Source organism: Dama dama, chromosome 18 (assembly GCF_033118175.1).
Source record: "Dama dama isolate Ldn47 chromosome 18, ASM3311817v1, whole genome shotgun sequence".
Taxonomy (NCBI): Eukaryota; Metazoa; Chordata; class Mammalia; order Artiodactyla; family Cervidae; genus Dama; species Dama dama.
The window spans coordinates 97,820,670-97,964,848 of record NC_083698.1 but is presented as its reverse complement, the minus strand read 5'-3'; the positions used below and the strand labels follow the sequence as shown (position 1 = coordinate 97,964,848).

The following is a 144,179-nucleotide window of genomic DNA, read 5'->3' as shown; positions in this document are numbered from 1 at the left end:
TTATCTTTTAGTATTTTTAGTTGACAATCATCCCCCATAACATCTAAGAAAGCTCTGCATACAACAGATATTCAAAGCAGCTGTCTACTGCCTTTACTTCAGCAATCTCCCTTATTTTTATCTTGTGCATAACTATATTTAAAATCTGTTTTAAAAAACATGTTAATTGCCTCACTGAGCTTAACCTAAACATCTGCTGTCCACCCATACTACCCTTTGGCAGGAATTCCAGGCTCCCCCTGCCCGCCTCTATCTTTAAATTCACACCACACAACCAATCAAGAGAAAAGCAACTACGTGGATCAAGAACAAAATGAACACTAAAAAAAGATCCAATTATTTCACTATAGCAAAGTTGGAATTTGGGTGAAAGGAGTACAGCTGGGGGGAATATATGCCTTGTAGGGGACTTATGGAAGGGAAAATGTGAACTCCACAAGGATAAAGAATTTTTTCTACTTTATCCACTACATACCTGGGTCTGTACATCAAAATGCTTAAAATATTTAACCTTTATTGAATGAACAAAACTGGACAGAGAAGAACATGTGGCACAGAGGCTCCTGGACTTAATTAAGCAAGGGTGGTTAAGATGGAGCCCAGGGCAAAATTGGTCTGAGCTCTGAGAGGGAAGGTCTTCTTAACCTCTCCTTGAATTTTTTCCTTTTGGAGGCTCCCTTTCTTCTTAACTGCTTTGAGTTACTCTTTTCTGTTTTTCCCTATGCACTCCTCTCCTCCAGGAAGAAGACTTACTTGGGTTTTTCACTACGGTGGGCTAAAAGCATCTGCAGCTTTAGTCTTGTCTAGCTCATCAAAGTAGATGTGGGGGCCAAAGCCGTAGGAGCTCAAAGAGCCTAGTTATAATGATAACTCCCCCCAACCCCCCAGCCCAATAGCCTCAGTGCTTATTTCTTCAGGGACCTATCAGGACAACAGGTGTAGCAAGGTAGATTTTCAGAATTCTAGATACGAGTCATGTTTTTTCTTCAGTCTGTAACATCATTACTAAGCACTTACACTGGCATCATGTTGAGCACATGAGTATTTAACAAGCCAAAATAAACTCAACAATTACCGCCACTGTAAAACTGAGTGAAGGGAAAGTACAGTAATGCTCTTCATGACCCTAGTAATGTAATTAAAAAGCCACCAGAGCCAAGCAAGGTAGAACCACACCATGACTAAGCATGGACCTGACTCCATCACTGATGGTGCAATAGTGCTTTGAACACTAAGTGCACGGATATTTTCTGTTGCTATTGCTTCTCTTTTGAAATAGCTGAGCTTCAAACTGAACAAAATAAAATGTTTGGTCATTTATTTTAACCTAAAATAACTACTTATGATGAAAGCCACAGGAAGAGTTTAAAATTTTTAAATTTAACAAGTAATTTACTTTATAAATTCTTTCCACAAACTTATTCTTGGTGTTTTAATGAATGCACATTTAAATTCTTATATTATTGGGGAAATGGATAAATTCAGTTCTGCATTTTGCCCTCTCCATCCTAAATCCATTTTTTCCATGAAGTCGATCAAATAACTATACCTGATTGTGCTAACAGAATTCTCTTACAACCTCCCAACATTTTATGTTTTACTGTTTAACAAAGCTGATTCTGTTAAGTGCTTTTTAACTGTTCTTTTGAAACTCCAACACAGATCAGGTTTGCATAACCCACAAGTTAACCATTTTTAAAGTTCATATATAGACACTGCTGTGAGGCTGAATATTTTGTTTGGATTTTTTGACAATGGTTGAATTAAACGTAAATAAAGATGTATATACAAGCATTTCACTGCCATACTGCACACCAAAAACAAGAACAATTAAGAGTCACTGGATAAGTAACTTAAGGAATGGCTATATTGTGAAATATTACATCTGCATTTAAAAAATATAGACCACTGATACGGAAACTTCTCCAAGACAAGTGAGAAAAATTTAAAGATGCTATTTGTTAAAATACACACATCACACATACTCGCAAATGTACAGAAAGAAGAGTGGAAGATGCACATTAAATTGTTAACAGGGTTTAGTTCTGGGAAGAGGGGTTATGATGAACAAGGGGAAACTTTCATGTTTTATGCTTTTCCTCTTATACTTGAAGACTATATTGCCGAAGTAATAAATAAAATATGACAGACCAGGCACTGACCTGGTCTGAACTCAGAAAATACCCCATTTCCTCATTATCCCATATCTCATTATCCATTTAACTGTGAGAAATTCACTTAATCTCTCAGAACTTCTCTTTTCTCCAGGAACTTCAGGACTGCAGTACGACTTACTTACAGACTGACTACATTGTGGAAGATTCTGAATGTGAATCAACACATGCAGAACTTTCTCTGGGGGCAGAGAATGCTGGGCTACTTGGACAGAAATATGACATGATAAAACCTGTTTCAGAAGCATTAACACCACACTACTAGGTGGACGAACATCCTTGTCAGACAGCAAGAAGTATAAGAATGGACAGCAATATTGGTAAAGTACTAAAAGGAATACATACCAACCAAAGAAAAAGTAAAACAAAACCATTACAGCAGGGCAGAGAGCACAGCAAATACAAACCCTTAGTCTAGCATCTGAACCATTCCATTCATGGTTCCAATGCCAATGCTATTTTCCAAAACACAAAACATCTATAGTTTGACATTCACATCTTCACATTTTACATTTTCACTGTCTTCCTCCTCCTCACATTTATAAAATCTCACTCTTCCATCCATGTTCAGTGCCTACCTTAAGACCCAGCTCAATAACAAGAGAAAACTGAATAAACTATGGAAAACAGTCTTGAAATAACAAAACCTGGATACGAGTTTCAGTTATGCCACGATTTTTTTAAGGTTTTTCTTTTCTAATTCCAATGTTGGCACTCAAAACTAACAAATCAAACATGAGTGGTGAATGAAGAGGAATGGGGCCCACAGTACGCGCACCAAGTAGCTCCTGCCTTTCCACCACTTCCCCACTTATTAACTGCCCATTCTCACTTGAGTGTTCTTCCTCCAAGTTCACTTTTTCCTGAGTGGATAAAGAAAACTGAAGTTCTTTGTTTACCATTTCTTAATGAATGTTTTTTGATGAATACAGTAGAAAATATTTTCTTATCCATTTCTAATCTTAGATATGCAAACATAACGGGATAAAATTAAAACAGAAGGCCTTGCCTCACAAAGACTATCTAATCAAGGAGAGAAAGGATATATATAAACAAGATAAAACAAGTGACCACTCGGTAATATGGAGGGCAGGTACTCCCCTGGGGTTCAGAGCAATCACATGTAGTTTCCTAGGCAGGATTTTAAATTTGTAGAGAAAGGGTTATTCCAGGCACAGAAAGGGGGATAGGCAATAATGAACATGCTGGGCAAGGAAAGCAGTGAGACAACAATGAAAAAATCAGTCTGGTTCAAACAGAAGACCAAACTGATTTATTTATTCAAGGAAGAGACAGATCCAACTAAAGATGTTCAGATTTTTGACCATATATTAATACATAATAGTTCCCAAAAGTTTTTGAGTGAAGGCAACATATGCCAAATTTATTTCCTCTCAGGAATAACTGGCTTCTTTTCTCCACATTTAGAACTCTTCAAATGTCATCTCATCAAAATGTTTTCTCCAGTCGTCCTGTTAGAGCAGCCCCTTGCCCACTGTCCCAGACCTAGCCACCCATTTTTGTCACAGTGCTTGCAACATTTCTGAAATCACAGTATTTATTTTCACACTTGACTGTGAAAGAAACTTAGAAGGTAAGCTCCCATTACTAAAAGAGAAACCCCTATATACTTCTGTATCTCCAGCATTTTTGCATATGGCACATAGCAGGTCCTCAATATGTATTTGTTAAGTGAATGAATGAATGAATACTAATCTCAGCAATCAGCAACACTCCCAGAGATTAAAAAAAAAAAAAATTCATTTCTTGAAGAAGAATTTTCTGTTCATTTTTACTGTGAATTTTCTTTACATTTTCCTTCTAGCCCTCATTAATCTGATACTCTTGCTCACCCTTTTCTATTTCTTCCTCTGCTTAACTTCATTGTTCCAAACACTGTAATACTACAAAGGGGTAGGAACACACAAAAATCTACCTAAATTTGGATATTTTACAAATTGCATTATACAAACACATCAACATATATGCTTATATTTTTTGACTTTATAGACCAAAAAAAAGTCTACGGGGTAATATATAGCCAAGATGTTTTAGTCAATATAAATCAGAGTAAAACACCAAATATTTTTAAAAGTTTCCTTTGTAACTACCCTTAAATAAGGAAGGATTATACTAAGTCATTTGACCTTGCCACCAGCACATCAAGGTAGAATGCATCACATTTAAAAAAAACATTTTCAGTGATAAGACATTTCATGACTTTGCTTGATGTCTGCAGTTATTACCTGTACAATAAAAATATGTTTCAAGTTTTCATCTATTATTATATGTTTGCTCTGTGTTCACAGCCTGTATCTTCTGAACAATGCATTTATAACTCCATCCCACCTTTCTCAATAAATAGCCTCAGAGAACACACTACTTCAGATTTGTTAAAATGCACTTTATAAAACTGTTCCTACGTCTAAAAAAGACCTAAAGAGTTCAGAGACAGAGTGATGATTCCTAGTTTTCAAATAATAAACATTTATCGAGAGCCATTGTACAGAAAACCAAACTTATGGGAACTACCTGGCAGCTGCGGAGGGTCAGGTTCAATCCCTGGGAACTAAGACCCACAAAACACCCTGCCCCGCCCCAGAAGAAAAACCAACGTGACAGCGAAAGATACTGACCAAGTGCCAGGGGATTAAAAACAATCTGCTTGCACAATGACTTCCAGACCTCATTCTTCTTTGCTTGGAAGTTATTGGTCTTTACTACTTTATAGTGTTTCAAGAGTTATCCTAAATGACAGGTCCAAAATGTTAAGATTTACCTCAAAAAACAAACAAAAGGATGAAAAGGACATTAAGTAATTATAAACGAAATAAGGTAGCTGTGTGTAAAATACTTATGAAGCTGGTATATGGGTCTATGAAGTTCAGTATACAACTCTTTTACATATAGTTAAAATTTAAGTTTCAAAAGATTTTTTCCTCAAACTGATTCAGTAGCACAGAATAAAAATGAAAAGTAAAATTAACTTGTATTTGATCTACAAAGACTGGACATCAGCACAATGGATGCATGTGTATTTACATATATGTACTTTTGTATTTAATCATTAATCCAAGTGTCATGGACAAATAATGCTGACTGATCTTAACTAGAGAGACTAAAGTAGATCAAGACCCAGAGATGGTCTCAGGGTCTCCTTCTGAAAGACTACTTCCACAAGCCTAAAGTATATTAACTTATTTTAAGAACATGAAATGAATGCCCACAAGATTATTCAGAACAATAGAAAAGGGTTATTTCCTAAGGACAGAACCACCTGAAGCTGAATAGTTCAGGGTATTCATATCCCAAGTCAATAATACTCCAAATTATATTCAAGACTTGGTTTCAAATTTTTTTTCTTCTAATGTGGACCATTTTAAGTCTTTTTTGAATTTGTTACAGCATTACTTCTGTTTCATGTTTTCATTTTTTGGTCTCAAGGGACTGAACCAACACTCCCTGCATTTGAAGGTGAATTCCTTACCACTGGACTGCCAGGGAAGTCCCCAGGACTGGGTTTTTCTTTTTTTAATTGCAGGATAACGCTTTACAATATTGTGTTGGCTTCCGCCATACAACAATGTGAATCAGACACAAGTACACTTATGACCCCTCCCCCTCCCTCCTCAGCCTCCCCAGCCATTCCCCACTCCTATCCCTCCTAGATTGTGGCACTGTACTGGGTTGAACTCCCTGAATGTAAATTGATACAGCCGCTATGGAGAATAGTACGCAGTTTCCTTAAAAAGCTAAACTATCATATGATCCAGCAATCCCACTACTGGGCACATACCCTGAGAAAACCATAACTGAAAAAGAACATGTACCCCAGTGTTCAGAGCTGCACTATTTACAATACCTAGGACATGGAAGCAACCTAGATGTTCGTCAGCAGATGAATGGATAAAGAAGTTGTGCTACATACATACAATGGAGTATTACTCAGCCATAAAAAGGACTAGGTTTTTGAAGTTTGGCAGTAAAGATCAAATTATTCACTGGGAAGTTCTTAATGTGCCTCTGATATCCTAGGCCTCAAATGTATTTTTAATGTAAGGCATTCTCTAGAACTGCTTGTTAAAGGAATTTTTGTAAGAAACCGAGACTAAAATACCAACAGCAAGTTTGATAGTGTAAGAACACCTCAAAAGCCAATTCTGCTAAAAACCTGGGTTATCTGGCAGTTTCACAAATTGGGAAGCTCTAGAAACTGGGGTCATAGAAATTAGGGGGAAAAAATTTCAAGCTAGTAATCTGGGCCCGTTTTTTATTTTGCTTTCCTTCTTTTTTTATTTTAGCCATGCCACAGCAGCTTAAGGAATATCTCAGTTCCTTGACCAGGGAATGAATCCAGGCCACGGCAGTGAGAATGCTAAATCCTAATCACTAGATCACTAGGGAACCTAATGTTAAAAACACTTGCTTAAAAATGTTTAAGTGTCCCAAAACAAACCCTTTCCAGAGAAAAGGTTATGAAGGTTTAAATTATCTACAGACTTTTTCACATATGCATATGAAACCACTGCTGGCATGTTTTGGTAAGTAATTCAAAATCAAGATACACTCCTTATCCATTAGAAGGTTAACACTTTTTTCCACAATCATCAATTTTTGAACTTAAAGCTAGTTCTGAAAAACACTTGTTTCATGTCCTACTTTTGGGTGATTGATTATTCATGTTAACACAAGGGAAGAACACCATTCTAGATGTTAGAGACACAGCACTGAACGAAACGTGTCTGCTCTCACTATGCAATTTACATTCTACTTAGTGACTAAGAAAATTTTGTGCAGGTTTATTTCTTATCACTGCTTCTCTAAACTTTCGTGGCTCCTTTAAATTTGTACTATCAAAGACACTTCAGCAGTTGTTAAGTTCAGGTTTGTAGGTATTCAAGGAGCTGACTTGAACCAGGTCTCAAGAGAGAGAAGCAATAAAGGAGTTCTGATTAATAAAAATTTCATTTTGGATAAAACCCAGAACCTACTGGGGACACTGAGGATTTTTGACAACCAGTACTCCCACCCAATCACTTCGAAGAGGCAGATAAAATTTTACCCTATCCCTGTCCCTAAGTATTTCTCCTGGAGTCCGAAGTCAAGCGGGCCTTCGGAAGCATCACTACAAACAAAGCTAGTGGAGGTGATGGAATTTCAGCTGAGCTATTTAAAGTCCTAAAATAAGATGCTGTTAAAGTGCTGCACTCAATATGTCAGCAAATTTGGAAGACTCAGCAGTGGCCACAAGACTGGAAAAGGTCAGTTTTCATTCCAATCCCAAAGAAAGACAATGTCAAAGAATGTTCAAACTACTGCACAATTGCACTCATCTCACATGCTAGCAAAGTAAAGCTCAAAATTCTCCAATCCAGGCTTCAATAGTACGTGAACTGAGAACTTCCAGATGTTCAAGCTGGATTTAGGAAAGGCAGAGGAACCAGAGATCAAATAGCCAACATCCACTGGACCATAGAAAAGGCCAGAGAGTTTCAGAAAAACATCTACTTCTGCCTTATTGACTACACCAAAGTCTTTGACTATGTGGACCACAACAAACTATGGAAAATTCTTCAAGAGATGGGAATACCAGACCACCTTACCTGTCTCCTGAGAAATCTGTATGCAGGTCAAGAAGCAACAGTCAGAACCAGACATGGAACAACAGACTGGTTCCAAATTGGGAAAGGAGTACATAAAGGCTGTATATTGTCACCCTGCTTATTTAACTTATATGCAGAGTACATCATGCAAATTGCCGGGCTGGAGGAAGCACAAGCTGGAATCAAGATCGCCGAGAGAAATAATCAGCAACCTCAGCTATGCAGATGACACCACCCTTATGGCAGAAAACAAAGAGGAACTGAAGAGCCTTTTGATGAAAGTGGAAGAGAGTGAAAAAGTTGGCTTAAAGCTCAACATTCAGAAAACAAAGATCATGGCATCCAGTCCCATCACTTCATGGCAAACAGATGGGGAAATAATGGAAATAGTGACAGACTTGATTTTCTTGGGCTCTAAAATCACTGCAGATGGTGACTGTAGCCATGAAATTAAAAGATGCTTGCTCCTTGGAAGAAAAGTTATGACCAACCTAGACAGCATATTAAAAGGCAGAGACATTACTTTGCTGTCAAACGTCTGTCTAGTCAAAGCTATGGTTTTCCCAGCAGTCATGTATGGACATGGGAGTTGGACCATAAAGAAAGCCGAGTACCGAAGAAGGCATACTTTTGAAATGTGGTGTAGAAGACTCTTGAGAGTCCCTTGGACTGCAAGGAAATCAAACCAGTCAATCCTAAAGGAAATCAGTCCAAATATTCATTGGAAGGACTGATGCTGAAGCTCCAATACTTTGGCCACCTGATGCAAAGAACTGACTCACTGAAAAAGACCCTGATGCTGGGAAAGATTGAAGGCAGGAAGAGAAGGGGACAACAGAGAATGAGAGGGCTGAATGGCATGACTATATGGACATGAGTTTAAGCAAGTTCTGGGAGTTGGTGATGGACAGGGAAGCCTGGCGTGCTGCAGTCTGTGAGGTTGCAAAAAGTCAGATACGACTGAGCAACTGAACTGAAGTATTTCTCAAAATCAGCTCTTTACAACGTAAAACATTAAAGAAGCATTTGGATTAAAATAACTCTAAGATTGCTTTGTGGTATAATATACCATGATTATTTGTGAGACATCTGAGAAAGACAATTTCTCTGAATCTTAATTTTTCTATCTATATAAAACGATGGCCTTAAGCTAGAAGACATGATGGCCTGTCAACACTAAAATTATGCTACAGTGAAGTCTGTAAGAAAATTAGTAGGGGCCATTTTTGAATTTAGGATAGATGTATTATGAGTATACATTCCCATCCCTGCAGATCTTTGTTTCAATCTCTGATGCCACCTGCTTCAAATTTAATGCCTTCTGTAAATTATTACCATTACATACCTTTTCCTCAGGTTACTAGAAACTAGATGCAAAGATTTTTTTAAGCACTTCAATATCCTTATCTTTCCTTAGGTAATATATGAACCAGAAATAATGTGGTTTATTTTGGTGGAGGGAGGGAGCAGGGGGCGATGACAACTCTTAGGTTTTTTGTTTTGCCTAAATCTGAAAGGGGGTGCTGTTTACTTTATTCATGCCAAATATAAAGAGACAACTAAATGGACCAAAGGATGAAGAGTGAGACAAACAAAAAGTTCTAGATGAATACGAAAATAATCCAAGCTTTTGAAATAGAAGGAAATGGCAATCCACTCCAGTATTCTTGCCTGGGAAATCCCATGGACAGAGGAGCCTGGCGGGCTACAGAACATGGGTCACATGGACTTAGCGACTAAACAAACAACTATATTTGTATGTATGTATGTATGTGTGTGTGTGTAAACACTGTGTGTGTGTGTAAAACACTGAATCTCTCTGCTGTATACCTGAAACTAATACAACTTTGTAAATCAACTATACTCCAAAAAAATAAAAAAGTTATACCAAAGTACCAGACTAAAGAAAAGTACAATGCTACAGGGGCATTTTCATCAAAGTGAATTTCAAAAATATTCCAAATTGTCAGTTATGAGTATATTTTCAGAAACCATACCCTTTATCTCCAAGTACTCAGTATAAAGTTCAACCTTTTTATAATAATAATAAAGAAAAGCCAGAAAATATATTTCTGTATTATCTTCTGCTAAATAATCTAGACCACTGATGAGTCCTATTCTGCTGGAAGTGACAGATCTGAGGAACAAGATCTGGAAAACTAAAAGGCAACTTTCAGTTATAAAACAAACAAAAAGCACTATTAAATCAACAGTTACAATTCGGTTCTTTTCATCTTTGATCCAACAGGTCAAAAAAGTATCTTCAACATAGAGAGATGTGAACTATTAGATTCTGTGCCAGAAAAGCATTAGTCCTACAGAGATTGGTTGCTAAAGAAGTCAGAGCTCTGTAATTAAAAACCACATGTACATAGAATAAAGTGCTATAAACAGCCCTTTTTAGTATTATAGTAAGGGTCATGAGACAATCACTCATGGGTGGTTTCAAGTTCTTAAGTTCACCACTCTAGGCAACCTTGGACTGTTAACAAAATTCTAGAGCCAGCCCTGAAAATTTTGCTTAAGAGGCTCATAAGAACTTAACTACATCCTTACATAAATGACAATCTCTTGCCTATTAAGCTGACATAAAGAAGATATGTCTCATAAAGAACTTTCCTAACAAGTGCCTTTCGAAGGTCATTCGCTATTTTTCATGTGATTCAAAACATCAATTTTAAGCTTCACTGTAAGAAAAATGTTACAAATTAAAATAGTATTTTTCTATCATCAATTTTAAGATGCACATTACAGAGATAAATCCACCAGCAAGAATTTTACAATGAAAGTCTAACACCAACATGATGAAGGATTAAGTATTACCTACAGAGTGTAAGATATAGTGAATAAAACTAGAGCTCAGAAAATTTGGTTTTGGTCCCAGTTTTACTTTAAATCAACAGAACTGAATGATTTTGAATAAATCACTTTACTATCATTAAGGCTAACTATGGAACATATACTCAACAAATTGTTTTACCCAATATAGAAATAAATGAGTGTAACTGAATTATATAATTATAAAATGCAAAAGAACAACCGTGATGTCAGATTTTTTAATTATTAAATGCCATACCTGAAGAATGTAATAATACGTCAGTCTTGCTATTGCTGGTTTTAAAGTACCAAAAACTTAAATTCTGCCACTTATCAACTAATCTTGTTCACAAAATTCATTTGAAGTGATAATTTATCCATTAAGTATCATTAAGTGTTAAAACAGTAAATGTGAAGAATCAAATACCACCACAGATAACTACAGATAATAGAGATTTCAATCATATTACAGCAGAGCAGAATATTTTAATTATGCAAATCCTAAAGAGTAGATATAAAGGTTTAATAGAGATATCTGTCACGGTCCTAATTCAAGCACTGAGAAACCAGCATGCTTGCCTTGTAATATACTGATACTTAAAAAAAAAATAAGTATTTATATATTTTTTAAATGTTAGCACTTTTATTCCTTTTAACTTATATAATATAGTTTCAATGGTCCTTCCTACTGGAAAAAGACAAGTATAGTAGTGTTAGCCACTCAGTCATGTCCGCCTCTTTGGGACCCCATGGACTGTAGCCCGCCAGGCTCCTCTGTCCATGGGATTCTCCAGGCAAGAATACTGGAGAGGACTGCCATTCCCTTCAGAGGACCCTTCCTGACCCAGGGATCAAAACCAGGTCTCCTGCATTGCAGGCAGATTCTTTACCGTTTGAGCTACAGGGAAGACCAAAATACTGAAGTGGGTAGTGGTAGTCAGAATACTGGAGTGGGTAGCCTTTCCCTTCTCCTGGGGATCTTCCCAACCCAAGGATCGAACCCAGGTCTCCCACATTGCAGGCAGATTTCTTCCCCTGAGCCACAGGGGAAGCCCAAGAATACTGGAGTGGGTAGCCTATCCCTTCTCCAGCGGATCTTCTTGACCCAGGAATCAAACTGGGTCTCCTAAACTGCAGGTGTATTCTTTACCTACTGGGCTATCAGGGAAGCCCCCAAAAGACAGGTTTTTGTTTTTGTTTTTTTTAATAAAAAATGCCTGGATACCTGTACATTTGGGGTATTTTACTCCTCCTATCAAAAAGACACCACTCATGAAGACTCCACATTTCCACTGCAGGGAATGTGGGTCTCATCCCTCATCAGGGAACTAACATCCCACGTCTTACAGCAGAAGAAACCATTCATTTAGACATCTTTAATTAAGGGACCTCACTGCTTCTGCAAATGAAGTATGAAATCCTTTCATTTTAGAAAAATGACAAAAGTCAGCTAAATATTTAGGCCCTACCAGCCCTCCTCTGCTATCCCTGTGACCAGGCGCTCTTGAAAGTATCATTTCAATCAAATCCAAAACCCAGGTAACCAAATCCTTTTTTCTAAAGGTCCATGATCATGTGATTTATCCACCAAATTAAAAATAATAATACTTTAAGGTAAACTAACATCACTAGATGTAGAATATAAATTAAGTGAGCTTTATGTATTATCAGGAGTAAGCAAAATAGTAAGTGAGTTTTAACCAACAATACTACTCACAAACTTTACTGTGAATTTAATTACCAACATACTGCTTCACAATAATTTCTACAATACAAATGTGCAGAAATCTTAATGAAAATGTAAACTGTTTTGGATAAAAGTCTACTATGCTCAACACTGAAGCAAACAATTTAAAAAATCATTTACATTATTTCTAAACTAAAAATGTAACTGCTGTATTATAACTGCCTCTTTGTTCCAAATAAATGCTCTAAAGAATGGCAAATATTATAAAGTAAAATAGCAATAATTTCTGTGAGGAATCCCATTATTGCAGAACTAAATAATCAACCTGAATATAATGGATGTAAATTTCTCTGCTAACAAGTGTTTTTTTAAAAAAATCACTGCATAGTAATTTGACACAAAACTAAGACTTTATCAAGTAGTTTGTTTTTGTAGTATACCAACAATAAAACAATAGATTTAATAAATACATACAGTTCCAGACAGGACATCATGGGGGCAACAGTTGAGAAGGTGACTCTTGCATACTCTGTCATCACTGAATTTGATTCGTTGACGAGTAGTGTCTCCTGTAATAGAGGAAAGTTAATAACATTCAAGGTTAGACATTTGGAAAATATGTATTTTCTGAGAGCCCTACTAACACTAGCTTTTTATGTGTGGCTATATACACACATTTATAAATCACCTCAAGAGGGGTTAGTTTATATAATATCCTACAGAAAAACTATTTTAGACAACATGCAGTTGCAGTACGTGTACTGCACATGTAATTCAAACAGTCAAAGTGGGAAAGCAATGCATTCTGTTAAACAGAGTACTTCAGAAAAGCACAGGATTTAGAGCAGGAATGGACCTTAAAGATTATTGAGTCCAACTCCTTTATACTGAAGATGAGAAAACTGAGGACCCAAGAGGTTAAACGACTTGCAGCAGACCCACTAGGAGAATTTCTATTGGTATACGATGTTCCCTATGTTGACACTAAGCACTGATTTATTCTGTAATTATTTACATTAATTGAAAAACATAAAAAGTAATCTTGCAATCATTGCATACACACTGCGAATCCCCACTGAACCCCAGACGCCATTTCTTCCACTATTTTGTTCCAGCTGAAGTGTCTCCCTTTTGCTGCTGGGAGGAGTTAGAGAGGGTAGAATGACGTGTTTAAGAGTGTACAAACCTGGAAGAAGGACTTACACACCAGTCAAACAAAGGCACATTGCCTAAATGAAACATTTAACTTAATGGCTCCAAAGGTTCCATACCTCCCAAGTTTTAGGTAGTCTGTGCTATAAATGGCCAAAGTGGGTACATTTAAATTTATTCTGTCTTCATTTAACACAATACACCTCCTAGGCAACAGAAGCTTCCGACCTGCTAGTCAAACATGCCTATCTACTCAAAACTTGAAAAAATCTAAGAAAAAGAAAGGTAACTATCTCTAATAACAACAACAAAAAAATAGATGTTAGTTACGATTTTTTTTGCTTCAAATCTCTTTGGGAAGGGGTAACTCTTAAGGATGGTTTCCTCTAAGGAGACTGATTAAGCCCTAGGAAATGAAAGTGTTTTATTTTTAGCCTTATATTGACATAGTCATTGATGAATGAAAACCTACTGGTGAATTACTGAAGCAAGAACTGTTGGTACCAAAACAGACTGTAAATAACACTGTACTAAAACTTTCATCGATGAAGAGATTCAATTGTTTGTTTTTCACATGTGAGTAACAAAAAAGGTTAAAACTTTACCCCTTTCACATGGTATTATTTTAAAGAGCTTAACTCAAAGTCAATTAAATACTATCATTTTTAGGTGAGGAAGATTTTGTTCAGATTGTTTTAACTTGGTTAAAAAGACTTAAAGAACACATAATTTGCAATCATGGTTTATAAAATGTTAAGAACAGTAACTTATCGCTAAAACAGCTTCAGAGCAGTTCAACAATAGGTTTTCTAGAGGCTAGTCTCTAGTTAAAGTATGTTATTTTTGACACCACAATTTGGAGTAATTCATTTAGTGTTCACGCCTGCTACTATAATAAAGGTTATTTTGATGGTCCTTTTTTCCTTTTAAACACAACTGCTTTTTGTTCCACATTCATTAACACATCTGAAAAGTTAGTGATAACTCACGGCTCGGCGAATGCGGGGCCTTTCTGACACTCCCTTGCAGATTGAAGTAGGCAGGCATAGATACATTGAACCTTTACAAATAAAACAAGGGGCCAGATTGTTCAGTTTGTATAGAATAGACTCTGCCAGCAATTTCAATACAGCATCTAGAAGTACATGTTGACTGTAAAGATTCTTGTATATGAAAACAAAAGTGAACAAAATCAGGGCTGGTGGGGGGGTGTTTTCTGTGTTTTGACTTAACAAGTATAAACCCTGGAGAAGAATATGACTGATCGTAGCTAAAAGTCCAAGGCTGGAGCTCTGTAAAGTGGTCCCTGGGCCAACTGGGTTTTAGAAAAAAATTTTTTATAAAGCAAATTTCATCAAGACTGATCAGGGCCTTAAGCTCATGTCAGACTGGTACTCTGATGAGCTCACATCAGAATGGCAATGCCAAAAGCCATGAGGCTTTTTGCTTCCTCACATGTAAGAAAAAAATATTTTACCTTAAATCTGTACTCAAATTATGCTAAGAAATTTAAACATAAATTTTTGAAGAGGAAAAAAACTTCTAGAAGTCCCCTGCCACAATTATCTAAGCTTTTCAGTAATGCAACAGCAGTATCGTTTCAGTGCTTTGTCAAACTAATGGCTCAAGAATATTTCAAGCCAAGCTTTAGAGTAAAATTAAGATTTTAGAAGTTTTACTAGTTAAGCATTTTGTAAGAAATCACAACATAAATCCAATATTAACATATGTGCCTTGAAGACACTGCTATCAGATAAAATGTAAACAGTTTCAAATATGAATTAAACAAGATTATCCCAAATGAGTTTGGGAATACTAAAAAAAAGTATCAGTTTCTATAAACACCAAAAAGTATTTTTAATTAATCTTCACTGCATATAAATGTCTGCTCTATTTGATAACTGCAGCAAACACAATAAACACAGTTATCAAACATCAGCCTGCACAGTAATCTTTATAAACAAAGAAATAATAAAATTCCTAATAATTTGAGATAAAAAATGAAAAGGATTAGCAACTGAGTATCTGTCTATTGCTATTTTTAAAATTTCACTTAAGAGACCTTAAGGTTAACATTCTAAGATAATTTGGCTATATTACCATGTAGTATTTAATAAATTTATTTGGGCTTATACCATGAAAGTATCATCTGACTAATCAAAGAATTTTAAAATAAAAATACTAGCAATTTTGATTTCTGTCAATATATCTGGCCCAAACCATGTTTTTCAAAAGAAACTAGGTAAAACAGCACTCACTGAAAAACAAAGTTGGGGAGAGGGGCTGTAATTAACAAGGAACAAATATGAACCAAATCTCCTTACAAGAAATTATTTTATTAATCAAATGTACTTCAAATATACTTTATCTTTGGGGTTTCTGGGTATGTATTCACTATAAAAATAACCTAAGTTAAACAACTGCCCCATTACACTAATACTGGATCCAAACCAAAGAATCAAGCCGACTCCTGAAGATATCCTCTGTGCCGGGCAATGGGTTTACAAAGAGGCATTTAATTAAGACAAGCTCTCTACCCTCAAGGAGCCCATCACTTTCCTAGAGAAAAGAGGGTATTTAAATACAGTAACAACAAAAGGGGGCATGATCCAAGTGCCAAATGAATGTTTATAATGGATGGAATACTATCAAACAGTAGTACTTCAGGAATTCTAAGACTACAATGACCACAAGGACTGAAGAGGTTAGAGGAGGCTTTGTGCAATAGATAGAAGCCATTATTTGAAGGAAAGATAGGACTTAGACCAAAAGAATGGGCAAAGAAGAGCATTCCAAACTGGCATACCATCTTTGACAAAGGAAGGCAAGAAGGTTTGGGAAATCATATCTGGCTTTGGCAAATGGTTTCATGTAGGGCAATAGCAAGATTATTTTCAGGGTAAAATCTTGTTTCTTTAATTTCTTCCCCCAGATTTTACATGTGTAAACAAAGAAAAAGCTTAAAAATAATGAGGCAGAGATTAGATCAAGTTAACACAATTTACAACAAAATGCCCTACCCATAAAAATATGGCAGACTCTCTTCTCTATAACCTCCATGATGCTAATTAATTAGGCTCTGTAGATAACCATAATGGTAAGGATTGAGATTAAAACCTTGATTTAGAACTTTGAAAGAAAAAGTGTTCTTTATTTTAAAGGAAGCACCAAAATTTCTATTTTTTCTACCAAACAACTAACTTCAGAGTAACCTCTCTCTGTTCCTCAACCCCCTCAAGGGCTTCATGAATCCTAACCCATATTTGGGAACAACTAAGTCACAGGTGTACAATAAAAACTAGAACGCACGTTGTTCCTCTTAAACAATGTTCCTCAGTAACATTAATGGAACCTGAGGTGCTACCAAAGCAACTTCACTCAGGGAATATGGACAGGTCACTCTAAAAAGGCGACTTCTGTCCAAACTACTCAAAAGCTACTATTCTCAAAATCCCCTTCAATCTGTAGGGAGAAAAAGCTAGGCCCACTGTAAATCCCAACACTGCCACTGTATGGTCCTGCCTCTTCTGAAACAGACTTGCATTTAAACTGCAGTAGTAACACTTAAAATTTTGGCCTATATGGTATCTAACATCGTTTTACATGGTGCATGCTATTTCCCCAATATCCACCCCCTCCCTTCCAGTGCCAACCACCCTCTCCCTCCCATACAAACAATAAATCAAATCAATTTTCATAGATTTAGGTGCTATTTTTAAAAACATCAAAATTTTACTTTACCCATTCTCTCCGATGCTCCCTGTATTTTTTTAAGCTGTGAGTGGATGACCATGCTATGTGATCAACAACTGTGAAGGCTAAGCAAAAGTGAACTGAGTTTAGTATTGTAATTTCAAAAGAACCTTAAAGTTTGTAATATTTGACATATATAATGGTATGCAGAATCCTTATTTTACTGCATTTTATCAGGCATTAATGGCAAGCAATTTATAAAAACAACTAATTAGTATTTCTTTTGTACAGAATTAGCTTAAAGCTTAGCTTAGAGAAAACAGAGGGAAAAACTCAACAGCACACAAAGCAAACAGAAGCATCCTAGTTTAGAAACGGGGCCAAGAGGGGAAAAGCTCTCCCACGTTCTCTGATGTGACAATCAAATCCTTCCCCTCCCCACAGGTATACTTGTTGGGGCCCTGTGTCTCTGTTGGCTGGGGCAGAGTAGGCTCACTCCCTCTGGAATAAATGCCATACTCTTTCAGTGAAAGAAAAGCCAGAGCTACAAAGAGCAGTGAATAAGCTTTAAGTTTCTTTAAGCTTAAAGTTTCTTATTTCCCGTGCCCTCAAATCTTCACATGTTCCACCTTATTACCATTTCTTACCAACATAGGCTATGAGTCCGCAGAACGTGGAAACTATATAAAGACCAATTTCTAATCTAGTGCAGAGCAGGAAGAGACCTGTCCTGTGTTAGTAAACACTCATCTTCATGTTTCTGTGAAACTCTTAGGTCTTCTTGTGGAACCAATAGCTACTGCTGCACAGTAACTGTTACAGTAAAGAACAACATTGACCTTTTTTTACAGCTTTCTCCATCAGTCTCACCAACTCCCCTAACTTCTCCCACCTACCTTTGTTGTTCCTTTAGCCTGAAGCTCATCTATAACCTAAATTTAGCCTAAAGCGCACCTATAAGAATGCTTTTAAAATAATCTTCAAAGAAAAAACTCATTACTCCATTTACCTTGTTAATAAATACACTGTTTAATTCATCATATATTTATACACTACAAAGTGTTAAGTTCATTTTATGAAAGCATTCACTACCAGGTCTTAAAATAATGATCATTGATGCTTTGAAAATATTTAATATGACCTGGTACATATGAAACTTTCCAGGAACATATTTATTATGTAAGGAAAGGAAAGAAAAAATACTCAAAGATGGCAGAAGGAAAAACTAATGAGGGCATTTTCCCTTCCAAATGTAGTATCAAGTCATTTCTAACAGAACTTAGGAAATCACACCGAATACTAGTAGAGGCTTTCCTTTCCCCTAGAAAAATCCAAAAAATAAAGGTATTAAAAGGCTAGCCCTCCTAATTCATATGGTTTATCATCACAAATAGGTACTTGTATCACCCTCACCATCATATTCCCCATGACAAGCCCATTTTTAAAATGCAATGCCCACTGTGGAAGAAATTTCCAAGACAAGTTCGTTCTTGCTGAATATCAAAGACAAATAATGCTAAAATAATTTTTCAAATTTTCCAGTCTATTTGTCTGTGAAAAATCCATATAAAAATATTATAAGGAATGAAACAGAGAAACAGCCTTGTAACAGGAGAAAAAGCTTAGGGTCTTTAAGAGCTAAAAGAATGGTAAAGGAAATGTTCAAAAATAAATACTAAAGTAGCTGCATTCCAAGAATTCTATCCCACCCCTTGCCACAATCCTGTTTTCTCTCATTATAAAGCAGAGTCTTGGCCACTGGCAGGGGTCAGAGCCATCACACTTCCGCCAGGGGATGTATGCTTTAGGAAATCAACATGTTGCTCCTCTTAGATATAAGGCACACAATAGAAGTGTGTCTTGAATAAATAGTTATCCACAAATGTAGTCCTAAAAGTGGATTACATATACGTTGTTTTATGGTATATGCCATTAAGGGAAGTCAATTATTAAAAAGTTGTAGCCTGCTAAATTTTATATTTTGATGCTTACTTCAGAGCTGCAATTCTGACACAGTAACACTCATACTCTGGATATCTGGTGCCTTCTATCATCCGCAACGTTTTATACACAAAATTAGAAGTAACAAAAGCTATCTCTGACTATGAAGAAATAGCTGAAAAGAGCAGAAGAAAAAGTATTTGGCAGATCTGTCTATTAATGAGGCAAGTTTTCAATGGTTGGTGATTGCTATAAAAGCTAAGCGGAGCCTCCCCAAATCTAAAACAAAGTAAAGAAACAAAAATGGAAAAGAAATGAGAACATCAAAGGACAGAAGTGACAGACAACTCAATGATAAAGGAATTTAAAATGAAAAAACAGATTAGCATGAAGGAGACTGAGCCTTGTAAGTACTGAAACAACACAGAAGAAAATCCACTGACATATTCACAAAAAATGCCTTTGGGGGAAAGGACTAAAACAGTGAAGGAGAACCTAAGAGACTTCATTTCTAACACTTTTTTTTTTTTTTTAAGGGAAATTTACAAAACATTTGTTCAGTCTTAGAGATGTTTGGCAGTCTTTTTTAACATTTTTTCAAAATTAGATATCTATATATGTAATCAGCATACAGAATTTATCACTTACTGTACCTCTTCACTCCCTACTAGACTTTCAGTCCATCTAGGGTCAGAGTCTTATGTCACTACTTTATTGCAGAGTCAAATGACAAAAGCAGCAAATATGTCCATAATCTCTAAGGAAAAAAAAGCAAGAAAAATCTGAAGCAACCCAGCAACCTAGGGATATTCAGGTTCTAGTTGCACCAACAATTACTACATCCTAAAACACATAGGCCGGTATCAGAATACCATGTCTGGGGAAGTATTCCCTGTAATATTATGAGGCAAATTAAATCATTTTATTTATCCTCATACCAGAATTTCTGAAAATACATGGTTTCTAAAATCTGAGGGGAATCAACTTTTCCTTATTAAGCATGCCCTGACGGTTCCCTGCCCATAATGCAGAATCACAGCACTTCTCCCCAGTTTCTAGTCCATGAGTTTTCTTTGACAAATAGCCAGCACCTTTTCACAATCCCACTGTGAAACAGGCTGGTGAAATCCTGCAGAAATACTGACCACCACAGACCGGAACATTAATGGAGAGGTAAGATCAAGCTAAATAGGCAATTTCATCCTAGAAGTCTGAATGGATCTCTCTAGGGACTTCTATATCTGTCCATCTTATGGGTGTGTATTTCTATTTCTAAGGAAAAGTCATTTCTACTTAGGGGCTTAGATATGTATAGTTCAAACAGCTTTCCTTCCATGTAAGGAACTAGAACTGCATTTCCTAAAGTACAGAATTTGTACAAAAAAGTGATTTTTAGCTGTTACATAATTTCACCAGCACGACATTTTGAACACCACTCTATCACTTAGTAGTGATTATATATCATGATTAAGTCAGGAAAAAAGTTCCCACTTACTGCCTAGTATGTGTCTAATTAATACATCTAACGAGCTCTAATTTTCAGCACAGGTAAATGACAACAGAATCTAGTTTTCTCTTATAACACCATGTTGTTTTCACTGTATTTATTTTCCTGGTGACATAAGCTTTCACTTTAAAGTTAACTTAAATTTTCAGAAAGTGAGTTGACAACTAAAAATGTTAAAACAGGGTAAAAAATAGTAAAGTGATATATGTGACTAACATTTGGGAAACATTTATCTAGAACAGGGTTTCTCAAACTTTCAGTGTGCATCAGAGTCACATGGAAGGCTTCTTAAAACACAAATGGCATGCACCCAACCCCAGAACTTCTAATTTGGTAGGCCTGGAGTGGTAGGTCCAAGAATCTGTATTTCTAAGAAGTTCCCAGGTGATGCTAAGGTTGATCAGGCACCACACTTTTGAGCAACACTGATCTAGAACAACGGTCAACATGCTTTTTCTTAAAGGGCCAGATGGCAAATACTTTAAACTTACCAGCTTTCTATCTCTGCTGCAAAGCAAAGCAGCCATAGACCATATATACACAAATGGGCACAACAGTGTTCCAACAAAACTTTATTTACAAAAAGCGAGTGGGCCACAGTGCCAACCCTGATCTAAAACACACCCTCAAGAGACAGAGAAGAGTATAATGTTTAACATAGCAGTAGGACAGAATATAGAAGCCGCCAAACAGCAAGGTACATACACTATAGATACTATACATAAACATCTAACCAATTTTATTGAAAGGAAAAACTTTGTAAAGTTTAACTCTGAAAGAGAAAACTGATGTCTGCAGAAAACTGAGGTCTCAAGAAAATAAAAACAAAACAATTTACCATGCATTCAGGAGACATGACAAAAGATTCAGCAAGGGCAGCTGGTTAAATTCTTTTCATGTAGAATCACAGAGGTCAAACATCATTGCACATGGTTCACAACTAAATTAGAACATAAGGATCAGTATCTAGTGAGTGCTTTTTTAAGAAAAAAGTTTTAAAGACTCCTTTCTCTAGCCCATGTTAAATAGCCAAATATAACATTTATTCAGCTGACTGAGTTATTTTCTTCTAATGGCTTTGACTTTTCAAGTCTTAAGCTACTTAGTTAAAACACAAAACTGTAGCTAATTTCAGAGTTTTTATGAACTACTTTTCTCTACATCCTCAATAATCTTACATAACTGATTAAATGATCAAATGGCCTTGCCTTCTAATTTCTATCCTAGCAGCTGCTAGTGTATGAGAACTTAAACTGGAAAGGAACAGAAAGACTTTTGCAGGTGCTGAATCCATAAGATTCCTGTCATAAACTTACCCTTCCTCCCACTCCCTCACTCTTTCTCCAGCAAAATGTTCCAACTTTCTTCATCTTCTTACCCACAATTCTGCCATACACTGATTATTAAGTTGGGTAGTACAGTCATGTATGTGTCCTCAATGAATATACTAACAGTCCTGAGCTTTTAGGATTCCGTCCATTTTAAGCACCTTTCTGAAATTCCATTCTTGAAGAGTACCTCTCTCATTTATCTAGCCTTGCCCACAGTTTTAAGCCCTCTGCCTATCCTTGCAACCTCGAATTTGCCTGAATCCCTAGCAACTCCGAGGTTTAATATTTATATGAACCACCTGGTACTGAACACTGACTCACTAACCCTCACCCACATCCATGGCAGCTTACTTGCCTTTAACTTCCTGCTACCCATCTTAAAGATAGAGCTCACTAACATTTATTCCCATATGACATCTTAAACAAACCAAATCAAAGTATTCACTTGCTGCTTATAAAGCTTATGCACTGATAGACAAAATGATCTCTTTGGCTTTTTTTTTTTAACCAAAGCAAAGAATGTCTCAGAAGCACAGGTTTCCTTGAGGAGAGCTAAACTGTAGAAAATCCAAGAACAATGCAGAGTTGTAGGAGGTAATATTATTATTGTTTTCTGAGTTGTACTGTAGTCAGAAATATCATTCAGAGTTCAAAACTAGTTTTTTTTAAATGAATTCACTATGTGGGTGTTAACAGTTTTCAGTGTTTTGATATGCTTGGACCTCTGATAAAATCCTATATTTACTAAAACTGTTTAACTTTATGTTTAACTATTTAATGTTTGTTAAATTTTCTTAAAATATCAAAAGAATTCACAAGCTCTAGAATTAGATATATCCCATTATTATTTCAAAAAATGTGTGCTTACATATTAAAGGCTATGCCTCCTTCACTTAAAATGAATAATCCAAGTGGAATAGAAGAATGATTTACAACTGACCAAGAAATAAATGATCCATTATGTTAATGAGAGAAAATGAGGAGAAAATGCTCTCGATGTTGATGACAACTCAAGGAACACAGATTACAGTCAAGGTGATTTTATGAAGAAAATCCACTGACGAGAACACTAAAATCTTTGATTCAATATTTATTTTGAAGAAAAGCAGCGTGGTCATGCTGTCCTATATGTTCAACAGTTACGTATCACTAGTACCAGGAACAAATAACTGATTTTCTGAACTGCATTTTCCTGATTATCTCCTAGGGTGCATGTTCCTTTAACTTTACATCCTGTAAGATATAACCACCATACAATACAAATGACCAGCAAAAATATTTAATTATGGTTAATGTACTCTGTTAACTGAGAAAGTACATCATAGGTTCAGAAAGATTATCATCCAAAACAGCTAAAATTACCTGAAAGCTTTAACTTGCCCTGAACATTCCCTAACCATAATGGACAACAAATGATGCTGTAAAATTCTAATCTATATTCTGAGCCCTATAGTCTACTGGTTGTTTTTGAAGGCAGATTGCTATTTCTGGCCTGATATAACCTTTCAGAGATGGACTCTGTTCCCATTTAAGAGTTATAAGCAATTTAAGAGGTATGGAATCCTTAAAACTACATTCTGTAACTTCCCTAGTTGCTAAACTTAGAAAGTAATCTAAATATACACCCTCAATTTTGTTTAACTCCTATCCCTCAAATCTTGCAAGACCTTTCTGGGGTCAGGACTAGAGACCTCTCATAAGTAAACCGTACTTGCTGGCAAAAGGGCTTTAGCTAAGGGACACCCTTTCAACTAAACCAACAGAACAAAAATGACTAGTCTGTGTGAGGACACTAGGTTCCTCCAATCATCACACAGACAATTCAACTGAACCGCTATTTGACTTTTCCTGTGTTGCTTCTCCTTTTTAAATGGAATATTTTGGGGAAAACAAATTATCCCTCTCTTTTCTGTTACTGCTAACAACCAAAACAAAGTATTTATAAAATTTAATGTATCTTAAGATACTAATATCTACCTATGGTTTCTTCCTTTTAAAAAATTTAAAATATACTTATTTGTCAACATTTTTGAGGATAACATAAGAAATTACTTGGCTTCTCATTTAACAAAGTATAGATTTAACTTGAGGCAAAAAAGGTTAAGTGACTTACCCAAGGTTACAATTAGAGGTACAGCTGGGGCTAGAAACCAGGTCTCCTGAGTCTCAGCCCAGTGCTCTTTTCCTTAGCCCATGATGCCTTATCAGAAAAATCCAAATACAGTCAGACCCCCAGTTACATGGGTATGAGTTACACTGATTCACATATACAAACTTTATATAGTGTGACCAATGTTTCAACTCACGCGGTACCCTGCTTCCATTTATGCAGTATGCCAGGCATCGGCACGATTTTCAGTGGCACACAGGCGGTTGCCACCACCAGGGCCCTAGGCAAAATTGCAAAGAAGGCAAAGTTTGTCTTTGGCCCTCCCACTTCCCTTATGCATTCCTCTCCCACCTCCTGGTCATCCCCCTGCCCAGCCTCCCAGCGCGATCATGCTGCCCTCTGGTTGTTCAAAGCCTCCCACTTCCACCACTCACCCAGGACTGTTCTTTCTGGAAGTGCCCAGTGATCCAAAATTACCTCACCTTTTCCCTACTAAAAGTCCCTCTTCTGAGAATTTCAGTAAAGTTTTGGTCATCTACATGATTAACTGATTTAAGTAATTCCAAGTTACATTTAACAGCCAAATCTCCAAGGAGTTTAAAAAGGAACTAATTAAAAATTCTGATTTGGGGGCGGGAAAGAGGAAATAAATCCTCCTTAGAGGGACAAAGGAAGTACAGGTGCCCTGGCTCCCTGCGCCACTTCAGACTCCCTCACAGACAGCACTCTAAGGGCAGAGGGGGGTTACTGCCACCCTGACAAAAAGGCAGTGGCTGCTTTAGAGTCAGTCTCTGGGGTTAAAAAAAAAAATTGGACACAGCTGCTTTAAATACTCTCCTACCTACCTTCTCCATCTCTCTCCCACCCCTTGGACCCCACTTCCACTTCTTAGTAACCATTCCCTTAAGCTGTTCCTGTGTCCAACACAAAGCTTCCCATTATATAATTTCAAATTACATGGTGTTATTCAGGAAGGTGTCCGTATTCCCTATCCTTGGATAACTTGAAGTTGACTGAATACTTAAAAAAAAAATACTAATTATTTGAAGGTCCTGGATAAGATGAGTATATAAACTCATTAACTATGTGGTAAGAAGGAAAAGTATGCTCCGATTCCTACGTACATAAAAGAACTAATCTGGGTATCTAAAAAACATTCTCCTTGAAAGTAGTATGTTTCTTACTTCTAGCCCAACACAGCAGTGAAAATCCAGTCATTTCAGCTAAAATAATATCGTGGACTTGTAAACATGAGTTCATGGGTAAATCCTCTTAGTCTGGAGGCAAAAAAAAAATCCAGTAACAGACACATAAAAATATAAATTTATCTGTATACAAAGCAGAGTGGATTTTAAGAAACGCAAGTTTCTGCGGATTACACACATAGGAAAAATATGTATGTATGTATATGTGTGAGTACACACACACACACACACACACATATATTTTAATTCAGTTTTACAATAGTAGATTGCAGTCTAGTTTGGAAATTTATCAGGTGATAATAGTTGCTTTGATCCAACTGCCCTCCCAGTAAAATTAGGAAACTAAATCCATGAGGAAGGTACCAAAAATGGCATCCAACTAGGATTAATAGGATCGTGTAAACTATGTCTTAAGTAAAATGATTTCTATAATTTTACTACAAAGATTAGTTATTCTGTTAGTTAAAATCCTGAATTAAGCCCCTTCTTCAAAATGGAAAAGGAGCAATGTTAAATAAACGCTACAGTTTTAAAACCACTCTAACCTAAAAGTGAAAAATGTTAACTGATAGAAGTTTCTCCAGTGGCATTTTTAATTAATGCTAACTTTCAAGGGTTTACTACATAAATAAAACTCATTTCCTTCCCAATCTTCCTCTTCTCTATACACAACCACAAGTAGGTTTGCGATCTACACCTACTTTTCTATACGTTCTAAGAAGAAAAGTTCCAAATATGGGTTTTTATTAAAACTGAATTATGAACACTGATAAACCATGCAAATTATGTACTGCTAAAAACATTTGAATTCAATAAAATGTTTTAAATCTACTCACATTTTGCTGCAAAGCACTCAAGGAAATTCTAACAGCAACTGCTCAAAAGTTAAGTGTGTGCCTTTTCTCTTACATCAAACAACTTAAGTAACTTGTCAAGAAAAAAGCATTGGTTTAATGGCTAAGAAACTATTTGCCTGAACAAGCAACATACAAAAATGAGCAAGAATTGGCTTTGTTTCTAACAAAGTAGTGGACTAGACCCTTCCTCCATATTAGCATGGGCTTCACTCGAATTTCAAAGAGTGTATTACTAATTACCATCATCAAAAAAGCAACAGCATTTCGTCTTACCTAGAAATTCTCTATGACAAAAAGATATCCAGTCATTAGTGGTTCTTTGTACAAACACTAACCTAAGCGCCTAAAAGCATCGTTGTTTCCCTCAATTTTACTTCACTGGGCACCACATTTTCAAAATGGTTCTATTCGGGGCACATGCAAAGTTCGTCAATATTTACTGAACAAAGCGTCTATTAAATTGTCTAACAAAATGGAGGTCTCTCGGAAAAAACAGGCCGTAACATTATTTTCACAAAATGGGCCAAACACACCCGCTTCAGGAAACCATGGTTTGGGTCAGATTTTCCCATAAGAATGGTGGTTTCATCTCTGGGACTGGATTCTAGGAAAGATTTTCTCCGGACCCAGGTAAAGGGGTGGAGGGTGGGGACCATTTCTCTCTGGATACTCCGCAGGGCGGCGGCGAGGGCTGATCCCACAGCTTTGGGTTAAGGAATTAGTTCAGGGGGCGGAGGCCTTAGCGGTCCGTAGGTACCTAACCAGCGACAAGGCAGGCCGCCCGACTACGCATGAGAGACGTGGGCTCTCCCGTCCCAGCCAAGTCAACACTCGGAGCTCAAACTCTCCTTTCAGGCTCCAGGCCCCGCCTGACCCCATTGGCAGCAGTTCCCGCCAATCCGCTCGGTCGCCGCCCCCCGGGCCCGCCTGCCCAGCCCTCATTGGATGGGACGGGAGCCGGGACCTCGTGTTACCAATCTGGGAGCCCCTTACTCAGCCACACACACAAGCCCAGGTGCGCCCGCGGAGCCCCTTCCCCATCCCTTCCCCCACCCCCAGGGCACTGGCAGAGACTTACCGTCCCGGGAGGTGCCCATCAACTGGTCCAGCATCGCGCGCATCTGGGCCTGCGCCGACATGGCGGCGGCGTAGCGGGCGGGCGGGGGTGGGGCGCAGAAAGGGCCCTTTCGGGCGGGGGGGACAAGGGGAAGGGGTGGGGGGAGCTGAGACGCTTGTCTCTGTCGCCGCTGCCTCGAGACGTGCGGAAAGGAAGCCGGAGGGGTTGCAGGAGAGTCCGGGCTGCGGCTCCTCACGACGACGCGTACGTGGAAGTCAGCAGCCCCCGAAAGCGACCCTCGTTCCCTCTCTTTCCGTCGGTTCCTGGGACGGAAGCAATACCGGCTAAGCAAGCTCTCGTCTCCAACACCGCCACCCGCCAGGAGACGTCAGCCCCCCCCTCCAAGTTCTGACGCCGCTCGCCGCCACCGTCGCCGCGACGTGAGCGCGCACGCTCCTCGCGCTTGGTCGTTTCCCGCGGGGGCTCCACCAACTGGCGTCTAACTGTATTCGCTCCGCCCGCCCCGCAAGGGGTGGGGGGTTCCACCCTAACGTCTCTCGGGCGCGTGCACGCCCGCCTCTCCCGCCCCTGCCTCCAGATCTCGCGAGACTCGGGTGCCTCAAACCGGATCCGCCCCGGGCGCGAAACCTCGCTCTCCCCGCTGCGGGTCCGCTAGGGCTTCGCCGCACGGTGTGCTGGCGAGCCAGACCCAAGTTAGCCAGTGGGCCAGAGGGTTAGCCAGAGTCGAAAGTAAGTAGAAACCGCATCTGGCATTTCGACGGAGGTTAGCAGCGTTAGTAGCTATTATGGGCGTCTTCCTGACAATACTCATTGACCTGACCAATTAACTCGTTTTCACAGACCCAGGGGCCTGTAATCATGTAGACTTTTCTCATTGTGACCCGACTCTCTACGAAAGAAGCCCTGGAGATCTGACAGCTGGGTCGTTTTCCTTAACCTATGCAGAGAGGCTTTAAGCCGCCCAACTGGACTAAGTTAGGTTCAGGAAATAACGCCTGAAGTTAATACACTAGGAGCAGGCCATCCAACCCATTCGGATTTATCATCGTTACTTAGCAGGAAGCTGTTAGCCTAAATTAGAAGCTATAAAAATTAAGCAGTATTCTAAGAAAGGAAAAGAGGTCATCTTGTAGAGAATTTTTTTTCCTACTTGATAGCTAAATTTGAAGGATGAGGCCTTTTTGGTATATCAGCTTTAACAATGGAAAAGAAAGCCGGTGGGTTGGGTTAGCTTAGCCATCACCCTGCGTTCCAGACGTAGGTGGACGGATTCCTAACTGTGGGACCTTCAGTGCTTTTTTAAATTAAATCTCAACCTCCGATGAAGTTATACGTATGTGAGGACTAAATGAGCTCACAGAAAATACCTATCCCGGAGCCTTGTTTTAACCTTTATTGTAAAATAATAATTCCCTAAGAGGAGACACAGGTACTTTGAAAAGGAAATAATGGTGAAAATTTTTGTTGCATTAAAATGTTAAATACATTGCCTTTGAACTTTATTAGCAAGATAAATTAAAAATGTACATGAAATAGCAATTGTAGCCTCAAGGTGCACCCCACTACACCCTTTTTATTCGGCCCTCCGGTGCAGCTTGGGAGGGAAGGCTCTGAGAATTAACCACTGGCCCCACCGCCAGGGAAGTCCCCAAAGATCCCTTTAAAAGCATATTGGTGAAGTAAGCCAGAAAGTTAAAGACCAATACAGTATACTAACGCATATATATGGAATTTAGAAAGATGGTAACGATAACCCTATATGCAAAACAGAAAAAGAGACACAGATGTACAGAACAGAATTTTGGATTCTGTGGGAGAAGGCGAGGGTGGGATGTTTCGAGAGAACAGCATCAAAACATGTATATTATCTAGGGTGAAACAGATCACCAGCCCAGGCTGGATGCATGAGACAAGTGCTCGGGCCTGGTGCACTGGGAAGACCCAGAGGAATCGGGTGGAGAGGGAGGTGGGAGGGGGGATGGGGATGGGGAATACTTGTAAATCCATGGCTGATTCATGTCAGTGTATGACAAAAACCACTACAGTATTGTAAAGTAATTAGCCTCCAACTAATAAAAATAAATGAAAAAAAAAAAAAAAAGCATATTGGGTCTATCTCAGAATCATCGCAGTGTTTAATAACTGAAAAGATAGTTTCCTACCAGTTATTCAGAGAGTTGAAAATTCAAACAACTCCAAATACGTGGAATATCATCCTTTGGAAACTATATACAGTAAAAGAAAAGTTTACAAATTAATACGTGTGAGAGAAATGCACCATTAAATATGGCCGTCCCTGGTGGCGCATGAGGTCGCAGAGTGGGACACGACTGAACAACTAACACTATTACATGTACAGTATCCTTGAGTTCAGTCGTTCAGTCGTGTCCCACTCTATGACCCCATGGACTGCAGCACGCCATCCTTAAGAGGAAAATATACTGAAATATTGAAATGGTTTGTGTTAGTGAAGAGAGTTTAGTTCTTACTTTCTACCTTTCTGATTGCTCACATTTTAGATAAATCTCCTATTTTCAGAAAACATAGTTTTTGTCTTTTTTAATAATCTGATATTCACTGCCTTTTAATTGAAGCATTTACTCACTTATATTCATGTAATTACATACGTCCTTGAGTTTAAAGCTCTTGTCTATCTCACCTGTTTTTAGTTTAATTTTCTCTCGTTTCTTGTCTGCTTTTTAATCATTTCATTTTTTCCCCTTCTCGTAGTTTGGAAATTTTAGTCGTTTTATTCTTTTAGCAGTTACTCTAGAAGTTATAAAGGGGTGTTTTTAATGTATCAAAGTCTAATCAATGCATTTACACTTCACCCAGAGAGATAATACAGAGAACCAAGAAAACTAACTCCATTTAAACCTCTTCCCAAGATAACTGCACGTGTTAGTCATATGGTCTAGATTTTTTGTTTGTTTTTTCTCTTTTTTAGGCTGCACCCCAGAGCTTGCAGGATCTTAGCTACCCGATTAGGGACTGAACCTGGGCCCGCAGCAGTGAAAGGGTAGAGTCTTAACCACTGGGCCACCTGGGAATTCCCAGTTCATTATGGCTTTTTAAAACAAAATTTCATATCAATGTTTGTTTATTTACCACTTTTTCTTTCTTTCTGGAATCTCTGCCTTTCCACCTCGCATCATTTCCCTTTTGTCTGATGTTTAAACTTTAGGACAGGAGTCAGCAATATACAATTCACTCATCAAATCCAGGCCATTGCCAATTTTTGTGACTAGGTTCATTGGAATACTGCCAGGCTGTTCATTTGTTACTGTCTACAGTTTCTTTAGACTACAACAGCAGAGTTAAGTGGTTGGCAGATACCATACCCTATGGCCTGGAAGACTGAAATATTTACTGTCTAGCTCTTTCAGGACACTTGCCTGACCTGCCTCGGGGTTTGCTTTCATATTGGCTTGCTAGTAGAGAACTCTGCCATTTTTGTTGATCTGAAAAGACCTTTATTTTGCCTTTCTCAATTCTAGATGAATATTCTAGGTTGAAAGTTATTTTCTTTTGGCACATAGACGCTATCATTCTTCTGCCTTTCTTGCTCCTGGGAAGGCAGTTCTCAGTCTGTCATTCCTTTGAAGAAAGCTGGGCTGTCTGCTTTCAAATTGTGTTCTTTTTGCATGTATTTTTCTGCAGCTTACTGTATCTGGGTTTGGATTTATTTTTATTCTGCTTGTGATTCATTGAGCTTTTAGAAACTGTGGACTAACATCTTTTTTTTAATCAATTTCAGGAAAATTTTTAGCTATTCTTGAATACGGTCATTCATCAACTTCTGAACCTCCAAATCAAGTTTTCATTGTTTCCTCTATATCTCTTTATTCTCTTTGCATTTTCCACCTTGTTGTGCCAAGCTACCTTCTTGATGCTTTTTTTCCTGATGAATTTTATTGTTCACTAACCTCCCTTCAGCTGTATCTAGTCTGCTGTTAAACCTATCAAATGATTTATTTATTTTTTCAGTTATAGAATTTTTATTTGGTTGTTTTTCAAATCTAAGTCATTTTTTATGGTTTCTGGTTCCTTGATTAAATTCCCAAGGTTGGCTATTATTTGACCCAGTGATCATAATTGTTTTATAATCTGAGTTTGCTGATTATAATATCTGAAGTTTTCTATGGTTCTGTGTCTGTTATTTCTCCTGGATTTCCCTTTTGGGGTCTTGTTTTCTTATGTATCTGATTATCTTTGTCTGCTGAACATGTACTTGAAAACATATGTGTAGGATATAATGCTGTCTTTCTCCAGAGGATTTTTATTTTATTTCTGATAGTAATTTGAAATACATGTCAAGGATCATCATAATACAAATTCAATGCTTTAATTTCTCTTGACACCAAAATGGCAAAAATCTGGTCTGAAAGGCTGACAAGGACTTTTTTATTTCCAGTTCACCCTTGAGAGTTAACTCCAGAGTGCTAGTTTAAAGTGAGTGTGGGTTTCTTAGAGTGCTCACCTTGGTGGGCCAGAGACTTTGTCTTTTGCCTCCCTAACCTCTATGATCCCACCAAAAGTGCAGGTTAATTTCAAAACTGAAGCTATTGCTACTAAATTGGCAAATGCCCTGAGGCCAGAAATATGCCTTTGTGTGCTGCACTTTTCTTGTTTCTTGTCTTCTAAGAGTTGGCCTACTGCTTTCCTACTTATCTTAGTAGCTCTTTAATGATTTTAAGAAATAAAATATTTCATCCATGGTTTTTAGCTGTGTTCAACCAAAGTGTTAATGTAAATTACCTAGACTGTCATTAACAGAATTAGAAGTTTGTTCTCTTTGTAAACTTTTTTAATTTTTAAAATTTAGTAACTGTGTATTACTCTTATCCAAAAAAACAAAACCTGTGAATATGTCTTTGTGTACATTCTAGCAATGATATCCATTCCTTTAGGAATAAATTGTCATAAGGAAACAGGAACTTACAAGAGTAGTATATACTCTTAATCTATACATGCCATCACCTAGGTAATTAAAAATTAGAATAGGTACAAGGTTGGTGCAAAAATAATTGCATTTTTTCATTGTTAAAATTTGCTGTTTGATATTGGAATACTTTCTTAAATGTGGTTATATTATACTTCATTTTAATGCACATTTCTTGCTTTGCTGTTTGCTAATGACTTATTACTTGCTGTTTATTTTATATTTATTTTAGACTAGGAAATGATGTTAGACAAAAAGTAAATTTGAGCAATTTTCTTATTCGAGTTCAAAATGGGTCATAAAGCAGCAGCAACAACTCTGAAACATCAACAAATTTGGCCCAGGAACTGCTGACGAACATACAGTGCAGTGGTGGTTTAAGAAGTTTTGCAAGGGAGATGAGAGCCTTGAAGATGAGAAGTTCAGTGGTTGGCCATCAGAAGTTGATAACGATCAACTGAGAACAATCATCAAAGCTAAACTTCTTACAACTATACAAGAAGTTGCTGAAGAACTCAGCGTCGACCATTCTATGGTCATTTGGCACTTGAAGCAAATTGGAAAGGTGAAAAAGCTCGATAAGCGGGTGCCTCATGAACTGACCAAAAATAAAAAAAAAACGTCATTTTGAAGTGTCATTTCTCTTATACTGCGCAACAGCAACGAACCATTTCTCGGTCAGATTGTGACATGCGACAAAAAGTGGATTTTATATGACAACCAGCTCAGTGGTTGGACTGAGAAGAAGCTCCAAAGCACTTCCCAAAGCCAAGCTTGCACCAAAAAAAGGTCATGGTCACTGTTTGGTGGTCTGCTGCCAGTCTGATCCACTGCAGCTTTTTGAATCTCTGGGACACCATTACACCTGAGAAGTATGCTCAGCAAATTGATAAGATGCACCAGAAACTGCAATGCCTGCAGCTGGCATTGGTCAACAAAAAGGTCCCAGTTTTTCTCCACAAGAATGCCCAACTGCACATCGCACAACCAATGCTTGAGAAGTTGAACGAATTGGGATACAAAGTTTTGCCTCATCCGCCACATTCACCTGACCTCTTGCCAACCAACTACCACTTCTTCAAGCATCTCAACAAATTTTTGCAGGGAAAACACTTCCACAACCAGCAGGAGGCAGAAAATGTTTTCCAGGAGTTCATAGGATCCCAAAGCATGGATTTTTATGCCACAGGAATAAACAAACTTATTTCTTGTTGGCAAAAATATGTTGATTGTAATGGTTCCTATTTTGGTTAATAAAGATGTGTTTGAGTCTAGTTATAATGATTTAAAATTCATGGTCCAAAACCACAATTACTTTTGCACCAACCTAAATAGCATACATTTTGCTAGCCATCCAGAGTGGACAACTCTTCATTTTATTGTAATTTATAAACTGATCTAGTAAATAAAGGCTATATAGTAAAATTTAATATTGTAGTGATTCTTTCATCTTGAGTACCTACCTAATAACAAATTTTATAAACTATTCCTGTTAATTTAAATACAGGTTAAAAAAATCAAATTCTGGGGTAATTCCCTTGTGATACAGTTGTTAAGAGTCTGTACTTCCACCACAGGGAAGCACTGGTTAGACTGCTGGTTGGGCTAAGATCCTGCATGCAGCATGACCCCCCACCAAAAAAAAATCGGTGTAAATTATATCTTTTTAGTTGAGTGATTAAAAATTTACCTTACAAACATAAAGTGCCTTGGATTAGCCTGCCTTTAGTTCAAAACTACGCTGCTTTTTTTCCACCCCACATAATCCTAGTGAGAACCTTTTGTTCTTATCATTATGTTTGTATTTGTGTCTTGAACATTTATCCATACAAAGGACAAGCAAAGTACTAATGACTCAAAACCAGACAGAAACAGTCTAATCAAAATTTATAAACATTTGAAGTTTATGGAGAGGAGAAATAACAAGACATTAGAGACATTACTTTACCAACAAAGGTCTGTCTAGTCAAAGCTATAGTTTTTCCAATAGTCATGTATGGATGTGAGAGTAGGACTATAAAGCTGAGCGCCAAAGAATTGATGCTTTCTGAACTGTGGTGTTGGAGAAGACTCTTGAGAGTCCCTTGCACTGCAAGGAGATCCACCTGGTCCATCCTAAAGGAAATCAGTCCTGAATATTCACTGGAAGGACTGATGTTGAAGCTGAAACTCCAATACTTTGGCCATCTGATGCGAAGAATGACTCACTTGAAAAGACCCTAATGCTGAGAAAGATTGAAGGTGGGAGGAGAAGGGGGTGGCAGAGGATGAGATGGTTGGATGGCATCACCAATTCATTGGACATGAGTTTGAGTAAACTCTGGGAACTGGTGATGGACAGGAAGGCCTGGTGTGCTGCAGTCCACGGGCTCCCAAAGAGTTGGACACTACTGAGCAACTGAACTGACTGAAATAGCAAGAACCAAACCTGAACTGAGTGAGCTACTTGATTGGTCTATTAAAGACAGAAGTTTTAAAAAGTGAAAAGAAGATATCGAAGCCACAGTCAGCCCCATAATAGGCATTTTTAAATGCTTGTTGAGGGAATTCCTTAGCGGTCCAGTAATTAGTACTCGTCGCTTTCAATGCTATTGCCCAGGGTTCAAGCCCTGGTTGGCACACAGCACGTGCAAAAAAATAAAAACCTTGTTGAAGGAACAAGAAAAGAAAGCAAAATTTAACTTGAGAGCTAAAGAGTGAATAGGAATTAGCCTGAGAAGTGGGGGATAGTTGGGAGAAAGCTTTCCATGCATATGGAACAACAGAACGTTGAAAGAGAGTCATGGCTTCTAGAACTGAATGAATTTCTATATGGCTAGACTGTCAGATGTAAAGAGGGGAGAGATGAAGCTAAAGAGATTTATTGGGCTTACTGGCGACCAGCTTCAATAAGATGATCATGGCAGCTCAGACAGGTCAAAGAGCCCTTAAAAAGGTGGTCTTGGGATGCCATCCGAAGTTGGCGGCAGCTGCCAGAGCCCCGGCTCCAGCTCGGGTGCCTGCGAGGAACATCAGGTATTTAGCTTCCTGTGGTATACTGATGAGCAGAACTCTTCCACTACATACCTCAATTTTGCCTAAGAAGATACATGCAAGAACCCTCTTCAAAATTGCTGCACCATTAATAAAAGAATATTCAGAAAGGAGAATTGTAGGCTATTCTATGCAGGAAATGTATGATGTAGTATCTGGAATGGAGGATTATAAGCATTTTATTCCTTGTAAAAAATCAGATATAATATCAAGGAGATCTGGATACTGCAAAACACGATTAGAAATTGGGTTTCCACCTGTATTGGAGCACTATACATCAGTAGTAACCTTGGTGAAACCACATTTCATCACATTTCAGTACAGCTGAAGGCATCCTGTACTGATGGGAAGCTCCTCAATCATTTGGAGACTGGCATTTTAGCCCAGGTCTTCCTGGCTACCCAAGAACTTGTACTTTGGATTTTTCAATTTCTTTTGAATTTCACTCACTTCTACACTCTCAGCTTGCCACATTGTTTTTCGATGAAGTTGTAAAGCAGATGGTGACTGCTTTTGAAAGAAGAGCGTGTAAGCTGTATGGTCCAGAAACAAACATACCTCGGGAATTGATGCTTCGTGAAGTTCATCACACGTAAAGAAAAAAGGAAATGGTCACCTACTTGTATCTAGTTTATTCATTTTTAGGAAGTGCTTTCAGAAGTCAGAAAGCATTTGTCAAACCCAGCTTTTATTATAAACCCATACCGTTGAAAATTTGCACTTGGAATATGGAACATGTACATAGAATTCAATCAAGTATAATTCAGAGTAGTATGTCTATTAGCATATTTACAATAATAGGATATCATCACTGTTGCTGGAATACTGATATCACTCTTTTGAGCAGAAATTGAAACTGTAAATTTAAACCTTTTAATTATCACCTCACCTGAAAGAGGGTGGTTGAAATACTCACGCAGTGTGTACTGTATTAACCGTATCACGTTTAAGTTATTAATTTCAGACTATTTATAACTTACTGTCTTAGGGCCTGCCTCATGGCTTAGGATATTTGAGTAATCATCAGATGTTTAAAGTAAAAACTTTTACTTAATGAAGGTTCCCCGGCACTTTTCTTATTTTCAAATTGTTCCTATGGACAGTAGTAGATAATTCAGTATTATACTAAGGTTAGCTTCCAGATAAACAATTATTTTTTATTTTTAGTTTTTGGTGAGTGGTCCAGAGAGTTTTTTTTGGTCCAGAATTTTTTTTGGGGGGGGGCCAGAATTTTAAGCTACTTTTCTCATAGTTTGCAACCCTCTCCCTGATACTTTGACTGCTGTGTCAGTAATGCTGAACCTGTGTCAAATTTTGTCTACAGCAGTGGGCAATAGATCAAGATAAGTTGGTTGATATGTCTGCAGCACCATGCATCTTTATTTTCTATTTATTGTGTGTATTCACTTTCGATAATGTATTTCAAACTGATATTTTTGTAAACACATCAACATAAGGACTGAAGTGGTAACTTAATAATTTACTTTTTGTAAAAAAATAAATAAAAAATAAAAAAATAGAGATTTAACAAGGGCCAGATCCTAGAGGACCTTAAGTTTAGCTTGAAGGGTTATAAGCTGGAGAGACAAGTTCAGATCTGTACATTACGGAAATTAATTGACTGAAGAGCGTAATTTGGATTTAGTGAGACCAATTAGGGAGGGCAAAGGGTCAGAGAAAAGATGCAAGACATAAGGTCTGCAGTAGGGTAGTAGCAATAGAGGTTCAAAATTCTTAGAGGGTAGAATCTAACTTAGTGATTATTTAACTGAGGATGTGAAGGTAAGGAAGCAGTCTAGAATAACTCAGATTTCTGACTTGAGTGATTGAGTAAAAATGTTAGGGAATGCCAGAGAGATTTATGGGGGAATGAGGAGGTTCCATTTTAGATGCACTGAACTTGAGAGGCCTTTGAGTCATCTAAGTGGTGGTTTCTGGCCACTGGACATACAGGTTTTTATAACTTGAGTGGGGTGGGGGGCATGGACTGGAGTTAGCCCGTTGATAATTAAAGCCTTGGAATGGAGGTGATGAACCAGGGAAAGCACATAGAGTATGAGGTTAAGGACCTAGGTCTGCACCCGGGAAACACCAACATGTAAGGGGTATGCACAAGAGGACACTGAAGACGAATGGCTCGGGTGAGAAGAAAACATAAAATGTACCACAAAAGCCAAGAGAAAAAAGGAAGGAGTGGTTAATAGTGGCAAATGCTCCTTAGAGCTCAGCAAGATAAGGAATGATCCATTGGGCTTAGTGGATGAAGGTCATTTGTAACTTGCAAGGCAGTTCTAGTAGGGGAGAAACCAGACTGCAGTGGATTAAGGGTGAATGGCCATGAAAAATGTAGAAAATGTCATGAGACAACATGGATTATTAACTTCAAAATCTGTATGCTGAGCCAAAGAAGCCAACTTAAAAACAGTACATACATATTATGACTGCATTTGTATTAAATACTTGAACAGGCCAAATCAATCTACTGTGACGACAAGCAGGTCAGTGGTTGCCTGGGACCAGGTGTGGGGAAGAGGGGATGTCTACAAAGGGGCATAGGGGAACTTTGAGGGGCGGTGAAAATATATAGCTTTACTGGGGTGGTTCGTCATTTGTTGAACTGCATATTTATTATATGTAAATTATACCTCAATAAAACTTAAAGTTTAAAAAATACAGAAAGTGAGGACTTCCCTGGTGGTCCAGTGGTTGAGAATCTGCCTGCCAACACAGGGGACACAGGTTTGATCCCTGGTCCAGGAAGATTCCTCATATTGTGAGACAACTAAGCCCAAGCGCCACAACTACTAAAGCCCATGCACCCTAGCACCTGTGCTCTGCATCGAGAAGCCACTGCAGTGAGAAGCACACAGACAACTAAAGTAGCTCCCACTCGCCGCAACTAGAGGAGCCCACATGCTGCAAGACCCAGCACAGCCAGAAGTAACTAAGAAAAGAATTTTAATGTAGAAAATGAAAATTCATTCAGTTCACTGAATACATTCAATTCATTGAATACATTCAATTTGTTTGCAAAGAGGAACAAGTTAGAAGATAGCAGCTGAAAAAATATTTGAGATAAAGCCGATTACAACTGAGCCTTGAATGACAGGTGTTTGAATTGTGCTGGTCCACTTATACCTGGACTTTTTTCACGAGTAAATACTCGAGTACTACCGGATCTGTAGTTGCTTGAATCCACAGATGCAGAACCATGGAGGGCCGACTGTAGTTATACTCAGAGTTCTGTGTGGAGGGTCAGTGCCCCTAATCCTCCAAATTGTTCAAGGGTCAATTATAGTTGCTTTTAGATGGAACAGCCTTGAGCATATTTAAATACTAATAAAATTCAGTGAGAGGAAGCACTTAAAGGATAGCAGGCAAGAGACACTAAAGTGAAGGAATATGATAAAGCATGTACCACATCAAAAATTAGAATAGTGAGCTAACAGGTGCCCAAACCTCAGAAGTCCCTATTTTTAGGACATTCCAAGTATAGAAAGTTTATCGCCAATACAATTCATATTCCACAATCAATTCCTTCCATTTTTAATGCTTAGTTAATTCTGGATGGTAAGACCACTGATAAGAGGTACAGATTGGTTATATATGGACAGAAATGGCCTAAACAAATCATTTAAACCATGGGAAATAATTTATTTCAGAAGACTGGTGGCAATAAGGCTTAGAGAAGTTGTTGTTTAGTTGCTAAGTTCTGTCTGACTTTTGACCCCATGGACTGTAGCTCGCTAGGCTCCTCTGTCCATGGGATTTCCCAGGTAAGAATACCGAACAGGTTGCCACTTCCTTCTCCAGGGCTTAGAGAAGGGTTCATGATAAAAGAATAAGGGTACAGTGGTTTAAGATGAAAATAAGATTTTCTTTGTCAAGCACTTATGTATTATGCAAATGTTTTATGTAACTATTATCTTCATTTGTTAAAACTACCTTGTTGGCATACTTATTCTGCAGAAGAGGGAACAAGTCCAGGTCTATTAACCTAGCCAAGATCACACACCTTATAAAGGTGGGATTATAAAGGTGGTAAACTATAAAGGTGGGATTAAAGCCTATGTCTGTATTTCAGGCTTCCTCGGTGGCTCAGCAGTAAAGAATCTGCCTGCAGTGCAGGAGCCAAAGATGTGGGTTTGACCCCCAGGTCAGGAAGATCCCTTGGAGGAGGGCATGGCAACCCACTCCAGTATTCTTGCCTGAAGAATCTCAGACAGAGAAGCCTGGCAGGATAGTCTATGGGGTCACAAGGAGTAGGACAAAACTGAAGCGACTGAGCATGTACACTGTATGATTTCAAACCCATAGTATTTCTTACCCTGCTATGCAGGGCTTGGGGTTGAGTGGTAAAGAATCCGTCTGACAAGCAAGAGATACAAGTTTGATTCCTGGGTTGGGAAGATCCCCTGGAAAAGGATATGGCTACCCACTTCAGTATTCTTGCCTGGGAAACCCCATGGAGAGAAGCCCGGTAAGTTAGTCCATGGGGTCGAAAAAGAGTTGGACAGGACTCACTGACTAAACAACAACTTTGTTATGCAATTCTGCCTCAAATCTCATACTTTAAAAATGCTATGGAAATTCCCTGGCAGTTCAGTGGTTAAGACTTGGCATTTTCACAGCTCTGCGTTGGGTTCAACCCCTGGTCAGGGAACTAAGATCCCACAAGCCATGTAGCCAAAAAAAAAAAAAAAAAAACCAACATTATTATATACAGCCACCTGGGTATATTAATATTTTAACAAAAGCAATCAAAAGATTGGTCTATCTTAATCCTTTTGCTTTCTTCATCTTAGTAAAGTAAAACATCTTCAGATAATAAGATACCCAAGTGGCACTAGTGGTAAAGAATCCACCTACCAGGGCAAGGAGATGGAAGAGATACAGTTTCAATCCCTGGGTAGGAAACATCCCCTGGAGGAGGAAATGGCAAACCACTCCAGTATTCTTGCCTGGGGAATCCCATGAACAGAGGAGCTTGGCAGGCTACAGTCCATGGGGTCACAGAGTCGGACACAACTGAAGTGACAGAGCACACACACATGTATGAAACAAAGCAGGGGAGATGGGATGCTAAACATTTTTACTTTTTTGATCTGTTCAATTGAATAGATGCTTGGTTTGACCTCTTAATACTGTTATTTTCATGTTAATCTCTTAGAAGAAAAAGATGATGTTTTGAAGTACTTTATGAGTGTTTGTTTAGGTTTTACTCCTAGTGAGTAGAACTGAGCTGTGCATTCAAAACACTGAATAACTGTCTATGTAAGTCACTGTGGAAGACGCTTTACAAAATACAAAAATGAATGAGGTGTCTTCCTTACTGTAAAGGAGCTGACAGTTCAGGAAAAAAGACATTATATGTCTATGATTATACTAGAAGAAACTGACATATACCACAAAGGGGGCACAGGTAAAGAATTATTGGTAGTTCAGAGAGAATTTGTATTTAAGGAATTCAGGATGCTAGAGGCAAAGGAAACATTTAGGAGTCTAGTTTAATGGTTCAGCCCAATGATTTCCAGTGCTTGAAACAGGAGAGAGATAGTGATGCTAACAGTTCTTGCAGAACTGTTTTTCCCTCCAAACTTACTGATGGATGTGGAGAGTGAGAAGAAAAATACAGAATGAAGCTCAAGTTCTTGACTTTTTCAGCCAAGTGCATGGTAGAGTCCTTCACCTTCATAAAGAATTCAAGAAGAAGAGCAATTTGACATGGAGGGTAGAAGGCAGAGGGAAGAGAAGTCAGTGTGTTAATTCCATCACCCTCTCCCTGGTTTTCCTGCAGCCTGTACCTGAGTGGTGGCCGTGTTCTCATACTTAAGGGTCAGGCCTAGGGAGGTACTAGCTCTCCACTGTTGTAGCCCATCTTGTTCACCTTAATTCAAACCACATCTTTATATATATATATCTCCCGTCACTAACTCTCCTCAATAACCCTGTTTGAGCATACCATCTGTTTCCTACCAGGATCTTAACATCGTATTTGTGTACTTTTAAATAAAAGGTGTATCTGTATAATTATTTGTTTAAGGACAGGAAACATCTAGAAGGATGCACACCAACTGTCAGCAGTTTTAGTTTTAGGACTGGTAATGGGTTTGGAAGAGGGGAGGGAAAGACAAGGGAAAAGATGAGAGGGCTTTATTTTATATGTCTATACTATTTGAATTCCTTAACAATAGGCTGTATTACTTTTTAAATTGAAAAATAACTAAGAGTATTCAAAGTAAATCAAGAACATCAATCAGCCTAGTGTAAGAACTTCAGTAAATTCACTGAAGAGTAAAAATGAAACCTCCCTGAGAAACACTCAGTCAAGAAAATTTCAGAGAAAACCCCTAAACTTTAAAAAAAAAAATTTAATGATAAATACATATTGACAGAAATTAATAAACTCTTGCATGAAGACAGCATCCAAGGAACTTCTCCATTTTCATGGCTCCCAGCCCTTCCCTCCAGGCTGCTGGGGCAACTTGAGACCCACTAAGCCAGCAGACTCCTCCACTGAGCGCTCACCCTTGCCATGAAATTCCTGATGAAGGGCCACATGTTCTCGAATGCTGCGTAGCAGGCAGAGATAGGTGGCAGCTTGGAAATGAAGCTCATGCTGGGCTCTGCACAGCTTCTCACTGGTGACCTGGAGAAGCAGCAAGGTCAGATAGTCTATTAACAGCCCAGCTGCAGATACAGGGCCACTGTATAGAGACAGCATTATTAAACAAGCATTCTCTAGGATAAAAGTAAACTGCACATAGGAGATACAAACATTATGTTTGTGTATACTTAATACATCTGTAATTTGGCCACCTGTTAACTGAAGAATTTTACGAGGAGTTTCACTGAAGCATATTAAACAAGCATTCTCTAGGATAAAAGTAAACTGCACATAGGAGATACAAACATATGTTTGTGTATACTTAATACACCTGTAATTTGGCCACCTGTTAACTGAAGAATTTTACGAGGAGTTTCACTGAAGCATTTCATTGAGTGTCCTCAAATTTTAATACTGGAAAAAAAAGTTACCTCGTTTCAACATCCTCATTTAATGAATGCGGGATCTAAAGCCCAGAGAGGTTCCATGGTTGGTTAATGCAGAGATGGCGAACTACAGTCAGATCACTAATCATTAATGTCACCTAAGGAATAAAATACAGAACTTTCTACCCTTCAAACAAATGGACTGCTTTATTTTATGTGACTGTGGACTGGTTAATACGGCACATGCCTTTCAATGAAAATTAAAAACTTATTTTGTCCGAAAAATAGTTTTGTCTTCACCAGTAACAAAATGAAGGTTTTATATATATGAGAATCATATGTTCATATTACTTAATTATACTCCCTCTCACAATTTACGTTTTCATCTAAAAAATTTATATTCTGATGACCTTAAGCTGGTCATAATTAACTTTCATATTAAGTACATTAGCACACAGACTTTACTTGACTAGTTTTATGTTCTGAGGCTTCACAGCAGGAAAGGGGCAGGAAAGGTGAGAGGGAGATGTACGCATAACCTCAAATGACTTAAGGAGCCCTGACCAAGTGTGGATTAAGCTCTGGGCACCACTGCCTACATATGCTTTTCTTTGACCTTTCTTTACTGGAATATCTAGGTTTGGAATCTGAAAACTAGTATGTCTGATTTAAGATCTGCATTTCATATATATGAAAATATAAGCTGCTCAAAAACAGAATTCATCTGTTTTAATCAATTTAACTTTTATAATTAAAAATTTATGAGATCAACACTAACATTATGAATGAGTAACATTCATCTCTTAAGTCTAGTTTGATAGAATTTGAAACAGGAATTCCACCTTAGTATAGGACAGCACATAACCAATTTGATTCAGCTAAGCCTGAATTATGAGAAGTGTCAGTAATATAACTTAGTAAATGAACCACCAGAGATCAAGAGATCTAATGAAATAGAAAGCTGTATTTTCCCTATGGAGAAAGGGGAGACCTCCCCCTAATTGAATTCCTTCAACCTACAGAAAGGAGAGACAATGGGCAAAGATGATTACTGAGTTAGCTCTGAGCCAGCAGGAAATACAAACCATACCCAATTCCTCTCATGCAGTCCAGAGAGTTGTTTCTAGAATCTTTAGCATGAAGTTCACATTTATTCCCAAGGGTTTTCACAGCCATTTCCAAGCCTCTCTCAAGGGCAAATAATGTTGCTTCCATACGGCATAAACTATAATCTTGTCACCTTAAGAATCTTAAGACTGACTTCCTGTTACATTTACAATAAATTTAAATTCCTGCCTACCTCATCTTCCTCCACTTCATCCACCACACCCTAAGCCTTAGCTGCTCTCAACTGTCAGTTCCTCTCCCCTCTTGGCTTTCAGTCGTGCCGCTGCTTGGACTTTTACTAACCCTCATTTACTTGCTAACTCTAAAGTATTCTTCAAGTTCCTGGGTAATAAATTCCATCCTGTAAAGCCTACCTCTTCTATATACCAGGACTTCAGGCATCTCTACTCCTTTAGCACTTGTTTATTCTAAGTCCTTGGTCAAATGGCTCCTCAGGTGGAACGCAAGCTTCTTAAAAAAGACCCATGTGGATCTTACTCGTCATTTTTAGTCAAGTTCCTATTAGTACCTAATATTGTGACCTTTCAAAACTCAGTTGAACTTTAGTTCTGACATTTTGCATTCTAACTTCCATGGCTCAGAAAATCAAGAGTTTAAGATAATGGTTCTCCCCTTTCCACACTGCTCAGAGGACGCCAGGCTTCCTTCGCTAAAGACCAAGCTAATTATTCAACTTACTTCTGAGATAGGTTGCAACTTCTTTCCAAGCCAGATCAGTAACTCTCAATCTAGTTGGGCTTGTATAGGTCAACTGTCCCTGAGTCTCAGCTCCCCATTTGAAAAAAGAAACTTTCATCCTATCTTGCCTATCCGGGGTAAATAGAGTGCTGGAGTGCAGAATTCACAAAGGAATTGTCCAAGGATGGTGGACGTTCATATTTATCTGCTACAGATGGAAAAATTGTTACTTGGTCATATATCACACTAATGTTGTAACTTGCAGTACCACCGCATTAGAGGTGTCTAGTTCAGCTCTACAACGTGCGTGCTTAGTCCTGTCCCACTCTTTGGGACCCGGTAAGAGTGAGCTCCCATTTCCTCCTCCCGCGGTCCTTCCCCACCCAGGAGTTGAACCCGCGTCTCTTCAATTAGCAGGCGGATTCTTTACCACTAGCCAGCTAAAAGGGGCGGCGTAGTCATGCTCTCCAAGTAGCTCCCAATATCCCTCTCCGTATCAAGAACTCCTCAGAATAGCTCTCCTAGGGAAGGCGCGAGTGGGATAGATGCTGTGACTAGTAACCCTACACTCAACATCTTTCTGCTTGTCCGTTTCTTCCATTTCACTTTCCTCTAACTTTCCCATCCACACAGGCCAGACAGCCAGTGTAATCTCCAGGGACGGCTCCACCCCAGGACGACTGCTCTCTCACGCCAGTCCTTGCTTAGGTCTTAGACCAGGGCCTAGGGCCTGGGTCTGTCTGGAGGAAGCCTGGGCCCCAGAACTGCGGCTAAGGCCAGGCGCGCTCCATCTCGCCCAGACCCGACTCTCCTCCCTCCCCGGAAAGGGGACGCTGGAGTACCCGGACACGGGCTTCCGTACCCGATGTGCACGGAAAGCTTTGACGAGGTACCGATAGGCTGCGGTGTCGCGATAGGGTCGGCCTGTGGCCGCGTTCAAGTAGCGCAACTCCCGTAGAAGGCCTCGCCAAGTGCGCAGCGGTGACCCTAAAGCCGCCATTTTCCCGTCGTCGGAGTCGGCTACGGGACGGCACCCTACAACCCTCCTACTCCCTCGACCCCCCTTGCCCGCCGCTTAATGGTACGGTCGGGACCAGACTGCAGGCTCCCCCTATCGACTGCAGGACAGTGGGATGTCTCACTTCCTTTCTCTGCCGAGCAGTATTAATCGAACGCCGAGCGGCTTCCTAAGGTGTTAAGAGAAAAGCAAACGAAAGCCGAGTGTAACTGAATGGCCTGGAAAAAGCCTGGCGGAGAGAAAGAAGGTCCTTGTTCGTTTCCTGACTGCGTCACGTCAGACGCCATTCGCTGACGGAGCACCGCTGAAACTGGAGAAAATGAGGGCATGTCGCAAGTGGGTGTCAATTTAAAATAGAAAACTTTGAGATTTTATTTATTTCTAAAGGAAATATCAAAATTCAACCTATCGGCTTCCCCAAAATCTTAACGAGATTACGGCTCACAAGGAAATGGGAGTCTATTGATTCTCGCAAACTGTAGCCCCAAACTTAGAAAAACCACGCATACACTTCCCATCTTTAAAAAGTAAAATCAAGTTAGCATATTTCGCTATAATTGTTTAAGAAGGGGAAAAGGCAAAATTTTTACTGAAAAGTTGATTTTAAAGGGGGGAAAAAAAAAACCTCATCACCCCAGATGGGACTCGAACCCACAATCCCTGGCTTAGGAGGCCAATGCCTTATCCATTAGGCCACTGGGGCTTCTGTGAATAACGCGCTCAAACAACCCTTTCAATTTTTTTCCTTCCTGGTACGTCATATGTCAGAATTTCCTTCTAACCTATCCTAGGTACCCACACTTAGTACCAATAATGAGGAACGAAGCATGCTGGGAATTGTAGTTCAAGAAACAAAAGCCCGCGTTACAGCTCCAAAGGTTTTACCCTCGAAAACAACACCGAAGCGCCGGACGGTGAACGGGCACGCGCACGGTTTTGAGTACACGTTTCCTACGCGGTACCCCCACGCCTGCGCAGAAGCGCACATACGACATCGGGGAGCCGAACCCTCTTGGGAAGCTGGCTGACTCTTCGAGATTCACCTCTAGAGTTTCTGTCGCGTTGGGTGTTCTCCGGAAACAGCCGGCCCCTTCCGGCGTTGTGGCTTTCCCGGACTTAGCTTGCCCTCCATCCTGCCATTAGGTGGCGTTTGTGGTGGTCATTTTCTGTTTCCGGTTGAAACTCAGGCCATTTCCGCGGAGTAAGGGGCCAGTTAGACACGTTTATCTTGCGTTCTCCTTTGGCAGCTCAGTGGGAAACATGGGACAGCAGGGAATTGGAATTAGTTGATTAATTAAGAATTAGTTAATTGGAAACAACTAGGAGTTTATTTTGGTTCTTTATCTAGTTGCATAAATTGGACAATTCATTTCTGAGTCTCAGCGACATTCAGTTCAGTTCAGTCGCTCAGTCGTGTCCGACTCTGTGACCCCATGAATCGCAGCACGCCAGGCCTCCCTGTCCATCACCAACTCCCGGAGTTTACTGAAACGTATGTCCATCGACTAGGTGATGCCATCCAGCCATCTCATCCTCTGTCGTCCCCTTCTCCTCCTCCCCCCAATCCCTCCCAGCGTCAGGGTCTTTTCCAGTGAGTCAACTTTTCACATGAGGTGGCCAAAGTGTTGGAGTTTCAGCTTCAGCATCAGTCCTTCCAATGAACACCCAGGACTGATCTCCTTTAGGATGGACTGGTTGGATCTCCTTGCAGTCCAAGGGACTCTCAAGAGTCTTCTCCAACACCACAGTTCAAAAGCATCAATTCTTTGGCACTCAGCTTTCTTCACAGTCCAACTCTCACATCCATACATGACCACTGGAAAAACCATAGCCTTGACCAGATGGACCTTTGTTGGCAAAGTAATGTCTCTGCTTTTTAATATGCTATCTAGGTTGGTCATAACTTTGCTTCCAAGGACTAAGCGTCTTTTAATTTCATGGCTGCAGTCACCATCTGCAGTGATTTTGGAGCCCTAAAAAATAAAGTCTGACACTGCTTCTACTGTTTCCCCATCTATTTCCCATGAAGTGATGGGACTGGATGCCATAATCTTAGTTTTCTGAATGTTGAGCTTTAAGCCAACTTTTTCACTCTCCTTTTTCAGCAAGAGGCTTTTTAGTTCCTTTTCACTTTCTACCATAAGGGTGGTGTCATCTGCATATCTGAGGTTATTGATATCTCTCCCAGCAATTTCGATTCCAGCTTGTGCTTCTTCCAGCCCAGTGTTTCTCATGATGTACTCTGCATATAAGTTAAATAAGCATGGTGACAATATACAGCCTTGATGTACTCCTTTTCCTATTTGGAGCCAGTCTGTTGTTCCATGTCCAGTTCTAACTGTTGCTTCCTGACTGGCATGTAGGTTTCTCAAGAGGTGGGTCAGGTGTCTGGTATTCCCATCTCTTTCAAAATTTTCCACAGTTTATTGTGATCCACACAGTCAAAGGCTTTGGCACAGTCAATAAAGCAGAAATAGATGTTTTTCTGAAACTCTCTTGGTTTTTCGATGATCCAGCGGATGTTGGCAATTTGATCTCTGGTTCCTCTGCCTTTTCTAAAACCAGCTTACCCCTTGCTTAAAATCTCACAGTGGCTCCCCGTTGCCAGTAAGATAAACTTAAGACCACTGGACCCTACCTAAATTGATCTTTGCCAATATCTTCAGTTAAGTTCAGTCACTTAGTTGTGTCTGACTCTTTGTGACCCCATGGACTGCAGCACACCAGGCCTCCCTGTCCATCACCAACTCAGAGTTTGCCCAAACTCATGTCCATTGACTTGGTGATGCCATCCAACCATCTCATACTCTGTCGTCCCCTTCTCCTCCTGCCTTCAATCTTTCCCAACATCAGGGTCTTTTCAAATGAGTCAGCTCTTCACATCAGGTGGCCAAAGTACTGGAGTTTCAGCTTCAACATAAGTCCTTCCAATGAACACCCAGGACTGATCTCCTTTAGGATGGACTGGTTGGATCTCCTTGCAGTCCAAGGGACTCTCAAGAGTCTTCTCCAACACCACAGTACAAAAGCATCAATTCTTCAGTGCTCAGCTTTCTTTATAGTCCAACTCTCACATCCATACATGACCACTGGAGAAACCATAGCCTTGACCAGATGGACCTTTGTTGGCAAAGTAATGTCTCTGCTTTTTAATATGCTATCTAGGTTGGTCATAACTTTCCTTCCAAGGAGTAAACATCTTTTAATTCCATGGCTGCAGTCACCATCTGCAGTGATTTTGGAGCCCCCCCAAAAATAAAGTCAGCCACTGTTTCCCCATCTATTTGCTTGAAGTATGGGACTGGATGCCATGATCTTAGTTTCTGAATGTTGAGCATTAAGCCAACTTTTTCACTCCCTTCTTTCACTTTCATCAAGAGGCTCCTTAGTTCTTCTTCACTTTCTGCCATAAGGGTGGTGTCATCTGAATATATGAGGTTACTGATACTTCTCCCAGCAATCTCGATTCCAGCTTGTGGTTGATCTAGCCCAGTGTTTCTCATGATGTACTCTGCATATAAGTTAAATAAGCATGGTGACAATATACAGCCTTGACGTACTCCTTTTCCTGTTTGGAACGAGTCTGTTGTTCCATGTCCAGTTCTAACTGTTGCTTCCTGACCTGCATATAGATTTCTCAAGAGTCAGGTCAGGTAGTCTGGTATTCCCATCTCTTTCGGATATTCTCCCCTTAATTGAAATTTGTTTATCCAGCTCTCAAAGATGTTGCAAATTTTGCCAGCTCTGAGAAAGCAGGAGAATAATTGGAAGTAGGTTTTCAATAACTGTTGGTATGTTATGGTAAGGGGCAATAAGACAGTTCTGAGTTCCTTTTTACTGAACTGCTAAGGGACTCTTTTCTTCCATTTTTAAACAAAAGCAGAGTAAATAGATAATCGTAAAATGTTAGTTCCGTGTAGCCACTGGTCACCAAAGACGGCCTCCTAACAAGTTTCCCCTTTCATACATACGTTGTTTTTTACAACAAGAGGCGAAGCGTTTTACCCATCCTTCCCACCATTCCTGCTCGTAAATCTGAGCAGGCTTTGTGACCAGCTTTAACTAATAAGTAGAATGTTCTGGGACTTCTATGGTACCCCAGGCTTTAAAACTGTTAGCTTTCACAGTGTGTTTCTTATCTAGCTACCATGCTATGAAAACCACAGGGCTCATAGAAGAACCCTGAGACAGGCCCACCTGAGCCCTCGACTGATGGCACTAATTACCAACCAGGGAAGTGGGCCATCTTGAATGTTCCAATCCAGTAGCACCCACAACTTATGATAGTCTTAACTCGTGTCATATGTAGCAGAGAATTGCCCAGCTGAATCTAGTCAATCCAAAGAAACGTTAAAACAACATGACTGTTGATTGGGAATAAATTCCACTAAATTTTAGAGCAACTGTGTCAACAGAAAACCAAATCAGCCAATGCAATGCCTCTTTAATTAAAAGTGTTAACAGTCAGTTAAAACCAGTACTGTCTGTCGAATTTGACCTTATATAATCTAAGGTTGCAAGGGTGCACACTGTGTCCCAGGGCATTTCACAAGCAACGTCTCATGGGACCCTATGAGGTAGTACTCTGATTTTACCTACTTAGAAATGTGGGAACAAGCTCAAGGCAGTTTCATGGTTTAGTTTTAGTCAGCTTTACTGACTGCTCAGTGACAAAGCCAGCATTTGCTCTCAGGCAGTCTTAACTCCAAAGCCTATTTTTTAAACTTAAAAAAAATTTTATAGCAGAAAAGGGATTTTTTACGAAAAAGAGGTGGGATCATAATCAGATCTTCTGGGTAAGGTTAGAGACCAGGTTTGGAAGCTACACAGCCAAGAACCTCACCTAAAAGCCTGCTCCAGATGTGGTCCAGTGAAAACAGCAGCAGCCCCAGTCACTGCAGCTTGCAGTGCGGACACAGGGACGCTGCACAGGGTCTGGACACTGGCACCAAAGCTGTGGCTCCAGGACACTGGCTGTAGCTGGCTCCTCTGCTCCAACTTGTGCCAGAATGGAGAAAGTCACTACCTAAGAGTCAGAGCTCTGGGCCGAGTACTTCTAATAAACATGGCCTGGGTCATGTTCCCATGCTGGTCAGAGGCGGCTGGGAAAGCAAATACTTTGTCATCCAATGAATTTTTATTAAGCTTCTACTATGAGGCAGGCACTTCTAGATGCTAGGGAAACAAAAGCACAAGTAGTATAGGTCAACCTTTCCTCTACTCGTGAAAACTTCCATTCTAGAAAGGGGCAGACAGACAATAAGCAAATAAACAAGCATAACATAAAATTTGTCAAATGGTGAGGAGTGCTATGAAAAATAACTAAAAGCCAGGGGCAGGGGATTGAGACCTGTTACAGGTTCTGAGTGGTCCTTCTGGATAAGGTAAGGACATTTGAGCAGAGACCCAAAATGATGTGCAGAAACTGCATCTTTAGCTTGTGTGTATGTGTGTATGTGTACCCACACTTTAAGTAGAGACCCTACCCCCATTTCGCACCCATTGTGAGGCCACCGATATCCTGTCCTTCAAGCTCTATGAGGTACAGGAGGAGTTCTGGGACAAGTTTTCTCTGCCCAGAGAAACGGAAGAACAACCTTGGAGGTCTAAACTCTGCAACTACACCAGTGACTGGCTACCTGGCTGTGCACGTGGGAATCAGGGTAATTTTAGTGGGAAAGAGACAGGACTGATGAAAGAGGGTGATTCTGAGATGAGACATATGTAGGCACTTGCTTCCCTCAGTTGGGATTCTAGAGACGTGTGTTACAAGGCAGTGATTTCTAAACTTCTTTGTGTACCCACAGTGGTAAAAATCTTGTGCCTCCCCCATAAGTCTTTGTATTTATTTTAAAATTACATACATGTACTATTGATTCAGTGTAGTGTATATATTTAAAACATGCACAAAATAGAAATAAAATGTTTTTTAAATGAAAAACAGCATTTTGAAAACATTTTTATTGTATTTATTAACAGTAAAAAAAAAAGTCCTGATTTCTCTCGGTAAAGAAAGATGAACATACTTTATTGAAAATGCAGTGTAATACAGTATGTTTTATTATTTTGAAAATCTTGGTCTAACACATTTGGGGCAACAAGATCACATAGTGATAAACATTTCTAAACATCCATTTTCAAATTTCTTAATTGCATGAGTTTCTTTTAAAAACGCAGTCACTTACAGCTTTAAAAAATTACTTTTAACTTAAAGAGAACCTTTAAATATGTTCATTTCTTTCAGAAGATCAGTTAGGCAGTTGTATCCATCAGGGATGAACCAGAAAAAGAGAAACCACTGCAGGCTTTTCAAACAGAAAGCAACCGAGTGCAGGGCATGGAGATGCCCGATGGCACTATTAGAGGATCTGCAGGAGTCAGGGGAAGTTGCCACTCACATTCAGCAGTTCAGAGTATTGGGAGGTTGTGGAGGTTGCTGCTCTAACATAGGTCGGGAAATACAGGGAACCCCCCCAGTGCTGATCAGAGCTGCTCCCCCGCCCCCAAGTACTCATATAGGAGCTGATAGGAGATTACACGAGCTGCGGAGAACTTTGAAGTCTCCACAGACCGCCCATTTTGCTAGGCGCTGCTGCTTTTCCCTCCCACCTACAAAATACCCTATGAATACATCTGGCAGAAAGAAATCACATCCAGAACCTCGAAGCCAAGGAGTTTGGGAAATGTTTCCATAATTCTAATCCCTGTGATACATAAAAGGATATAGGAATGAATGCCGGCTGCCAAAAACCAGGCTGTAGCCCACACAGCAGCATACTCCTGAGCCTCTTGTCATCACAGAAAGGGACAGCAAGTGTGAAACACTCGCCCCTTTCGTAAAAGAAAAATAGGTAAATTCTAAGTTAGACAGCTCTTGTAAATCCTTTTCAGCAAGCTAATCACTGCATCAGTGTAGCTTATGTGTTTTTATGTAGTCTACTTCCCATTACATAGTAGTTTCTGCTTTTTAAAGGTCTTACTTTTAAAGAGGTTAACCTTACCAATAACACCCTGTAGCATATAGACTGCAGTATGTTATAACACTCAGAAGCAAAGGTTGCTATTAACCAGCAAGCCAGACTTGCTAGATGTAAGCAGAAAGCAATTTATCCCTCCCACCACTGCTGCTCATGGACTTCCTCCTCTCTGGCATGAAATCGTGGGTGGTTCACATAGCTTTTCCAGGGAATAACAGGCAATTATTTTTTTTCCTCCCCTCCCCCCTCCCCCGACCCCGCTTTGGTTTTTTAAAACGTTCAACCTGTTTAACATTAAAACTCCAGACTTGTTTCCATAAAACTTCTCCCCTTGTCAGCTGAGGCTGCCACAGGCTGAAGATGAGCACTTAGGCCTGCAGGATACAGCCTAGTTCTCCATCTCCCCTAAACTACTCACCGGCTCTTCAAATGTAAACTCTTCCTGGAACAAGCTGGATTTCTATAAACAGAAAGCAACGTTGTTTTCTCAGGAGTGCCCCTACACACTTGCTGTAATGATTTGTTATGCTGGGATGAAATTCACGGCTTTTTATCTCTTAGGTGACAAACAGGTTGAAGAGTTATCATTTTAAAAACAGTCTTTTTTTAAGATATGAACCAGTCTCATCCAGTATCAGATCAAAACTGCAAATGCCAGTTTTGAGTTAACCTTCTCTCCTCCTCCAGCCGGGAAATGTGAAGAGAAGGGGGATCAGGGTCAGGGTCATTTCTGTTTCTCAGTCCCTCTTGCCTCCTTGCTGGCTGCTGTTCCAGCCGCAGTTGCAGCACGGGAGAGAAGAGATGGTAGAGAGAGAAGCTGGTGTCCATGTCCTCTAGGAGCAGCAGATTCCAGCGTTGCTTCTTTTTTTTTATAGCTCAATACTTTCTCTCTGGGGATCTCTCAGCTGCAGTTCCCTTGTGGGCCATGTCTTCTCTAGTTACTCAGGATGCCTGCACTGGCCACTTAAGTTTCCAGAATCCGCCCCCCACTGAAGTCATTTCATCCATCCAGGTGTTCCCTTTGGCTGGGTTCCTTCTTAAAATGAGCAAATCTGGTTCCCTTTCTTGAGAACCACATCAGACCCACAGGAACTCGGGAACTTTGGCAGTGTAAGCCACTCCCCATGCAGCCTTCTTTCTGTCTTCTCCAGGAGCTAGTCAGCTACTCCTCACTTGTCTTTAGACTTTTAAAGGAGTGAGACAGACTCCCATGTCCTCAGATTCCACCGGAGGTGGGTCAAGCCCTCCAAACGGTCCTGCGGAGGGGCCCCCTCATTTGGCACGAGTTGAAGAGGAAGCACCCCCACCCTCTCCTGCTTGGGCAGCAGAAGGGAAACGTCCAGCATATTGACAACTGCTTCCAGGGGAATCTTCTCACATTCTCTCACGGAGCCTGGAGGCAGGTGCCGAGCCAGCTCATCCGTCCCAGCAATGAGCTGGTGCTTCCCAGAATCCGCTTCACAGTCTCTTAGCACGTGGCGCACAGGTAAACTAGTTCCCCTTCCCTTTAGAACGTGGATGGACTTGGCACCTACTGTTTTGTTCTTGGCCTTTGGGGTTTCTGGTGAAACTGACACAGAGAGAGTCCCACTTTAGTAAATGAAGGTACCATTGTCAGACCTTCCTTATGGAACCCCCGTTCTTTCGTCAGGAGGCCGGAGGCACTGCCGGCAACATGGCTAGTGAACTGGACTGCCTGAATGTACAGTTAATACAGAACTATTAATATTTGTTTTTTGGTTTTAGTGACTAAGTCATGTCCGACTCTTTTGCGACCCCATGGACTGTTGTCCACCAGGCTTCTCTATCCATGGGGTTTCCCAGCAAGAATATTGGAGTGGGGGTTGCCATTACCTTCTCCAGGGGATCTTCCTGACCCAGAAATTGAATGCGTGTCTCCTGCACTGCAGGCAGTTTCTTTGCCCTTACATATTAAGTATAATCTTATTGATTTGTTAAATTTCAATATTATATATGTTTATGGGGCTTCCCAGGTGGCACAGTAGTAAAGAATCCACCTGCCAATGCAGGAGATGCAAAAGATGTGGGTTAGATCCCTGCGTCAGGAAGATGCCCTGAAGAAGGAAATGGCAACCCACTCCAGTATTCCTGCCTGAAGAATCCCATGGATAGAGGAACCTGGTGGGCTACAGTCCATGGGGTCGCAAAGAGTCAGACATGACTGAGGACAGGGACCTTGACCTTAAAATATGTTTATATAAAGAGATAGCTATTTTTATGGAAACTATGTATAAGACTCTTGTTTTATTTTTTGCAACATGAAATCATACCTTTAATCTCTTATCATGAAAGCACCATAAAAATATGCTTATAAAAATTCCCCATAAATATAATTTAGAAGGAATTTTATTAACACTTCCTTTATTGTTGGATATTTATGAACTCTAAATTTTCTTGATTAAACATAGTGCTGGCATGAAAATCTTTGTGCAAAGGTATTAGCTGACATTCTGAAATATTTCCTAGAAGTTGAAAATTACTGTAAGACTCTTGTTTTTCACATTGTGGAAGATTAGATGTGCAGAGAAATCTCAATATAAGACATGTTAAAGTGCTGGGTGAAATTTCCATACGCATAAAAATATTTTTTTTCAAAGTGTGAATGAGTAAAAGAAGCCAGAATAACCAAAAATCAGAAAAGAAAAAATGGAACAATAAAAGTAGCATTTACCCTGAGGGATAATCCTGGTGGCCTGCTACCCCGGTGGCCTAGAGTGTGGGTTTTAGTTTGCCTTAGTGAAAGTGAAAGTCGCTTAGTCATGTCTGACTCTTTGGGACATCATGGACTATATACAGTCCATGGAATTCTCCAGGCCAGAATACTGGAGTGGGTAGCCTTTCCCTTCTCCAGGGAATCTTCCCAACCCAGGAAATGAACCCAGGTCTCTTGTATTGCAGGCAATTCTTTACCAGCTGACCACAAGGGAAGCCCTAATTTGCCTTAGGCAGTCCAAAAAAAAGAGAAAGCCTCAGATCACCTTGTAGGAGGTCAGATCATGTTATTATGCTCCTCAGTTGTGTCCAATTCTTTGGGATCTCACAGACTGTAGCCTGCCAGGCTCCTCTGTCCATGGGATTCTCCAGGCTAGAATGCTGGAGTGGGTTACCATTTCCTTCCTCCAGGGGATCGTCCCAACCCAGGGATTGAACCTCTATCTCCTGCACTGGCAGGCAATCCTTTACCACGGAGCCACCAGGGAAGGCCAGGTCAGATAATAAACTCTTACAAAATGATGGCAACCCCAACAACTAACCTTATTGCTGGGAATGAAAACAATATCCCTGACCTCATCGAGAGGAGACTTTTCTGTCTCAGCTCAGGGCTGGGTGGCATGTGGGGAAAAGCTTCTATACAAGAATTCTTAACCACCAGCAGTAAACCACTCATATACATATGTGGCTGGAAAGTCATCCTATCTCTGTGGCCTTGAAATCCTTAAGCTGAACATTTAGTTTGAAGTGGTCTTGGATTGGTAATGTCCCTAGAAACCTGGAAGAGGCAAACTCAAATACTCTTTAGAGGAACACACTTTAAATCCAGGCCTCAAAGAATGCCCGAAGTCAAAGTACAGGGATACATTAAAAAAAGAAGAAAAAGAAATCACCAAACACATGCAGAAATAGGCCAGTATAAGCAAGTTAGTAGAAAAACTATAGGACTGGACCTACAGTTGGTTCAAGATCTGACTCTGGTGTCTGGAACTTTATGGGTCTGATGCTCCCAACCCACTAAGCACATGCTAAGGCCCTGACCTTGGCCTCTCTCTTTAGTACACTTCACCAGCTAAGAATGCTGCCAAACCCAGGAAAAAATAAGCTCACACGTGAAAATGAGATATTTGAGGAGTATAATCACAACAGAGAGACAATAAATGGAACATGCCGTGCTAGACAAACCAGAATGAAACAACACTGACCAAAAACTTAAGCATAATAAAGATCCTCACAAACAGGATAATAGTAAGAAACAAGCAATTATGTAGAACTAAATGGAAATAGATATGAAGTATGTAATAGCTGAACAAACCCAATACAGTGGATAAAAACAATGGCTACCTAGCTGATATTCTAAATGAATAATCATCTAGATCAGCTCAAGGAATCTTCTTAGAAGGTATTGGAAAGAGATGGAAAATATGAAAGAACATTTAAGAAATAATAAGGTCAATATCTGAACAATATGAATCCCAGAAAGAGAGAAAATGGATTTAGAGAAGAGATACTTAAATCATAAGAAAGAACTTTCAAAAATGAAAGATAAAAAGGACTCCAAAGGTCTCACAGAGCACCAAGTAGAAAAATTATGGAAAAATCAAAATTTTGACATATTACGTGAAATTTAAGAACATAAGAGGGAGGGGATATGTTTGTACTTACGGCTGGTTCCCATTGTTGGACAGCAGAAACCAGCCCAACATTGTAAAGGAATTATTCTCCAATTAAAAATAAAAAATTTTAAAAAGACAAAATGCTAAAAGCTTCTGGAGAGAAGAAGCAGAAAGTTCACAAAAGCATAAGAATTAGATTTATACTAGTCTTCCTAAAAAATACAATGGAGACAAGAAAACTGGTGAAGTTATATATTCTAAGTGAATACAGAATATATTTTCCTAAGAAAAATAACCTAACAGTATTATATCCAGCTAAACTGTTACTTAAATGTAAGGGCAGAAAGATGATATATTCAAACATACAAGGCCTTAGAAAATTTACAGCACAAAAAGTCTCTTTGAAAGCCCTCCTGCTTAAGTGAAATGAGTCAGAAAAAGTAAAAAACTGTGTAATATCACTTACATATGGAATCTAAAAAATACAGCAAACTTGTGAATATAATAAGGAAGGAGACTCAACAGAGAATAGACTAGTGTTTACAAGTGGGGAGAGGGAAGTGGGTAGAGTACAACTTAGGTATAAAATAAGCTACAAGGATATACTATACAACATGGGGAATATAGTCAATATTTTATAATAATAAATGGAACAGAACCCTTAAAAATTATTAATCACTATATTGTATACTATAACATAAAATATTTTACATCAACTGGGAATGTAAAATGGTCAAGCTACTGTGGGAAACAGTTTGGTGTTTCCTCAAAAAAATTAAATATAAAGTTACCATATGGCCCAGGAATACCATTCCTTGGTATATATACAAAAGAACTGAAGACATATATTCCACAAAAGCTTGTACACAAATGTTCATAGCAGCATTATTCATAATATTCAAAAAGTGGAAACAGCCCAAGTATTTATACTAATAAATGGATATATAAAAATGTAATATATTCATACAATGAAATACTATTCAGGATATAGCTTGGATATTACATTTAATATTAGGGCAAAAATATATCATAAAGAAAGATAAGCAACATTATATATTGTTGAAAACAAAAATATATCAAAAAGATATAACCAAAACAAATGCAACATTGTAAATCAACTATACTTCAATTGAAAAAACAAAAGAAAAAATAGATATAACCATAATGAACATATATTCACTCAATATATGCCAAGACTGAAGGAAAAGGAAGAAGATGCACATAAACAAAACAGAGAATGAGAGCAGGAAAACAAATACAGATACAACAGAGATTATAATGTAATATAATCTCTTTTATTTTTTAATAAAAATAATTTTTAATACACTTCTAAGAAATTGTCTTCAAGTGGATTGATCATATATAGGTGCTATGGGACAAGCAATTGATGTAATTCAACTCATACTTAACAAGATTTCCAGAAAACTAGGAATAGAATTTTAACTTCATAAAAGCTATATACCAAAAATATAGAATAATTGCTATACTTAAAAGAGAAAATTTTCCCATTAAAATAAGAAACAAAGATGGGAGCCCTGGCTGTCCAGTGGTTAGCACTTGGCCCTTTCACTGCTTGGGCCCAGGTTCAATACCTGATGAGGGAACAAAGATCCTACAAGCCACATGGCATGGCCAAAAAAAAGAAATGAAAAAATTGGAAGAGGAAATTAACCTGACATTATTTGTAATTATATGATCAACTCAGTTGAAAAATTAATAATCAGACAAGTAATTAGAAGAAGAGAGTAAAGTTCTGGATACTAACTCAATTTGTGAAATCAAAAGCACTGATCCCAAGAAAGCCACTAGAAAATATAAGAGATTAACATAACCATTTGTAAAAACAACAAATCTAAAGTACCTAGAAATCAATACATGAACAATACCTTTACAGAGAAAACTTAAAAGCTTTACTAGAAGACATGAAAGAGGATTTTTAAAAAGAAGCGGAACAAGAAGCATATCAAAACTAAGTGTGGGTACCTTTGGGATAGAGGGAGTGGGGGAGTAAGAAAGGAAGGAGAAACCTAATTTATCATAAAATGAGGAAACAAGGGCTTCTATTAAGAGATGAAAACCATGTGCTATGGATTAAGGCACATAATTAATGCACTGCTTTGCATTTGCGGTAAAGTAAAGCAGAAATAAACTATACAGAACACATACTGACATACAGTTTGAAAATGCAGCAGCAAACTACGACGGGAGAGGCAGTGATTGTCAGAGGGTTATGTGTGAACCCTGACACTCTGAGTGCAAGCGCAGAGACAGAGGTGAGACTGAATCACTGGATAAAGCTTTATTTTTCTTCATGGCTTTATTTCAAGCTTTACTTCTCTTCAATACAAGTGGAGAAAGTGGAAGCAGTGACTTGGACTCCAATCAGTGTGGACGGCGAGAAGCTATGATAAAACTAGACAGCATATTAAAAAGCAGAGACATCACTTTGGTGACAAAGGTCTGTGTAGTCAAAGCTAGTTTTTCCAGTGGTCATGTATGGATGTGAGAGTTGGACCATAAAGAGAACTGAACACTGAAGAATTGATGCTTTTGAACTGTGGTGTTGTAGAAGACTCTTGAGTCCCTTGGACTGCAAGGAGATCAAACCAGTCAATCCTAAAGGAAATCAACCCTGGATTTTCACTGGAAGAACTGACGCTGAAGCTCCAATACTTTGGCCACCTGATGGGAAGAGCCAACTCATTGGAAAAGACCCTGATCCTGGGAAAGATTGAAGGCAAAAGGAGAAGGGGGTGAAAAAAGGGCAGAGGATTAGATAGTTAGATAGCATCACTGACTCAATAAACATGAATCGGAGCAAAATCTGGGAGACAGTGAAGGACAGAGGAGCCTGGCATGCTGCAGTCCACGGGGTTGCAAAGAGTCTGACACGACTTAGCAACTGAACAGCAACAAAGCTAGGTTTACCTCTAGACTGCTCATTACATGAACCAAAAGATTCCCTCAATTGTTTTGCTTAATAGACTTTTAGAGCAGTCTCCCTTTACTTTTTATGCCAAGGGATTGACACGTGTGATGGAAGAATTTTAACTGGTATTTATATCCACTCCTGTACTTTTAAATATATATTTTTTAAGATTTTTTAAAAATACTGGTTTCACTTCTATATTTGGGGAAATCAGAGCAAGAGGAAGCATGAATTAACGGGGGGCAAAGAGAGGCAGAAAAGAGGCAGAATAGCAGCCACCCTGTGTCAGCTCTCATGTGCGAGGCACTGTGCTAGGTGCTTCCCATACCTCGTCTCCTGATTCAACAACAAAACCCACCACTGGGAATCTTTCCCTGCAGAAAGGAGGAGGCTGAACGGGGAGCCACATCTTGTCTGAAGTGCCACCTTCATAAAGTGGACCTCAGAGCCCAAGTCTAATGTCAGCCTGTTCTGCACGCTGTGCCACCCTAGTACAAAAACGATAGTGGGGAAATAGCGAAGGGACAGACACAGGGACACAGACGAGGCAAATATACACAGAGACAGAAAAAAAAACAAGCCACGTCAGGGCACATTCCGATGAGGAAGAACCATCATACGAGCCGATATACCTGTCACTGCCCTTTGAAAAACTCATGATCTCACCTGCAATGTAATGCAATCCTTCGAGCACCCAGAATCAGTTCTTCTGCTTTTACTTCCAATTTTCAAAACTCTTTAAAAAAATATTTATTTTCTCAAGTATTCCTCAAGACTTTACATGGATATGAAGCAATGTCACAGATTCCAGACACTTGAGTTTCAAATCTGGAATGTCAGTCCTTATTATCCACTACAAAACAAGCCTGTGACTGCTGGTTTGGTTATGCATACAGACACCAAATACCTAAAGGATAGCACAATTTGACCTGTAACAGTTATCTAACCATTCATCAATAACTGTGGTACTGTAACTATGGAATACTATATGAACTGTCAACAAGTAAAGACAGATCTCTATATATTGACATGGAATAACCTCCAAGATAATGTTAAAAAGTTGGATACATATTTATACTTTTAACTGGAGAACTTGGTAGCAGTGGTTGGTCCGGGGAATAAAAAGGGGGACAACGGGTAGGAAAGATGCTTTGCATTCACTGTACAATCATGTATTTGGTATTTTTTCTTTTAACCAAGTGTAAGAATAATCTTTCCCCCTACAATCTTTATATCAAGCAGTTCAGTTGCGTCTTCCCTCTAAACCAGATCCAATTTTGGGGTCTGAGTGGAAGAAATAAATTATTTCTTTCCCTTCTCCCAGTGATTAGATAGCAAGAGGCTCCTTCCTATTTTTTTCCCCCTTTTCTACAACTAAGCCCACCTCTTTGTTTCTTTACAAAACTCCCAAACCAAAACACTTATTCATAGTATCCACGTTCATTGAAAATCCACTTATGTAAAAAGATTTTTAAAAAAGCACTTATCTCACCATTCTTTGTATTTTGAAGAACATGTATGTCCATGTTTTTTTTTCCTTCTGTGCCTATGTATGTGCATTAACACTTATAACTGCTCTTTTATTTATTAATAATACATGGACATCTTGATCATTTATCTTAAAACAATTTTATTTAGTAGTGTGATTTTATTCACTCAACGAACCCCTCCCCAGCACATTAAGCTGTTTCAAAATTTTACTATTATGAACAACACACATGAACACCCTTGTATGAGTCCCTTTTGTACAGAAACCTTTGTACACATCCCTTTTCCCCCTAGAATATGTTTGTAAAAACAAAGTTAACTTCTGCCTTTGAGCTCCATCTACAGTTGTCGCTTTTCCTAACTAGCCACAGACACTTTTCTGCACCAAAGCTAAGGTTGGAGACGATTTCTTGACTACATGGACAAGTATAAAACATACTTGCTGCTTCAGTTTTCTATACTCCTGTGAACCAACCCCTCTGGACATCTGTCCCTCATTCAATTCAGCCTCAGAGAATAGGCTGCATTTCTGTTTAATTCTTGGCTCTAAATTGACTTGGTTATTCTGAAATTCTTAATTCCTTGGGCCATGTTTTTTCTTCTTAAAAACTTCAAAAAAAAAATATATATATATACCATATAATCCATAATAAAACAGAACTAGTATAAATGATAATAAAAGCTAACATTTATCTAGTACTCACTATGAGTCACTGTGCTAAGTGCTTCACATGCCTTACATAATGTAATGTTAATCAAAGTCACATGAAAAAAAGTATTCCACAAAGAAGCTTGAGGAAATTATGGCTTTAAAAAATCCTGTTTAACAATGGCACTTTAAATATGTTAATCCACATTTGCAAGATGGTAGTCAGATTAATTAGCTACAGATTTCTTGAGGGGCTGTTACTCCCAAAAACACACTTTTGCAAAACTAGACTTAAATGTTGCTAGTTTTTCGTAAAAGCACTTGCAGCCTACCCTCTCCACCCTGCCTGAGGCCCATGTCTTTAAACTTCTTCATCTTAATGACAGTGCACTGAAAATACACTTAAATACCAGGACTGTTTATATTTGAGGGCATATGTTCTTTTCTGTATCTTATATGCACATATACACTTATAAATGACAAAACTGTTCAACTTCTCTCACAAATTGCTATCTTTTCACCCTCTTTCCCACTCCCTACCTGGATTTCTAAGGTTAAATTCTTTTTTTCACTTTTTTCTCATGCCAATATTTTCCCTAAAGAAGTCCTCTACAAGTAAGACTAAAAGATGCTTACCTATGCAACTAGGTGAGCATCCTGTGTCTACAACTGCAAGCCCTGACCCTAGGTGAGCATCCTGTGTCTACAACTGCAAGCCCTGACCCTAGGTGAGCATCCTGTGTCTACAACTGCAAGCCTTGACCATGGAGGCAGGCACGCGTACACAGGCACACACCCTCTAAGCTGAAGGAAGAACCTAGTAGGCCTGCATTCCAGGACTCCCACAGTCTGGCTTCCTCTAGTCACCCCAGAACCCACCTCACACCAGCCTGGCCTCCTTCCTGTTTCTTCCTAAGTCTGCTCAGGATGCTCCCTCTTCCTCCTTCCCAGTCAAATCCCATTTATCCAGGAAGGCCCAGTTCAAACGCCATCAACCTGACAAGGTCTCCTCAGATCTTTCCAGCCCATTTTCTCCCCTGCTCTGAACTCAAGTGGCAAGTGGCCATGGACCACACCTTTGTGACAGATTTTGAACTGCTGTCTTTTAACTAGTCATATGATTGCAGACTATTTGTAAATACATGTAGGGTAGGGCCTATTCCCTGATTTCTATATCCCATACTGCCCAGCACAGTGTGAGAGGCAAGAGATACTCCAGGACCACTGAAAGAATGAGATATTAAAATTCAAGTTAACTCAATGATACAACAGACACAAGAATAATATGTACATTCCTCTTTATTTAATACAACAACACGTAACACATACAAAAAGAAAAAACACTCATGTAAAAGGCCCTGTCGTAAAGGATAGACAGGAAAACATCTACACAATCAAATAAGGCTCCTGCTTTAAAACAGGGGTTTGCTTAGCTACACTTGGAATATGAGCAAGGCTGTTGCGGAAAAAAAAAAAAAAAAAAAAATCCCTGCACTGAAGGAGTATATATATCAATGGGGTCAATTTACTAAATTCACAAGATCCACATCTAGGAATGTTTAAGTCCTCTCACATATCCAAAAATCATCAGGGTTTTATGAAATGTGATTTTTTTGGGGGGGATAAAAATTTTTACCTGTCCTCCTTTCTTCTTAGAAAATAGTGACAAGAGCTCTCTAAAAACTAGAGACCAGCAAACTGCCCAAAGTTTGGAAAGCTTTACCATTAAAGTTCAAAAAGTGTGTAGAACTGAGAATTCAAAGGCAAGATGGCACTGGGAAGAAGAATGATCAGAAGTCTGATCATTTCCTGATCAGTCACGAGGAAACACAATGGAAACATCTAGGCTCAGTGCAGGGTTCGGTAGCAGCAGTTTGTCCATATTCCTGCTCTGATTAGAGCCGGAAATTAAACAAGCACCAGTTCATCTCAAAAGAGCCTTATACAAACATACACACATACATACCCACACCCATTCACATGTCATCACCACCCCCTTTTATTTAAATTTATTATTATTTTTTTTACTAAAATAATACAAAAAAGGGAGACAGGTATATTTACAAAAATCCATGGCTGGTACAGTACATAATTTTTAAGACACACTAAATGCTACAATCTTTCAGGTCCTGAGATTATTACAAATATCAACTCAAAGCTGTGTTCAGGTCCAGTTTTAAAGGAGGAAAAAAAAATTCCCAAAATATTAAGTCACACATATTTAAATTTAAAATACAGCATATCCCTTCAAGTTAGCAAAAACGCACCTCCCTAAAAACAACTGCAATATGGTAGTCAGGGCCTTTCACCCAGAGGAGCAGCAATTATTTAGGCTCCTTCCTTCACGATGCATTGTAAAACCTGTTGGCATCTATATAAAGCGGGGAGGTGGCTCAAGAAAGAAGATGCTGTGTAACCGGAAGGACATTCCTTTATAGAGTGAACATTCACTGTATAAATAAGTCCCATTTTTCCTTCTGTTACCAAACAAAAGTCTTTCCTTTATCAAAATTCATACTGCAAGAGTTGGAAATATGTGCTTACTCAGACTAAAAATCAGAATCCTTATTTTCAATCAGTTATAGCAAATCGGTCTGCAGTCCCACGCTAATTTTTACAACTGCAAATAAATTTTCTTGCTTGTAATAAACGAGAAAAGAAAACACTCATCACTTGGTTACCTTGGGAGACTTTGATTAACTTATTATTTGGGGCACAAAATTTTCACCAGCCAGAGATTTCCTTTCCTTTTCAGCTTGCCAGTGTTTAGCAAGCAACAGACAAGGAAGGGCAAGCCCCAAGATTTACATACTCTTAAGAACAATTATATATTTTTGATACATTCTATAATTTTTGAATGACAGCCAACAAAAGAGCAGTACAAAGCATGAATCCCTTCTCTGGAGGCTGGCCAAAAAACTTGTGTGTATGTTGGAAAACCTACCTCTACTGGTGCAAGGGCCCCTTGCTTATCTACAAGTCTCAGAAGGTCTATGTAATTAATTATGTAAGCATAGCCAGGATTTTAAAAGTTGGCCAAACTTGGTCAACTTTCCGACTACCTATATAAAACAGTAATAACTCTGTCAACTGAGAATAATTTCTCTTTTAATGCCTCTGGCCAAAATTGGGGGTAATTCTTGGTAATTTCACAGGGACAGGAAAGAAAACCCAATATGCTGGCACAGGGCTCACGACCCCTGCAAACAGATGAGGGAAGCAAAAGAGGAGAGAAGTTTATGGCCAGAAGAGTGTGAAATGTAATGTAGCAGGTTGTCACACAGAAGAATATGCCACTTGGCTAGTCTTGGTTACTGCCAACTCCTAAATGCTTGGAGGGCAGATGGAACTGTCAAATTAAAAAACAGAGTATCTTCACATTATCTAAGGTAATAGTCACCTTGCTTGTGTTTCAATTAGGTTTCCATTAGTGCTTTGTTACAAAATATTTTAAAACTAGACAAGATAAAATAGAATTATATTATTATTGGCAAAACAGTAACAAATAATATATGGAGCATTTTCTGAGGAACCTAAAATTGGTACTTAGGATTCATGTGGCCTTTCTGACGCAGACCTTTGTAAAGTAGGTTTATTCCAGAGGAATTAATGAAAAGAAGCAAGGCAGACTATTATGTGAAATAAGAGCCCAACAAATAATAAAAACAAATAAGAGTTCTCTTTTGAATAACCTTGAAAAGTATCAAGAGGAGGCCATGTAATGTAGCTACTACTATATTATATAGTAGAGAAATCTATTTTTAACACAAAGGAAAAGAGAAAAAAAATTCACGTCACCAGTGATGATTTTAAGTCCTGGGCATATAGACCCCCTTAATTATACTACTGAGATTTATTTATTTATTTATTTATTAAGTATTCTTGACCTGTTTGGGTAACAGTTCGGAAAAGTGTCCAAAATTGAAGTACTAACCTGCTCTAAAATGGACATATGAAAGAAAGTCTGAAAAGCAGAAGTATTACATATTACAGTATGAGGAAATTAAATAAAGATCACAAATAGCTACTTTCAAGCAAATGGTACTTTGGGAATATCTGAGAAAAATATCAAGTTATTCAAAGGCAGCCTGATTAAAATCCTACCAGTCCCTGTCTGAGTGTGCTGGGAAGTAAACAGTCTCCTACAACACGCCTGCAGTCTTTACTTTCAAATTCAGTGGGGACCCAGCGTAGATGACCAACACGGATGAGAAAAGGAGGTGAAAGTTGAAGCTTTCCTCCCCAGACTCTCAACAACTTTTATTCTAGTGCAGCCACTGGCTGATGCAATGGTTAACTTGAGGGCTCAGATTAGAGAAAAGAAGAATGAAAACTAAAGAAAGTAAAGAAACAATGAGAATCTGACATTAATATTTAACGCCACTTTGTAATGATAGTATGACCATCTGTTTATTAGCTCCACAAACCTGAACACTGTGCCAGAGAATAAAACTTTCTCAGAATTGAACACTGGGATGGTTTTATCTTAATAACCCGAAAACATTCCATGATTCCAACTACAGTGTGCACCAGAATCTGTACTTAGTTTCTGAATATAAAGTTCACATTTTAAGACAGATGGACACACAAAAAATATCTCTATTTTTATGTTTCCATTAATTTTCCCAAGAGGAACAAACACACATTCAACAAAACCCTTATGCCTTATTTCTTTGGGTAGAAGTCTTAATTAACATCTGTTATTTAAAGAATGGAAAAAAGGAAGAATGTGGAAAACTTGTATGTTTATCTGCATAGTTGATATTTAGAGGCTACTAACTAAGGCTTTATCTGGAAAACACAACAAAAAACCAAAAAGTGACTTTTAAGGAAAAACGTCCTGTCACTAGAGAGTAAATGGGCCTCAGCCAGTTCTGGGAATTAACTCAGAGGCTTTGTCTACTTGGGCCTGGGGCCTTCTCCCTACTCACTCACACTGGATCATTTGTTCCTAATCCCCTGACATTCTCCTTCCTGACCCTGAATATGTGCTACAAAGTCTACACACATCTCCTCGCAAATGGTGCTCAGCATCTAGCGCTAACATAGAAGCAGCATCCAATGTTTCCTGTTGTTACTGTTTTAAATGATAAAAGGAAAATTCTATGTATTACTGCTTCATATACTTGATGGAGGGTAGGATAAGATGACCTTCCTCTCCTCCCTGGAGCTGGGAAAAATATATTTCTTTGTGCTCCCACCCTTCCCACAGCTGCTCCAGCTAGGAAGAGAAACCTGCCTCCTCTCTCCCATTTTTCTGCAACCTGAGCAGTTGATGGCTCCCACTCTTTCACGTTAAAGAAGCATAAATTACACAGGTAGACTGGCTACAGTACACCTAGCAGGCTGTGTGTAGTGCTTGCCCCTTCAGTGCAAAGCTGGATAAACCTATGGTTACAGGAACAGTACACAATCTCCGTAAGAAGGAGACCCCCATTCATTCTTAGAAAGTTAAAAGCTTAGCTATATCCATCACTAAACAAGTAATATAAGGAAATTAGGCTGAGAACATGGCAAAGTGAGGCAGATAAAACATTTGGGATCATTAATCAACTCTAGTAACCAATCATTCACGCTTTAGCTAGCTTCAGCTCCACAATCTTGGCAAAAATCACACATGTAATAATACCATGAACAGCTTAAAAAAAAAAAAAAACTATTTATAATTAGGAAACTTAGTGTTATTTACCCCTCCCCTCTTATTAACCTGAAACTAAGCATTTTATCCAACCACAAATATAATATGTTTAAATAACACATATGTATCTAAATTAGAATTCCAGTGATTTTTTTAAACCTAAAAATCATATGGTGCTTTTTATACCCATCATAGGGAAACATTTTTTTAGCCTCTGCAGGAAGATGATAATACTTTTTTAAATTATATAGGACATTTTAGAAAAACTCAAAATATTTTTGAAAAAGTCTCTGATATTCCTGGGAGGTAGGTGAATATTATCATACCCAATTTTCTAATGGGTAATCTGAGGCACAAAGGTTAAACGATATTCCCCCTAAACACAATAATCAAAGAGTAACATGACTGACCTGAGGCCACCTGATAACAGTCTTGCTGTCAAGTAACATTGCCAGGAGCCTCTGCTTTCTCCTTTTTGGCCACCAGTCTCCTCAGTTAAAATGTATTTAAAAGGGGGCATTTACTAGACATATTTATACTGGATTTTGAGGATTGGTTCAACTTAGTCTCCCTTCACATGTCACATCTGTTTTCGACAAGAAACAGATGAACACTAATTACTGGTATTATGTTATTTTGCTCAAGGGAGAAACAAAAATAACCATTAAATCATATTAGGCCAAATGTAATTATTCGGCAAATGAGAAAACTGAAGCTCTCTCAGGAATGCCATGGGTTATATAAGTGTTTCCCTCCATATCTGAAGTCCTTCTACTTCTAAGTTTATTACCCTTTTGACAGATATGCAGCTATATGAATTCTTCAAAACCCATTTTCCAGAAGAGTATATGATGCATTTTTAACATGGACAAAGTTGCTAACTTGCTTCAAAACTCAGAAACAATACCATGGTTCTAACTCTAGCTCTCCCATGTCTTTAGCCTTGCCTGCCATCATGTACCTTATCAACTTGACCTGGAAAGACTCTTGTTATCCCAATGCTTTCTCTAGTATTACACATGCCAAGTCTGAAGGGCACAGAGCAGTGGATTACTCCAGGAACAGACAATGAGTCCACTAAATTTATTTTAGTTATAATAACTGACTTATTTTATATGTAGCTGTTGTTCCTGTTAACTTCTACAAACAGATATTCAAAGGGCGAAGACAGTATCTTGTGAGAAGACAATTTCCCAATCTACCCATTCAAATCAACTAAAGGCAATGGAATAAACAAGGCAGAAATTTTGCAAACATTAAAATAGGGGAGTGCTTGGAAAGGATGCAATGGTACAGCAGCTACTAGTTATATATATATATATATATATATATATTACATATGTATACAAATATACACACATATATATGTATGCATGTATGTGTGTATCTTACACATATATCCATATACATATAAAGAAGAAGAATATTACAGCATGACATGATCTTGGCAACTCTGAGATTCTTCCTCCTGAATCCCCTGACGTTATTAGCCTGTACTTTAGGATATCTGAGAACAGTTTCAAAAGAGGGGAAAAAAGAAAGAAAAAAAGGCACTTAACAAAGACAAAGCCTGAATTGAATATGCTTTAGAGGAATAATATAAGCCATTTTACCAGAGCTAAGAAATGATTTACAGAGTTAAACCTTTCCTCTTAAATTTTATAAAATAAAACTGTCTAACATGTTTCTAATCATTTACCTACTACTGCATTTTTCTTCTGCATCATTATTACAAAAACAAAAGCCCGCTAAAAGCAAAAACCAAAACAACAGACAAACAAAAACCACCATACATGCACAACAGCAAGTAAAAGTGCCCTTCTGAGAACATAAGGTCAGCAGAAACTACAGTGCTGAAGCACAGGGCAAGTTCTCAAGTTTGGCCTGATTGTAGATTTCTCTCACTCTTCTAATCTAAAACAGGACAAAATAAACATCAACCAACAAAAAGAGCAAACAAAAATTCAAAACCTAAATGATGAAAAGAATACAAGGACCAGTGTGCTTTTATGGTAACACCCTTAAAATAAAGTATCCTAATTCTATACATGGGTCAAAGTATACGACAAAGCCTCCCAGAAATAAAGAACTGTAAATTGAAGTTGAACATTACAGGCAAAGTTCATTTTACAAATGTAGCAGCAAATCTGATAGATTAATTGGAGTTCTAAGAGATGATCCCAAGGGACACAGTATTCGCGTAATCAATGGTAGTTTGAATAACAGTAGAATTCCATTTCAGAAAATGTCTTGAACCAAGTAGAGGTGGAAAGGGGGTGTGGTAGAGAGCAACGAGAGGAGAAAGATTAGAGGTGTCTGCCCTTTCCAAATCTGGGTAGTAAACAATTTAAATCTGCTTTGGGGGGAAAAAAAATCCTGGGTTAAAAATCATTTTGTAGAAGTTGTTTTCATACAGGTGTCAAACCCACAGCATTCAAACAGGTGTGTGCCCGGTTCTTCCTTCTAGCTGGGTGATATGATAAACCCTATTGAGCTTCTATGATATTAAAAAAAAAAAGAAAGAAAGAAATTTGGGCTAACAACATCCATCAAAGGGGTGGCAGGCATGAAGGAATGTGCTGACACAATGCTCTGAGTCCCTCAAAATCAAGACTTGGGGACCTCAGATGAACTTCACTTCTTCCCCCAATACTTAATCTCTTCAGTTGGTTTTAAAATCATGATTTCCTTTACCCTCTGATCTCAGAAGCAGATGAGAAAGAATTATAACTGACTGGTAATGAAATTATTGCTTACGTCAATTGTGGAGGCTCTGAATGAGCTTGACACTTTGCTCTCAGTCTCCAGCCGAGGCTCAGCACTGCTATCTCTGGAGACAGCTCTGCTGATCATTCATTATTGCTTGTGAATACTGAGGATTAACTTGTATGTACAGTAACAGCTTATACGTCAGCGAAGGCAATTTAAAATACAAGACCGTTGAAAACAGTTTCCTTTTCCTGAATCAAGAATCCCACGGCATGGGATGTAACTGTGTGCTGACTACCTTTACAACGGGATGTTGCTAATGCTCTTCAGAAAAGACACACTGCTCTATAGCCTTTCCAATTACTCTCCACTTTTAAAAAATAACATAATTTGATTTTCAAGTGCAAAAATAGAATATGAGTCACAAGCCTCTGTGCTAAAAAATAACTGATTTGTATGTATGTTTTTAGTAAGAAAAGCTGTAAAAATAGGTGTCTGTACAGTATGGACACCACTTTCAATGTTATGACCTAGAAAAGAAATAGGTATTTACATGCAGTAACTCTTTGATCATACTTTTTAAGAAATATAAGGATGTTTATTTCATTTGTACAACATAAAAGGGCAGTCTTGATTGAAATGGATGAAGCTAGTGAAAATGTGGCGGGGGTGAGGCAGCAGTTCTCACAGAATCAGGATTGAAGAGAACAGAATAAAATCTTCACAGAGGAGGCCTCAGAGCCCAGGGCCCTCAGGTGTTTATAAAACGATATGGGGGAGGAACTGATAATCCCACTCTTCTCGAATGAAGACAGAATCATTGGGGGGGGGGAGGCGGGGGCGGTCTTCGGATGGTGTCGTCACTCCAAATCTTTCTTGTGACGAGACAAAGGACCGAGGAGCATACACTCGCCTGACAGTGTGATTCAGAGTTGATGGGTTTAACAAATTAAAGTTGTCATTCCTCAACTTAAACTACCACTGAACTCATCTATCAATAAACATATGTGTACAAAAATACACACACAGATGAACACATGCACCACCCTCCACCAGAAGAGAGACAAATCTGCATTGTGTTCTCTCCTTGTTCAGGGAAGTAAAATGAAGGTGGCTTCTCAAAGGAAAATTCTTAAAGATTAGCAGACTTTTTTTCCCCCTCTAAATTAGATAAAAGCAAGAGGTATGCTACAATGGAAGAACTCAAGAACTGGGTAAGCTTCCCTGGGTAAAAAAAACCGAACAAACTTTAATCAAACATTCTCCATTCAAATCAAACATATCTGCAACATCCCAGTATCCTTCCAAATATCTACCAGGGTTGACAGAACATTCTTATTTGCTTTACTGATAAATTCTTAGAGGCAAGTAATTATATCAATGATTCCTTTGAAATAACCCTTTCCCCTTATTGTAACAAGTTCTTGGAACTAAAGTTTTCAGTTATTAACTTTTTTTTTCTGCTGTAAAGTAAGCCAATGTGACTCTGAAGTCAAAATATGGGCTTACAGATCTAAAGTATTCTGTGTTAATTTATTCACAGTCCTAAAGCCTATTTGGAACTTTTGCTTATGAAAGGAAAAAAGGGCCTGATTAATACCCTTATCTGGATAAATATTAATGGTGTTGGGTGACTTGTAATGAAAACATATGTAAGAAATCTTGCTACTACCAATCTGGTGCAATTTTTTTAGGTGTCTGGCATTATTAATGGACCAAGCTTACACCATTCTTGTGAACAGTTTGAAAACATTCAGAAGCCTAAACAGGAAGAAAAAGACTAGAACAATGATGTGGTGAAAAAAGTCAACAAAATGTATCCAAACACTATAAATTTCTCCCTTAACATCCTTTGTTGAACATGCAATTTGCATGAGGAAGCTCTAGTAACGGAGTCTTATTATCTGCAGGTTTACTCATATATCAATACTCTAAGTATTAGTAAAACTTTAAAATTTCAAATGCTCCAAATCAGTTTCACTACAGTGGATATAGGGAGTAAAAATACACTGATTGTTATAAAAATAATCCCCTGTACACAATGATCCTAATTTAATTCCTCCCTTTAAAATACCATCTTCAAAATTCCCCCCAAACACATATATGCCGTTTGAATGACCAATGAAGAAGCACTCCAATACACACTTATACCTGTTTATATCAATAGTTAATAATCACCTGAAATACCACTAGCAAAAAAAAAACAGAAAGAGAGGTTCTGAACTAAAGTGATGTTGGGGGAAATTGACAATTCATACTGGCAGGCCTGCAAAGGCTAAGTGGACCAAAGCTGCAGTCCTACAACAAAGATCCCCATTTCTCAAGAGGAAAATGTGAACACAAGTCACATTTTAACATCAAGAATGGAAATAAGAATTAACCAGTCAACACCAGATGCACAAATCACCTGAAGGAGAGAGTTAAGTACCTGCTTCTGAATGGAAGATGTAATTGACCCTTTTACAAAAAGGGGACATCTAAGTTTCATCTGTTATGAGCAACAGCCTCAATTTTTTGACTTAAAAAAATGTAATATATATCACTGTGCTAAAATAACGTTCCTGAAGCATCTTTAGTCCACTGATTTACACAGGAGTTGCTACACATTGGAGAAGATTCAAGTTTGTTCAGGATTTTTGAGGGTACATAATTTATACTCAGCTACTGTCTGCATCAGACATAGGACCATTAAATTTTTTTTGTGGAAAATTTGTTGCATAGTCCACTCAGACATGACCATTACTCCTGACAAACTGGCCTAATTTGGGGTATACTGCCTTTTATTATGCAACTATGTCTACAAGTGTTCAGATCCAACCCCCAGGATGGATGGAGTTTACCCAAATCCTCAAATTTCCTTCTTCCTGCCCAGGGAAAAATCAAATTTGTATTTCTGTGGGTTTGACAACTGAGTCTCTTTCAAGTCAGTTAATATGGTAACTTTGTCTTTCTTTAGAAGAGACCAAAGGTCACACTTAACTTTGCACAAAAGCATTTCTTCCTCCTGCACCTGGCTTTACTCAAGTAATGTTTTCTTTTCTTTTTCCTCCTCACCACAGTGCTTGGGACGAGAGAATGTAAACATCGACAGAACAGCAGCCCTATGACCACACGAGTACTTTCCCATCAGGTAGGTTCCAACAGCCAGCCAAGTGTGTCGTCTCCTGTGCTTGCTGCGAAGTCACTGAGATTTCCGTGGTAACTTAGTGTCCCCTTTACTTTGGCCTCCATCTGAGAAAAGAGGTGTTTAATCAGTATGGGTCGGCATGTCATAAAAAATAAAAGCATATGAAGCAAAGTAAACAATTCTAATTTTCACATGGATGACGACATTGCTAGAAAGATAACCTTTAGTACCTTACATGTTACAGCACAAAGAAGTTGACATATAAACAAGAATGATTCTCTTATCTCAAAATGACTATGGTTTAATTGGTTTCCAGTGTCCTACAAATACTATTTCAACAAGTTATTTGTTATCTACCTTATAGCCAACTATGTCAAATGCTTCGAGGATTATAAAGAGATGGAAAAACACAATCAGTCCCCCTCCTTCAAGGAACTTATCACATTTTTTGATTCCCTTAGAAAACAAGGTCAACTTCAAGGTCAACTTCATTTTCATGCAAGTGAAAATTTCTTACCATGACATAGCAGTTAGTAACTCTCAATTATTTATGCAAATGAATGGACCACACTGGGAGTGAAAACTCCAGCTGCATCTTTGTTTTTAGTCCTAACCTGGCAAACGTAAAAGGTAGGAAAGTCTGCTACGGGGAGAATGATTTTTCTAGTTTTACGTATGGCTATGTAACTTATACTGGGAAAATGCTAATCACTATACTTAAACTGGACAAGAGTAGGACTGGGTGACCTTGAGGGCTGAAAAAAAAATGTAGAAAATCTCTTATCATTTGTTGCCTTATCAAGGAAAGTTAAGCTCCACCAGGCCTGAGTATTCTTGCCTGGAGAACCCCATGAACAGAGGAGCCTGGCAGGCTACAGTCCATGGGGTTGCAAGAGTCGAGTCGGACACAACTTAGTGACTAAACCACCACCACAAGGCCTGAGAGAAAAAGGCAGGGGGAGGCAAGAATGGCAGAATGCACAAGTGTCAAGCAGCAAATTACTGCCTTACAAGAGTAACCTTAAGCCTGGAGGAGACCACTGAAGTCACAATGTTGAGTCCACTCCTGTGATATCTAAACTACTTGGGTAAAACATAAGCAAAACAAAAAAACTGCCTCTACTGAAGAAAAGATGTATCAATGAAACAAGATAACAATTTCAAAAGCTGTATATACAGAATACTATTTAAGTGAACTTTAGTGAGAGTATCTAAGGAATTGGCATTTTCATTTATAATAAGGTATCATACCCTTGCATTTGTGGGAAGAAATGATTTGACTTGAGACACGATTAAATTCACAAAACAGCAGGGTGGGATTTTGCTAAAAGAAGCTTTGGATAATCAGCAAAATAAAATACTCATATTAGGTACTTCCCTCATGGTCCAGTGGTTAAGACTCCATGCTCCCAATGCAGGGGTCCTGGGTTTGCTCCCTGGCCAGGGAACTGGATCCTACATGCCTCAACTGGCAGTGTTACATGCCTCAAACAAAGATTCTGCATGCCTCAACTAAGACCTAGCACAGCCAAATAAATTAATTAATTAATTAAAATATTTTTTAAAAAAATACTCATATTAACCACACTGTGAAATTCTTTAGACCAGGGTTTGGCGACTATGGCCCTTAGGCCAAATATGGTCTGTTACCTCTTTTTGTGACTAAAGTTTTACTGGAGCCCAGTCACACTCATATTATGCATTATCTAAAACTGTTTTAGTACTGCAATGGCAGAGTTAAGTAGTTGTGATGGACTATGTGGTCATGCAAAGTAAACATGAAATATTTACTATTTTCATCTTTGTAGAAAAAGTTTATTGGCCCCAGTCTTTAGACTAGATGCGATTAGAGAATTAACATTAACTAAGCTCTTACCATGTACGTGATACCATGCTAGAAGCTTTAAATATTTTTGTTAAATTCTCCATAATAAGCCTATTAAAAACATCTTGCTATCCCTATCAACGGAAGTGATATTCGAACAAACTACACTTGCTCAAAGTGGCAATTCTAGAATTCAAAAATTCCAGCCTGATTCTCAAATTTAGTGTCTCAGACTTTAAAATGCTTTTTAAATGAAAAATTATAAACTTTTAAATTTTAATTACTTGGAAAATACTGACAGTCTTATTTCCTGTCTCCCTCTGGAACAGAGGTGCTGATCAGATAACAAGATAATGTATCTAAATCTGGAATATGAGGGTCACATTGAACCACAAGAATCCTGTGTGCCTAATTCCCTGCAGATTTCTACCAGTCTGCCCACAAACATATAGTTCTCAGCTGGACTCACCACACCAAGCAGCTGTCAAAACCCAGGGTGGAACTGCTTTAGTCACAGGGCAATTTTCCTTAAGCATTTAAACCTAGTCAAGAAGTTCAGGACGATCAGGATTGTTGACATTTGTGCCTCCTTTGTGTAAAGAATCTGCCTGTAATGCAGGAGATTCGGGTTTGATCTGTGGATTGGGAAGATTCCCTGGAGAAGGGACTGGCAATCCACTCCAGGATTCTTGCCTGGAGAATTCCATGGACAGAGGAGCCTGGCGGGCTACAGTCCATGGGGTCGCAAAGAGTCGGACACGACTGAGCGACTCATACTTTGTTCCCACACTGGTACAACTGTGGTCTTGTGTTCATTCTCTCAAGAGGTTAGTCTGGGGCAGCTTAACACTTGGGTGTCTTAGAGCATTTACTACAACCTACTGCCTCAAGATTGCTCTGAAGCTCCCATTTCCACTTTGTGGTCAGCTGTAAACTTGTTCAAGAACCATTTTAAATGCAGTGGCCAAAAAGAACAGTGAGGCCCTAGCCAGCTTTCACAGTTAAGAGAAAAGCTGAGCTGCTCAAAGATGCTGAAAATGGCCCTCAGAATACTATCGGCATTTTACTGGGGTCAGCTGCTGATGAGAGCAAGAATCTGGAGGCCAGGGCTGGGTGCAGCATCCGCTGTCCAACTCCAGACCTCAGAGCATCTAGCTGGCCTGCAAGTATGTAACACAGAGTCTGAGATCACATGAGGTTAATAAGGGCAAGGAGGCAGAGAAGAGTAATGGTTAGGAATACAGGCCATGGAGTCAGACTTCCTGGATTCTATCTCAGATTAAACACTTATTATCCCATCAACTTGGGCAAGCTGCTTACCTCTGATTCCCTTTCCTGAGTTTCCTGATCTGTAAAATGGGGATTGTGATCTCATTCACAGGTTTACTGTAAGGATTAAATTAGTGTATCACAAGACTATCTGGCACTTTGGAAAATTTCCATAAAGGTCAAGTGTGATTAACTACTGGACATGATTTTTGTATACTGTCTTATAAATCTTATTCTTTGTCCTCATTCCCATATAACAAACACCTTCAAAAAGGCTCTCTGCACATGTAACAAAAGATCTCCTTTACCTGTTTCCTTTCTCTGAAAAGGCATTTGTTGCCGATGAGCATTTGCTCCAATCTTTGTCATTCTCTCATATTGTTTTCAGGAAAGATTTAATATATTGGTAAACCTGTATAAATGTTAGCTAGAGGAAGAAACAGGGGCTCTCTTACCATTAAACGTTTGCTGTACATGTGCAGGCAGAGGTGAGTGGGAAAGCGCTGCTGCGTGCTGAGCTCCTGGCTGTAAACCCTTTAGTAAATCTGGGGGGAGAACACACTTGTCAGTGATCTTCTTCAAACTAAGATCCGAGCCCTCTTAGATACAAAAATGAAAATAATTTATCCAATGCAAGCACAGACCTCTACTTCAAAGCTTTTTTTAAACTAGAGTACATACATTACGTGTATAAATATAAATGTGCATGCAAATAACCCAGGAAATCTGACTTTCTCTTACTATAAATTTCATTAAGATAAAAGTGTGGAATAGCCAGTTAACTTTAGAAACTATTAAAAAATTTCAGAGTCCAGTAATTACACTTATTTTATATATACACATGAAATAAACTGGATTTCTTTTAAAAAGAAATTCTATAATCTCCACTAACTCCAACTGGACTGCTCTCAATTAGTATAAATTTGTGAGGTTTCCTGTTCTGTCAAGACTAGGTAGCCATGTAAGAAAAAGAGCCCCACTTACTCTGAGTTAGGCTATGGTGGAAAGCGGCTGAGGTAGATCCCGAGGTGGTTGTCACTCCAGCTGTGTCCGTTCCAAAGCCAAGTAGCTCCAAGGGAAACTGGAAGGGCATGGTCACTGGAACAAGGCCACCCAGCATCCCAAAAGGAGTCACATTTTGATTTGTTACAGACAAAGGTGATGTCATGAGAGTCAGAGGTGAGGCATTAGCCAATAATGATGCTCCTGCTGTGGACTGCGGAAACCAGGGGTCAAAATACATAAGAAATCAAGTCTTTAACCTGAATTGATTTATTTTACTTAATATCCTCATGGACATGAGACTGTGTCTTACGTCTACTCTAACAGAAACTCTGGGAGACAGAAATGAAGGCTGAAGTGTAAATTACATTTCAAAGAGTGACCAATACTGGCTTTGAAAATACTTCTACTTAGCTCTTCATCACCAGTTAAGTTTCCTTAACTGTTACTGCAATGTCTATATTAACACCCATTCCTCTTAACCCACTCATTTCTAAACTTGGATTTCCGCTTTTGCTTTGACCTCTCCATCTGACACAGGGAATTAATTCCATATCATTTCAGTTCGGTCTCTGATCTGTAATTTAGCTGTCTTTTTGGGCACAACGTCTGCAGCTTCTGTTCTAGACTATTACTCTCTCAGATCCCTCAACTCCATACCCTGTACTTTCATCGTTAACGGCCATCTGTGTTTTCCTCTTCATAAGCTTTATCTGCCTCTTCCTCAAAAGCTAACCACCTGACCTATGCCATGAATACCACTCCTGCAGAACTTTCTGTCACAAATGTCAATCAAGCACTGCACTTTCTCTGCATTTCCTCTGCTTTTTGCATATACAGAGACCCCTGACATGTCTTAAAACCAACTGTCTTACAACCAACCATTACTCCTGGCTCTTCCCCAACCCCTAGCAACAACCTGACTTATGTATATTTCTTTTATTATCAAACTTATTGAATGGCAGCCTTCATTTTCCACACTATCTCATCTCTTCTTAACCCCTGAAAGCTGATTTCCAATTCCACTACATTTCTGAACTCAGACTCCTAAGGCAAAAGGTAAATTACAGTGTTTTGACACTCCCCTACTTGGGCTTTGATGCCATCATTATGAAGAAAAACACTTTGAAACATGCCAGCACTGATAAGCTTTCATCGAGAAATTACTGAAATATACTCTATTAAGCTAATTTAGTTCTTTGAACAATTTTCTATACAGCAAATAAACATTTTTTTCCATTCCGACTTTTTGTGTGTACTTAATAAAGATTATAACCAAAATTTCTCAGTAGCAGATATTACCTACTATATTTGCAATTGTGAGGTTTCTTTTATAGCCTTATTTTATCAACTCCAAATTTCTGTGGTTAAAAATTTTCACAGTTCTAAGTTTGGTCAAGAAAACTGAATTCTCTGAGTTTTTGTTAATCAATAATAAGCATTAGCAACTGTTACTTTTATTTTGTATACTGATGATTTCTACCAGTAGACATTATTAATAAAAGGCTGGTCATTTTATTTCTCAGTTAATCTATAGGAAAAATGCAGGTGATTTTCCCATGCAAAAATGCCACATCATCTCATGTGTCTATACATTCAATGGTCCACACCACTGCTGAATGAAAAAAGAACATCCTTAAAAAGCTTTCTATTCTGTTTTTTCACTAGTTCTCCAATTGCCTTCCCTTACCTCCTTTATTTATGCCTCAAATTTGTACCTATAGTTCTGACCTCTCACCTCAGTTTCAATCCTGGTTAGCTAATGGTTTAGTGAAGAATTCCACTTGGATATCTAACCTCACCTAATTGGTATGCTCAGAATTGAACTCATCATCTGTTACAATCATTTCCCTCCCATATATGTTAACTGCTAAGATCAGTAGTTTCAATTCTTTCCCACCACTCAAGGCTTGAAATCTTAGTTTTTAAGCAACACAAAATGAAAGACAAGATGAACTCATATTCAACATATCTTTTTTTTTTTTTAAATCACAACTTTCTCCTACATTTAAGTAAGTGCAAATCTTTATCACTTTACGCTTGGACTTAACTGTTTTTATTTGCCAGTCGTTTACCTCTCTACTGTGCCAACCACGATGTCAAAAATGGGTGATTTAGGAACAAATTACTAACTTAGAAACAACAGTGGTTTGAAGGAGAAAAAGGATCAGTATCAAGAGTTAACAAGGGTTTTCTCTTCTTTTTCATCAACATTCTACTACAATCTCAGGACAATATGGGGAACACACTCTAAAACCATGTTTCCCAAGTGAAGCCCTCCTGGTGAGGAACATTAAATACTGCTAATAAGGAGAACTCTTATGCTTTTCTGGAGTAGGCTCATTAAAGCATTAAAGCTGACAGAAAATGTAAATTAGGGCAACTTCCAAAATTAAGTTATGTGTATTAGCAATAAAAAATGGCACCAGGCCGTAACTAATATTTTATACTTATAAAAACCTTCCATATCCACTTTTGTTTATAAAACTAAAATGAAACACCAGATTATCTAAATGTTACATGTGCAGTTATAATTTTCTCTCACAGAAGATGGAGACCTTTTAAAAGCGGGGTATCCATTGTTGGTATTATTTAGAAGCATTACAGGAGAAGCTATCAACATGAAGCAGGCAAACAGTTCAGGATAATGCCCCATAATCAGAAATATTTTCCACGACCTCTACATTTCATCTCCAGGGGAAAATATAAAGGAACATTAGATTTCTTTTTAACAACATGTTTCATTTTGGTGAGTACATCTGCCCCCCACATTCTCTACAACACCCAGAATGATTTTTTGAAATGTGTATCAGACCATACCACTCCCCACCAATGGCTTCCCACTGAACACAAAGTAAAAGCCCAAGTCCTTATTGTAGCCCCTAAGGTCCTCAATCATATGGTTTGGAGTTGTTTTTTGACCTGTCACCTCCCCATCTTTCCCAACTGTCCAGCCCTGTCAGGCTCTTTCCTATCTCAGTGTCTTCACATCTACTTTCCCTTTCTTGCCTGGGCTGTTTGCTCTTCTCTCCAAAAGGCTTGGTCCTAGTCATTCAATTATCAGCTCAAACATTGCCTCTTCCAAGAGGCCTTCTCCATCTCCCTTATCCACGTTAGCAGCAATCACACTTTATCATATTATTGTTTTTATTTTTACAGCACAAAGTATTTTTAAGTACTGTGTTTTGCTTATCTTCATCCTAGAATATATGCCCCATGAGAGGGGGCATGATCTTGACTCACCCCAATTTCCCCAGCACCTAGAAGAGTGCCTGGCACATATTAAACACTTAGTAAATATTTGCTTAGTGAATTATTTTGGAAATTATAGAGTGGCAAAGACTGGATTCACAGAAAATCAATGAGCTGAAGGGCAAGAAAGAACAGGAAAGCCTTCAGTGCAAAGTTATTAAATAAAAAGCAGGTAGAGATCAACCTGAACCTAGAAAGACTTTAACTTTGATTAACCTCAGGACCTGTCATGTTCACATCTGCACACAGCTAAAGACATCTTTCAGAGGCAAGTGGCATATTTTATAGACTTAGATAGGAAATCTGTTTTTCGTGTTGGCCAGCTTTAGAAAGACAGGATCTAGGTGCCACAAGGTAGCTGATAAGACATCATTGATGTTGTGTTAAAAAAGAGAACAAAAGTTAGGAATAACCTTATTCAATTACTGATGTTTTCTTCAGTCAAACCAATAAGAAAGACAAAAAGGATCAGATATGAGGCAGGAACATTAAAGTCTCCAAATCATAAAGCCATTTTTGGAGAGGAAGAAATCAGAAGAAAGGAGTTACATTTTAGAAACACAAATTTTGCCATGTAGGTTCCTTGGTAAGAAACTAACTGGTAAACAATAAACCAAATTGTTCTTTTGGGATAAATGATCAAATGTAGGAAGTTTTCCAGGGGGTGGGGGGTGGGGGTGGAAACAGAACTGATAGATTCTGGAGATGATGAAAGATAGAGGGAGATTTATCTTTAAAGAAAACAAAGTGAAAGAAAAAAAAAAAAGCAAATTTTAACTCCAGAAAATAAGCCCAAAATTTATGATTGAAACCACCTGTTCACAATAGTTAGCTCAACACAGACAATCTTTTACAAAGTCACAGATTTAACCAAAAGTTGTAATTTTAGTCTCTGAAGAGAATGGGAGAAGTATAAGACAGTTAAAAGCCTTATTTATCACAATGAGAAGCTGAAAGATAACACTAAAAGAGACTTCTATTCATTCTTATTTTTAAAAAACACAAGAGAAAAAGCTAACAGTTAAAAGTAGTTGACAATAGGAAGGAGGATATGGGCCATGGAACTGTCATTTTGGTTATTATAATCCTCTCACATACTCCTATGATCAAATTAAAGACTGATTTCAAAAACAGTCAACATTTTAACAAAGATAATAAACTAAGAATGCAGACTAAGTCCTAGACGTTAGTTGTAACTTAAATTTTCACATATGATCCCTAGGGGTTTTTTTGGCTATTTTCTTATTTCTGATAAAAGCAAAATCATATGGATAAAACATCTATAAATCCTAGATTTCAATTAATGAAGTATCAGATAATGGAATTTTGTTCTATATTAGAATTTTAGAATTCATTCATTCCTAAGCCTATAGTAGAGGCAGAGTGATGATTTGGGTTTTAAGTGTACATTGAATACCAACACTTAGCTTGTACTGAACAGCAGGAAATCTCTCAGATACCATGTGGAAACTTACTTCATTAGATGTTCCTATTCCACATAAATAAGAGGCAGTACAAAGTTAGAGCACTTTCTTAAACAACAGAGTTTCATAAATAAGTCATATTTTCAAAGAGTAATTGAGAAGCCAAGAAATAACACCATAAAATACTATTTTTTAAAAAGCGTATGAAACATAGTATTATGTAAAATCTACTTTCTTGAAGAGTCTAAAAAAAGTATCTGGAAAACATCAACACTGGTAAGACGATACATGACTTTTCCCTCTTTAAAAATTTTTTCTGAATTTTACCAACTGTGAACATGGATTATGTTTCAAGGGAGGGGGGAAAAAGTTAAAGAAACCAAATGAGTAAAGTGAAGAACAAATCTGAGAAAGCCTCAGAATACAAATAAGTGGTAGACAGATGAAAATAATAACAGAAAAGATGACATGAAAGGCAGAGAGATGAAATATATGAGCAAGAGAGCTCTCAAAAAACCTCGGCAAATGGATCAGAAATAATAATCAGGCCCATAACAGAATAAAATATTCTTGAGCTGAAAAAATGAGTGGGTCAGAGACTGAAAGATATTAATATTTTCTAGGTACAAAATTAATGAAAACTATCTAGATAAACCTAGCCATTATCTGGGAACACCTGATTTTCAAGGAAAAAGATAAAATGTGATTAGCATTTAGGCAGAGAAAATACGTTACTTATAAGGAAACAAAAAGTCAGAATGGCCTCAAAATTTTTTATAACCTTAAATAGTAAGGGTCAGTGGAGCAGTATTTATAAAATCTGGAGTGAGACACTTAGTGACCTAAGAAATCTGAATCTATTCAAGTGTGACAGAAATCATCAGGTATATAAGTGCTGAAGTAAAACAACATTCACATTAGCCTTCTTGAAAAGATTTCTTGAATTAGGTACTCCTGCTAACTGAGAGAGAAATTTAAATGAAAAACTCATGAATGGGTAAAGTGTGGTATAAACAGACTACTGATACTAATTTGACAGAGAATTATATATGAAGAACTGCAAAATTTATAAAAAATAAAAATTTTATTCAAAAAGACATGGTTAAAGGAAAAAATAATATGAATGCATAAATTTGATTTAAAAAATTATGAAAGTTGACAGGAGAAAGGGACTAGGACAGGGAAAAGAAGAGACAAGTTAAGGTATGTTAAAATCATAAGTGACTATTTTGTTCTGGACTTTGATAAGATATAGTTTTAAATTTTGAAAAATTTTGAAAGCAAGCATGTGATAAAAAAAAACACATCCCAACAAAAATGTTGTCCCCAAGATTATCCATCACTGTGATGTCAACATCCCAGAAGTTGTAAATTATAAACAACTGACACATCATGATAAGATCATTGAACTGACTGAGAGAAATTACACCGCCTTACACTTGATCATGTGCGTGTATCTAACATACATACCTGCACACTGGCTGTCACCACTGAAGACCCTGAGGCAGAGGATGGTCTATGTGGAGTAGACAACGGTTTAGTAGCACCCTGTGTTCCACTTCCTGTTCCCCCAGAGAGACTAGTCCTATTAGCTCCGCTTGAGTTAAGGTTGCTACCTCTGCTGGCAGGTACATTCACTGCAATTCCACTCAAGCTATTCTTCCCAACAGTTCCAGTGGATGGTGAGTTTGTCAGCTTTGAAGGGGCCTGAAGATTTTTTGTAGACGGAAGGCCTGAAGTGCGATTCAAGGGCAATAAATTCAAGGTGGGAGACTGTCTGCTGATGTTCATTCCACTGGGCTGTTTATGGACTGGGTTGTTACTGCTCGAGTGGCTACTCTGGGCCACTAGTGCATTTGGACTGGAAGAATTTGGGGACACAGTAGGTTTGGGAGTTGGGTTGGATTTAGATATAAGTTTAGTTGATACTGAAGGCTTAGCTGACTGAGAGGGCTTGGGTGAGGCAGAAGGCTTAGGTGAGGGCAAGGGTTTAGGAGATGTGGCAGGTTTTGGAGATGAGGCAAGTTTTGGGGATGCAGCCATTGAGAAGGGGGACTTGAAACCCTGCGTGGAGATTTGTGACACCATCGCCTTGGCTAAATAGTTAGTGGAGGTAGTGGTGCTAGGTACTGTCCTAGAAACCAGGGAGTGGGACCCTTGAGAACCATTTCCAGGTGGGGGTGTAGATAAGGGAAGGCGGTACATAAGTGGCTTGTCTGAAGTCTTAGTAAGTGGGGATGAACAGGAAAGCTGGGGGTTATTACTTAACTTCACCACTGGGTTGGTCTGTGATTTACTAATAGTCGCTTGTAATGGAGACACATAGTTCTGCTGGACAGCTGAATGCTGGTGCACCTTTGTTACTTGTGTTAACGGAGAAGCGTCTTGGGCCTCTGATGTTCCCAGAGTATGAGAAGAGGCAGCAACTTGGGCTTGGGAAGAGGAGGAGATGTGGGTCTGCGAAGAGGAAGAAGCATGAATCTGGCTTGACCTCTGTAGTCCTTGCTGAAGCAGCCTGGCTGGCAAAGGTTCTAAGGAAACTTTCGGGTTCTGAATTGAAGAACCAGCAATAAGGCCTGAAGAGATGCCAGTATGAGCTAAATCCTGGGGTTTCTTTGGTACTGGCCCTGTGTGGCCAGCAATAAGACTCGATGAATGTGCAGTCTGAGTAGAATCTAGTTTTTTGGGTGTAGCCAGTGGCAGTTTACTCATGATACTTGCTAATTTTTCTTCTCTCAGTCCTGGACGAGGTTTTGCAGTTGGCATACTTATCCTTGAGCCAGCTGGAGGGCCCTTGTTCCCATTGTTGATAACAGCTAAAGCTTCAGAAACAAGATCCAGTGCAGGTGGATGAAAGGAAAGTTCTTCATCTAGTGAGTCATCAAGGCAGATGGTTTCCTGCACTGGCGTGGAGCCAGAACTGGTAGAGGCCACGGCCGATGTGCTAGAGCTCGCTGAAGGACCACCAACTGAAGCCACCGAGGATGCAGGAGTTTTCTGGTCCTTTTTTGGACTACACTCCTAGTGTTAAGAAGCATTATATTGGAAAAACAAAAACAATTAATCAAAATTTACACAGTATTAGTTTTTAAAGGATTAGAATTCTCATAATTAAAATTCTACAAGTCTCTTTGCCTTTATCTTAGGATTTTACCTATCTTGTGTAGTGTGGTTTGCTATGATAAAGACCATCACTCCCAGCTTCCTTGCATTTTGACCTCTTTGTATGCCTGTCTTACCTACAGACAGTACATAGAGAAAACGGTACATCAAACTGGTAGATGATTCAATTCAAACACACTTAAATTGTGCTTTCTATTCATTATGGTAGAAGTCATTTATAGTTTATAAATTATAATTTATTCCATGTATATTCACTATGAGCAAGGTACTATGCTAAGAAAACAAGAGTATTAGAAATTAAAACTCTAAATACCTAAGAGAGAATTAAGAATTTAACCTTCTTAAAATTCAAGGAAGAGATATTAGAGCAGTTTAAAATACTTAAAGAGCAAAAGCATTAAAAAAGTATCTTTCTCAAGAAAAATATGAAGTACTTGACATTTTATTTTTAAAATTAAGAAGAAAACTACATAAAAATCATGTCAAACTTTCAACTAGTTTTTTAAAAAGAGAAAAATCCAAATAAACCCAAAGCCATATATATTAATTTATACCACCACAGCACTTACCTTAACTATGGTGGGGAAAGCATGGAGAAAAAGTCTCTACCATCTACCTTCTAAGGTATTATGATAATAATAAATAAGAACAGTAAATTCTTATTTCTCTTAAGAATACCACTGCACTCTAACTTTCTTAGCAATTTCTCTAAAACTTCTAAAAAGCCCTGACTGAAAGCCTCAATGCCTTTTAGCAGTCTGAAGTGTAACTACATTAAGGGCAAGGCTGTCTGCTAAGATGAACAGATGAGACAGGACTACACTGACATACCATTCAGTGAAAACTCCATTACTAAAAAGAGGACAGAAACTGAGAGTGAGGGAGTATATCAAAATAATATTGGTAGTGTTACCAGTATAAAATTGCCATTTTAAAGTAACTTCTTTATTAGTATTTTTTCTTTATAAAAATAACATTTAATCCACCCAAGAGTACTGTGTAGATTTATACTGGCAAATTGTTTAGGATATATATTTGAGTGGAAAAAACAGGTTATTTCTTTTATATAAAATGTTAATTCAATCTGGATAAACAAATGGCTGGATGGGCAGATGGATCCGGAAGGAAGGAGGGGAGGCAAGGACAGATCCAGAAGAAGGGAGGGCAGATGTGTACCAGAAAGAAGCTTTTTTTCCTTTGTGTGAGCAGAAATTTCAGGATACTTTTACTTTCCTCCTTCACTTTTCTATATTGTTTGCATTTTCTCCTATAAGCATTCCTGGTATTACCTTTATAACTGAAATAGGTGTTGAAGGGGCATTAGAGCAGGAAAAAAAAACACAAAAAACAAATCAGAATACAGCTTTTTCCATTTGGGGGAAAGGAAAAGGTAAATTCATGACAAAGATGAACAAAACAGGACTACTCTGGTGGTTCAGTGGTTAAGAATCTGCCTGCCAAGGCAGAGGACATGGGTTTGATCCCTGGCCTGGGAAGATCTGACATGCCTTGGGGGCAACTAAGCCCATGCCCTACAACTACTAGCATTAACTACTGAGCCTGTGCCTAGAGCCTGTGCTCTGCAATGAGAAGCCACAGCAATGAAAAGCCCGCATTCGGCAATGAAGAATAACTCCCACTCAAAGCTACTAGAGAAAGCCCGTGCACAGCAACAAATACCCAGTGCAGCCAAAAATAAATTTAAAAAACTTTTTTTTAAAAGATGAACACAACAGATTATCCCACTGTACCATCCCAACACACCCCTTATCAGAGTTCTGGTAAATTTAATCATATGTTTAAAGAGATGTAGCAAAATTTAACCAACTCTTTATGGTGGGTATTAGGAGTTTAAAAATAAGTCAAATGTCAAAACAAAGCATGAACCAATAGATTTAACTAAGAAAAAGAAGACTACTTAATCTATATTCAAAAAGCCTCTAACACTATTAACTTAAGAAGAGCACAGAGTAGAAAATACAGATCTTCTGGCCATAACCTCACAAGCAAAGAAACTCTATTCAAAGAGTGAAGACTATGGGAAAAGTCTAAAATCTAAAAGGTGTGGGCTTTCATTACAATTTTAATTTCAAATGATTATAGTTTTCACTTCTGGAGGTTATAGTGGGTTGGCCAAAAGGTTCATTTGGTTTCTTCCATAACAGCCTACAGAAAAACTCAAACTTTTTGGCCAACCCAATGCTTGGTTCAACTCTGCCTTGTCTATTTTGATGTTTTTTTGTCCCCCCTTCTACATTTTTAAATATTAAATAACTTAAGTCACTTTATGTCCTAACCATAATAAATCCATCACTTGCTGTTCTCAGGGATTCAATTCTACTGGTTGTCTTGGCTGACCCACTCATAGTAACATTTCCTCACAACATTTCCTCACGTATCCCGTATTTTCAGATGTTTGACACAGTATATATAGTGGCTAGGATTTGGCGCTTTCACCGCCACGGCCTGGGTTCGTTTCCCAGAGAGGGAAACCTTTCTTTGGGCTTCCCCAGTAGCTCAGCTGGTAAATAATCCGCCTGCAATTCAGGAGACCCCGGTTTGATTCCTGGGTCTGGAAGTTCCCCTGGAGAAGAGATAGGCTACCCACTTCGGTATTTTTGGATTTCCCCAGTGGCTCAGATGGTAAAGAATCTGCCTGTAATGTGGGAGACCTGGGTTTGATCCCTGGGTTGGGAAGATTTCCTAGAGGAGGGCATGGTAATACACTCCAGTATTCTTGCCTAGAGAATCCCCTTGGACATAAGAGCCTAGCAGGCTACAGTCCATGGGGTCGCGAAGAGTGGGATACGACTCACCAACTAAGCACATACGTAATAAGCCTTTGAGGCCTGGGATGAGGGTACATTATTCCAGAAAGAACGTGATTTGCCAGTGCCCTGGGTTAATACTAATCTAACAACTTTTAAGTTATTTTCCCAGCTTGAGGTTTTCCCAGATTACGCAGGTTGTATAAACTAATCTCCTAATCCACAGAAAATTTTCAGGAAGGACATTCTTTCCCTAATTCAGAACCATGGCCAAAACACACAAATTTCTTAATCTTTTTACTGGTGAGTGGATTTCTTTTCCAGTCCTCTCTTTTACTAAAAATGTCATCCTCTGAGAGTCCCAGGTTTATGGAGAGCTTCATTCCATTTCCCAACCTATTTAAGTCTAAGAAAATCTTATCAGCTGTGCTGTGAAAGGTGACAGAAATCAGCAAATGCACCTAAGGGCAACTGAAGTTTCAGTGACAGATTAACTTTCTGACAGCTACTCCTTTGCTTTGAGACAAGGATTTCACTCATTCAAGATCCCAGTCATGCTTTTAAAAGCTACTTGTCATATTAATATTTTATCCAACATTTCTAAGTAGTACTAAGCCTTAGAATTCAACTAATGTATGTAAACTTCCCATTGCCACAGTTATCTATTCTCCCAAATACAATGGTTCCAGAATTTTTACAATGCTTGAAAATACCCATCTTAAGAGAACAGTACCTAAATCTATGCTAAATGCCATAAAACCTTTTCATCATAAGAATGCATTTCAATAGTCACCAATTATCACTAACTAAAGATTTAGTTCAATACTTACCTTCACTTTGGGTTTAGGTGGAGGAATCACCTTTTTCTTTGCCCTAAGAGAAAAGATTAAAAAGGAGGTTATCTCAATAGCAGTTAAGTCACTCATCAGGAAATTGTAACACATATTTTTGTATGTAAGTATTCAGTTTATATGTGAATATACAGCAACATTTTTACTAATTTCAATTAACTACAATAAAGGTCAAACCATTAGTAAAATGTAGATAAAATTTTTTAAATTAAATATAATTGCTAAAAATAAAAATTAAAACTCAAAACATGCTAACGAAGCTGCCTAAAGGACACTTATTTCAAAGAATTGGTAGGAATTTGTAATTATTTATAGAAAAGAGCTTTAAGGAACTTCAAGCTCAAATTAAACCATGCTAAGAGGTTATAAATGACATACTATTTAAAAAACAAAACAAAAAATCCTCAAGTTTTTTAAGAAAGTTATTTTTAACATAATAGTTCAAGTAAAAAATTTTAAAACTGACAGAAAAAGGGCAATAGAAAAATACCATGAAAGCTTAGAACATTTGTGAACCAGTGTGAAAAAGTGAAAAGATTAAAAAAATCTTAAGGGTTCTTTAGCACAAGAAAGTACTTACATGTTTGATGAATAATTAAACAGTTGTAAAGCTAAAAGTATCTGGATATTTCTGAACATTGTCTGAATATTTCTACTTCACTAAGTTAAATTAACAAATGTCTAAATAAAATTTTACAGTCAATCTATAACTTCATTAAGGCAACAGTAATAGTCATGACTTCCAGGCCTATATTATCACACAGATTTCTACTTTCTGATACAAAACAAAACAAAAAGTTAGCCATAATAATGAGGCTACTAAAAAAAAAAAAAAAAAAAAAAAAAAAAACTGAGGGAAAGGATCTATGTGAAACTTGCTTTAGAACTGAAGAAATAAATTATTTCTATACTTGAATTGTAATGGGCTTTTAGGAGTATAGGGAAATTAAAGGCCTGAAATATTGACACAAATACACATAAATGCATAAAAAAATATATTTACTCCCACCCTGGGATATGTAAACCACCTGCAACAAAGTAAACCTATAAAACCAAACTACTCCAAATTTATACCCAAAAAAAACAAAAATAGCAAGATCTGAAAACCAAAACCAACTTTAATGTATCTCTGATAGTAAACTAACAAAGTGTCCTTCCTAAAAGCTGTAAAAAAAAAATTCTATCTACTGCAACTATACATAAGGAGAGGGGGAATTTCGTAACACTTCCCAGATAGTATCCAGACCTCTTAGTGGAGTACTGAACTAAAGTTGTTCAGTAACTTCTCAGTGACCTGCTAATTTTATATTTTAATAACCCTTAACACTACACTTCTAGGCTATAGAGAAGGAGCCTTAAGTTGTAAGGAAAAATAGAATCCTTGTCAAGATAACCAGTATTCACCCAAAAATATAACCACAGGAAAAAACCTGCCTTTTTACTAGAGACCATTCTTGAACCCTGGTGGCTCAGACGGTAAAGCATCTGCCTATAATGCGGGAGACCCGGGTTCAGTCCCTGGGTCAGGAAGATCCCCTGGAGAAGGAAATGGCAACCCACTCTAGTATTCTTGCCTGGAAAATCCCATGGACAGAGGAGCCTGGCAGGCTACAGTCCATGGGGTCTCAAAGAGTCAGACACGACTGAGCGACTTCATATTCTTTAGTAATTACATCACTAATGAAAAGATCCACTTTGGGACAGAAGAAAGGACATCAAGAGTACACTAATTTTGTGGAATAAAACACGCTGCAAGGCAAGGCTAGGTAGGATATATACAGAACTGTCGTGGAAAGCAGGAGGCTAACAGATTACCTTTGTAGATGGTTATTAAGAGGGAAAGAAAAAGGATACAAAAGAACTGGAGGGCAGACTGTCCAGGAACAAAGGAAACCACTGAAGCCTTCCTATTTAAATGGCTTCTCACCACCAGATTTCAAACCAATATGTTACATTATGGATTCAAGTTTTTAGAGACTAGCCTGAGAAGTTCATTAATAGAGAAATGTGTCCTCAGGTCTAGAGAGTCAACAGTTAAAATGATTTTTTTTTAAAAGCTGTGTTAAGACAGATTGTATGTTTAAGTCCTATTTTACCTAGGATTTAATGAATATTTTGTTTACTAAATATTATAATGTGAATAAAAATAAATGAAGATATCTGGGGTCTGCATTTACTCACGGAGCAGAAGTAAGATGATTATGTACACTCCGACTTTCCTTAAAAAGCATTCTGGAAAAATTAAAAAAAAAAAAAACAAGTTATTTTTCCATAGCAAACAATAACAAGATAATCACTTTGTCATTTTAATCATTTGATACTCAATAGACTACTACTTGCTATTTACCAAATAAAGACTTAACAATGGCACAGTAAATTCAATAACCTATTTTATGCAAAATTTTATATTACCTCTTTATTTAAATCTTTTAAAAGATTTCTGTTGATTTAAGATGAACACTTTAAGGATGACAGGTTGAGACAACCAGGCCTATTAATTTTAACATTCTATACTTAACTCTTTAAACTGACCTACCCTTAGTTTTTGAGATACCACTCTACACTGACTGTATTTTCAATAGAACTAAAGTTGTGCCTCTTTTTCTGCAGTCTAAATCTTGTATTCAGTTACTTATCTTCAAGATACCCATATAAAGTTCCCCTCCCAAGGTTCATAACCTTCTTCCCCCCTCCCTTTTTCTCTATTAGGAAATTTAGGTGCAAAAAAGAAAAAGTGGTCAGTTAAAGAGAGTCACTTTTATGTGTATCTCTATGTCCATATGACTTTTAAGTGAGTGAAGCTTTCAAAGTAGGCATCGTCTGAGATGACTTATAGAATGTCAAACACACGAGGTTCTTAGGAAAATGAATGTAATATGTGTGTATATTATGTGTCTTTAATAATAGCAATAAGAGAGTAAAATAAAATCTAGGATGTCACATTTCTTACCTTGCCTGCATCCAGCCCTTAGGCCACAATGGTTTCACCTCTGTCTCCATAAAGGATTTAAGATAATCCTCAGCAGACTGGCTTTTATTTGGCTCTAACTCATAGCATCCCAATTTGATCTCAACAAGGTTACATAACAAAGTTCTAAACAGATTAAAAATATATATATTTATATATAAATCTGACTGCAAATTGTAGAAAATTAAGCTTGAAACAGATTTTTTTAAAAGCACACAAATCTGACAGCAATAATAAAGAATATTATCTGAAGAATTCAGAAGATGACATGAAGATAAATAATTTCTAACATACATCATTCAGTGCACTATAGCCAAATCCCCAGTATAAGATAATTCCCTTTGGTACCTTTAATCCAGGCACCAAAGTTTAAAAGGGGTAGTCCTACAACTAAACCCTCTACTAGGAGTACAGAAATACTGGTAAGAAAGATGACTGGTTACACAAACGTACTGAGTACTTCACCTCTGAAACCAGTATGACTTACTCAATAATAAGATTAGTTTGTGAAAAGTACTATGTGAAAATAAAAGTGATAGAACTCTATGGATATTAGAACCAAATTAATTTCCCTTGAATGAAATTTTCCTACACACTAACTTCTGGTTGCTTCTAATCGAGTTTTCCATTTACTCTAGATTCTTTTTTAATGAGAAACCGTAGAAACTGTACTTCTGCATTGTCTATTTGGTTGAAAGTGAAGGTTTTCATTAAACCTTACCTAATGGTGTCATCCCAGTGGAATTTCTTTCTTGGTCCTATGACACGTTTCCCCGGTTTCTCCTCGTCATCTTCCTCGGACCCATTTTTTTCTCGTTCTTCATCTGTTTGAAACCTAAAAGTGGAAAACATTTTATGCAGCAAAGTTTTAACCCAACATTGCTATAATATGCTCCTTGGATACTTGTTGAATTGCTTCAAAGACAGGGTAAGTAAGGAATTTAACTTTCCACATAATACTTTGAATTTGAAGTGCCTTATATAGCACTCTGGTCAATAAGGTCTTCAAATTCTAATATAAAGGCATGAACACTTATCTTTTGTATCCAACTGCAACCAGTCAAGTAGGTCAACATGTGAAATGTCTTATCAGGGTCAGCTCTAGCTTTGATCACACTCATGCACAACACAACATCAAAAGACCTTTTGCCTTTCACCCCAAAGCAACTGAGTGGGAAGTGCCTTACCATTTAGAAAATATTCAATTATGCCACTCTAGTGGTTTAGGTGGATTTCTACTTAAGACCAATCCCTAACAGCTACAGGTATTTCTCAAGTGCAAAAGCCAGTCCAAATAGAAGAGGTACATACTTGGCACACTTAGCCTGATTACGAGCCTGGCAGTCCTCCTGGTATTTAAATAGCTGTTCAGGCATGACATTGCTGACAGCCAGTTTCAGCTTTTGCAGAGGTTCTCTTAAACGATCATCCTGAGGGAAAAAAAACTAAAAGTTTTTTCAAGCATATTTACATAGCCTGTTTTGTAAGCAGGTCCTCAAAAGATGAAATCTGGGTTTTAGATATTGATCACACAATTGAAATGTTAGCATACTCAAATACAGACATTTCTTCTACAATGCTGACTTTTCACAATGCACACTAGATACAAAATTAGGATAACCATACTTCTCAGACAGCCAAACAGAGTCCCAGTTTTTGCCTGTTGCCTCAGCATAATTAACAGTGTTCAATTACATTCTTAAAAATACTCCATGTTTGGGCAGTAAATTATATGCACACTTTAACTATAATACAAAGATTAAATAGAGACCAAAATCTAATAAAAATAAAATACAAATATTACTAACAAGCATTTTACTTATTTCATGCATACCAATTACTATTGCTGCACACAGAACAGTGTTTGCTATAAAATACCATTCTTCAAAATGTGAAATCCAGTATCATGGTTTCTATGTGATCTTAAGAATTATATAGTTGAGACTATCTGCCTGGGTAAAAGTCAAGTATCCATCAACAGTTAAATGAATAAATTAACTGAAATATATTCATACAATGGAACACTGTACACACAGCAGTAAAAATGGAGTCCCACTACACGTAAAGACAGATAAACCTGAAATGCATAATGTGGAGTGTAAATAAGCAAGCTGAAGAGGAAAACAGACACTGTTTCTCCATTTATATGAAGCTCACAAACATGCAAACCACACAATTTGTTTAGGGGTACAAAGGTACATAATTATACCACACGAAGAAAAGCAAGGGTTAGATAAATGTCTTCTTCCATAGCTAACATTCCACAGTCCAGGAAATCTGAGACCTCAAATAAACTTCATTTGTTCATTAACCTGCTTGAACTGACAAAGAACTGTAGTTTCTCAATTCAAAGAACCATTTTATTAATGGAAGTATACAACCTGTAACACAGAATTCCATGCCAAAAGCAGAATTAGGGTGGAAAGGATGGAAAAGACTTGGATCTGGCCCAATGTATGGAAGAACTTCCTGATGTAATGAAACACTTAGAGGGGTTGTAGTGGAAAAGAACCTAGTAAAACACTGATGATTACAATGAATAATCTTTGAGTTAACATGCAACCCTGTGATTCTTTCCATTGGTCTTCATGTCTGTGTGAGTGTGTCTGTATGGGTCCATTTCAGGAATAAAAAAATTGAGTGACACATGTCAGATTATTTCTTGAGGATACAGTTCTGTCAGCTATGAAATGAAGTTAATTTATCTCATCCAGGAAGCATTAGAAAACATTATTTCTCATCAAAACTTATCAACTGTTGAAAAGCAGTTGTATCCCAGGCCTTAAAAAGAACATTCTGTGGTTATTAAATATATATACTATGACTATGGTTATTAAATATATATACTATGACTATAAAGCAATTAATATGCAAAAGCAGCAAACAGAAGCCAGTCTCTTTACAGTTCTAAAACCCCAAATGCAGTTATTACTATTCCCCTTCTTACCTGGACATTGAGATGTAACTTCTTCAGACGTTTTACCAGTGTTTCTTTATTGCATGGCACGAAAGCTTCAAGGTGGGAGTAGACACCACTACGAATGACAGGGCCCAGTTCCTGCAGCTGTAACTCAATGCTGACCAAAAACAATAACAAATAAGTAGTAGAGAATTTCTTTTAGGTAGCGACAAACAGGCAAGGAGACAGAGGCAGATTCTTTTCTCATTTTATACTTCCCTGATTTCCCAGACAGCATTGTTCAAGTAAAAAAACAAAAAAACCCAACATAAATAACAATGCTATAAAAAAATTTCAATGAATCTAGTTTAAGAGTAGAATTTATAACCCTAAACAAGATGGCAAATAATTTGCTTTTTTTAAATTGAAGTATAGCCAGTTTACAATATTGTGTTAGTTTCAGTTATACAGGAAAGTGATTTAGTTTTATATATATACTTTTTCAGATTCTTTTCCATTATAGGTTATTATGAGATATTTAATATAGTCCCCTGTGCTATACAGTATCTTTATCTATTTTACATATCATCATCATGTTAGTCACTCAGCTGTGTCCGACTCTTTGCAACGCCATGGACTGTAACCTGCCAGGCAAAGAGTTCTCCTTGAGCCTGCAGCCAGCAAGGCATGGAATTCTCCAGGCAAGAATACTGAGTAGGTAGCCATTCCTTTCTCCAGGATATCATCCCAACTCAGCGACTGAACCCAGGTCTTCTGCACTGCAAGCATATTCTCTACCATACAGCAGTGTGTATCTGTTAATCCCTAAATTCCTGGAAATTCCCTGGTAGTCCAGTGGTTAGAACTCCATGCTTCCACTGCAGGGGGCAAAAGTCTGACCCCTGGTCGGGGCCCTAACATCCCGCAAGCTGCACAATATGGCCAGAAAAAAGTCCTTAACTCCTAATTTACTCCCCTTCCGGTGCAAATAATTTTTTTTTTTTTGGTCTTTTATTTTTAATTGGAGGATAACTACTTTATGTTATGTTGGTTTCTGCTGTACAACACCACCACGTCAATCAGCTATAACCAAATAACTTCCTAATGATAGGGGTAAAGTCTCCATTTTTGCGTAAAGCACAGGAACTCCACTATTAACCAAAAACTCATTTCCTCAAAGAGATTTCATAATTCCCCTCACCACCCTGCAACCGTTATACTAGAGTTACAATTTCTGTAAGTTCTCAGAGTAAATTTTCCTTAAACGTGTTTGAAAAAATTACAGATTCAGAAGAGGCTACACACATAGATTGTTTTATCTATCTTTTATTGGCCTTATTGTGCCTCCACTGCACAAACTAGATATTTATTAGTTTATTCAATATACTCTAATTCTCCAGTTCCTAAAGGGTATTTAGCCAAATAGCTGCTTTAAAAAAAAAAAAAGAGTTTGTAACAGCCACCATATTCTTAGCAGGACAAGTCTATAATAAACAGTTGAGGTTTCTTTAAGATGGAAGACATTATATCTGGCAGCTACTACTGTAGAAAGGTGAGAACAGATGTTAATTTGAAGGCCGAGACCAAACTGGGGCCCTTGGTAGCAAATTATGTCCAAATCATCATGTTCTTCTATAGGAGAAGGTGCTGACAGACTTAAATACTTTCACAAATGTAGGTGCATCCTAAGATTCAATTAACAGCTTTTGGGGAAAAAAAAGAAACCAGAAACCCTGCCAGATCAAATGTATCTAACACTTATAATATACACTGCAATTTCAGAAACAGTGAAATGTGGAAAACTAACTATACACCTTAGAATTGACAGTATAAAATTTTTAGGATTAGAGAAGCCAACACAATAAAGAAATAAATGAACAGAAGTTTAAGACCTACTAGAGCCAGAGGGTCAAATGCAGAGGTTCATACGGAAGATAATCACTATGGTCATGAGTTCTGTGTATAAACATTTGGTTAAATAATGTGGTTAGAACTTATTAAAGTCTAGACTCTGAGTAGGAGGCATTTTAGGCTTGTCCCATTATAAAAGGTTAGTTAAAGCTGAAAATAAAATAGAAACTCCAAGTAGTAAGAGATTCCAAGTAAGAACAGATTAAATCAATGACCTACTTATAAAAATTAGTGGTTTCCAAAGAGGGGGTAACTCAGAAACTGGAAGCACTGACTCTGCTCCCAAGCCCCTATTAGGTAAAAATTAGAGAAAAGGATTAACCCTAGAGGTTACTGACTGTATTGGTCTATCCCAAATAGATACAAATTCGTATCTGAGAGCAGTTTAAGTACACATCCCTCACATATATACTTTAATATTTTTTTTCTAAGAATTCCAATCTTTTAGTATATGGGGACGACTAAAATTTACCTAAAAAACTTCATGGAATTACTACTCCAAATAATCGTGTATCATATGCCCTGAGACAATCAACTCAGTACAGAGAAATAAGGGATGTTTGTTCAGGAACGTGTAAGAAGACAAGAGAGCATAAGAAAGTTACTAAAAGGAAAAAAATTCAAAGCCTGAACACTAAGGCTTGTAGAATTACAAGAACACTCTCTGTGAAATAAAAAAACAGATGGGCTCAAAAAAAGACTAGAGGATTTAAGACGGACATGGCAGGAATTAACAGAGAAGCCTGTTAACAGAATACTGGTAACTGGTATTCTGCTTTCTTCAGATGTTATGTCCCAAGTATGACCTTTTGATTATCAAAGAGAGAAAAAGAGTTGTCCCCTTACAGAAGAGTAAAATAAAAAATGACTGTCTCAGTCACAGGAAAAAGATCTAATATAGTAAACTTGGGCTATTAGGTAAAAAGAAAAAGAGCTAGTCAGATCCCTGATCCTGGAATCTGGGGCAGCTCTGATAAGTAACGGTTACACTGGTTACTGAACCTAAGGTTTAGAAGAAAGCTAGGTAAAAGGACGTGGCACTGACAGGAAGCATTTGCAAGCAAACTGAATAAACCTGAAAACCTTTGGCTAAAATAAATAACAGGAACAAGAAATTCCTCTGTCTCCATGCTAGTCCATGGGACCAAAAGATTTTTTTAAGTACTTCAGGAAAAAGAGAGAATGCATTAATTAAAACAGTTATCAAAACCAGAAAACCAACTCATCCTTTATATCTCATGAGAAACTAACTCCATTATATATTTAAAAGACAGGAATTATAGTATTGGAAACATTGCCTTGTTTCTGTATATATGATGCTACTAAACCACCAAAAGTAGGTATACATTATTTTCATCAGAAAGGAATTTACTGCTTTCCCCAGGACCACTTCTCTTTTGCCCATTCCTGCCTGTAGTCAATTATATACTCAATTTCTGGAACCACGGTCAAAATTTATAAGCCAATAGGTTTATAAATACAGCTTATTTGACCACAATCTTAGAACCTGCAATTTCATTAACATCAAATTCTAGCTAAGGGTGAATATTATCACTGATTTAAATACTGTTTGTTTCATAAACCAGCTTTTACCCTTTCCTTTCCAATTGAATACCTGTCTTCTCTACACTGCCTCCATCCTATCCCATAACAATGATTCTTCATTAAACCATACTTTCCATTTGGATATAAAATGTTTGTGTGAATTTTAATGTAAACAATCAGAGATGTCTCAAAAAGATATCTTCACATAACATGACAAACACTGCATTTAAACGTAGGATAACATTCAACCCCATACACTGGTCACTTGCTCTGGTGGTTTTCCCACTGGAAGCTTTGATTATCATAAGGGGTCAGGGAGAACCACTGTACAAAGACACATAGTTTTGCTAAGAAACTTACTCATGCATGTTGTGAGGCCAAAAGGAAAGAGCTAAGGCCCGAGACTAACCAACCAAGCAGCATCTGCACGTCAAAGGTCTACAATGTTTCTTAAAGAATTCTTACGGTTTTTTAATCAAAGAAGAAAATTACTTACTCCAGAAGAATATTATTCATATCCTGTGTAAAGAATTTTTTCCTTCCTTCTTCATCAAAAAGTTTGGCAGCCTACAGAAACACAAGATTGTCAATAAGACCCTCAATAAACATATTTGTTTCCATATCTATTTACTTTAGAATAAGCTCCTTGAGGGCGGGGCTAAGATTAGTTTCACTTCACATCCCAGCTATTATCTGGCATGACAGGGAATTAAAGGGTGCTGAGACAAAATTTAGCATACATAACATTCTTTCCTATTATGTCTGTATTTCATTTTTCTGAATTTTCCCAAATCCAATAAGTTATACATATAAGATTTTCTAGTGCTATGGGTATCTTGTGTATTTTGAGTATCTGTTAGTTTTATTAATTCTTGCTGTTGTCTCCAAGATGACAGAAAGCTGCTGTCTCACTTTTTACTAGACAATATTGTCTAACAACATGTCTGATATTCTACATACTGTACACATTACCATGTTTAATCTTCATAACACCCAGTGACAAGGGCATTATAGCCCCCATTTTAGAAACAAGGAACCTTAACCTAAACGTGATATACCCCCAAATCACACTGCTAGTGAGTGGTGGATCCAGGACTCAGACCAGGAGCTTTCTGACTTCAGCTGTATAACACTGTGACTCTGTACAAAGATACTCAGCTTCTCCAGCCAGTCTGTGAAGTGAAAGTCGCTCAGTCATGTCCGTCTCTTTGCAACCCCACGGACTATACAGTCCATGGAATTCTCCAGGCCAGAATACTGGAGTGGGTAGCCTTTCCCTTCTCCAGGGCATCTTCCTGACCCAGGGATCGAACCAAGATCTCCCCCATTGCAGGCAGATTCTTTACCAGCTGAACTACAAGGGAAGCCCCGCAGCCAGTCTGAGTTCCACTTAATTACTAACAATGAAAAAACTGGCCGTGGTCATTATCCAGGGATGAGCAAAAATCAATTCAATGAGGATAAGAATGATATTTTCATCACTGTGTCACCTTAACCAGTTTACCAGAAACAAAGAGTATACAAACCAATACACTACCACAAGTAAAATTTACTGGGGAAATCACAAAAGACACAGTTTATCTTAAGACACCCAAGATGTAAAACATCCTGATTCAATAATCTGAGTAGGAAATATGCTGACTCTGTCAACTCTGTTGATAATTTTATACTGTTTGACAACCTCACATGCTATAAATAGATGAGGACAATTTTGGGGATATGCCTCAGCATTTCTTAGAAATGATGAAGACTGGGTATGTGTATGGAGAAGAAATACAGGAAGAAAGCCAGAACAAAAACTAAACTTTAAGAAAAAAAGACATCAAGAGGCTGAACACTGGAAGAATGTTACAAAGTGAGAAAAGAGCTACAAGAAGCAAGTCCTTATCAGACAGAGGTGAGCACTGCAAGCAGTTATGAAACCTTACTTCCTGAGGAAAAAATACCATCTCCTATTTGAAAGACAAAAATATGGAGAATTTACAGATACTAGCAAGTGAAATGAATCTTCTTACTGATAATTTCCTAAGAAGTTAGGAAGTCCTGCCATGGCAACTACAGAAAGAGTTTTAGTATATGAGATATGACAGCACCTGACAAAACTGAAACACACTCATTGCTCATCAGTTTCGTGTACTAAGTGGGAAAGAAAGGCACACAACACAGTGGACAGAGCGCAAGTTATATACAGCGTGATGGTCCTCCCTTTCAATTCTGACTGTGTATTACGGCTCAGCCACTTCCACTCAGGACACTGTCTCCTCAACAGTAACTGGGGTCCTGAGAGCACTACACTCAGTACACAGTATAGTTATTTGCTAAATAAATAATAGCTATTATTATTAATTACATGTTGAAAAACCTGGATTATATCCCTAGCACTTTTATATTTAAACCATCAAAGAAACTAAAGATTTTAGGGGCAATATGGGACAGCAAAAAGCACGTACCTTGGAGTCAGGTGAACCCTTGTGTTTAAATTCAGGCTCCACCACTTACTATTGTAGGGCCTGACCAAGCTACTTCATCTACCTCCACTTAAGTTTGTTAGCCATAAAAAGGAAACAATACCTTTACTTCATACAGTGGTTAAGAAGATCAAATAAAAAATCTATATGATTAATAAGATGACTATATATTTGATAAGCACAGAAAATAGCAAGAGTGAAAAGCAAAGGAGGGGAAAGAATAAAACAGAATATAAAAGAAAATGACAGAATAAAGATTATATCATTATCATTATAACAGCTGTAGGTAAGAGAAAATCTTAAAGAGAATCTTGAAATGATGAGAAAAGCTATTCCATGCAAAAATAAAGAGAAAGGAACCCACAGTAAAATCAGACAATACTGAATTTGAGATAAGAAACATTAATAGCACAGACAGGGCCATCTTCAAATGATACACATCACAACAGAGATTGAGCCAGCAAGAACTGTATGGGCCAACAAACAACACAGCATAGACATAAAGCAAAAATCATGGCAATGAAAGTCATAACCTAAGAAACACTGGCAATGAGATACTTGAACACACTTCTTTAAGTCCTGAACTAACAAATTACCTTAAAATAAGTAAAAATTTTAGAGAATTTAATAAGCGGTGACCTCAGAAGAAATGCTAAAGAACAAAAAATAGAAAAAGAATAAAATTGATAATTAGAATCCATGAGTCACCTGTTGGAAAAATTAGATAGATCTCCTGCTCCCCTAATCAGATACTTAAAATTTAGAAAGAGTTAAGAGAAATAAATACAACATGGAGATGATTAATAAATTTAAAATGTGATTTAAATGGCTACTATAACCCTAGAAGAGACAAGTTATAAAATATACTTCTGTTAACAATTATTTTTTATTATTTAATAATTTTTAATAATTACAATAATTATTTTTAATAACAACATATTTGCAAATGCATGAAATAAAATCCAGAAAAATAGTTTAATAATGGTTGTTCCATACTGGGGGTGGAAAATGTCTGATTATCGGGCATGTTTCCCTCCCTAAGTGAAAAATACAACTTATATTGAATATATAACTTCTGTAATCAGGGAAAAATAAAATAAAAAGAGGGCTAAAAACATGGCATGGGTTTAGACAAACATGCCAAAGTAGTATACACTTATTTGTTCCTACCTTCCCTGTATTTTCTTTACCAGGCTATGTAAGCCAATAAAAATTGTATTTATGAAAATTATACAGAAAAATATAAGATGAAGTGAGGTAATAAAACAATGAACTGTATCCATGTTATGTGTGCATTTGTGTTCAGTCACTCAATCAAGTCCAACTCTTTGCAATGCCCTCGGCTGTAGCCCACCAGGTGCCTCTGTCTATGGAATTTTCCAGGCAAGAATACTGGAGTGGGTTGCCATTCCCATGTTATAACTAAACTTAAAAGAAAAAGTATGCACAGATCCAATGCTTAAAAGGAAACATAGAAAATAAAGTTACTTAAAAGTATGTTAGGATTATAGGTTATTATTTTTGCTTGAAAATAAGTATTTATTGCTATGTTTATGCAGCAAACAAAAAACAAGAGAATTATCACACTTACTACACGGAGGTCTTCGATACGTTTTTCAAGGAGGACAGGCAGACCCTCTGGGAGTGTAGGTACCACCTTGGGCATAACTTGAGAGGCATAGGTTGGCTGGGTGGTGTTTCCATTCTCTCCCCCTGACTCTGAGAGGGGGCTACCATTAGAAGCAGCATCCAGTAATCTGTCAAAGTCGAAATCATCTAGCATCTCTAGGGCATTTTCAGCTTCCTGAAATAGTTCATGTTCATTTGTGCTAACAAAGATGGGGAGGTCCGGATCAGCACTGTTCAGATTCAGGTCCGAGACATCATTTCCCAACGTTACAGCAGCAGAGGGGGGGTTATTAAGAGAGGAGGTTGAGAAGTTCACTGGGGTTTTAGGGTTAGATTCCTTCTTTAATGCATCCTTCTCTTTTTGAAATTTTCTTATCATGGCAGCTAGAGAAAGAGAATCTTTATAACGTTTCTTCTTTTTTTCAGATTTGTGTGAATTTAGAGCCATAACCCTGTGAAGAAAAACGTGATCAGTTAGGTTTTGTATGATTTCAAAGGTTAAAACCCCATGGAAATAAGGAGGCATAGAGTTAAAATAACATCATCTTCATCATCTGGAGTGTCATTTATGAAAGGCAGATGGGTAAATGGCCATTAGAGTGAATAAAATGAAAGGGATAAAGTCAACAGAAATAAACAACACTATTAGAGCTCTGGTTTATTGAGTATACAAAGTTAGGGAGCTCCCTGTGGTTCAGTGGTGAGGACTCTGTGCTTTCACTGCCAAGGGTGCAGGTTTGATTCCTGGTCAGGGAATTAGATCCCACAAGTCACAGTCAAAAAAAAGAAAAAACAAAAGTATATGAACTTAAATTCCTACACCTTTTGGAATGTTCTTCTTTGTCACATCTATAAAGTAGTCACCTAAAGAATTAATGAAGTAAAGAACTGCACTTTTGCTGAAAACAGAGTTGACTTTAATAACAACCAGAGAAGCCTATATAGTACACCTTCAAACCCCAGGTGGTTCGTGCTACAAACTGCCAAAGGAATGCAAAATCCTCTGAGTCAATCTGTGAGCCTTCATTCATCACCATGTCATCTATCCAGACCTCGTTCTGTCTGCTACTACCTTCTGATCCTTTTTCACTTTGCATTTCTTCTCTCTGAGGGTGTGGGATAGATACATGTAATTTTCAGTGACAACTTTCTCCCTGTGATGATTATAAGGAAAGGGTGGTCTCGGTTTAGCTATCACTTTCTCTAAGAAATCTTTTCTAAATTCATTGGCTTATATGCTTCTATGTGCACTACAGAAACTAAAAATGATGATTAGTGCTTTGAAGGTAGGCCACTGTTTCATTTCATACTGTTATATATCCAAAACCCAGACAGTGTCTGGTATGCAGGAATTATGTTTGTTGCTCAGTCGTGTCCAACTCTTTGGGGACCCCACTGACTGTAGCCTGCCAGGGTCCTGTGTCCATGGGATTTCCCGGGCAAGAATACCGGAAGTTGTCACTTCCTCTTGCAGATCTTCCCAACCCAGGGACTGAACCTACGTCTCCTGCATTGGTAGGCGGATTCTTTACCATTGCACCACCTAGGAAGCTCAATCTCATGTATCAAAAGTGAAAGCGAAAGCAAGGTCGCTCAGTCGTGTCCGACTCTTTGTGACCCCATGGACTGTAGCCTACCACACTCCTCCGTCCATGGGATTTTCCAGGCAAGAGTACTGGAGTGGGTTGCCAGTTCCTTCTCCAGAGGATCTTCCCAACCCAGGGATTGAACCTGGGTCTCCCGCATTGTAGGCAGAAGCTTTACTATCTGAGCCACCAGGGAAGTCCCTAATCTCATGTATAGGAGGAGCTAATTACCTCCTTACATCAACTCTTGAGATTTTGAGAGTCCCAAATTCAGATGTATCTCTTCCTCTGCTAAGGAGGGGAGAAAAATCCAGCCTCTCACAAGTTTCTGTCCCTGGGCTCTATCTTAAAAAGCCATAGAGAAGTAGGGACAACTGGTAGTTTCATGATTGTAAGGTTCATTTTATTCTTATGGCTTTTTATTCCATTTCTCTCTCTCGCTCTCCTTTTTTTTTGGTGGCTGTGTCTCTCGACGTATAGGATCTTAGTTTCTAACCAGGGATTGCACCTGGATCCTGGCAGTGAAAGCACCAAGTCCTAACCACTGGACGGCCAAGGAATTCCCTCTTATGACTTAATAAGCTTTCGAGAAATTCTACTTGGCTTTTTAGAGGCAATATCATTACCTAAAGTGACAAGCATTAAGAATAGCTAAGTAAAATCAATGACTTTTAAAAAATATTAAAACGACCATCAATCATTTACATAAGGATTAATGCCAATTCTCAGACCCTGGGTATCTAAGCTTTGTTTTAGTTCAAAAAATTAAGAAAACGTGTTCCATTTTTCAAACTGATTCTTGTTGATAAAATGTTGTAACGAAAAAAAAAAGTTGTAATGAGCAAAATACTTAATGAACAAATATGTAAATCTGATTTAAAACACCTAAAGTCTCTAAGATGACTTCTACTTAATAATAAATATTATTAAAATATAAGTCAATAGGTCACTGACATTTATAATTACTGTATTAAATTAGATCCAGCTAAGTTGAACTAATTAATGCTAAATATATCTTTCTAAAAAAGGAGTGCTTGTCATGCTACAATACTAGTTCCCTCATTATGTCTAATTTCACTTACCCCAGTTGTTTGGGTACTTTTTTCCTTGGCTTCTTCTCCTTTTCCCCTTCCTCTTTCCGCTTCCTCTTCTTCATCTCAATATCATCTTCTTTTATTTTGGGAATCTATAAAATGATAAAATATATCACTTACCTAAGTGTTACTGCCCTACTCTTTGATGATACCAATCCAGGGAAAATGGTTTTACTCAAATTTCAGGCTGCATTAGAACTCCTTGTTAAAATGCAAATTCTTTGGGTCCATGAGAACTCCCAAACCTTGGTTTTGGCTCAGTTATCTGGGGGAGAGCCTTTTAATCTGCATTTTTAACAAACATTTTGATAATTCTGGTGCAAATATGTCTTTGGCTCACATTTCAGGAAACATCTAAAGACATTTTATTCATTTCTCAAATACAATATATACATTCTATAAAATCTGTTTTACATCTTAGAAAAAGTAACTGCTATTACCAGTCATTTCCATATCAAGTCTTAAGCTAGGGAGGTGCAAGGGGGGATCAGGATGGGGAACACATGTAAATCCATGGCTGATTCATGTCAATGTATGGCAAAAACCACTACAATTTGTAAAGTAATTAGCCTCCAACTAATAAAAATAAATGAAAAAAAAAAGTCTTAAGCTATCCTAGAACCACAACCTTATCCAGAAACAGCAGACTATTAGACTAGATACGGAGAGAGAAGTTTTAACAGAAAATATAATTCTATTATGATATAAAAATATATTTTCCCGTATTTATATAATTTTACTTTAAAGCATGTAATTAACTATAAATTCATTAAATAATGATTAGCATTTTACTTTTCCATATATTCACAGCTGTAAGGCACAAGTAAAATTCAAAAGCCACATCCTTTTAACTGAATGCTCTCACTGCTGCTGCAGTGCTGGACAAACTCACTTTGGGTGGCTTGTGCTTTTGGTTGTCTGTGGTGTCGTCTTCTTCAGTATCTGAAGCTTGGCGAAACTGGAGAGTGCCAGTGTTGATATAAAAGCCTCCATATTTTGTTGTTAGAGAAGCAGGAACTAATTCGTCATACTAGATTGAAAAAAATTTTTCAGATATATCTTACTAACTTTAATTCTATAAATGCGTCAAAGAAATTCAATCCCGTCAGCATCTTCCTTACATCTTAACTACAAAACTAACTGCAATGAAGATGTCTGTGAATAAATTTAGAAACAGTTAGTATCTGGAACAGAAATGAGCTCTGATCATTCAGTATTTATTAAAAAAAGAAACTTCTCAAACACTGAAGCTAATTCTAAATATATCATCTGCTGAGAAAAACTTAACAATCACTGATATTCTTAATGACAAATGATTCTGATGAGAAATTGAAACAAGTTAAAACAAAAGACTAAATGGCCAGACAACAAATGAACTTCACTTCTTACCAATATTGGTATTAATACATAATTTTATTCATAAATAGATTATAAAAATTAAAGGTTATTTCTTCTGCCTTAGTTCTAAGCTTTTAAGTAAGGAATATTTTTTAAACATATAAAACAAAAATAAGTTTTAAAGGGAAGTAGAAAAAGAACTGCCCTGTTCAGTAAGCATACACTGAGAATCCAGATACTTCTCTGAAAAAGATTCAAATTGTATAAATCAGTATGAAGATCTGGTCTAGAATATCACGTTAAGCTGATGTCCTCTAAGCTTCAATTTTTTTAAAGTTTATGTATGTATATATTTATGGCTGCGCTGGGTCTTCTGTTGCTACACCGGCATTCTCTAGTTGTGTAAGCCTGTATTTTAAGTTTTATCTTATCTCACCTGAAGAAGAAAAAACAAGCACTAAATTGAAGGTCAATCTTAACTAAATGAAGGTGTTTATGGCAAAAGAGGAAAAAAAGGAACTACTTATCTAACAGAAGCAAGATACCTGCTACCTGGGGTCCCCAGAACTCTACTTAAGGGTTCTCTTCATATTATATAATTAGTCTTTAAGAAAGTTGTAGTTGTAAGGAAAATTCTTTTGCCATGGGCAAAAAATATACAGAATATATTTGTTAAACATATTAAGGCTAAATACAAAACTTGTGATTTTAAACTGTATCCTTTTTTTTTTTTTAAACTGTATGCTCTTAAGTTACATGGAGAATGGAGAAAGCCTGTACATTTAATGATTTTGAACCAAAACTGAATGATGTTAGAAAAAGAAAAAAGGAACAAACTCCTTTCTTGTTGCTCCACTTGAGGGGTTACTACAAAGACCTACGGCTAAGACCTTCAGAAAGGGCCCAGTACTATCTGTAAGTAAAGGAGTGACGTGAGGAATAAAGAATTAAAAGTGAAAAGAACGGACTTCCATGGTGGTCCAGTGGTTAGGAATCTCCACATTTATCTGGAGAAGAACATGATGCTGAAGGATACATGCACCCCAGTGTTCACTGTAGCACTGTTTACAATATCCAAGGCCCAGAAACAACCTAAATGTCCAACAGAGGAATGAATAAAGAAGATGTAGTACAAACAAGAAGGCACTGCAATGAGAAGCCCAGGCACTGAAACTAGAGAGGTGCCCCGGCTTGCTACAACTAGATAAAGCCCACGCATAGCAATCAAGACCCAGTGCAGACAAAAATAAATAATTTTTTTAAAAGTGAAGTCTCTCTAGTAATTATTTTGAAAATGTATAATTGTGATAAGACAAATACACCTGCACTTTTTGCTTACATAAATTTGTATAACGCTTTATAATTTTTATCTTCCTCATATAAATTATTTCACTTGGTTCCCCTGATCCCCTTTGGAGGCTAGGAAGGCAAATATTACTCCCATTTTATAAGTGAAAACCAAATTCAGAGAGGTCAAGAACTTTGCCACACTAACAGTATTGGTTTATGGCAGTGTCACTGACTGTTTTCCCAACCTACCCACTATAATAAGCAGCATCTTGTGTTAGAAACACACTCATCACCAGGCTACCAGACAATGTGGAGGTGCTCATTATCTACCTTCTTCAGCAGTATTCTGCTGAACTTTCCCTATCAGAACACTCTTCAGGAGAACAAACTCTTTATGCATATTTGATTTAGCCTTTTTAAAAAAATATAACCAAGTGGACTACAATTGTATTTGATAAACCTAGCAACCGTACTAAAGTGACACAACCAATAAGACAGAGCAAGGATAAATACACAGCTTCCACTGCACTGTGAGTTATAAATGTGCCAAGCATTTTTTTTTTTTCTTGCAAGGTACAGGATATATTCTGGGGTTGTTTTTGTTAAGGTAACACTCATTTATAACCTTACATAAGTTTCATGAGTATATGACATTTCTACTTCTGTAATAATTTTAGCCTTTTAAGTACAGTGTATTAAGAGGCAATGGATCACTGAACTTGCAAACCAGATTTATTAGATCCTTTGCCAACAGAGATGCCTAGCTATTGTGACCCAGAATAAATCACTTAACATCAATACTTTGCGGCTGCAAAACAGATTCAATATTACTTACTTCACGAAGTTCTAGTGAAATTTAAAAGACATAACCTAAATAAAAGCATTAATCATGTCTGGTATTATTTCAACAATGAAAAGATTTCCTTTGTTTTTTTAAAAATTTGGCAGCATGCATGTTAGACTCAAAATAATCTTCAAAAGCATTTATTTTCAGACATTACAGTAGTAAGTATAAATAGTACACAATTCTTAAAGTGAATCAGAACCAGATTATTTTCAATCCCTATTGAACAATATACAAATAGAGAAAGCCTACTAGTGGGAATTTCCTAGCGGTCTAGTTGTTATGACTCTGCACTTTCACTTCCAAGGGCCCAGGTTCAATTCCCAGTCAGGGAACTAAGATCCCATGAGGGTGACACAGCCCCAAAAAAAAGCCTATAAGCAATATACCCATTGGAAAAAAACAAGAAAATCATTTGGTTGGCTCATAAGTGTTTTATGTCTGAATCACTGAATTATTTCATGTAAAAATGAAATAAGCTGTTAAAGAAAATGATGCAAAATTATTTTGCAAGTCAATAAACAACCTGTTTTAGTTCAATTTCCTCCTATAAAACAGGGACTGAAATTGTCCTATAAATATGTCAGTAACTGTATAAGTTATATATACATATATATAAAAAATAAATATATATTTATATATATATATATAACAACAATTTATACCTACAAAATTTATCCTCATTTATTAAAGCAGTGGCTTTCAAATTTTCTTCATCAGCCCAAGTGGAAAATACATTACCCATCAAAACCCAGTGCATGCATATAAACACACACACACAATAAAAATCGCATAATGTATCAGTAGCTTACTATAACAGCTCCTACTCTATTTCATTCTCTTTGAAAATGCCAGTCAGTCTTTAAATTGATACACAAAGAAATTACATTTCACAAAAATCGGTTTGAAAAACACTTTTATTCAAATATTTGGAATGCTACAAAGGAAAATACTAAAAATGCTCTTTATGAAAGGCTACATACCATATGATTCTAACTGTATGATGCTGGAGAAGAGGCAAAACTATGAAGACAATAAAAAGATTAGTGGTTGCAGGTGTTAGGGAGGGATGAATAGGTAGAGCATATTATTTTTAGGGCAGTGAAACTATCTTGTATGACAGTATAATGGTGGATACACGTCATTATACATTTGTCAAAATCCACAGAACGTACGACACCAAGAGTGAATCTGAAGGTAAACTATGGACTCTGGGTGATGATGTGTTGATGCAGGTTCTTCACCTGTGACTAGTCCACTCTGGCGGGGGAACACTGGTAACGGGGGGAGCAGTGCATGTTGTGAGGGCAGGGAGTATATGGGTAATTTTTGCACCTTCCATTCAATTTTGCTGTGTACCTCAAACTGCTTTAAAAAAGTTAAGTTTATTAATTAAACTCAAACAAGGGCTCTATGTCAACCCAGGGGGTGGGGGATGGGGAGGGAGATGGGAGGTAAGTTCAAAAGGGAGGGGATATGTGTATTCCTATTGTTGCTTCATCTTGAGGTTTGACAGAAAACAACAAAATTTTGTAAAGCAATTATCCTTCAATAAAAAATTTCTAAAAAAATTTTAAATGCTATTTATGTAAGCCTGAGTACATGCAATGTTCATTCATACACGGCATGGCTAAGTTTCCTCTTGGGTTATTTAGAATTCAAAATCTACTTTGCATAGAGTGTTAACACCAGTACTGTTGCTTTATACTTGCTTTATGCTTTTTGATGGGCTTCCCTGGTGGCACACTGGTAAAGAATCCACTTGCAGGAGCAGTAGGAGAGATGAGTTTGATCCCTGGGGTGGGAAAATCCCCTGGAGAAGGAAAGGGCAAACCCCTCCAGTATTCTTGCCTATGAAATCCTACGGACAGGGGAACATGATGTCCATGGGATCGCAATGTCCATGGGATCACAACAAGCTGGATACAAATGAAGCGGCTGAGCACCCACACAGGCATTTCAGCATGTCATTATCTTGAGTCTCAGAGTACATAATTCTGCTGGGCAAGTCAGTCATAACAGAGAAAACTGGGTGATGCTAAAATAAAAGACTTGCTCCTGGTCCACGGTGAATTAGAAAACAAGTGGAGTCTAGAATCGAGTACTTTTGACTTCAGTGTCAAATCAAGGTCAAAACTCTTTGAGACCATTCCATGCCCGAACCTACAAAAAGGCTGACAACCTTTTTGGTAACAGAAAGTCCTCTCAACTCCAAAGGACACTGTCAACATTTTACTTCTACAGAGTAGGCTTGCAAACCAGTTTATGTCAGGAAACCAAAGTAACACAGGAGTATGACAGGGTATGTATGCCTCATGCTGGAAGTCCTTCCTATCACTTTCCTACCACTACATGCCTTGTCATCCTCTACACAACCAAGCCCTGTAGTAACAGGAAAAAGAGACACTAATTTGCAGGTAGTCTAACAGCCACCTTAGTGTCACTTTCTGTATATTCTAAGCAGTCACTACACAGTGCAGGGGATATCATAATGCAGGGATTAGATTATTCCAGCACACTGAGAAGAATGTAAGAACATACAACTTACCAACCCCTAAACATGGCATGCCTTTATTTATTTGCTATGCGATCAATGGACTGCTGCAGTTCTGAAATGCTCTCCTGAATTCCTCTTCCTTTTATAAAAGAAAGAAGATTCCAGGGGGAAAGCTGTAGGGCTTCATCAAAACAGATTGTGATGAAGGATAGCATTCAACTATCACCACTGTAGTAAGGATTGGCAGCAATAAAACCATGAAGCACAATTTCAAGCTATCTGCCAGATTAACTACAACCCAGCAGCCTCAGTCTTCAAAATCTCATGGTTCTTATCTGAAGGTGTTTCAAAACACACCTGCCCTTGGGAACATCGATAAAAACTCAAGGTGGAAATATTCTCTGATGAATAAATCCCACTACTAGAAACTTAACCTATACATATACTTTTACTCCATAATTATCTTACATGCCTACTCAAGTACACAAAGAAAAATGTGTACTACTGATGGCTCAATTACTTGTAAGCACATAAAACTGGAAACTTCTTTTTTCTTTGGCCACACCATGCAGCTTTTGGGATTTTAGTTTCCCCTCCAGGGATCGAACCCAGGGTCCGACTGAGAAAGCACCGCATGCTAACCAGTGGACTGCCAGGGAATTCCCAAAACTGTAAATGATTCAGACATACATCAAAAGGGAATCAGTAAAAACACTTGCTGAAACATTTATTTTATCTTTGAATTCCACTACCCAAATAAACAAAGAAGTGCTTTTATATTAAAGACAAATTACTCACAGCCTCTGAGTTATCAATAAATGGATCTGTCTCATCATAGCCAAAGCCTATATCGATTAAATCTTGTAGCCGATCCTTCCGGTGTTTACGGGGCTTCCCACCCTGTGAAGAACAGATATGTTAGGCTGAATCAGTACTCATGCTATTTCCATAAAAGTATAAAATACCTGTCAGAAGAATCTGCAAATGACTTCTGTAATAATACCCCTCAGAAGGTTGAATTTAAATCCCCTCACATTTTGAACGAAAGCTGTACTTAGGGACTCGCCTCCAAAGTAAGTTTATAGTGAAAAACCTGGCTAACGTTACTCAGCCACATGATCAAGGTCGACACCAACAGTGATAAGTCATATTGGTACAGCATTACTCTTGACACGATGTGACACAAATTGCACTTAAACTTTGCAGTCTTCCTCTCAAAAGCCTGTCACCTCAGTTATTGGTTAACCATGACATCATGACAAAACAGAACCACAAGAAAAACACCAAACTCAACTGAGGGACATTCTTACAAGTAACTGACCAGTATTCTTCAAAGTGGTCAAGATTATCAAAAACAAGAAAAATCTGAAAAACCATCATAGTCTAGATAAGCTTAAAAAGACAGAAAAATGAAATGTGATCTGCTCTCCTGCCTGGCATGCAGGCACTAAAAAAGGACATTGGGGGAAATAAGCAAATCTTGAATAAAATGCAGTATCAATTAATAGTAATGTACCAGTGTTGGTTGGTTAGTTGTAACAAGTCTGCTATACAATCATGTTACAGGGGAGACTGGGTGAGAACTATATGGAAATTCTTTGTATTTTCAACTTTTCGTAAATCCAAACTATTCTTAAAAGTATTTTTAATGTCCTAGAATTAATTATACACATAGACATACAAGAAAATAAAAAATGAATGCATGGAGAGACTGGTGAAATCTGAATAAGGTCTACGGTCTAGTTAACTTTATTGTCCCAATGCCTATTTCCTAGTTTTGGTAACTATAGTTAAGTCACTACTGAGAAAAACCAAGTGACTGGTACAAGGGACCTCTCTATATTGCAACTTCTTGTGAGTCTATAGTTCTCCTGAAATTAAAAGAAAACAAAAACTTTTTTAAGTAAAACCACATCAAAATCAAAAGAAGCAGTTAGTATGGACTCCATTATTCATGTCACACTTTATTGAATCTACTGACTGATTACAGTATAAAGAACTCAGTCTATCTCAGGGATTAAATGGTACATGTATTCTAAAGGTTATATATAAGCTTTCCATAAGCACTTTAACTGAGCAGGAAGGCTAGTATTATTATGGCACTATTAAAATGAGTATTTAGTTTCATCTCCAAGAGTCATTTTAGATATGCAAATTGACTCATGCAAATTCAACTCTACTTTCTAAGCATCTTTCTAACAGCTGCCGGACCCCATGATTTTTGTGAAGCAGGAGTGGGGAAAAGGATGCTCAGAAAGCAGAGAGAAAACCAACAGGGCTGAGGGTCCTGCCTGCCCTCATGCCACCAATGAGTGAGAATGAGCCCTGGAGAAGGTGTAGTATGTGAGACCGAACACTCCTATGGTTTACATTTCCACAGTGCACGTGTCTCTCAATGCACAGTGCATTTCACCGCTGGAAACAACGGTGAAAGATGGCTGAGTTTTCTGCAACATAGCTCTTAAATGAAAGCAAATTACTTCATCTATTTCCACGTGAAGAAATGGGGATCTCTTCCAGTGTTTACATTAAAAAAAAACAAAAACAAAAACAATTATGATGGACTTACTGAGAAATGTCTCCAACATAAAACCATTTCCTTTTTAGGTAATTTTGTAAGGTAATTCTGACTAAACGCTATGCTTGTATTGCATATTAGTGTTAAAAAAAAAAAACCTACTCCCCATAACTATGACTCCATTGTATGCTTTTCAGTGAACAAAACTGTTTAATACCATCACCAGTGAGAGTGTCATTTTGGTGTGAGATAAAGTAGTTGCTCCCACGTTTTCAGCTTTTACCAGTTTTAAAAGCAATTTGGAGACCAACACAGAGGGGCAACGCTTTTATTTTGGAGGATAAAACAACTGAGTTCAGTTCACTACAGTCGCTCACTTGTGTCCCCATGGACTGCAGCACACCAGGCCTCCCCGTCCATCACCAACTCCTGGAGCTTGCTCAAACTCATGTCCATTGAGTCGGCGATGCCATCCAACCATCTCAGCCTCTGTTGTCTCCATTTACCCCCAACTTCAATCTTTCCCAGCATCTGGGTCTCTCCAAATGAGTCAGTTCTTCACATCAGGTGGCCAAAATATCGGAGCTTCAGCTGCAACATCAGTCCTTCCAATGAATATTCAGGAGTGATTTCCTTTAGGATTGACTGGTTTGATCTCTTTGCAGTCCAATGGATTCTCAAGAGTCTACTCCCAGCACCACAGCTCAAAAGCATCCATTCTTCAATGCTCAGCTTTGTTTATGGTCCAAATCTCACATCTATACACGACTACTGGAAAAACCACAGTTTGACTAGATGGACCTTTGTCATCAAAGTAATGTCTCTGCTTTTTAATATGCTGTCTAAGTTTGTCATAGCTTTTCTTCCAAGGAGCAAACATCTTCTAATTTCATGGCTGACAGTCACCATCTGCAGTGATTTTGGAGCCCAAGAAAACAAAGTCTGTCACTGTTCCCATTATTTCCCCATCTATCTGCCATGAAGTGATGGGACCAGATGCCATGATCTTCGTTTTCTGAATGCTGAGACTTAAGCCAGCTTTCTCACTCTCCTCTTTCACTTTCATCAAGAGACTCTTTAGTTCTTCTTTACTCTCACCCATAAGGGTGCTGTCATCTGCCTATCTGAGGTTATTGATATTTCTCCCGGCAATCTTAATTCCAGCTTGTGCTTCATCCAGTCCAGCATTTCTCATGATGTACTCTGCATATAAGTTAAACAAGCAGGGTGACAATATACAGCCTTGATGTACTCCTTTTCCAATTCAGAACCAGTCTGTTGTTCCATGTTGTTCTAACTGTCGCTACTTGACCTGCATACAGATTTCTCAGTATGTACAGTATGAAAAGGCAAAAAGATAGGACACTGAAAGATGAACTCCCCAGGTCAACAGGTGCCCAATATGCTACTGAAGATCAGTAGAGAAATAACTTCAGAAAGAATGAATAGATGGAACCAAAGCAAAAACAACAACCAGCTGTGGATATGACAGGTGATGGAAGTAAAGTTCGATTCTGTAAAGAGCAATATTGCATCAGTCACTCAGTTCAGTCGCTCAGTTGTGTCTGACTCTGCGACCCCATGGACTACAGCATGCCAGGCCTCCCTGTCCATCACCAACTCCCGGAGTCCACCCAAACCCATGTCCATTGAGTCGGGGATGCATTCCAACCATCTCATCCTCTGTCGTCCCCGTCTCCTCCTGCCCTCAATCTTTCCCAGCATCAGGGTCTTTTCCAATGAGTCAGCTCTTCGCATCAGGTGGCCAAAGTATTGGAGTTTCAGCTTCAACATCAGTCCTTCCAATGAACACTCAGGGCTGATTTCCTTTAGGATGGACTGGTTGGATCTCCTTACAGTCCAAGGGACTCTCAAGAGTCTTCTCCAACACCACAGTTCAAAACCATCAATTCTTTGGCACTCAGCTTTCTTTATAGTCCAACTCTCACATCCATACATGACTACTGGAAAAACCATAGCCTTGACTCAAGGGACCTTTGTTGGCAAAGTAATGTCTCTGCTTTTTAATATGCTGTCTAGGTTGGTCATAGGAAACTGGAATGTTAGGTTCATGAATCAAGGCAAATTAGAAGTGGTCAAACAGGAGATGACAAGAGTGAACATCAACATTATAGGAATCAGTAAATTAAAATGGACTGGAATGGGCGAATTTAACTCAGATGACCACTATATCTACTACTGTGGGCAATCCCTTAGAAGAAATTGAGTAACCATCAAAGTTAAGAAGAGAGTCCCAAATGCAGTACTTGGATGAAATCTCAAAAATGACTGAATGATCTCTGTTCCTCTCCAAGGCAAACCATTCAATATCACAATAACCCAAGTCTGTGCACCAACCAGTAATGCTGAAGAAGCTGAAGTTGAACGGTTCTATCAAGACCTACAAGACCTTCTAGAACTAACACCCAAAAAAGATGTCCTTTTCATTATAGGGGACTGGAATGCAAAAGTAGGAAGTCAAGAGATACCTGGAGTAACAGACAAGTTTGACCTTGGAGTGTAAAACAAAGTAGGCCAAAGGCTAACAGAGTTTTGCCAAGAGAACATACTGGTCATAGCAAACACCCTCTTCCAACAACGTAAGAGAAGACTCTATACATGGACATCACCAGATGGTCAATACCAAAATCAGATTGATTATATTCTTTGTAGGCTTCAGCAATATGTGAACCACGAACTTCCAGATGTTCAAGCTGGTTTTAGAAAAGGCAGAGGAACCAGAGATCAATTGCCAATATCCGCTGGATCATCGAAAAAGCAAGAGAGTTCCAGAGACAAAGCCTTTGACTGTGTGGATCACAATAAACTGTGGAAAATTCTTGAAGAGATGGGACTAACAGACCACCTGACCTGCCTCTTGAGAAATCTGTATGAAGGTCAGGAAGCAACAGTTAGTACTGGACATGGAACAACAGACTGGTTCCAAATAGGAAAAGGAGTATGTCAAGGCTGTATATTGTCACCCTGCTTATTTAACTTATATGCAGAGTACATCATGAGAAATGCTAGGCTGAATGAAGCATAAGCTGGAATCAAGATTGCTGGGAGAAATATCAATAACCTCAGATATGCAGATGACACCACCCTTATGGCAGAAAGTGAAGAAGAACTAAAGAGCCTCTTGATGAAAGTGAAAGAGGAGAGTGAAAAAGTTGGCTTAAAGCTCAACATTCAGAAAACTAAGATCATGGCATCCAGTCCCATCACTTCATGGCAAATAGATGGGGAAATAGTAGCTGACTTTACTTTGGGGGGGCTCCAAAATCACTGCAGATGGCGACTGCAGCCATGAAATTAAAAGACGCTTACTCCTTGGAAGGAAAGTTATGACCAACCTAGACAGCATATTAAAAAGCAGAGACATTACTTTGCCAACAAAGGTCCCTTGAGTCAAGGCTACGGTTTTTCCAGTAGTCATGTATGGATGTGACAGTTGGACTGTAAAGAAAGCTAAGCACCGAAGAATTGATGGTTTTGAACTGTGGTGTTGGAGAAGACTCTTGAGAATCCCTTGGACTGCAAGGAGATCCAACCAGTCCATCCTAAAGGAGATCAGTCCTGAGTGTTCATTGGAAGGACTGATGTTGAAGCTGAAACTCCAATACTTTGGCCACCTGATGCGAAGAACTGACTCTCTGGAAAAGACCCTGATGCTGGGAAAGATTGAGGGCAGGAGGAGACGGGGACGACAGAGGATGAGATGGTTCGATGGCATCACCAAGTCAATGGACATGAGTTTGGGCAAACTCTGTGAGTTGGTGATGGACAGGGAGGCCTGGCGTGCTGCAGTTCATGGGGTCCCAAAGAGTCAGACATGACTGAGTGACTGAACTAAACTAAAAGTGGGAGAAGCTCTACAGAGTTAGCAAAAACAAGACTGGGAGCTGACTGTGGCTCAGATCATGAATTCCTTATTGCCAAATTCAAAACAGCACTGATGACATCCACAAAAAATATGGTGGGAGGGGGGATCGGGATGGGGAATACGTGTAACTCTATGGCTGATTCATATCAATGTATGACAAAACCCACTGAAATGTTGTGAAGTAATTAGCCTCCAACTAATAAAAAAAAAAATTAATTAATTAAAAAAAAAAAAGTAGAATTCTTCTCAAGAAACACCAATGGCAACAGACATACACAAATACACATAACATATGGATATGCTTAAATGGAACACAGACAATAAAGTGTCCTTGTTTTTCTCACTTGCCAGATCTGCATACTGCAGCTGTAATGCTATGTTACAGAATTACAGTGAGAAAAAGAAGGGGAGGGTAGAACATATTTCCATGTTAGAAGTTATTCTACTGAGAAAAAGTAACATAAAAGCAGTTAAATACATGATGGACTGTTTTTACCCAAAAATGAGAGTTCTAATAAATTAAAACTCTAAAGACAAAAACTAATGAGAAACACCAGCCCTGCCAGATATTAAATACATTTAAAGGTATAGGAGTTAAAATAGATATGACAGGGGGGAAAATGAATTTTATATGAAAAAGGCAACACTGCAACTCAATGGAGAGCAATTAATAACTAAATGGAAATAAAATAAGATATAAATTTCATCTAGCAAATTATAAACTTTTCAAATTCTGGCAAGATGAGGAAGAAACAAGACTTCTCCAACACTGCTGACAAGAGTGTAACAGGAGGGAAAGGGACAGGGCACAACTTTTGAAAGAATGACATAGCCCAAAGACACAACATAAACTGATTAGAATCAAATGGGACCAAGATGGCAGACAAGACTAGGCCTTGATCCGCAATCAGCAGAAGAAACGCCACACCCAGAGCGGCCATGGCAGTTCCAGCCCACTGTTAAAAGGCCAAGAGGTACTCGGTGACTGAAATACTGAAAATCTGCACCCCTTCTCAAAAACAGCTGGAATAACCCTCCCACTCATTAGCATATGAAATTACCCAGCCGATAAAAACTAACTACACCACATTTCGAGATGGACTCACCCTCCACAGACTCACCTTGTCTGTAGAGTGTGTTTCTCTCTGAATAAATCTGAATAAATCTACTTCTTACCTATAACTTTGTCTCTCACTGAATTCTTTCTGTCATGAGACATCAAGAACCTGAGCTTCATTAGGTCCTGAAACCAGGTACCATGAGTTTTGGCTGGGTTTGAGTCCCAAGCAAGATTTTGCCTGGATCTGAGTCCCAGCCACGTGGGTTTCAAGTCCCAAGCAGGGTTCTAGTTGAGTTCGAGTCCCAGCCACATGGATTTGAGTCCCAAACTGGGTTTTGGCTGGGTTCAAGTCCCAGCACATGGGCTCAAGTCCCAATCTATGGTAAATGGTTTCAAGAGTATACCAATAAAATTTTGGAAAGCAATCTAAAAGAATCTCCAAAGATTCTTCCATACTCTCAGCTCTGGCTGCAGCAGACCTAGGTCATGCAGCGATACCCACCACAGAGCTGCCGAGTAGATGACCCACAAACTGCAGAACAATTATACCAAAGATATTCTCACACTGTTAAGAAAGTTCTAGGACCCACAACAGATTTCCCAGCCTGGGGATCCGGCGAAGGAACTGAGAACCCCCAGGGAATCTGACTTTGGAGGCCAGTGGGATTTGATTACACAACTTGCACAGGACTGGGGAAACAGACTCTTGGAGGGCAAAAACAAAACCTTGCATGCACCAGCAGCCAGGAGAAAGGAGCAGTGTCCCCAAAAGACACTGAGTCAGACTTGCCTATGAGTGTCCAGGAATCTCCAGTGGAGGCATGGGTCCACAGTTTCGCCTCAGGCCAAGCAACAAGGAGGGAACACAGTCCCACACATCAACAGAATATTGGATTAAAGATTTACTGAGCAAGGCCCCACCCATCAGAACAAGACCCAGCTTCCCCCTTAGTCAGTCTCCCCATCAGGAAGCTTCCATAAGGCTCTTATTCTTCTCCAACAGAGGGCAGACAGAATGAAAATCACAATCACAGAAAACTAACCAAACTGATCACATGGACCACTGCCTTCTCTAACTCAATGAAACTATGACCCATGCCATGTAGGGCCACCCAAGATGGACAGGTCATGGTGGAGAGTTCTGACAAAACATGGTCCACTGGAGAGAAGGAAATGGCAAACCACTTCAGTATTCTTGCCTTGAGAACCCCCTGAACAGGATGAAAAGGCAAAAAGATATGCCACTGTAAGATGAACTCCCCAGGTGGGTAGGTTCCCAATATGCTACTAGAGAAGAGTGGAGAAATAACACCAGAAACAATGAAGAGATGGAGCCAAAGCAAAAACAATGCCCAGCTGTGGATGTGACTGCTGATGAAAGCAAAGTCTGATGCTGTAAAGAACAATATTGCATAGGAACCTGGGTCCATGTATCAAGATAAATTGGAAGTGGTCAAACAGGATATGGCAAGAGTGCACATCAACATTTTAGGAATCAGTGAACTAAAATGGTTTGGAATGGGTGAATTTAATTCAGATGATCATTATATCTACTACTGTGGCCAGGAATCCCTTAGAAGAAATGAAGTAGCCCTCAGAGTCAACAAAACTGTCTGAAATGCAGTACTTGGATGCAATCTCAAAGATGACAGAATGATCTCTGTTCATTTCCAAGGCAAACCATTCAATATCACAGTAATCCAAGCCTATGCCCCAACCACTAATGCCAAAGAAGCTGAAGTTGAACAGTTCTATGATGACCTACAAGATCTTCTAGAACTAACACCAAAAAAATTATGTCCTTTTCATCATAGGGGACTGGAATGCAAAAGTAGGAAGTCAAGAGATACCTGGAGTAACAGGAAAGTTTGGCCTTGGAGTACAAAACAAAGCAGGGCAAAGGCTAACAGAGTTTTGCCAAGAGAAAGCACTAATTACAGCAAACACCCTCTTCCAACAACATAAGAGATGACTCTACACATGGACATCACCAGATGATCAATACCAAATCAGATTAATTATTTGTTTGCAGCTGAAGATGGAGAAGCTCTATACAGTCAGACTGGGAGCTGACTGTGGCTCAGATCATGAACTCCTTATTGTAAAATTCACACTGAAATTGAAGAAAGTAGGGAAAACCACTAGACCATTCAGGTACAACCTAAATCAAATCCCTTATGATTATACAGTGAAAGTGACAAATAGATTCAAGGGATTAGATCTGATACAGTGCCTGAAGAACTATGGACAGTGGTTCATGACACTGTAGAGGAGGCAGTGATCAAGACCATCCCCAAGAAAAACAAACACAAAAAGGCAAAATGCTTGTCTGAGGAGGCCTTACAAACAGTTGAGAAAAAAAGAGAAGCTAAAGGCAAATGAAAAAAGAAAAGATATACCCATCATAATGCAGAATTCCAAAGAACAGCAAGGAGAGACATGAAAGCGTTCCTAAGTGATCAATGCAAAGAAATAGAAGAAAACAATAGAATGGGAAAGACTAGAGATCTCTTCAAGAAAATTAGAAATATCAAGGGAATATTTCATGCAAAAATGGGCACAATAAAGGACAGAAACGGTATGGAACTAACAGAAGCAAAAGCTATTAAGAGGTGGCAAGAATACACAGAAGAACTATCCAAAAAAGATCTTTATGACCCAGATAACCACAATGGTGTGATCACCCCCCTAGAGCCATACACCTTGGAGTGCAAAGTCAAGTGGGCCTTAGGAAGCATCACTACGAACAAAGCTAGTGGAGGTGATGGAATTCCAGCTGAGCTATTTCAAGTTCCTAAAAGATGATGCTGTGAAAGTGCTGCACTCCATATGCAAGCAAATTTGGAAAACTCAGCAGTGGTCACAGGACTGGAAAAGCTGAGTTTTCATTCCAAAGAAAGGCAATGCCAAAGAATGCTCAAACTACTGCACAACTGCCCTCATCTCAAATGCTAGCAAAGTAATGGTCAAAATTCTCCAAGCCTGGCTTCAACAGTATGAGAACTTCCAGATGTTCAAGCTGGTTTTAGGAAAGGCAGAGGAACCAGAGACCAAATTGCCACCATCCACTGGATCACTGAAAAAGCAAGAGAGTTCCAGAAAAACAACTACTTCTGCTTTACTGACTAGGCCAAAGCCTTTGACTATGTGGATCATGACAAACTGTGGAAAATTCTTCAAGAGATGGGAATACCAGACCATCTTACCTGCCTCCTGAGATATTTGTATGCAGGTCAAGAAGCACCAGTTAGAACTGGACATGGAACAACAGACTGGTTCCAAATTGGGAAAGGAATACGTCAAGGCTGTATATCGTCACCCTGCTTATTTAACTTATATGCAGAGTACATCACGTGAAATGGCAGGATGGATGAAACACAAACTGGATTCAAGATTGCTGGGAGAAATATCAGTAACCTGAGATATGCAAATGACACCACCCTTATGGCATACAGCGAAGAGGAACTGAAGAGCCTGTTGATGAAAGTGAAAGAGGAGAGTGAAAACGCTAGCTTAAAACTCAACATTCAAAAAATGAAGACAGGGACTTCCCTGGTGGTCTAGTGGCTAAGACTCTGTGCTCCCAATGCAGGGGGCCAGGGTTCAATCCCTGGTCAGGGAACTTGATCCCACATGCTGCAGCTAAGGCCGGGAACAGCCAAATAAATAAATAAAATAAAAAAAAAAAAAAAAAAAAAAATGAAGACTATAGCACCAGTCCCATCACTTCATGGCAAGTAGATCGGGAAACAATGGGAACAGTAACAAACTTTATTTTCTTGGGCTCGAAAATCACTGCAGATGGTGACTGTCAGCCATGAAATTAAAAGACATTTGCTCTTTGGAAGAAAAGCTATGACAAGCCTAGACAGCATATTAAAAAGCAGAGACATTACTTTGCTGACAAAGGTCCATCCAGTCAAAGCTATAATTTTTCCAGTAGTCATGTATGGATGTGAGGGTTGGACCATAAACAAAGCTGAGCGCCGAAGAATTAATGCTTTTGAACTGTGGTGTTGGAGAAGACTCTTGAGAATCCCTTGGACAGCAAGGAGATCAAACCAGTTCATCCTAAAGGAAATCAGTTCTGAATATTCATTGAAAGGAATGATGTTGAAGCTGAAGTTCCAATACTCTGGCCACCTGGTGTGAAGAACTGACTCACTGGAAAAGACCCTGATGCTGGGAAAGATTGAAGGTGGGAGGAAAAAAGGGATGACAGAGGATGAAACGGTTGGACGGCATCACCAACTTGATGGACATGAGTTTGAGCAGGCTCCAGGAGTTGGTGATGGACAGGACATGGCTGGTGTGTTGCAGCCATGGGACCACAAAGGGTCAGACACAAATGAGCTACTGAACTGAACTGAACTGAAGTTTTAAAACTTCTTATTTGACTTGATAATTCAACTTGCTCTGAACCACTAGTTAGATCCAAAAGTATCAGATAAAAATGCATGCTATGGAAAGAAATGCATAATCTACAGATTCAAAGGAATTCCTATCATATAACCAACAGCATTTTCCATAAAATTAGAGCAAAAGATTTTACAATTTTTATGGAAACACAAAGGACCCTGAAAAGCCATAGCAATCTTGAGAAAAACAGAGCTGAATCAATTAAGGTCCCTGACCTCAGACTATACTACAAAGCTACAGTCATCAAAACAGTATGGTACTGCCACAAAACTCCAGAGATAAATACATGTACATGTGGTCACCTAATCTATGACAAAAGAGGCAAGAATACATTAATACAATGGAAAACGTACAGTATCTTTAACAAGTAGTACTAGAAAACTGGACAGCTACATGTTAACGAATGAAATTAGAACATTTTCTAACACCACACACAAAAAAACTTCAAAATGGATTAAAGACTTAAATGTAAGACTGGATACTATAAATCCCTAAGAGGAAAGTATAGGCAAAACACTCTCTGACATAAATCACAGCAAGGTCTTTTTTGATCTACTTCCCAGAGTAATGAAGATTAAAAACAAAAGTAAATAAATGGAACCTAAATAAACTTAAAAGCTCTTGTACAGCAAAGGAAACCACAAGCAAGATGAAAAGGCAACCCTCAGAATGAGAGAAAATATTTGCAAACAAAGCAACAAAGTATTAATCTCTAAAATACACAAACAGCTCATGCAGCTCAGTATCCAAAAAAAAACCCAAAGAACCCAATCAAAGAATGGGCAGAAGATCTAAATAAACAGTCCTCCAAAGAAAATATACAGATGGCTAAGAGGCACATGAAAAGATGCACAACATCACTAATTATCAGAGGAATGCAAATCAAAACTCCAATGAGGTATCACCTCACACTGGTCAGAATGGCCATCATCAAAATATCTACAAACAGTAAATGCTGGAAAGCGTGTGGAGAAAAGTGAACCCTCCTACTCTGTTAATGAGAATATAAATTGGTACAACCAATATGGAGAAGAGTATGAAGGTTCTTCAAAAAAACTAAAAATGGAGCCAGCATATGATCTAGCAATCCCCCTTCTAAGCATATATCCAGAGAAAATCCAGAAAACATTTCCTAATATGAAAAGATACATGTACCCTGATATTCATTCCACCACTGTTTACAATAGCCAAGACATGGAACAGTTATACACAATGGAATATTACTCAGCCATTAAAAAAGAACGAAATAATGCCATCTGCAGCAACATGGATGGATCTAGAGATCACCATCCTGAGTGAAGTCAGATATCGAAAGACAAATACTATATGTTATACTTATATGTGGAGTCTATAAAGAAATGGTATAAATGAACCTATTTACAAAACAGAAAGAGAGTCACAGATATAGAAAACAAACTCTGGTTGCCCAAAGGGGAAAGGCTGAGGGGGGAGGGATAAATTGGGAGATAGGGATTGACACGCATGCACTGCTATGTATAAAATAGGTAACTAATAAAACCTACTGAATATCACAGGGATCACAGGGATGTACTCAATACTCTATAATGACCTGCATGGGAACAGAACCTAAAAAAGGTGAATACATGTGTAACTAATTCACTTTGCTGCACAGCAGAAAGTAATACAACATTACAAATCAACTAGACGTTAAATAAAAGAAGAAAGTAGGGCTTCCCCGGTGGCTCAGTCATAAAGAATGCACCTGCCAATGCAGGAGACACAGGTTCGATCCCTGATCTGGGAAGATTCCACATGCTGTGGAGCAACTAAGCCTGGGCCCCAGAACCACTAAGCCTGTGCTCTAGAGGCTGAGAGCCACAACCACTGATGCCCGCCTGCCCTAGAGTCTGCTCTGCAACAAGAGAAGTCATCACAATGAGAAGCCCACGCGCCACAGCTAGAGAAAAGCCTATGAAGCAACAAAGACCCAGCACAGCCAAAAATAAATAAAATTTCTCTTAAAAAGTGAGTATATATATTTTTTAAAAAGCAATATGTTAGATGTCAGAAGGACCTTAGGTTTAAGTATGAAGTCTTTGTCCTGAAAGAACTTGAAAATAATCTCCTCAACAAATTAACTGAGCACCTATCAAGTGCCAGCCTTCATGGATATTATAGTACTGTGGAGAAGACAAAGATTAAATAAATGGTAAATAGGAAAATATAAGTAGTACTGGGTTTTTTCTTAATAGAAGACAGAACCAAGGCTTTCCTGAGATATTTATACCCAGACAAGGGTGAGAGGAAGTAATCACTTGTGGAAGCCCAGTTCACTTGGGAAATAACCAGTTCACTTGGAACTGGGAAGTAACCTAGCAAGATTAGTGCTTTAACAAAATCATTCTGGCCACAGTGGTAGGGAATGAACACAGTTGAGGAGATCAATTAGGAAAGAAAAACTGCAGAGATCTGCAAGAAAGTCACAAGTTACTGGGGGCATAAAATATATACTTAAGTATCAATCATGATGAAGACGACAGCCACCATCCACTGAGTGCTAACTTTGCATCAGCACCTATACTAAGTACAACCGTGTATTATTTCACGTTTAACAAATGGGAAAAACTAAAGCTTGGAGAAGATAAATAACTTGTCTAAGATCATAGAGAAAGCAAGAGAGTCAATTTTCAAACTCATGACCATCTGACTCTACAGTATCATTCTATTAAAAGTTCTGTAAGAAAAGGAGGGGACATATATATACCTCTGGCTCATTCATGTGTTGATGTATGGCAGAAACTAACACAGTATTGTAAAGCAATTATCCTCCAGTTAAAAATAAAGTTTTTTAAAAAGTTCTGTAAGAGAAGTTACAGAACCTCTGGGTCATTTTTCCACTCAGAGACACATAAAACTCAATACAAAACACCAGTGTTCATCTCCAAATTAGCTTCCCCACTAGACGTGTCCGTTTTATTCTTCTACTTTTCTGCCTTAAAGTTTCATTATTAACTAAAATTACACAATTTGATGACACTGGGCTGTTTATTATTAACAAGGATGTGGAACAATTCAAACCCTCATGGCTGGTGCAAAATGATACACCCACTTTGGAAAAGTCTGACAGTTTTTTATCAAGTAAACACACACTTATCATACGACCTGACAATCCCTCTCTTACTATTTCCTCAAAAGAAATGAAGACATACGTTCACACATACACTTATGTTCCAATGTTAGAGCAGCTTTACTTTCAGCAGCCACAAACTGGAAATCACCTGTGCCCATCACCCATCACCCAGCAGTACATTCACATGCTTTGCAGCAATAAAAATAACTACTGATAACATGCAACACTTGGATGCACTTCAGAAGCATTATACCACGTGAAATAAACCATATACAAAAAACTGTAAGATAACATATATAGGAAACACTAGAAAAGAAAAAACAAAACCTGAAGATCTATACAAACACAAAGTAGATTAGAGGTTGCCAGGGGCCAGGGCTGGAGGGGAGAGGGTTATCTGTAGAGAACTAGAAGTGAATTTTCTGGGGTGATGAAACTGTTCTGTATCATCATTGCTGTAGTGGTTATAGGACAGCATACATTTATCAAAATTCACCAAACTGTATATTTAAATGAATGAACTGTATTTAAATTATACTTCAGTAACGATTTTAAAAAACTCTTCATTAATACTTCTACTTCAACTCTTTCTCCTCACAAACCTTTGTTCATATAATTGCTCACATCTACAGTTTCCTCTCCATTCTAACTGCCATTGTTTATAATCCTGGCCATTGTTTTCACTTAAATGTAATGAATGTCTTAACTAGCTTCTCCTTCCTCATATTAGGGGGTTTCCCTGGTAGTTCAGATGGTAAAGAATCTGCCTGTGATGCAGGAGACCTATGTTCAATCCCTGGGTGGGGAAGATCCCCTGGAGAAGGGAATAACAACCCACTCCAGTATGCTTGCATGAGAATTCCACAGACAGAGGAGTCTGATGGGCGTTGCAAAGAGTCGGACACGACTGAGCGACGGACTACTAACACAACACTTACTAAACCACTGATACTTTCTGTATAATGGTGGAAGTTGTATCTCAAAGCCTGTTGTATCAGCACTTCAGAGAAATAAGGATTCTGCTCAATGACATACTGACAGGGGCTTTGGGAAGGTAGTCATACATACAGAATCAGTGCCTGTCTCACAGTTCCCATTGATGAGGTTCACATTAGAGTAACTGTTCAGTGCAGTTCATCAAACATTTTATTTCCTCATTCAGTTCAGTTCAGGCACTTTGTGACCCCGTGGACTGCAGCATGCCAGGCTTCCCTGTCCATCACTAACTCCCAGAGCTTGCTCAAACTCATGTCCATCGAGCCGGTGATATCCAACCATCTCATCCTCTGTCGTCCCCTTCTCCTCCTGCCTTCAATCTTTCCCAGCACCAGGGTCATTTCCAATGAGTCAGTTCTTCGCATCAAGAGGTCAAAGTATTAGAGCTTGAGCTTCAGCTTCAGCATCATTCCTTCCAATGAATATTCAGGACTGATTTCCTTTAGGACTGACTGATTTGATCTCCTTGCAGTTCAAGGGACTCTCAAGAGTCTTCTTCAACACAATTCAAAAGCATCAATTCTTCAGCACTCAGTTTTGTTTATGGTCCAACTCTCACATCCATACATGACTACTGGAAAAACCATAGCTTTTGTCGGCAAAGTAATGTCTCTGCTTTTTAATATGCTGCCTAGGTTTGTCGTATTACTTCCTCATGTCAATCCTCCATTCACCCTGTGTAGTATCATCTAATATTTCTAAAATATCATTTCATAACAATTCTTTGCTCAAAATGCTTCAGAAGCATCCTATTACAAAATAAATCCAAAACTCTTACTATGGCATTAATTAAATGCCTTCTACATGCTAACTCAAAACTCTCTTTCCAACTTTCTTCTTACTTCAGCACTTTAATCCATTCAGTTTATATACCCACTCTCCTCCCAAACATGCTTGTTTATCTTTCCTCATGCTTTCCCCTTATTTGGAATAATCTCTTACCGCTCTCTGAATACTCCCACCCTTTACAGCTCAGCCCAAGTTGTAAAGCTTTTCTCCTAGATGTTTTCCACTCAAAATCACAATTATCTTTTTCTGCTCTCTTAATGTATTTTTTTTGTCTAGGCACAATTAGCTGCCTATAAAAGATTTATCTAGGGAAAACTTGAAAAACAAATAGGTTCTATTTTAATGAGCACAATAAGACTTATGCATAAGTCCAGTAACTTACACGTAAGGAGAGATTTAGGAACATTTAAGTCTAGTCAAAGATACCAATAATTACCACTGGAAATGACAGCTGTTATTAATAGCTCTGAATCTCTATCTATTATATTCAGTAAAATGTTTAAATAAGTAAATGTGACACTTGTCAATAATAGCAACCAAAATGGCTAATACTTTACCTAACTATAATAGTATTAATCTAACTAAAATGCCTCTAAAAATAGGATCTTAGATGTATAAGGGTGTTATTTTACAAGCTCATATCAATTATAGCACCATAACAATGATAAAGGTATAAATTATATATACTATGACAAATCTATTCAATATTAACAGCCATTTTAAAACAATGTGGTAGAAGAATATTCAGTAATATAGAAGGTAACATGAACAATTTACCAAATGATATGTATAGTTCAGGCTATTCACAGAAAAAGTAATACTGATGTTCACTAAGTATCTGGAAGTGCTCAACTTAACTGGTAATCGTGGAAACATTAAAAATAACAAGTTGCTTATTCAACTATCATACAAATAGAAGGATCTCATTTAAGAAAAACACAACAATATATGTCTATAGCTATATACATAGCTTTATATATATAGAGCTCAAAGAATTATAACCAGTGGATAACCATGGTTATTACCAGTGTGAAAGAGATATAATTGGAGGTATCAGTGAAGGAAGACTTTGGCTGGCAAGATCTCAGTTCCCCAACCAGGGACTGAATCCAGAACTACAGCAAAGAAAGTCTGGAATCCTGACCTCTAGGCCACCAGTGAATTTTTTTTTTAATCTACAAATATTAAAATTCACCTAAAGAAACCCAAGACAGATTGGCAACAGGCTGTATTATCATGTCTTTCCTACTAGGACTATTTTGAGCTGCTCTCTTGTCCAGCATCTTTAGCAAAAATACTCAGCAGCATCAAAGCCTTATCTGATAAACTGTCTGGCCTCCTGCAGTTAGTTACACTTTACATAGTAAATGCATCTTATAACAATGCAAATTCTATTTTCCAAATTTTAAAAAGCCTTTGAATTTTGCTACATCTAAGATGAAGAAAAAATCCCTTTAAATCTATTCCTGGAGGGCACTAGTTCACATACCATGACTCAGAAAACAATGGCTTACTGAGTCATTAGTACCTGCTTAACCTGATAATCAGTGTTTCAAGCCAATGAAGTCCAATTACACTGGAACATCAGAATGGAAAACAAACTTACAGGATGCCCTATTGCCTCCAAGTTATAACAACGCTAAACTAATAACCAACTTTCACTGATCACCTACAGAAGACAGAAGCATGACACTGTTAAGACCCCAGTTTGACAACCGAGAAGAAAATATCTGCTGGTCATACAGATAGTTGTTGCAGCCCCATCACAACCTTATCTTCCACCTTTACTAATTTCCTTAACCTACCAACAGAAAAGGGTAGAGATTTAAGTCAGTGGAAAGTCAGTCAAGAGCTGACTTAACAACACAGAAACAGTATACTCAGATTTCTATAATCACCACTTATGGATAAAGAACCTTCCTCCCAAATACCCTAAAACTGCTGATTCTCAACTATTCCCATGGGATTTAAAGAAGAAGAAGAGAATTTATTTAGATTAAAAGGTCAAGGACTTAAAAGGGCATGTCATGGCAAGCAATCAGAATTGTTAACTGCAATAAAGAAACTATTATTTGAGAGGAGAATCCTCTCTTGCCCTTTGAAAAACCACACCCATCAGACTGCTTTAAAAGGTTATTATTTTACATTTTTATTGTATTTGCAGTACCACACTACTACTGATCAACAGAACTTAAATACACTTGTGTTTCGTAAGTAGAATTTATTTTGTGGTAGTATTAACAAGCTGACCCAAACTGCTTTACCCAAAGTCCTACCCAAGTTGATCCTTAGGGATGAGATCTAGTATAAGGCCAAAACAAATAGAGGAAAACCAGCCCAGGAAGTTCTCAAGGAAGCTCGAATGCCTCAGCAAGTGTGGATGATGATCTAATAATATGAAAAGCAGACAGAATCCTTAAAATTCCCAGACAGGGTGCATAAAATGCTTTCTGATATCCACTTACATCAGTCTCACATTTGAGGACACTTTTCAAACAATTTATACTTATTTTAAGTACAAAAATATATTTCCTTTCAACTCAGTTTAGTATATACTATGAAGAAGCCAATTTCATTGAAAATTAGTTATGCCAAGATAGTGCCATTCTTTAAAACATAATTGAACAAAATAAGTTTTATAAGCCATACCAAAAGAATAGCAAGACTTTTTATATACTTTATTAAAAAGTGTTAACTCTACTTCATCAAACTCCTTACTTATAACACTGCTCATAACTTTTACACCATCAAATCTACCCCTATCCTGTCTTTTAAAATAAGTATGAAGCTACTTAAGAGTTCAGAAAGTCCAAAATCAAAGCATCAGAGGTGGTATTCAAAATCTATGTGTTATAATAAGCAGATTTTAAAGTCATGATGTGACTTCATAAAGGCTAATAAATGCCTGGCAGAATACATGTCTTCGTGTTTAGAGAGTCATTGAGATTCAAATAGTTTTAGCTGCAAGGTATCAGATATTGGGTTAAGCACTTTCATTTAGATTACTGCATTTATATCCAGTTCTAGGACAGGATGATCTTTCAAGATGCTGGGGTAAGAGAGTGAGAAAAATCACTAAAACAAATCTTCCAACCACCACATGCCATCCTATGGCCTCACAGGCTTAGAAAACATGTCTACACCCATCAAACCAAACCTCGTTTAATGCGCTAATCTAGAGTACACATGGCCTCAGAAAAACATACACAACCTAGAAATACCTAAAAACTGAACTGGAAAGTACTATACATATTTAGCCTCAACATGTGGAGCCTTAAGACTGGGAATGAGGAAAGTTATGGTGGTCTCTTTAAATTATATTCTACCTCCTGCCTACAATAACCAACAAGACAAATGTCAAATGTCAAAACTTGGACTTAGCTATTTATTATCAGTGTACAACAACCATTTTGATATATTCTAGGTAGAAGTAAGTGTTGAATACTTATATTGCCCTTTTCCCAAAAAATAATTTAACAACTGATGCTGAATGCATACCATCACATACTGCAGAAACACATGCTGCGGAAAATTCTTCAAGAGATGGGAATACCAGACCACCTTACCTGCCTCCTGAGAAATCTGCATGCAGGTCAAGAAGCAACAGTTAGAATTGGACATGGAACAACGGACTGATTCCAAATTAGGAAAGCAGTATGTCAAGGCTGTATATTGTCACCCTTATTTAACTTACATGCAGAGTACATCACACAAAATGGTGAAATGGATGAAGCACAAGCTGGAATCAAGATTGCCTGGAGAAATATCAGTAACCTCAGATATGCAGATGACAACACCCTTATGGCATAAAGCAAAGAGGAACTGAAGAGCCTCTTGATGAAAGTGAAAGAGGAGAGTGAAAAAGCTGCTTAAAACTCAACATTCAAAAAACAAACACTGTGGCATCCGGTCCCATCACTTCATGGCAAATAGATGGGGAAACAATGGGAACAGTAACAGACTATTTTTTTGGGCTCCAAAATCACTGCAGATGGTGATTGCAGCCATGAAACTAAAAGATGTTTTCTCCTTAGAAGAAAAGTTATGACCAACCTAGACAGCATATTAAAAAGCAGAGACATTACTTTGCTGACAAAGGTCCATCTAGTCAAGGCTATGGTTTTTCCAGTAGTCATGTATGGATGTGAGAGTTGGACCATAAACAAAGTTCAGTGCTGAAGAATTGATGCTTTTGAACAGTGGTGTTGGAGTAGACTCTTGAGAGTCCCTTGGACTGCAAGAAGATCAAACCAGTCAATCCTAAAGGAAACCAGTCCTGAATATTCATTGGAAGGAATGATGCTGAAGCTGAAGTTCCAATACTTTGGCCACCTGATGCGAAGAACTGACTCATTTGAAAAGACCCTGATGCTGGGAAAGACTGAAGGCGGGAAGAGAAGGGGACAGAGGATGAGATGGTTGGATGGCATCACCAACTCGATGGACATGAGTTTGAGCAAGCTCTGGGAGTTGGTGATGGACAGGGAAGTCTGGCGTGCTGCAGTCCATGGGGTCACAAATAGTAGGACATGACTGAGCGACTGAAATGAACTGACACACTGTCACATTATCTGACAAGTGATATAACAGGAACTATGACAGACAATAAAAATAGGACAGAATGGGGGAAAAACACAAACCAATCATTCAATACAGGGTTCTATACTCCCCATAATTTCTGTTATCACTGTTTTTCAACTACCAAAGCTGTCTCAGTCCTTCTATCCACAAGCAACGGCTTCAGGATAAAGCACATCCTATACTCCTCAGGCAGCCTTCCCTTCTCCCTTAGGTGGTTGCCTGCTCCCCCTTTACATAACTCCTCTCCAGCCCAAGTAACAGCCAGACATACTAAAGACCACAAAAAGCCCACAAACTAGCCTCACAGGCTTTCCAACAAATCACAGAATTTATCACTAACATCTCTCTTAGACCCAGCCACATCTCAGTGCATCCTATTTTTCTCCATATCTGGAAATCCCCAGCTGAGTTTAGCTTGCCCGGTTCTCTGAATCTTCCGATAAATACATGCTCCACCACAGGAGAAATGATACAGGCTCCCATGTGTACCACCAGCCACCCTGCTCACAGAAGAGAAAGGGCAGAACGTAAAACATACATGAACTGATGAGTTAAATGTATTAGGGAAAAAAAAAAAAAACAATGAGTCAAATACACAAAGATCTCAAACAAAAGCTTGAGAGCCAAATCTGGCCCTCAGATATATTTTGGCTAGCCCAGGAAGTGTTTGAGTCAGAAGCCAACATTTAAAAAGTAAGAATAATAGAGTAAAATCCAGATTTCAGCATTCTTTTGAGAAATGAAAAGATTTGGCAACCCTAAGGCCAAATTCCTGCAAAGTTAACAAAGGCTGCTGGAACCGAGCAGCAGTGTCCCCTTTAGATAGGGCATGTGCTGTCTGTCCCTCATTTGGAAGAATCCCCCAGCTTCATTGTCCATCAGACTTGCTTCACTGATTGATCAGTGCACAGCTGAGGACATCTGAATTTGCTGCTCCTGAATTTCAAACACTAAAGTAACTACAGGACAGTAAACTACAGGGCAATACATATCCTCATCTGTTGTTTAACCGTACTCTTTTGTGAGAGCCTAGGCTTGGAGAAGATATCTTCTCCCAGGTCACTGTTGGCAAATAATTTTTCTTAAAGGGCTCCAAATAATCTATTGTGGTCTGTAAGAAGACACAACAGTTAAGAAGAATATGTAACAAGTGATTGGAGGACCAAAGATAAAGGCTACATGGAACAGAATGCCTGAAGGAAAAGATCAGAATCAGTGGGGTTGTCAATTAAGAGGTTAAAACCACAAAGAATTTATGACATGTACAGAATAAGAGCAACTCTCTACAAGAATGATAAGCTTTAATTTGTTTTATCCAATGAAGTAATTCACTGCATAGGTCTAGCCCTCTGGGTAATCAGGAGGCCAGGTTAATATATCTGCCTAAAAGGGAGAGAAAAATATTGGTGTTTTAATGTATTTTTTTGCAAAATTAATCTGTTACTTGCTATTTCCTGAAATAAATTATTTTTCAGAAAAAAGAATGATATGTTTAAGTGACTAAACAGCACTTCACATTTAGATAGCACTTTAAACATTTTAAACATTAACGATCTATTTTTCATCTTATACTGACAAAACCTTTGTGTTATAAAGTTGACTAAGCAGACCTTACTTTCCCCTCACACATACTAAAGCACAAAAAAGCCAAGAGGTTTCACTAAGGTAACCCAGCTAGTTATGGCAAAGGGAAGATCAGAATGCAGCTTCATTAAATCATAATCCTGGGCTCTTTACACTACAACCCGCTGCTGCCGCCGCCTCTCATCCACTGTAGCCTACAAAGGGTGGAAAGCAGGTTCAAAGGATCCATTCAAGTCTCCAAAATTCCTCCCAATTTCAAGAATGAGACTGGCTCTTCTACTCAATTTTAGGTCCCCAAAGGAGAGTCATTCATTTCCATAGACACTGCATTTGTGTGTCATATATGTTTCGTCTTCCCAATTATTTTTAAAGTTTCTCCAGGAGGCAGCAAATAACATGATTCTTTGTATGTCCAACATAAATACTCATATATTTTATTATTTATATACAGAATTTAACAAATTATCTTCATCTCGTTCCAAGAAACAAAAGGTCAGAAATAACCTTAACTAATTTTCAGAAATGATGACAAGGACATCTAAATTATATGACAAATGGGGGAAAAGTAAGAAGAAAAGGTAGCTAGGGATACAAGTTTTATTTGTGTTTTATAAACCTCAAAAAACTCATCTTTTTGTCATATGCACAAAAAGTAATCAAACTTTGGTGGGTTAACATTTTGCAAATATCTAAAAGACTTTCTTTCAGTTAAAATATACATATGGTGCTTATATAAATAATTGTCATTTATGTATAAATATACATATAGACATCTGCACATGCTCTCCTTAAACACCGATAAAAATTCTCTGCTGTTTAAGAGTGATCTTTTGTGAAGCCTGGAGCTGGACAAGATATCTTCTCACAGGTCACTTAAAAGAGTCTGATGATTTTCTTAAAAGGTTCCAAATAACTTGTTATAATATCCATACTTAACATTCACTGTTATGATATTCATGGCATGCTTTTAGATTTACATAAAACCTTGATGAGGCAGAATATTTTAAATCTCTACTTAGAATGAAATAAAAGAGACCGCAGTCAAAATAAAAAACTAGAGAAGAGATATAGTCCATTAATTTCAATGATAACAAGAGTAACATTTTATCCCTGCAAAATGACAGTGCCTGAGTATATCCTAATCACATAAAACAATTTTGCCTATCAACCAACTTCTTTTGGACACTGGTTTTTCTATGCCAAGAACTATCTAAAAGATCCCCAATAAGATTCAATGCAAACTGTGAGGTTCCTTCCTTATAGGATATGCTGGAAATCTTCCATTTCCAAAGGGCAATTGTAACCCTTGGTTTTATAACCCATGGGGAAACAAAACATTATAGTAAGGGTCTTGGAGGGAGTAGAAACTAATAATTGAAACTCCTAATTTGATAATACTGTATATACCCAAAATATACATGCATTAAATCTTTTGACCTAAAAAATTCCCTTCTAGGAATTTGTTCTACAGATAAACTTGAAGAAGTGTGAAATGCCATGCTACTAAATAATTTACTGTAGCGCTATTAGAAGAGCAAATTTTTTGAAACAATTTTGCAATTGTGTGGGGACCAGTTAAATAAACTGTGTTATTTCCATACAACGGAATACCATGTAGCTTTGAAAAAGAGAGAAAGCTCTCTTTGCCTGGATATGAAAAAATCTCCAAGATAAAGGAAATGAAAAAAGCAAAGAGCAGAATCATGTATTCTGCAATATGTGTAAAAGGGTGGTGGTAGGGGAGGAATAATGTATACAGGAAGATACACATAAAATATCTTTGTGAAGGACACTCAAGAATACTATTTGCCTCTCGGAAATGAGATTAGGTGGGTGGACAAGAGAATAAAAGGAAGATTTTTCATTCCATACTTTTGAATTTGAACCATGTAAAATGTACTAGCTGGTTAAAACACTAAATTTAACCAATGTATTAATTTGTATAATAATTATAGACAGCTATTCCAGGATTTATAATCTGAGAACAGTGCATTATAATTAACACTACAAATCACTGTAACAACTTTGGCTATTCTTTCCATCAGTTCACCCCTCAAGATATTATACAGCCACAGAATACAGAGCCAGAGAAGGGTATGAAAAATCTGAACTTCTCAAATTTACAGGGAAGAAAACTTTGGCACAAAGAGGTTAAATAACCTCACCAATGGATACAATTAGCAGCTGGCAAAGTATGACCTAGAACCTGACCCACATTTCAAAACGTTCTTGTATTTTCCTCCCCTCAAACTGTTTCCTCATTACCACAAACAGCCAACAAGTGTTCACCAAGATCACCAAGAAATGACAGTTACTACTATAGCCACCCTAACTGCATTCTGAAGGTAACATGAATGACAGGGCTAGTGTGAGCTGATATCCTATCTCTGTGAGATACTTTTCAGTGCTCTCAGGGGACCCACAAGAGGTAAGGTCTTGCTTCTCTTGGGTCATGTCTGAGCAAAGAGACAGGGGTAGTTAAAGCCATAGAATAAACATGGGGAGGGCATGGGAGGGATTTACCAACAAAGTCAATTACACCAGGAAAATTGAGAATAATAGTAAGCAACTTCACAATTACGTAATTCAAATTTATTTTTATATTAAAACAAACACTAATCTATTGTGGCACAGTTTATAAAATGCACAAGGATTTTTAAGGTAGACAAGGCACTTATAAAGAAACTTCATGCTGCTTCTGATTGATCCTGATCTCAGTGGCCTAGAAGGACACACATTCAAAATCTCTTAAACACTTAAGAGGCAGGAAAGCTTAAGAACTACTACACCAAAGGAATTGAAGCAGTGTTCTCAATGGCAGTGGAAAGAGCAAAGGATTAAGCTAAATAGACCTGGATATGCAGTCTCATTTCTGACATCAGTACATGTGACCTTAGATCAGTTATTTAACCTTAAGCTCAGACCTGTTTCCTCATCTATAAATGTGGTCAATGTCATTTACCTTGCAGTGTTGTTACAAGGATTGTAGATAATGATAAGCAAACTGCCTACCAGAAGGAGTACAAGAAATGACAGTTACTACTATAGCCACCACAAACCTATCAGAATCTTCATTTGATCATCTAACCATTTATTTGGGTTCAATTTATTAGAACAAGATAATGTGAGCAATGGATGTCATAAGCCCTTCCTACAAGTCACAGGTGAAAAAAAATAGGCCAACAGGATAAAATTACCTGAGTGAAGTTTATTATACTCACATATTTCATTTCAAACTTCTTAGCCAACATTTCCACTTCTTGCCTCTCTTGATGATCATCACTGAATGGGTCTTCTGTGTAAACGGGCTTTTTCTGATTCAAAGTGAATAGTAAAAGAAATAGAAGTATTAGTATTACTTCAATTAGAGTCAAATATATCTTTAAACTTAGTAAATGAGTCAATTTTTCCAAATATTAACAAACAAATAAATTAGAAGCATTAAAAGTAACTAAAAAAGAAACTAACACTGTAAATCAACTACACTTCATTTGAAAAACCCATTTTAATTTTAAAAAATTCAAAAATTAAAAAAAAACTAGGAAGAAATGTTGGTTCATAGCAAAAATATTTGCAGTTTTAATGGACTCTTACACATTTTAAAGTTTTTCAACAGTTAAAAACTCAACAATTCAAATTGTCTTCAGTCACAAAAAAATCTATGGTTACCCCATCCAAAATAAAAAGGCCAAAGAAACCCAAGAAAATTAGGTAAAAAATAAAACAAACCACCTATAACTGTACTTTGATAACTTCCCAACAAAGATTAACCAATTTGGTCAGAAAACCTTTTGCTTCTAAAAGTTTATTACAATAATCATTTAATCATCTGCCCTAAGTTAGCACTGGAGTATCTGTAGCTGCTACAGCTTTTTGCTGAGGCCGAGCACGAACAAGCTCTGTATCACCTACATCCTGTCAATGAATATCCATTCAAGGGATTCATACGACTTCTAAACAAGGCAGAAAAGTTCAATAGCTACAGATCACATTATCAAGGCTTTCTTTTAGCAGGAAGAGTTAAAATCTACTATAAAGCACAGTTTAAAACATACAGCTAGGATCCCGCATTTACCACCTACTAATCAAAATAAACAAAAAGACACATCACATCTTTTACTCAAGCTTACTATTTCACAGACACACTTCATATATATATATAGATATATTTCAATTTACAAAAAAAAAAACACAAGTAGCTACATATGGATAAAAATGCTATTTTTATCTAACTATGAACAACTGACTAGAAAGTTCATGGATAAAAAGGCTAGATGCTTTAACTGACGTACCATCTTCAAGCAGTAATTAAAATGAAAGTACATTACAGCTGAAACAGTAGACACAGATTTGCCCTGAAGGTCAAGGAAAAATGTAGAAGGGATGATGTTTTGCAAACTTTGAAACCAAGATATTTCATCCTGGCTATAAAGGCTGAGACATGATTAATCAAAAAATATGGACAGAATGAATACAAAACAATTCATCATACTTAGGAGGCATTAGAATAAAAGGATACATTTTAAAGCTTAAAGGAATTTTTAAATCAATTTGGAAAATTATCTATTATAATAAATAACATGTTTATAGAGTCCTTTATCCCAACAGGAGTTATCAAAGGAAAATATAAATATGACCTAAAGGAAACAAATCAGCAGAAAGGTGATGAAACAAGAAAGAAAAGAAATAAAACATAAACGAAAGAACAAAAAAAGAAAGCAAGCAAGCAGAAAGGTAGTAAAACAAGAAGCACTAGGCATGTTCAGGGTTCAGCCTTAACATGAGATTAGGGTTAGGGACAGTAAACAACCACTATGCCTTGCCATTATAAACTTTTCCCTCATATCACTATGGAGTCCAAATACTACATCTCATTACTGATCTGACCCATTTCTGTATGAGCAAATATAAACACATGAATAGATATTTTAAATAAGAATCACGTTATATACCATTATCAAATATTTTATATGTGGATTTTTACATAGGCAGCAAAATTAAATCACTTATTTACTCTTGATAATCTATAAAGATAAATTTAAGGAAACTGACTCACTTTCAAAATTAAATTATTTTTCAAAAAAAATTACATTTTTCAGGTGAAAAGACCTAATAATTAGTAAATACCAAAATAATCAATCAACCCATAGGCAAAATTGATGCAACAATTATTTCCTTAGATGTTAACTAATTAACATCATTTTCAGGAGAGCTTTCATATATGTTATCCAAAATATGCAGTATGACAAATAATGGAATACCACAGAATGCTCTGGTAACAGTATAATCACATTACCACTGTAATTATATATTTTTATACAAAATGCTCAATTAATCATGTTTATGGAAGATGTTTTCTGGTTAAATAATTTTCTGGTTTACTAAGAGTTAAAAAAGAATTTCTTGTGTATCAATTCCCCTGAGCCAGAAAAGGTGAACAAATTACTCTTTCAGGATAGAGATGATTACAATGCCTCCACCTCAACCAGGATCAATACTCTGCAGACAAAGTTAAGGGTTTAGCTAATCTGTGTTCTGACAACTAGAGTGGGTTTTGTTTTCCGTATTTTGCCAAGACCTGCTCATTTGATTATGTTTTCTCTTATAAATAAAAAGTTTAGAAAAATTCCTGACTGCATTCAGTTAATTGGGGTTTTACTGTTCATTGTGTATTTATGAAAGATGATTTAAATTCACCCCAGTACAGATTGTACTCACATGTAACAGATTTTTTATACTTAAACATCTATCAAGTAAACTCTTACTGGGTGGTAGACAGCTACCTCAATGTTGCAGAAAGTTTTCTTCTTTTAATTTTACAAGATCTCTTTTCCTTCCCTTGCTACTCTTAACCTGCTACATAGTATGTTGTTCAATTACAATAAGGTAAAATAAGGGTTTCCCTCATAGCTCAGTAGGTAAAGAATCTACCTGCAATGCAGGAGACCTGGGTTCTATTTCTGGATCAGGAAGATCCCCTGGAGAAGGAAACGGCAACCCACTCCAGTATTCTTGCCTGAAGAATCCCATGGACAGAGGAGCCTGGCAGGCTTCAGTCCATGGGGTGGAAATAGTTGGACATGACTTAGCCACTAAATCATCACAAAATTTAAAAACTATTTTGAAAATATTCCATCATCATGAAAATAAACTTGACTCCTCCTGAGGGGAAGAAAAACCAAAGCTGGGAATCGCCACTTTGCAGATTAATTCTATTGCTTCCATTTTGCCTTTTCCTGGTTTCTCTTCCCAGGATTTCCTTTCATGGAAATGTGACAACTTCATTTAGAAAGGTGTTTTCTATACTTCCTTATGTAATAAATATGTTCACTGGGAATAATCATAGGAAAATCTGGCAATATGTTGCAAACACACACTGTATGTGTAACTAATGGATATTTTGGTTCAGTGGAATATGTCAAATGACATATAGCTGAATGTACACAATAACTAGACTAATACACCACAAATTGATAGTGTAAAAGAAAAATTAAATGAATTATTCACCTTTCTCCTAGTACATGAAATTATTAGTTCTGATATTATCCAATTAATAGGGTAGTGTGTCAAAATCAACTTCATAATTAAAAGATACATATCTATTATTAGTTTATCATCCCAGGAATATTATAGCATAAAGATCATAACAGAGGTCTTTGTATTTCTACTATAACTCTTATTTCAGTTCAATTGGGCAGGACTTTCTAAATTTATACTATATGAGTTAATTAAGAATTCTGTTTTTATTAAGAACTGGTACTAGCATATGGAAAAAAGTACTAATAAGATGACATATGAGCACTTTGAGAACCAGCCATCTCTTTGTATTCTGCTGGACTAAACTCCACAAGCCACAATTAGAACTGTGTTTGGCACCCAGTGAGAAATCAGTAAATGTTAGTCCTTATTATGTATTTTTCCCCAATATAATCACCTATAATTTATGAAGCAGATTAAGGAGTACAACTGCAAGCCTTCTTTAGATTAGAAGATCAAATATAGCAGAATTTTTTGGAAAAATGCTCCAGTCCAATATTCTCAAGATTCTTTGGAGGAAAAATATGCCATCACTTTATGAATAACAGGGGCACTAAAGTGAGTCTAAAGGGCAAAATGTTACGTGGAAATGACCAAAATGATCTCTATCCTTAACAATTCATTTTGGTTGCAAACATTTAGTAATGATTCGATTACACAATAGTATTTGTAAATAATGATCAAAAGATTAGCTAGCTTTACAACAAACAAAATCTAGTGACATGGTTTAATATGGTATTTTTAAACTAAGTTATTCATTTCAACTATAAAGATAATCGAGGATGAAAATAAAACAAGTGACTTCTGGGGTCCATTAGACGGGTGCTAAAGCAAAACCTAATAAACAGCATAGTCTCTAAACAACAGAGGAATTTGTTCTTATTACTCTTACTCTGTCATTTCCCTTTCTAGCTTACTTCTGAAGATCACCAACCAACAATAAAAATTACAGCTACCAACAAGCCCCTCTCTTATCTCCATTGTTCACCAGTTCCACCAAAAGCATACCTAGATATTTTTTAATAAAGTTTTTAGAAATTCAAAGCTAACATTTTCATCACTCTCCAAAAATCAAATCACAATGGCCAAGTGCAATATCCTTCAGCTAGGACCAATAAACTAATGATATGTACACTCAAATAAGAATATGGTGGTAAGCACCAAATAAAACGAGAGACACCCTCCCATTCAATTGCTGCATGAACACTAGAGAAAACAAAGCTTAAAAGGTTTACCAATATCAACACGAAAGAGAAAAACAAGGAACCAGATAACTAGCCCAGGTATCCTTCATTCTTAAAGTGGAATCCTTAGTCTGAAAATGTTTAGATTACTTTTAAATCCCCTTCAATTAAGAAAAATACCCCACGCTCAGCAGCACATCTCAGCGCCCACAACAACAAACAGCGACGAAGGTGAGGATGATCCTGGAGGGGTTACACAATGTCTCTGCCTCACACTGGGGGGCGTGTCCCCCAGGTTTTCTCTTCCTTTCTACCGAAACGACTGCTAGAGGTCCGCAAGCAAAACCTAACAACGCAACTTGCAGGGGCCCCAGGTTTTTTCTGTAGAAGGCAGAGAGGAAACCTGAGGTTTCGAAAGGTGCAGGGGAAAGCCAGATCCGAACAGCGTTTGGAGCGGGAGCGGGAGTAGGATGCGGGAGGTAGGGGAGGACGGTCGGTGGAGCGGGTAGGAGCCTCGGCCAACCCAGGGGAGCAAAGGAAAGCACACCCGCTCGGCCCCTGCCCCTTCCAGCCACCCTCTGCGGAGACCCGAGACGCGCAAGGTGGGCGTCGGAAGGTGCAAACCACTGGGGGGAGGCGGACGGGTCTCGAGGCTCCCGGGGTCTGGGGGATGAGGGAGGGATCTTCTGTACCCGTTGTTCTCCACACAGCAACAGCTCCGGGTAACTGAACTCCACGCAGCTCTCGTCGGTGGGATCTTTGAGCACCAGCTCCAGGCGCACCGTCTCCCTCGGCGGCCTCGGCTGCGGCTCGGCCCGGGAAGCCGACTCCCGCGGCGGGGGCGGCTGCAAGTGCAACTGCGGGAGCGGCGGCGGCGGCGGCTCGGGCCTCGGGGGCTCGCGCTGCAGCGACATGGGCGGCTCGGCGCGGCTGACCTCGCGCTGGGGGAGCGGCTTCTCCCGCGGCGGGGGCTGCGCGTCCGACCTGGGGGTAACCTCCCGCGGGGCCGGCGGCTCCGTCCGGGCCGGCTCGCGGAACGGCTGCGGTTCCAGCCGGGGAGGCTCGCGAGGATACTCGGGTTCGCGTTCGGCCCCCGGGAACTCGGCCTCGCGCCGCCTCACCGGTGACAGGCTAATAAACGCTACTCTGCGTGGCTCCGCCATCCCCACTGTTCTGGCCCTCTGCCTTCGCTCGAGCCGGCGCTCGGTTCTACGCCGAGTTGTTTGCCCGCCTGCCCTTCCTTTTGCTTTCCGTCGCTTTTCTTCCCTCCACCACCCTCAGCCGTCTCCGCCGACGCCACCGTGAGTGCGGACTGTGCCCCCTTCCCCGCCACTATGTTCTGACGGGCACCACCGCCATCGCCAGGGTCGCCGCAGCCGCCATGTTGGATCCCCCACATAAATAGAAGCAGGCCGCTGAGCGGGCGCATGCGCAGACAGGAGACGCTCGCATCCACCGTCGTGGATGTGGCTCAGTTTTCCTCTTTTCCTCCCAACAGTCTGGAGTCCAGACAGGTCAACGGAAGTGACATCATGGGAGGACCGGTTCCCATGGAAACAGAGACGCTGTCTGCGCCCTTCCTAAAGGGGAGGGATCTGGGGGTTCGCGAGAAGCTTCCTGTTCGCACCTGGAAACCGGAGGGGCGCGCAGTGGCTAGCGTGGAGATGTGCCTGGGACCGACCTAGCTATGGCGCCGGGTCGTCTCTCTCTCTGTCGCTTCTAGAGAGTTGGGGTTGTCAGCTGGTTTGTTAGTCAAGGCCGATGCGGGGAAAGAGTAGAAGGCCGCAAACGGGTGTCTGCCCGCCCAGGCCCCCGGCAGCCCGAAATGTCAGGGGAAAAAGGAAATGGCTAACTCCAACCTGATTCACCCTGCGGCTTCCTTGCGCAAAGCGCGACGTTGACTCCCACAGGCCTGCCTTTCCTAAACCGACTCCTCTTTTTTTGGCGGGGAAGTGGGGCGGAGGGGGGGTCGGACTGCGCCGGGGATTGTGTCACAGGGTCATAAAATGCCCAGTAACGTTTTGCAGTTGGGAAATTGTACAAGCCAATGAACATTTCTGGGCTCATTCATAAAGTCTAAGCTGTTTAGTTTACCAAAAAATTCTCAACAGAGTGTGTTGGTATTTTATGAGACTCTCTTGAAAGTGAAATGCTAGATGATCCATTTCTGGTAGGAAAGGAGCCTTAGTTGGAAACGACTCAGGCACACCCGTCATAAACTAATTGAAATTCACCTTCAAAAGAATGAAGGTTACAGTCCATTTGATTAATAATCCATTTAATGGAAAACAAATCTGAGAGCTTGCCCTCCACGCCTTCTGTTAACTCCATTAACCAGGTTAACAGTGTTAACGCCTATGGGTGACTTTGAGTCAGTGTGATGTCGTAGACGAGTTATGAGTAGGTTCTGGGTTTTTTTGTCTTCATATTATTAATACTTTCATATTGTATAAAGATGGTGTTGGAATCGATCGTTCTGATATTCCCTCCCAGCTCTCAACTGCTAATATGAGAATGCTAGTTTTGGGGTCATTTGAAGAAGCTGGGAAGACGTCAAAGTCAATTCTCATTCAAAGTCAAAATATCCTTATCTAAAATACTAGGTTACCTAAAAATGTGTCAGATACTCATGTAATCTGACTGTAACGCTGTGAAGTGAAAGTCCCTCAGTCGTGTCGAACATTTTGTGACCCCATGGACCATGACATGACATTTGACATTGAAAGTCGCTCAGCCGTTTCCGACTCTGCAACTCCATGGACTGTAGCCTACCACGCTCCTCCGTCCGTGGAATTTTCCAGGCAAGAGTACTGGAGTGGGTTGCCATTTCCTTCTCCAGGAGAGCTTACCAACCCAGGGATCGAACCCAGGTCTCCCACATTGTAGGCAGACGCTTTACCGTCTGAGTCACAGTCCATGGAATTCTCCAGGCCAGAATTCTGGAGTGGGTAGCTGGTCCCTTCTCCAGGGGATCTTCCCAACCCAGGGATTGAACCCAGCTCTCCCGCATTGCAGGTTGATTCTTTACCAGCTGAGCCACAAATGAAGCCCACATAGGACTGTGAGTGCAGGCATCCTATTTTTGTTATCTATAAAATATCCTCTGAGATCAAGCTACTCGTACCTTTTTAATGGATA

At 38.4% G+C, this 144,179-nt stretch overlaps 3 protein-coding genes, 1 long non-coding RNA gene, 1 other non-coding gene and 1 pseudogene across 13 annotated transcripts in view; 2 read left to right on the top strand and 4 right to left on the bottom strand.

The window, feature by feature from the left end:
* The window catches only part of LUC7L2 (LUC7 like 2, pre-mRNA splicing factor), a 54,601-nt gene extending 27,054 nt beyond the window's left edge, over positions 1–27,547 (bottom strand). Inside the window, exons 1-5 of one of the 7 annotated variants that reach the window (XM_061165895.1) lie at positions 27,156–27,547; positions 25,200–25,292; positions 24,212–24,295; positions 14,423–14,493; positions 12,756–12,850 (exon numbers count right to left, since the gene is read on the bottom strand). In XM_061165895.1, the coding sequence (XP_061021878.1) occupies positions 12,756–12,850; positions 14,423–14,493; positions 24,212–24,249 (204 nt within the window). In that variant the 5' untranslated portion in view covers positions 24,250–24,295; positions 25,200–25,292; positions 27,156–27,547. Of the gene's footprint in view, positions 1–12,755; positions 12,851–14,422; positions 14,494–17,174; positions 17,252–21,412; positions 21,515–24,018; positions 24,169–24,211; positions 24,296–25,199; positions 25,293–27,155 lie in introns of those variants that run through there. The other 6 variants (XM_061165898.1, XM_061165896.1, XM_061165899.1 and 3 more) reach the window with 6 other exon arrangements.
* A 179-nt stretch (positions 27,548–27,726) lies between these two features.
* On the top strand, positions 27,727–33,527 carry LOC133072539 (uncharacterized). The gene is made up of 2 exons (XR_009696759.1): positions 27,727–27,884; positions 32,330–33,527. It is a non-coding gene; the product is annotated as an uncharacterized LOC133072539 (long non-coding RNA).
* Positions 33,528–34,635: 1,108 nt separating this feature from the next.
* LOC133072535 (coenzyme Q-binding protein COQ10 homolog B, mitochondrial-like) lies at positions 34,636–35,977 on the top strand (annotated as a pseudogene).
* A 5,504-nt stretch (positions 35,978–41,481) lies between these two features.
* On the bottom strand, positions 41,482–44,993 carry FMC1 (formation of mitochondrial complex V assembly factor 1 homolog). Its single transcript, XM_061165902.1, has 2 exons — positions 44,792–44,993; positions 41,482–41,779 (listed from the first exon to the last, which is right to left on the bottom strand). The coding sequence occupies exons 1-2, from the start codon at positions 44,927–44,929 to the stop codon at positions 41,576–41,578; spliced, it is 342 nt and encodes a 113-aa protein (XP_061021885.1). The 5' UTR covers positions 44,930–44,993; the 3' UTR covers positions 41,482–41,575.
* Positions 44,994–45,577: 584 nt separating this feature from the next.
* TRNAR-CCU (transfer RNA arginine (anticodon CCU)) lies at positions 45,578–45,650 on the bottom strand. Its single transcript has one exon. It is a non-coding gene; the product is annotated as a tRNA-Arg (tRNA).
* Positions 45,651–52,230: 6,580 nt separating this feature from the next.
* Positions 52,231–142,742, bottom strand: UBN2 (ubinuclein 2). 3 transcript variants are annotated; one of them, XM_061165891.1, is made up of 17 exons: positions 142,723–142,742; positions 136,542–136,634; positions 111,195–111,296; positions 105,320–105,457; positions 104,416–104,519; positions 101,710–102,199; positions 98,147–98,217; positions 94,243–94,372; positions 92,607–92,725; positions 92,017–92,130; positions 91,278–91,421; positions 90,509–90,559; positions 88,307–88,349; positions 83,056–84,606; positions 76,892–77,123; positions 76,363–76,452; positions 62,621–72,917 (listed from the first exon to the last, which is right to left on the bottom strand). In XM_061165891.1, the coding sequence occupies exons 2-17, from the start codon at positions 136,569–136,571 to the stop codon at positions 72,868–72,870; spliced, it is 3,459 nt and encodes a 1,152-aa protein (XP_061021874.1). In that variant the 5' UTR covers positions 136,572–136,634; positions 142,723–142,742; the 3' UTR covers positions 62,621–72,867. The 3 variants fall into 3 exon arrangements, with proteins under 3 accessions (XP_061021873.1, XP_061021874.1, XP_061021872.1); XM_061165889.1 differs by lacking the exon at positions 142,723–142,742 and adding an exon at positions 141,734–142,437; XM_061165890.1 differs by lacking the exons at positions 62,621–72,917; positions 76,363–76,452; positions 76,892–77,123; positions 142,723–142,742 and adding exons at positions 52,231–53,494; positions 141,734–142,437.
* Between the last annotated feature and the right edge of the window lie 1,437 nt (positions 142,743–144,179).

What these genes read in the sequence shown, in the direction of transcription:
- FMC1 (XM_061165902.1), bottom strand. Translation starts at nt 44,929, where the DNA reads ATGGCGGCTTTAGGGTCACCGCTGCGCACTTGGCGAGGCCTTCTACGG. An exon ending in AAGCTTTCCGTGCACATCGG is followed by an intron (nt 41,780 to 44,791) that starts GTACGGAAGCCC and finishes CTGCTTCTCCAG; the next exon opens with GTCACCAGTGAGAAGCTGTG.
- UBN2 (XM_061165889.1), bottom strand. Translation starts at nt 142,204, where the DNA reads ATGGCGGAGCCACGCAGAGTAGCGTTTATTAGCCTGTCACCGGTGAGG. An exon ending in TGCTGTGTGGAGAACAACGG is followed by an intron (nt 136,635 to 141,733) that starts GTACAGAAGATC and finishes ACTTTGAATCAG; the next exon opens with AAAAAGCCCGTTTACACAGA. An exon ending in CACCTAAACCCAAAGTGAAG is followed by an intron (nt 84,607 to 88,306) that starts GTAAGTATTGAA and finishes TCTTAACACTAG; the next exon opens with GAGTGTAGTCCAAAAAAGGA.